This window comes from Dasypus novemcinctus, chromosome 13, assembly GCF_030445035.2.
Source record: "Dasypus novemcinctus isolate mDasNov1 chromosome 13, mDasNov1.1.hap2, whole genome shotgun sequence".
In the NCBI taxonomy this organism is placed as follows: domain Eukaryota; kingdom Metazoa; phylum Chordata; class Mammalia; order Cingulata; family Dasypodidae; genus Dasypus; species Dasypus novemcinctus.
This window is the reverse complement of record NC_080685.1, coordinates 25,894,182-26,014,098: the sequence shown is the minus strand read 5'-3', so window position 1 is coordinate 26,014,098 and position 119,917 is coordinate 25,894,182. Positions and strand designations below refer to the sequence as shown.

Below are 119,917 nucleotides of genomic sequence, written 5' to 3'. Positions count from 1 at the left end.
TAGCTAGCATAATCCACCATACAGGGTTTAACTAAGTGACATTCATGTCAGTTTAGTGTCCTATTATAATAATATACTAGTTCTATAACAGCGCTCTCTAGTTGGGGTTTCAGAGCTCTTTATCAGGTCATTTTCATACCATTTGACACTATCATACCTTTGCCTTCTACTTTGCAACACACCTCCCCTCTGATTTGCTGGGCTTACCACTGGAGAGAAAAGCTCCCTGGCTCTTAAAACCATACTGGCTGACTTTTTTCCTGCCCTTTCCTCTCACTGCACCTGTTATGTTTCAAGGGCCACTCCAAATATAGCTTTTTACCATCCTTCCCACTGCAATTCCCTATGCAATTGTCACTCTGCCAGCTGTATCTTTCTCCATTTTTTGAAAAATCAAAACTCAATTTTCCAGTGATCTTTTTTTTCCTAGCAATCAACTCCCAGAGCCAACAGTCAGAAAGAATGCAATAGGCTGGGAACTCTCATAATAAAAAGACCAGTGGGGTTTCTGAGTTGTTAGTGTCATTCAATGGAAAATTGAATGCATTGGTTCCTGTTTAAGTTTTTTTTTAAGATTTATTTTTATTTATCCCCACCCCCCACCCCCGTTGTTTGTGGTCACTGCCTGCTCTCTGTGTCCATGTACTGTGTGCTCTCTGTGTCTACTCGTCCTCTCTTTAGGAGGCACCAGGAAATGAACCTGGGACCTCCCATGTGGGAGAGAGGCACTCAATCACTTGAGGCACCTCAGCTCCCTGGTTTGTTGTGTCTCTCATTGTCTTTCCTCTTTGTGTCTCTTTTGTTGTGTCATCTTATTGCATCAGCTCACCCGGCCCACCCACCAGGCCAGCTCACCTTCTCCAGGAGGTACTGGGAACTGAACCCAGGACCTCCCATATGGTAGGTGAAAGCCCAATCACTTGAGCCACATCTGCTTCCCCTGTTTAATTTTTTTTTTATGTGATGCTGCTTTATTTTAAAAATATATTTTTATTACAGATGTTGTGAACTTACAAAACAGTCATGTACATGTGTAGAATTCCCATACAACAACCCTTCACCAACACACCAAACCGTTGTGGAATATTTGTTAACAGATTATGAGATAATATCAGACTATTACCACTAACTATGGTCTATAGTGTACATTTGGCATATTTTTTCCATACTCCCTTATTATTAATACAGTGCATCTTTGGCATTGATGGAAGAATATTACAGTATTGCTGTTAACTATAGTCTATAGGTTAGGTTTGTTGTATTTTTCCCATGCTTCTCCATATTCCCACCATCCTGCAATAGTGATGTACATCTGTTCTAGTTCACAGAAAGACATTCTTGCATTTGTATTATTAACCACAGTTTTCATCCATCTATGGGTTCTCTGTGTTATTCAGTCCCTAGATTTTTCTCTAGCATTCTTTCAATTGACATTTATATCCCTAAACTACACTTTTCAGCCACAATCCCATTATGTAAACCAGCTGCTACTCACTATAATATGTTACCATCAACTCTATCCATTTCCACACATTTACAGTGAAGTTAATTAAAACTTCTACATACATTAAGCATTGGTACTCCTTCACAGCCCTCCTCTTATCCCCTAATAACCTATACTCTAGGTTTTAACACCAAGTGTTTATTCTTCATATTTAGTTCATATTAGTAAGACCACACTATATTTATGGGTCTGGCTTATTTCACTCAGCATAATATCTTTAAGACTCATCCATGTTATCATGTGTGTCCCAATTTCATTTCTTCTGCAGCATAATATTCCATCATACGTATATACCAAATTCATTTAGCCATTCATTGGTTGATGGACACTTGGGTTGTTTCCATCTTTTGGCAATTGTGAACAACGCCATTATGAATATCAATGTACAGATGTCTGTTCATGTCACAGATTTCAGTTCTTCTGGATATATTCCTAGCAGAGGAATTGCTGGATCAAATGACAGTTCTATATTTAGCTTCCTGAGGCACCACCAAACTATCTTCCACAGATGCTGCACCATTTTACAATCCTACCAAACTGTGAAGGAGTGTTCCTATTTCTCCATGTCTTCTCCAGCACTTATTGTTATAGTTTTTTTTTAATGATGGCCATTCTATGTAGTGTGAGATGATAGCTCATTGTCATTTTGATTTGCATTTCCGTAATAGAGATACTGAACATTTTTTCATATGCTTTTTGGTCATTTGTATTTCCTCTTTGGAGAAATGTCTATTTAAGTCTTTTACCCATTTTTAAATTGGATTGCTTGCTCTTATTGTTGAGTTGTATGATCTCTTTAGATAGAATGGAAATCAAACTTTTATCAGATATGTGGTTTCCAAATATTTTCTCCCATTGAGTGGGCTGCCTTTTAACCTTCTTGATGAAGTCCTTTGAATCACTAAAGTGTTTAAGTTTGAGGAGGTTCCATTTATCCATGTTTTCTTTCATTGCTCGTGCTTTCCACTTAAGGTTTAAGAATGTACCACCTACCACCAGATCTTGAAGATATTTTCCTACATATTATTCTAGGAGTTTTATGGTTCTAGCTTTTATATTTAGGTCTTTGATCCATTTTGAATTAATTTTTGTAAAGTGTGAGATAGGGGTCCTCTTTCTTTCTTTTGGCTATGGATATCTAGTTCTCCCAGCACAATTTGTTGACTAGACTGTTTTTTCCCAGCTGTGTGGGTTTGACAGACTTGCCAAAAATCACTTGACCAAATTAAAAATAACAAAGCAAAACAAAATAAAATCACTTGACCATAGCTGTGAGGGTCTGTTCCTGAAACATCAATTTGGTTCCTTTGGTCTATGTGTCTATCTTTATGCTAGTACCATACTGTTTTTTACCACTGTAGCTAAGTAATATGATTTAAAGTGCAGAAGTGAAAGTCCTCTAACTTCTCTTTTCCTTTTTAAGATGTTTCTGGCTATTCAGGGTCCCTTACCCTTCCAAATAAATGCATGGACTGTTCTTCCATGCATCTAGGTCTTTAAAAAATTTTTTTTAGCAATGCACTGTAGTTTTCTGAATACAATTGCTTTACATCCATGGGTAAATATTTGATTTTTTTATAGTCAATATTGTAAATGGAATTTTGTCCCTAACTTCCTCCTCATACTGTGCATTACTAATGTATAGAAACATGACTGATTTTTGTGTATTGATCTTGTATCCTGACATTCTAATGAAATCGTTTTATTAGCCCTAGCAGCTTTGTTGTAGATTTGGGGAAAATTTCTAAGTATAGGATCATATCATCTGCAAATAGTGAAAGTTTTATTTCTTCCTTTCTGATTTAGATAACTTTTATTTCTTTTTCTTGCCTGATTTCTCTAGCTAGAACCTTTAGCACTATATTGAACAACGTTGGTGACTGACGGCATCCTTATCTTGTCCCTGATCTCAATGGGAAAGCTTTCAGTCTTTCACCATTGAGTACAATGTTAGCTGTACATTTTCCATATATGGCCTTCATCATGTTGAGAAAGTGTCCTTCAATTCCTATCTTTTGTAGTATTTTTATCAAGAAAAGATGCTGTTTTTTGAGAAATACCTTCTCTGCATCAATCGATATGATCATGTGGTTTTTCTTCTTTGATTTATTAATGTGGTGTATTATGCTGATTGATTTTCTTGTGTTGAACTATCCTTGGATGGCTGGGATAAAACCCACTTGATCATGATGAATAATTCTTTTAATGTTGGTTTTGATTAACAAATATTTATTAAGGATTTTTGCATCTGTATACATTAGGAAAATGGGTCTGTAATTTTCTTTTTTGTAGTATCTTTACCTCTCTTTGGTATTAGGGTGATATTGGCTTCATAGAATGAGTTTGGTAATATTCTTTCTTGTTCAATATTTTGGAAGAGCTTGAGTAGGTTTGGTATTAAATCTTTGAATGCTTGAACTCACCTGTGAACCATCTGGTCCTGGGCTTTTCATTTTGGGGAGTTGTTTGAAGACTGTTTCAGTCTTTTTACTTGTGATTGATTTTGCGAGGTCTTCTATTTCTTCTAAGGTCTGTGTAGGTTTTTCGTATGTTCCTAGGAATTTTTCTATTTAATCTACATTGTCTAGTTTGTTGACTTACAGTTGTTCATAGTATCCTCTTATCTCTTTTATTTATGGGGGGTTCTGTAGTAATGTCCCCATTTTCATTTTTTTAACTTTAATTATTTTCATCTCCCTTTTTTTCTTTGTCAGTCTAGTTAAGGGTTTATTAATTACGTTAATCTCAAAGAGCCAACTTTTGGTTTTGTTAATTCTCTTGTTTGTTTTTTTTTGTTGTTGTTGTTATTATTCTCAACTTCATTTATTTCTGCTCTGATCTTCGTTATTTCGTTCTTTCTACTTGCTTTGGAAATAGTTTGCTGTTCTTTTTCTAGTTCCTCCAGCTGTGTAGTTGGGTCATTGATTTTAGCATTTCTTCTTTTTTAATGTAAACACTGAGAGCTATAAATTTCTCTCTCAGCACTGCCTTTGCTGCATCCCATAGGTTCTAATATGTTGTGTCTTCATTTTCATTCATCTCAAGATATTTATTGACTTCTCTCTCAACTTCTTGTTTGACCCACTGATTATTTAAGAGTATGTTGTTTAATCTCCATATATTTATGAATTTTCCCTTTTTCTGCCTCTTGTTGATTTCCAACTTTATTCCATTATGATCAGATAAAGTGTTTGTATAATTTTGATCTTGTTGAATTTATTGAGATCTGATTTGTGACACAACATGTGGTCTATCTTGGACAAAGATCCATGACCATGTGAGAAGAATGTGTATCTTGCTGTTTTGGGGTGCAATGTTCTGTATATGCTTATTGGGTTTAGTTGATTTATTATATTATTCAAGCTCTCTGTTTCTTTATTGATCCTCTGCCCAGATGTTCTATCCAGTAATGAGAGTGGTATAATGAAGTCTCCTGCTATTATTGTAGAGACATCTATTTCTCCCTTAGTTTTGCCAGTATTTGCCCCATGTATCTTGGGGAATCCTGGTTATGTGCATATACATTTATGATTGTTATTTCTTCCTGGTGAATTGCCTTTTTTATTAATATATAATGTCCTTCCTTGTCTCTAATAATAGTTTTGCTTTTAAAGTCTATTTCATCCAATATAAGTATAGCTTAGCCAGTTTTGTGTTTTGTTTTGTTTTGTTTTGTTTAGCTACTGCATGTGTGGAATATCTTTTTCCAGGCTTTACTTTCAACCTATTGGTATCCTTGTGTCTAAGTTAAGTCTCCTGTAGACAGCATATAAATGGCTCATATTTTCTCCTCTGTTCTGCCAGTCTATGTCTTTTGACTGGGGAGTTTAATCCATTAACATTCTTTTTTTTGGATATATTTTATTATTTATTTCTCTCCTCTCCCGCCCACCCCCCCCCCCCCATTGTTTGCTCTCTGTGTCCATTCACTGTGTGTTCTTCTGTGTTGTCTTGCATTATCATCAGCACCGGGAATCTGTGTCTCTTTTTGTTGCATCATCTTGCTGCATCAGCTCTCCGTGTGTGCAGCGTCACTCCTGAGCAGGCTGTGCTTTCTTCACGTGGGGCAGCTCAATGCAGGGTGCACTCCTTGTGCGCAGGGCTCCCCTACATGGGGTACACACCTGCATGGCAGGGTACTCCTTGCGTGCGGCAGTGCCGCGCATGGGCCAGCTCACTACATGGGCCAGGAGGCCCTGGGTTTGAACCCTGGACCTCCCATATGGTAGGCAGATGTTCTATTAGTTGAGCTATGACCACTTCCCCATTAACATTCAATGTTATTATTGTAAAAGCAGTTCTTATTTCACCTGTTTTAACCTTTGGGTTTCATCTGTCATATTGTATTTTCACCACTCTTTTTACAGTTTTCATTACTTTTACTGATATAATCTTCATTTCTAGACTCTCTACCAAACCACTCTCCTGTATTTTCTTTTCAGGCTGTAGCACTCCCTTTAATATTTCCTGTAAAGCCAGGAAACAGTTTCTGTTTATCTGTGAACATTCTAACTCACACTCATTTTTGAAAGACAATCTTCCCAAATATAAGATTCTTGGCTGGCAGTTTTTCTCTTGCAGTATCTTAAATATATCATACCACTGCCTTCTTGCCTCCATGGTTTCTGATAAGAAATCAACACTTAATCTTATTGGATATCCCTTATATGTTATGCATCACTTTTCTCTTGCTTCTCTCAGAATTCTCTCTTTGTCTTTGGCATTTGGCATTCTGATTAGTGTGTCTCAGAGTTGGTCTATTCAGATTTACTCAGATAGGAGTACATTGTGCTTCTTGTACACAAATATCTGTGTCTTTCAATAGGGTTGGGAAATTTTCTACCATTACTTCTTCAAATATTCCTTCTGCCCATCTTCCCTTCTCTTCTCCTTCTGGGACACCCATAACACATATGTTTGCATGTCTCTTGCTGTCATTTAGTTCAAGACCCTGTTAATTTTTTCCATTTTTTTCTTCATTTGTTCTTTTGTATGTTTGCTTTCAGAGACCATGTGTTCAAGCTCACTGATCCTTTCTTCTGCCTCCTCAAATCTGCTATTATTTGCCTCCAGCGTTTTTTTTGTTTTGTTTTGTTTTTTTGTTTTTTGAGGTACCAGGGCCAGAGATTGAACCCAGGACCTCGTATGTGGAAGCCAGCACTCAACCACTGAGTCACATCAGCTCCCCTGAGTTGGTTTCTTCCCTTGTTTGCTTGTTATTTGTTATTTTGTTTTTAGGAGACTCCAGGGACTGAACCTGAGACCTCCCATGTAGGAAGCAGGTGCTCAACTGCTTCAGTCACCTCTGCTCCCCAAGTGTATTTTTAATTTCATTTATTTTGCCTTTCATTCCCATAAGATCTGCTATTTTTCATGTATGCATGAGGTGATCATTCTCTAGCACTACCTCAGCTCCCTTACATATGCTTTCAAATTCTTCTTTGTGCTCACCCCATGTCTTCTTAATATCCTTAATCTGTGTAGCCATCTCATTGAATTTCTTTTTTTTTTTTTTTTAAAGATTTATTTATTTATTTAATTTCCCCCCCTCCCCTGGTTGTCTGTTCTTGGTATCTATTTGCTGCATCTTGTTTCTTTGTCCGCTTCTGTTGTCATCAGCGGCACAGGAAGTGTGGGCGGCGCCATTCCTGGGCAGGCTGCTCTTTCTTTTCACGCTGGGCGGCTTTCCTCACGGGCGCACTCCTTGCGCGGGGGGCTCCCCCACGCGGGGGACACCCTTGCGTGGCACGGCACTCCTTGCGCGCATCAGCACTGCGCATGGCCAGCTCCACTCGGGTCAAGGAGGCCCGGGGTTTGAACCGCGGACCTCCCATATGGTAGACGGACGCCCTAACCACTGGGCCAAAGTCCGTTTCCCTTCATTGAATTTCTTAAGAAGAGTTGTTTGAACATCGATGAATAATTGTCTCAACTCCTTTCTGTCATCTGGAATCTTATCCTGTTCTTTTGACTGGGCTGTATCTTCCTGATTGTTGGTATGGATTGTAATTTTTTGTTGGTGTCTTGCCTTCTAGATTACTAGATGTATTTATTCTGGCCACAGTTTTAGTTTAGGGCTTTCTTGCCCTTTCTTCCTTCTTGGCTCTGTAGTAGGAGCCAAGGATGTAGTTGGTACTGTAAGCTATGGAACCCGAAACTGCCCGTGCTGCCCCAGAGACCGATGAAGCTTCTCCCACCTTTCTCCTCTGCCACGGGTAAGGACAGAGCTGCAGCTGTGTGTAATAATCCAAGTCATGCAGGCCAAGACTGTCTGTAGTTTCCCAGATGATGAAATTTCATGCCCTTTCCTCCCCTGCCTGGGGCGGAGATGGGGCTGCAGGAATTGGCAAAAACCTGTGCCATGCAGGTCCCAAATAACCACTGTTGCCCAGGGAGACTGAAGTAGTACTGGCCCCCTTCCTCCCATGCCAGGGGGGGAGACTGTCCCTCTGGAGTGCCCAACAATCTAATCCCTGTGGGCCAAATGCGACTACAGTTATCCCTAGCAGCTGAGGGAGTACTGGCCCTTCTGCCCTTCAGGGAGTAGGGGTGGAACCACAAGTGTCCAACAGTTCAGTTTGTGTAGGCCGAAAGTGCCTGCCATTGCCCCAAGAGGCTAAGGAAACACCAGCCCCCTCTTGTCCTATTAGGGGGTGGAGGTGGATCCACAGACATGCAACAGTCCAGTCTGTGCAGACCAAAAGTGCCTGCCATTGCCTGAAAAGGCTGAGGAAACACCAGCCCCCCTCCTATCCTGTTGGGGAGTGGGGGTGGACCCAAAGGGATCCACCAGCCTAGTCCATGCAGGCCCAAAGTGCCTGCCATTGCCCAGAGAGGCTGAGGAAATACAGGTCCCCTCCTATCTTACTTGGGGGCAGGGATGGAGCTACAGGTGTCTATTAGTCTATGTAGGCCAAAAGTACCTGTAGCTACCCAGAGAGGCTGGGGAAGCACTACCCGCCTCTTGCCCTATCAGGACCCAATAGTTGAGTTCCTGCAGGCCAAAAGCACCTGCAGATAGGCTTTGGAAACCCCAGTCCCCTCCATCCCATAGGGTAGTCCTCTCCTCTCCTATGGGATGGAGGGTGGGGGTGGAGATGGAATCAAAGGCACTCACAAACAAGTTCATGGGGGCTGAAAGAGCCTGCAGTTGCCTGGAGAGGCTGAGGAAACACAGCTCCCCTACTATCCTATTAGGGGGCAGGAATGGAGCTACAGGTGTCTGAGTATCCATCTATGCAAGCCAAAAGTGCCTGCAGTTGCCCAGAGGCTGAAGAAACACCAGCCCTCTCCTGTTCTATGGAGGTATCAAAGTTAAGATGGAATTGAAGGTGCTCAGCAAACTAGTTTGTGAGGTCCAAAAGCTCCTGCAGTTGCCCAGAGAAGCCAAGGAACACAGCTCCTCTCCTATCCTATTGGGGTACAGGGATGGTGCCACAGGTGTCCAACTATTCAGTCTGTGCCAGCTGAAAGCACCTGAAGTTTCCTGGAGAGGCTAGTGCAGGTCCTGCCAGCTTCCTCCCTGCCAGAGGTGGGGCTGGAGCCTAGGCTAGGGCTGCAGTCCAATCCGGGTAGAAAGAAGCTGGCCCCTACCATCACTGTGATTTCCAATCAGTCCCACTTCCCTTCATGCTGTAGTTAAAATGGCAGCTACTGGCCTCTTTCAAACTTGGACAGGTTCAAACTTTAGCTGTTCTTAGGATTATACTTTAGCCAGCTGAATTTACTAATCAGTAGCTGAAGTCAATGACCAAACATCTCTTCCTCCCCTGTTATGAGAAATGGAGTTTCCAGCTCCAGCCAGAAGAGCTTCTGCTGCCACTGCGGGATGAGCACAGGCCTCCTGGGCATGGTGGCTCTACTCACACAGCTTCACTGCAGATGGGCAGTCTCCTCCTTCCATTCTTTCAAGGATGTTGCAGGATGCTCTTCCGATCTCCTGGGCCCCCCAAACAGGTGCTTTAGATAGCTCCGGGTGATTACTAACTGCCCAGTAGGATGAGCTGACTCTTGGAGCCTCTTGCTTAGCTGCCACCTTGCCCTTCCCATCTATTCCTGTTTAATTGTAATCCTCAAAATATAAATGCCTTCAGCGATAAATACAGAAATTTTAAAAATGACTTAAACAAAAAATAAGGATGTTTATGATATCATTTAAGTAGCAAGACTAGAGGTGGGGAGTTTCCAAAATTCAGCAGTTGATTCACATCATAAAGAATCCTTAAAGACTCCTTCCAAATCTCCCTTCTTCTACCTTTTATGGATCACCAGGGTCATTTGACTAAGTCCTGTTGTGGTGGCAAGATGTCTGCTGAGCTCCAGACACCACCAACATGCATGGCCACATGAAAAGAAAACAGAAAAAAAGAAGTTTCTTCTAGTGTCTATTTATAAAATCAAAGCAACCCTTCCCAGAAGACCTGCATCAAGTTTGCATCAAGTTTCTCTTACATGTCATGGTCATCCATATGTGGGTATCACACACTCATCCCTAAACCAATCATTGGCAAAGGGACTGAACTTACTGTGATTGACTCAAACTAATCAAGATCTAATTCCTGGAGCTGACAGTAGTCCCTTCCCTGAGTGCATAACTTGCCAGTGAATACCAGAACAAAACTGGGAGTCTGCCAAGAAGAAGACGGAAGGATGGGAGGGAAGACAGGGGAGGATAGATTTGGGTAAGCAGCAAATTATATCTTATATTCTCTTCAACTTGGTTTCTCCAACTATAAAACCAGAGATGGTGATATCCAATTCATCTATACCATGGGTATTCTTAGGGAACTATGATTTTGTAGGACACACCTACGAAAATAATTTAGCCAAAAAACAGTGAGGCTATATAAGATAGCAAGGGAAAGGATTGTGATAACCTTGAAAAGTGTATAATATAAATTCATGGTTCTCATTAATAGTCATTATGTTGAACTTCTGCTTATTTTCATTCAGGAGTGAAGCCCCTTTCCCAGCCTTAGCAATCACTTCTTTTGTAGACACGGGCCATCTGCCCCTCTTTCACAGTTGTCTGGACTGAAGTGGAAGCCAAGAAATTCCACTCCAAGGGAGTCCCCTGCACTAAATGGAAGCACTCATAATACCCATTTACCTTTCTGCTAGAAGGTTGCCTGAATCTCCCTTTATCTTTTTTTTTTTTTTTTTTAGATTTATTATTTATTTCTCTCTCCTTCTCCATCCCCCCAGTTGTCTGCTCTCAGTATCCATTCGCTGTGTGTTCTCCTGTGCCTGCTTGTATTCTTGTCAGGGGCACCCGGAATCTGTGTCTCATTTTGTTGCGTCATCTTGTTGCGTCAGCTCTCCGTGTGTGCGGCGCCATTCCTGGGCAGGCTGCACTTTTTTCGTGCTGGGCGGCTCTCCTTACGAGGCTCACACCTTGCGCATGGGGCTCCCATACACGGGGAACAGCCCTGCGTGGCAGGGCACTCCTTGCGTGCATCAGCACTGCGCATGGGTCAGCTCATCACATGGGTCAGGAGGCCCTGGGTTTGAACCTTGGACCTCCCATGTGGTAGGCGAATGCCCTAGCCGTGGGGCCAAATCCGCTTCCCTCCCTTTATCTTGTAGCCTCCTTTCAATACAGCTGGCTCTCTCCATATTCATGCCAAGTGCCTAAGGAACAAGGAGCCAGAGAGGAAGGCTCGAGCCAGAGAGAATTGCAAGCACAGATAACCAGCGGCTGTTGGTAGCTCTTGCCAAGTGTATTTACTGACAACACATATGTACTAATATTTACAGCTCCCTTGGCTGTTTGCAAATGAGGCAAAGCTGTGAGGAGCCTTGCAGGGAAGTTATAGCCCTACACCAACTCCAATACCCATTCATGAAGGACCAGGTCATTTCCCCTAAAACTTCCAAAACCCCACGCCAGGTCCAATTGTCCAATTGTCCGTAACTGAGCAAGAGCCCTATCCAATTCTATTACATAATATTGAAATCAGAGGTCCTCTATTTCTATTTAATCAGCCTACTCCACTCAGCGAAAAGACCATAGACAGATTATAAAGCCCTCTAATGTGGAGAATTCATGTTCCAGAGCTTAATCACACTATCAGAAAGTTTCTCCTTACATGCAATCTTCTTTCATTAGAGTACATTCTAGTCAAACAACCTCCATGACGTTTTTTTTTTTTAATATTTATTTATTATTATTATTTTTTAATTACATTAAAAAATATATATGAGGTCCCATTCAACCCCACCGCCCCCGCCCCCCACTCCCCCCACAGCAACACTCTCTCCCATCATCATGATACATCCATTGCACCTGGTAAGTTCATCTCTGAGCATCACTGCACCCCATAGTCAATGGTCCACATCATAGCCCAGACTCTCTCACGTTCCATCCAGTGGGCCCTGGGGGGATCTACAGTGTCCCGTAATTGTCCGTGAAGCAGTATCCAGGACAACTCCACGTCCCGAAAACGCCTCCACATCTCATCTCTTCCTCCCGTTCCCCACACCCAGCAGCCCCCATGGCTACCGTTCCCACACCCATTTCACATTTCCTCTGTGGACATTGGATTGGTTGTGTCCATTGCACACCTATGTCAAGTGAGGGCTTAGATTCCACATGGGTACTGGATGCACTCTTCCCGCTTCTAGTTGTAGACACTCTAGGCTCCATGCTGTGGTGGTTGACCTTCTTCAACTCCATGTTAGCTGAGTGGAGTAAGTCCAATAAGTCAAAGTGTAGGAGCTGAAGTCTGTTGAGGCTCTGGGCCTGGGTGTCATATTATCAGTCCAGAGATTCAAATCCCCTACATATATCTTAAACTCAGCACCAAATACAATTCCAATAAAGTAGCATGCAAGTCTTGTGAAAAGAGATCCCCTCTGAGTCCATTTCCATCACGCAGAAACACCAGCTCCAAAGAAGGGCCATCTGTCATGGCAGTGAACCCCTTCTGCCATGACCATAGAACCCGTGGGTCTCTTTATCCCTCAAAAGAACCAATACCTGGGGTTGTATCTACCTTATCTGTCTCTTAGACTCTGTTCAGTTGTACATAGGGGTATTCCTTCTGACAACCTCCAGACTCTTTTTTAGAGACTCACAGCCTTATAATCTCATTTCTCCTCTCCATTTCCCCCTTACATTAGGTCAAACCGCTTCCCGAAGTCATGTTATTATATGTAGACAGGTATATTCTGCTGTTCCGCATTGAATCTTTAATTCAAGGACATTTTCTAGTTGCTTCTTCAGCTGGTATGTGGTAGTGATCCCTCGGTGCCAGGGAGGCTCATCCCCGGGTGTCGTGTCCCACGCTGGGGGGAATGCATCACATCTACACGCTGAGTTTGGCTGTGAGAGTGGCCACATTTGAGTAACATGAAGGCTGTCAGGAGGAAACCCCCAGGCACAATGCTACTCTAGGCCTTGTTCATATTGCAGGTGCATAGGCTCAAAAGTGTAGCCATTAATATCAAGGGCCCACTGTTGGGCCCTCCTTCCTTCCTGGTTCTTGCCGTTGCACCTGGAGGATTGCCGCTGCTCTCCCAGGGCCCACAACAGTGACCCCCCGGCCAGGAGCCCAGTACCCCCCCCCAGCTGTTGTTTTTAATTGTTTCCACTATGAGTATATATAGACATTACCATATACCCTGGGCATATGCCCTGTATAACTCCCTGTCAACCATATATATCCTGTCAATAACATCCCATATCAGTATTCCTCCGCTGCCATTGTTGAACCACTCTGTGATCCACAACTTCCCGTAAAGTGAATCCCAACATAATGTCAGCTTCAGAAGAGTCTTAGATCACCAAAATTCGTATATACAATATACAGTATTTCCCCAGATCCACCATAAAACCTTTTCCCTTCCACAGCAATAATCTTTTAACTTATTCATATCATATTTCCTGAAACTGATGTACAGATTCCGAAACTATAGTTTTCAAACAAGGTAACATTTGTGCTTACTATGTGGTCCATACTTTAGGTTGTACAGTTTTCTAAATTTTTTAGTTATCCTATGTTTTGTCTTATGGTTTTCATTATTAGTCTGTCGTCCCCTATATGTTTTTGGTGTAATATTAGCTGTTTTATATTCATCCTCGTGTACTCTCACATAACTCCTCTTTTGCCCCCTTATTTACCTTTGTTCTATCCATTGCACGTCCATTTTCCCCTCCCCTTAGGGCCCACAACGCCTGCCAATCTAATGCCCTGGGAGCCGTCCTTTCTCACGAGAGATACAGTTCTCTCTATTCGACGGCATTAGTCTTCCCCAGGATATGGGTCCACCCCACCCAATGGTAGAACGCACCTTGGCAAAATGAGCCTTCAGCTATTCCCTCTGGAGTCCGTCCTGCATCAGACCATACCCCCTGAGCGTCCTAACCAGGTGACCCTCCTACTTATACTTTGATACGTTTTACTCAACATTTAGTTCTCAACAAACTTCTGGCACTCTCCCATGTTTGTATGTTGCCCCTCCCTCCCACCTATTTCTTGGACCATATTACCCCTCTTCCCATCCCCAGCCCCCCTCAAACCCAGAAAACCCCACCCGAAGGTAACCCCTTGCCCCCATTTTGTCCCTTCTTTGTGCTCATACTTACCCCCAGCTCATCACAGATTCCACCCCTACAGACATTAACTCACATCCTTCCTCCACCCCCCGATTTCCAGTAAGCCACTTTTCCAGACTCTAGCTCTCTGAGACAGTTAACTTATTTCATATCATTGAGGTCATATAGTATTTGTCCTTCAATGCCTGGGTTGCTTCACTTAACATAAGATTCTCAAGGTTCATCCATGTTATCACGTGCGATTGTAGTGTATTGGTTCTTACAGCTGAGTAGTATTCCATTGTGTGTATATACCACATTTTATTGATCCACTCATCTGTTGATGGACTTTTGGATTGATTCCAACTTTTGGCGATGGTGAACAATGCTGCTATGAACATTGGTGTACATATATCGGTTTGTGTCCTTGTTTTCAGATCTGATGGGTATATACCCAGCAGTGGTATTGCTGGGTCATATGGCAAATCTATGGATAATTTTTTGAGAAACTGCCAAACTGTCCTCCAGAATGGTTGGATCCTTCTGCATTCCCACCAGCAATGGATGAGTGTTCCCCTTTCTTCACATCCTCTCCAGCATTTGTATTCTACTGTTTTTTTCATGGCTGCCAATCTTATGGGAGTAAGATGGTATCTCATTGTAGTTTTGATTTGCATTTCCCTGATAGCTAGGGATTTGGAGCATTTTTTCATGTGCTTTTTAGCCATTTGTATTTCTTCTTTGGAGAAGTGTCTGTTTAAATCTTTTTCCCATTTTTTAAATGGGTTGTTTATCTTTTTGTTTTCGAGATATATGAGTTCTTTATATATGCAAGTTATAAGTCTCTTATCAGATATATGGTTGCCAAATATTTTCTCCCATTGTGTGGGTTCCCTTTTTACTTTCTTGACAAACTCCTTTGAGGTGCAGAAGGCTTTAATTTTGAGGTAGTCCCATTTATCTATTTGTTCTTTTGCTGCTCGTGCTTTTGGTGTGATATTCATGAAGCCATTTCCTATTACAAGGTCCTGTAGATGTTTCCCTACACTGCTTTCTAAGGTCTTTATGGTCTTGGCTCTTATATTTAGGTCTTTGATCCATCTAGAGTTGATCTTTGTATAAGGTGTTAGATGGTAATCCTCTTTCATTCTTCTACATATGGCTATCCAGTTCTCCAGGCACCATTTGTTGAATAGGCCATTCTCTCCCAGTTGAGAGGGTTTGGTGGCTTTATCGAATATTATATGGCTATATACATGAGGTTCTATATCTGAACTTTCAATTCGATTCCATTGGTCTGTGTGTCTCTCCTTATGCCAGTACCATGCTGTTTTCACTACTGTAGCTTTGTAGTATGTTTTGAAGTCAGGAAGTGTGATTCCTCCTATTTCGTTTTTCTTTTTCAATATGTCTTTGGCTATTCGGGGCCTCTTTTTATTCCAAATAAATTTCATAGTTAGTTTTTCTAGTTCCTTAAAGAAGGCTGTGTTGATTTTTATTGGGATTGCATTGAATGTGTAGATCAGTTTTGGTAGGATAGACATCTTAATAATATTCAGTCTTCCTATCCATGAACAGGGAATATTCTTCCGTTTATTTAGGTCTTCTTTGATTTCCTTGAACAATCTTGTATAGTTCTCGATGTATAAGTTTTTTACCTCTTTAGTTAAATTTATTCCTAAGTATTTGATTTTTTTATTTACTATTGTGAATGGTATTTGTTTCTTGATTTCCTCCTGATCTTGCTCATTATTGGTGTATAGAAATGCTACTGATTTTGGCGCATTGATCTTATAACCTGCAACTTTGCTAAACTCATTTATGAGTTCTAGGAGCTTTGTTGAGGATCTCTCAGGGTTTTCTATATATAGGATCATGTCATCTGCAAATAATGAAATTTTGACTTCTTCCCTTCCAATTTGAATGCCTTTTATATCTGGTTCTTGTCTCAGTGCTCGAGCCAGTACTTCCAAGACAATGTTAAATAGGAGCGGAGACAATGGGCATCCTTGTCTTGTTCCTGATTTTAGAGGGAAGGATTTCAGGACTTCGCCATTGTAAACAATGTTGGCTTTAGGTTTTTCATATATACTCTTTATCATGTTCAAAAAGTTTCCTTGTATTCCGATCTTTTGGAGTGTTTTTATCAGGAAGGGGTGCTGTATTTTGTCAAATGCCTTTTCTGCATCTATAGATATAATCATGTGGTTTTTTTCTCTCAATCTGTTTATATGGTGTATTACATTGATTGATTTTCTTATGTTGAACCATCCTTGCATACCTGGGATAAATCCCACTTGGTCATGGTGTATAATTCGTTTAATGTGTTGTTGAATACGATTAGCAAGTATTTTGTTAAGTATTTTTGCGTCTAGGTTCATTAGAGAAATTGGTCTGTAATTTTCCTTTCTTGTGGTGTCTTTGTTTGGCTTTGGTACTAGGGTAATGTTGGCATCATAGAAGGAATTAGGCAGTGTTCCTTCTGTTTCGATTTTTTGGAATAGTTTCAACAGGATTGGTGTTAGTTCTTTCTGGAATGTTTTGTAGAATTCACCTGTGAAGCCGTCTGGCCCTGGGCTCTTCTTAGTTGGGAGATTTTTAATGACTGATTCTATCTCTTTGCTTGTGATTGGTTTGTTAAGATCATCAATTTCTTCTTTCGTCAGTATGGGCTGCTTATGTATTTCTAGGAATTTGTCCATTTCCTCTAAATTGTCATTTTTGTTGGAATATAGTTTTTCAAAGTATCCTCTTATGATAGTCTTTATTTCTGTGGGGTCAGTGGTGATATCACCTTTCTCATTTCTTATTTTGTGTATTTGCATCTTTTCTCTTTTTTTCTTTGTTAGTCTCGCTAAAGGTTTGTCAATTTTGTTGATCTTCTCAAAAAACCAGCTCTTGGTCTTGTTTATTTTTTCAAGTGCTTTCTTATTTTCTATTTCATTTAGTTCTGCTCTTATCTTTGTTATTTCCTTCCTTCTTCTTCCTGTTGGGTTACTTTGTTGTTGTTTTTCTAATTCCTTCAAATGTGCAGTTAATTCTTCAATTTCTGCTCTTTCTTCTTTTTTGATATATGAATTTATGGCTATAAATTTCCCTCTCAGTACCACTTTTGCTGCATCCCATAAATTTTGGTATGTTGTGTTATCATTATCATTTGTTTCAAGGTAGTCATTGATTTCTTTTGAGATTTCCTCTTTGACCCACTGTTTTTCTAAGAGTGTGCTGTTTAATTTCCAAATTGTCGTGTGAAGTCTGGGTCTCTGTCCCTTGCAAATTTCCAGCTTGACTCCACTGTGGTCAGAGATATTGTTTTGTATGATTTCGATCTTTCTGAATTCATTAAGCCTTTCTTTGTGGCCTAGCACATGGTCAATCTTGGAGAATGTTCCATGAGCGCTTGAGAAAAATGTATATCCTGCTGTGTTTGGGTGTAATGATCTATATATGTCTATTAGATCCAGCTCTTCTAATATACTGTTCAAATGTTTTGTTTCTTTAGTGATTCTCTTTTGAGATGTTCTGTCCAGAGTTGATAGTGGTGTATTAAAATCCCCCACTATAATTGTAGATGCATCTATTCTTTCACTTAGTTTTTCCAGCGTTTGCCTCACATATTTAGAGGCGCCCTTGTTAGGAGCATAAATATTTATGATTGTTCGATCTTCTTGACAAATTGTCCCTTTCACTAAAATATAGTATCCTTCTTTGTCTCTCACAATTGTTTCGCATTTAAAGTCTATTTTGTCTGATATTAATATAGCTACTCCTGCCTTTTTTTGGTTGTTGTTTGCTTGTATGATTGTTTTCCAGCCATTCACTTTCAACCTCCATGAGTCTCTGGGTCTAAGATGTGTCTCTTGTAGGCAGCATATAGATGGGTCGTATTTCCTTATCCAGTGTCCCAGTCTGAATCTTTTGATAGGTGAGTTTAATCCGTTGACATTCAGTGTTATTACGTTTAGAGAGTTATTTATGGTAGCCATATTTTGGTTGGATTTGTGTTTGTTATATTTTGTTCGTATTATTTTATTTTCCCCTTCTATTTTTGTCTTTCTTGTTGCTTTTACACTCTCCTCCATCTCTGACTGTCCTGTTTTTTCCTTTCTTCCTGCAGAATTCCCTTAAGAATTTCTTGAAGGGGAGGTTTCTTGTTGATATACTCTTTCAGTTTCTGTTTATCTGTGAATATTTTGAATTCTCCATCATTTTTGAATGCTAGTTTAGCTGGATAGAGTATTCTTGGTTGGAGACTTTTTTCCTTTAGTACCTTGACTATATCATACCACTGCCTTCTTGCCTCCATCGTTTCAGATGAGAAATCAGCACTTAATCTTATGGAGTTTCCCTTGTATGTGATGGTTTTCTTTTCTCTTGCTGCTTTTAGAATTTTTTCTTTGTCTTGAGCATTGGATAATTTGACAAGTATATGTCTTGGGGTGGGCCTGTTGGGGTTTATGACCAGTGGAGTGCGCTGTGCTTCTTGGATATGTACATCTGTCTCTTTCAGTAGATTTGGGAAGTTTTCATTCATTATTTCCTGCAACACTCCTTCTGACCCCTTTCCCTTCTCTTCTCCTTCTGGAATGCCTATAATACGTATGTTTGAGCGTTTTGCGTTATCATTCAGGTCCCTAAGTCCTATCTGGATTTTTTCTACCTTTTTATTGACCACTTCTACTATCTGTTTGATTTCCAATGCACTGTCTTCCACATCACTAATTCTCTGCTCTGCCTCTTCTAGTCTGCTGATATTTGCTGCAAGTGTATTTTTGATTTCTTGAATTGTGGTGTTCATTTCCATCATATCTGTTATTTTTTTGCGCATGTCTGCAATTTCCCCTCCAAGTGTTGTCTTCACGCTGTTAACCTCTTTCATTACTTCATCAAATTTGTCGGTGATAAATGTTCTGAGATCTTTCATTGCTTGTGCGAAGTCCTGCCCCCCTTCCTGATTTTCAGTTTGTTGACTGGATTCAGCCATGTTTTCCTGATTACTGGTTTGGTTTGTAGATTTTTGTTGCTGTCTTGTCAACATTTTTTCTTGACGGGTTTAATCATTTCCTTAGCTTCTTTGTCTAGTCTTGGAGATTAATTAGCTGTTGTTTTTGTGTAAGTGTTATATCTTCTCTTTGTCACTTTGTTCTTCTTATTCCAATTTCTTATTGCTAGTTAAGCTCACCTTAAAGGAAAGTATTAGTGCTGGGGAAAGTCAATTGTGTAAGGAAGGAAAAAGTGTGAAGTAGTATTGGTGATATATGTTTACAAAGCAACAATATGAGTTCTGGGAGGATGGAGGTTAGATCATGTAAATTGTGTAGAGTTATAGTAGTAGGAAAGTACCTATAATGAGGTAGACGACTGAATATGGGAGGAATGTGGTACATACTAAGAGGCTATTGTTTTCGTGAGAGAGGGAAAGAGAAAAGAAAGGTAATAGTTTCAGGGACGAATACCAGATGGAAAACTAAACAAAGGTATTAGAAATTAAGAGTTAGACACTTTGTGGATCAAAGAAAGGGAGATGGAATATAGGAGAGATAGCAGATGGTGGAGGATATCAAGTTGTAGGGGAAAGGGGATAGTGTAGATAGGCTAAATCTATTCACAGAGAAATGAGGCAGTGGAGGGTGAGGAAACCCAGCAAATGTGAGGTATTTCCTGTAGGACCTATTGTATTGTTAAGGTAAAATAGTATAAGAAGAATATTGGGGACAAGAAAGAGAGGATTGGAAAAAAAAAAAAAGAACAACAAGAACAACAACAACAAAAAAAAATAAAAAATAAAAAAAAAATAAAAAAAAAAACAAAACAAAGAACAGAAACCCCACCGCCAGGCTCGGCTGGGCTCAGCTGGGCTCCGGTCCCCCGCCCGCCGCCCGCCGCGGCTCGGCTGGGCTCGGCTGAGCTCGGCTTTCCTGCCCGCCGCCCAGCGCGGCGTGGCTGGGCTTGTCGCCCCCCCCCCCCCCCGCCCGCTGCGGCTCAGCCGGGCTCGGCCGGACTCGGCCGGACTCGGCTTCTCCGCCCACCGCCCGCCGCTGCGGCGCAGCGCGGCTCGGCTCTCCCGCCCGCCGCCCGCCGCGGCACGGCTAGGCTCGGCTGGGCTTGTCTCCTTCGCCCGCCGCGGCACAGCGCGGCTCGGCTCTCCCGCCCGCCACCCGCCGCGGTGCTAGCTGCCTCGGCTCCGCCTACCCAAGGAGGGAGTCCTCCACACGTAGCTGGGATCTCCGTGTATATTTCACAGATGGATCCTCTCTGTTACCTTCCCTCCAAATCGATGTCCAGACACCTCCGGACCAGGAAAAATCCCGAGACAGCCGGTCCCAAAGAGTCTCCGACGCCTCCCAGCCGATTCCCCCCAGGAGCTAGTAACCGGGAAGTTCACTCAGCCGCCATCTTGCCTCCCCCTCCTGAAAAGTCCCAAATTATATCTTATAGACCAGTCCTTTCCGTTACCTTCCCACCAAATCGATGTCCAGACACTTCCTGCCCTGAAAAAATCCTGAAAAAGCCTGGTCCCGGAGAACCTCCAGCGGTGCCCAGCTGCCTCTTCCCAGGAGAGACGGCAAGGCAAGCTCACTCAGCCACCATCTTGCCGGAAGTCCCCATGACGTTTTGCATGATGTGTGTATGTGTCCTCCAATGCACACATGGAATGTTAGCTTCCGATTCTTTGCACTTAGTTCCTGTCAGTAGGCAGTTGCCCCAGGGCCCCCTCTAGGAATGAATATCTTTTCTTTGATGATCCTAGTCACCCACCTCGCCAAACACCCTTCTGGTTACTGGAAAGAGAGCTTGCCAGCATGGACAAAGTATCCACCACGTGCCAAGCCCTGGCCAGGGCTGGGGACCCAGAGATGAATGATCAGCCTTTTAGGAATTCTCAGGTCTGGTGGGAGAAGCAGACATGAAAACAAACAATTACCATCTGGTGTGATAGGTCTTATACTAGCTGCTCTGGGAGCACTGAAGAAGGATGATTAACTCTGTCTGGAGATTCTCCAGGGAGGCAGGGAAGACACCACTGAGCAGGATTTTGAAATATGCCGGAAGGATAAGGCCAGGAAAAGAATTCTGGGCAGAGGGAGCACACATGCAAAGGCAGAGAGGTGAGGAGGGGTATGGTGTGTTTAGGAAACAACTGGCAAGGTGACTGAGGTCGAGAAAGGAGACTAGATGAGTAAAGTAGAGGGCAGCTGCATCCCCACCACCATCCCGCCGTGGCCCTGAAGGAGTGGGGCAAAAGAAACGAAGGTTTTGCTTTATTGTTGGTGAGCCAGCAATGTAATGTTTCTACATAAAGATCATGTCCTTGGGCCTTTGTCCTGTGGGTGTTTTAGGTCTTCTGAAAGACTATAATCTACTGATAGGAACTGTCTTCTCAAGAAATGGAAGACTTTTGTATTTGAGAAGGCCCTTGGATAGGTGGTTGGGAATCTTTGGCCAGTTGGGATGATCTGAAATGTGACGGCTGCTGATGGGAACTCTCAAGAGCCTGATATTTGGCAGAGAAAGGAACTGGGACTCAGAGAAGTGAAGGGGCCACCAAGCTCATCGTGAGGAGCTGGGCCAGGCCAGCACCCAGACTCCCCTACTGCCCCCGCTGAGCTTCCTTTCCTTCCTTTCATCCCCTGAAAGTGCCCACTCAGTCAGTGGATACTTGGTAATTCTAGTTATTTCACCCTCTCCAGGAAAAAAGAATTAGCATATGATACGGCGGAGCTTTCTGAAAACTTCCAGAACCAATTCTTGCCTGATAAGGGCTTACAAAACATGAGCAAAATGAACTGAAACTTCTCAAGGAACTCTAGGAAATTCTGGTCTAACATACAAGCATTACAGGTTTTGAAATCACCTTTCAGCCTGCCAAAACAAATGTTACCAGCCTGTAAAATGCTCATCTCAAAGCTTCTGCCTCTGATGATGTGAGTTGCAGGCAACTTAAACTAGGACAGGGATATGTTTTCAATTTTTCATAAACGATTTACTTTCCTAGTTTTTTTTTTTTCAGGCCTGGTCTTTTTTCTTTGTGGCACTAGATCTAATTTGCAAAACTGCTCCCTTGCCTCGTGGCAACCCGGCTGGCTGTCCTTTGCTAAAGAACTGATTGGGGATTTACATCATGAAAACTCCAGGGACCCAGGCCCTGAACAAAAGGTCTGAGAGGACCCTGCCTGCTAGTCTCCCCTTGGGGCCCACTGAGGCCACCTGCCCAGGTGCTCGGGTACCTGCTGCCCTCTAGTGGCCACAACCTGTGGACGCCTAGGAAAAGGAAAGTCCTTGTTTTCAGGTCCGCAGCTGAATGTGCTCTGAAAGCAATGTCTTCTCTAAGTCCCCGCTTATACCCATGTAATTTTAGAGCAGAAAAAGATCTCAGACCAAACCCCGTATTTTCTTTTACAGAGAAGGAGCCTGGAGATCAGAGAGATTAGGTTATTTAATTAAGGACACCCGTAATGAGGAAGGGGCCAGGGATGGAATCCACCCTCCCCAGAAGACAGAGAAGGGAGAAGAAAGTTGTCACCTTGAAACTCAGAAAGACGCGTCGATGCTAAAGAGCTGACAGGGTCCGGGGGTTCTGACAGAACCTGGGCTTCTCCCCATCAGCCCATCTCCTCCCCTGCCCTCCCCTCTTTTCCTTCCCAAGGGAAGCTGCTTTGTAAGTGCACACAGGCCTTGGATAGCGACCCTCTCTTTACCTTTTTTGAACACTTTCCTTATCCCAAGGACATAGCACTCCCGTTTAGACCTCTTCAAGCCTCAACCCTGTGTAGTTCACTCCTCCCATCCTCTTCATGTTTGGGCCTCAGTTTCCTCATTTGTAAAATGAGGGAGTTGGATTAGATGATTTCTAAGGTTTCTTCTAGCAGCAATGGTTTATGACTGTCTCTTGGCCCCTTGATATGTAAGTACCAGGTGGGACCACTGGATTGTGAGCAACTTGACAGCAGAGTCTGTGTCTTTCATTTTCACACCTGCAAAGCCTAATCTGTACCTCTATTAGGTGCTCAAAAATAATGAACATATTGGGTGTCTGCTATGTGCCAGGCAATCTACAGGGCATACTTACCTATGGTCCTTGTTAACCATCACCCCACCCACGAGGCTGCAACACACAGCACTTAAGCACAAAGGGCTCAGGACCAGAGGGCCTGGGACTCTGTCCTGGTTCTAGGCTTCCGGCCTGTGTGTCCTTGGGCAAGTGACTTGCTCTTAGCTTCAATTTCCTCTTCGGCAAAATGGGAACACAAGACAGTGCTTGGCACATTGTAAGCACTCAATAAATGTTAGGTATTATTAGGTAGACACTACTATCTTGATTTTACAGATGAGGAAATTAAAGTTTAGAGAGCTTCTCCAAACCGGTAAAAGCACAGCCAGTAAACGATGGGTATAAGATTATAAGTCAGATCCAGTGCCCATGCTCACTCCCACAGCTCTTTGCTACATTATCCCCCTGTTGTTGAATGGCTGAATGAATCCAAGAAGGAATGAATGAATGAGATTCTTTATTGCCAGTGGCAATGTTAACAATTGACATTTGACTCTCACATGGGGAGGGTATTGGTACCCAGGATCCACCTCTTCCTCACCCCTGGAGCCAACAAAGAGAGAAAATGAAAACAATTTTTAAAAAAAGAAAGAAAGAAAGAAAGAGAGGCAAGTGCCCTCTTCGGCATGAAGGAGAATATAGGTTTCTTCTAAATCAATGTGCACTTTTTGAGCATCTACTATGTGGTAGGACTAGGACTAAGCACTGTGGGGATTAAACACCTTTAAAAATTTGCATTCTAGTCGAGAAAAACAAACATATACAGATCCTGGATTATAATGCAGGCTAGTACATTATTATAGGCCCAAACAGGGTGGTACAGATTGTTTGGGTTAAATGTGTTCAGAAAGGGAACACACAGGACAGACATGGGAAATCTGGGGAGGCTTTGTGGAAGAGGAACTCAAGTTTCATCTTGAAGAATGATTAACTGACATTACCTGTATTCTTTTCTCTCCATCGTCCACATCTAGTTGGTTATTCACCAAGGCCTGTCAATTCTTTCGAAGTGACTCTCACCAGTCCCTTACCTGCAAGTCCTGGGGCCAGTACTGTTCCTCGTTACTTCATGTCCAAGTTGCCCTAGCAGTCTGTTAACTTGTCACTTTGCCACCAGCCCTTCCCTTTTTAATCTGTTATCCGCATCTTTTGAATTACCCTTCTTATTTTATCATGTCACTCCTCTGACTCATTCACTCCAACTTCCCTTCAACTGATATTAAGCATCTACTGTGTGCCAGGTACTCTTCTGGGCATTAGGGGTTTGGTGTGGAACAGGACCTCTGAGACCTTACATACTAGTAATAATAATAATAGTAATAGTAATAATAGTAATATAATAAATAAAACCCTCCAACGAGACCCTTTGCTTTAAGGATTAGAATCCAGAGCCCCGGCCAAGGCCCTCTCCATGTATTTCCCCTTGCTCCACCCTTGCTCCGCCCTCCCACCACTTGCTAGTGGGATTTCTCAGCCAGGCTCATCATCCCCAACACATGCCTCATTCATTTACAACTCAAGCTGTTTTCATGTCCTTTCTCCTCTGACCTAACTGCTCAAATCCTTCAAGGTCTCGTTCTAGCTCCACTCTATGCACCCTCTTCTCTGAAGACCTCTCCCAGCACTACTTGTCAGCTCTTGTATTCGGCTTTCACATGTTCCATTATCATTCATCTGTTCGCATGCTGTTTTTTACTCCACCCATCTGGCAAGGCTGTAAGCTTCTGGAGGGCTACAACCATGACCTGCATTTTTCTCTTCTGACTTCTTCTGTAACACATGGCACACTATCGTATGACTAATAGGTTCTTCCCCTTCTTCCTCACTTTTCCCCCCTCCTGCTAGTAACAACTAACATGGGTAAAGCATTTTACACAATATTTTCATTCCTTACCTTCTATGAACTGCACAATACCCTTGTATCAATTATCAATAAATATTTTATGGACAAACGGGTCAAAAGGGATAGGATGAACAAATGTACAAATACAGGAATGATCCTGCAGGTGCCGAAAGCAGTGGGAACATGGCCTGGTTGGGCAGAGAACTGGACAGATGCTATGGAAAATTTGGAAAATGAAGGAAAAAGGAGACAAAAAACAAACAGAAAAACAAATCCTGTCTTAGCATGTTAGTGTATTTCTAGCTTTTTTGCAAATATTTTTTTCTTTTGCAGTTTTAGTGTCATAAAAATTTGTGTCCTACTCTTAACATTCAAAGCACTGTTCTCTGATAAAATGTGGACTTCATAACAGCTACTTGTAGTGAATACACAATATTCCAGAGACTGCATCCTAATTTACTTACCTATTTCTCTGTTGGACACATCTTTTCCCATTTTACACTATTGTAAGAAGCACTGCAGCAAACATCTTATGCAGAGAGGAGAAAAGGAAAGAAACTGGGGCTTTAGTGTGACCTCGGACTAATTATAAAGGCTCACCTGATCTGGAAGCATCTGGGCTTTTCCGTTACTTGAGCCAGTAAAGGTGATACTTTACTGCTTAAGTCAAACTGAGCTGCATTTTCTCCGACTTGTACCTCACATACTCACCCCTAATACAAGGTCCTGAGGGCAGGACCATACTTGTCTAGCTCACTGTTGTGGCCCTACTTGAATCCTCAGTCCCTAGCACAGTGTCCTGGGAGCCTAATATGTGCAGGGAAAAAAAAGCTTATTTCCTTTTATGACCTATCCATTAACTTATTGATCTAATGAGATTTTATTTTTCTCTTCATCAGTAAAAATTTTGCCTCTTCATTTCTTTTGCCACTAATAATTCCTTATCCTTTTGTTAGTTTTTAAAATTCAGAACTAAACATTTTCCTTCATGACCTTTAATACTAAGCTTCTAAATGTTATCTCCTCTGATTTGATATTCAATTATATTTTCTTCTGGTTTTTCTACAGTTATATTTCATTTCTTTAACTTCTCTAGAATTTTAGATGTATCACTTGAGAATCCAGTTTTTTTTCAAATTTGAAACCAACGATTCCCCCACTGAGTTGAAATACTCCCCTCCCTGCAAAAGGCTCCCTGGTCTGTTTGCTCATTCGTTTTGCTCGTTGTTTGCACTCATTGTCTGCTTGTTGATTTTTACTGTTTGTTTTTTCTTTAGGAGGCACCAGGAACCCAACCCAGGACACCTCTTGTGTAGGAGGCAGGAGCTCAGCCTTGAGCCACATAGGCGCCCAAATACTTTTTTAAGATTTATTCCCCTCCCCCCACTCGTTTTTTTGCTCACTGTCTGCTCTCTGTGTCTGTTCCTTGTGTGCTCATCTTCTTTTTAGGAGGTACTGGGAACCAAACCCAGGACCTCCCATGTGGGAGGGGGAACCCAATGGCCTGAGCCACCTCCGCTCCTGCTTGTTGTGTCCTTCATGGTTATTCTTCATTGCATCATCTTGTTGTGCAAGCCCGTGGTATCAGCTTGCTGTTTTGCTCGTCTTCCATAGGAGGCACCAGGAACTGAACCTGGGACCTCCCATGTGGTAGGTGAGCACCCAACTGCTTGAGCCACAGCTGCTTCCCTCCCAAAACTTCTTTAATCATTTTTACTTATATAAAATTGGACCTATTGCAGCCTAGCTAGACTTTCAAATTGTTGTATAAGCTGTATAATGTTTGGCAAGGCTAATACTCTCAAATATGGCCATTCACAAAATTTTCTTTGCCTTTTTCCTTGTTTACTCTTCTGGATGAATTTTTAGATACTACCCAATTCTAAAAAGACTCTTTTGTGATTTTCACTATAATTATATGAAGCCTACAAATAAATTAAGGAAGAATCGACATCTTTATAATTTTAACTTTGCCATGCAAGAAAATATTTTTCATTTTTCTTCATTTAAGTGTTCTAATATTTCTCAACAGTTTGCTCATTTTCTTCACATAAATCAGTGACATTTCAAATGAAGGTTATTCTAGATGTTTTATATCTGTTATTATGAGTGCTATTCTGTGTTGTTTTCCAATGGAATATTCCTGGTGTATGTAGAGAAAATTCTTTACAAGGTGCACCCTTTTGTTTCTTAGCTTCTCCCTGCGACCTCCTCTCCTTTCTCTGGGGCTATATGGAGCAAAATGGCTCCTCTTCCTTCAAGTCAGACTCATTTTTTTTTTGAAGACTGCTATCATGTTTCCCATCAGTATTCTTTTGTACTGGCTAAACAGCCCCAACTGACAAGCTGAAAATGTTTAGGGAAGGTTCAAATGACAGTGGTGAGAAGGGTGGATTTGGGACAGGTGAGAAACCAGAGGTGGAGGATTGCTGAGAAATGGCTTCTGTGGTATCCAGGCTTAAAGAGAGACTTAAATGAGGCTGCGGACTTGGAAAGGTGCAAGTCTGAGAGGTAATTCCAGGAGGAAACATCAGGACATAATGACAAACTAGATATGAGGAATAAAGGAACAGAAAGAGGAGTCAAGGATGGCATCAACATTTCTAGCCTGAATCTCTGAAGGGTTGGGATCCTACTAACAGAAAATGTGAGAGGTCAAAAAGGGGAGATGGTACAAAAGGAAGTTAATTTTACATCTCCTGACTCTGAGATGACAGAAAATCTAAGGAGAGAGGTTTGTCCTATAGACCAGTGTTCTTTAAAAATTTTTATCATAATCCACGGTAAGAAATATATTTCACGTGATAGACCAGTGCATACATGCACATGTACACACACACACAGGTAGATATAAAATAGACAAAAATTTCACAAAATACCATTTTCTCTTACTATATGTGATATACTCTAAAATTTTTCAATCTATTCCATTTCATTTTATTTAAATGCCAGTCACAGCGACCTAAATGACTTCATAACCCAGTAGTGCGTCGTGACCCACAGTTTGGACAACACTGCTGCAGACATAGGTGCTTGGGGGCCTAGAATACCAGTGAGGGAGGCCAGAGCTAGGGGCATGATCGGGGCTGACTTTAGCACAGAGTTGACAGATTAAGTCATGAGAACGAATAAATCCCTTTCCCTCCGTGGTCTGAGACTTGGCGACAACACCCTGTCAGGAAATTAATTATCCTGCCACCATCAGCCCTTAATCCAGTGTCCCACTGTGCTCCAGGGGAATAGAGTATCCAACAGAAAGGCCAGAGAGTTCAAGGCTGGTCACTTCCAACCCACAGAATTACTCCCCTTTAAGAAACACGTCTATCCTCAGCCTGGTTCAAGGTTTTCTTCAGTGAAAGAACAGCGAGAGACTATTTAGGTTTCCAACTTTGAGTTTCAAGGCCATGGTGTTTAGAACTGGGACAGGGAAGACAGGAAATAATTTCTACTTGCAAAGCCAGAGTGTTAAGTGGAAGCGTAGAAAAGAGGCCAAGGGCCCTAGGCTAAAGCTGCTGTCGGGTCACAGTCTGAACAGGCTCAGCCCCACGCTCAGCAACGCTTGGCCTGGGGTAGAGGCCACGCGAAAATAGTCACATGTACTCAAACGCTGATTAGAGGCAACGCTGCTTTTCCAAACCAAAGGACACCATCCCCCTTGGCCAAATTAAGGTGCTTTACCGTATCTTGCAGAGTGTGTTTCCGGAGTAAATATTGGAATGTTTCATAGTGAGAGGAACTTTTTAAATAGAGATGAAAATGAGTCAACCAAGCTTTGGCTTTAGAAACTTAGTTAAAAATAAAACAAACAAAAAAACCCCAGTTCTAATGCACCATCTGGTTGAAATACCACGTCACCATCAGGCTTTTTCTGTTCAGGGAAAGGAACAAATGAAGCGGGAAGAGGATGGGCAGTCATTCAGAGGCAGAATATTCCCAGCAGCCTCTCTTCTCACATTGGAGCTGCCGGTCCAGGTTTAAGGAGGCTGCTGACGACAGCTTCATGTCTCGACAGTTCTTAACAGCCAGCTCAAAGAAGCAGGCCCTTATGGCAAAGGTCCCAGGGAGTCAGATTCTATCCTCCCTTCACAAAAGAGTAAAGCAAGAGGAGTTGGATTAAAAATGACAAAATACAGGCCACAAATAGGACACTGAAGCCAGCAGCAGCTTACTTACCACACCCGTTGTCAGGCCCTGGGCTCGTTCATTCTTTCCTGGTTCCCCATTCTCCACCTCTAAATCGAAAAAGTGGCCAAAGTGTAAATTGTCTTTACCGCAACCATGTTTTCTTCCCTGTGGTGAGCCCTGCTCCTTTCGGCGGAGGTGCAACTCAACTGTGGGAAATATACACCAGAGGCCTTTTGGGTTCAAGGAATCTCTCAGAGCCCTGGTTCCAGTCTCAAACTATCTCCAGACCACATCATCATCTCCAACCCAAATCTCGGCTCATCCCACCAAGCCTGTGGGACCCAGTTCGAGAGCCTCCCGTTCGTGTATGCCAGCATACTCACGCCTGGTGAGTCTTCTTGGCACCTCCATCAACTCCACCCTGTTCATATTCTGAAAACAAGCACAGTCTAGATATCCCCATCCAAGGAAGACTGCCAGAGGAAGAGGGGGATCCTGAGGTGTTAGAAGACAAATCCAGATCTGATATGGAAGGGTTCCAATGCATTCTGAAGCCTAGGTTGTAAATTAGCTGAGAAGAAGGGCAAGAAAAGGAGTAAGAGAAATATTCACACTCTTTCAATTGAAGGTAAGAGGACAGATAGAAAGGAAACAGTCAGGGAAACGAGGGGATTGTATTTCCAGTTTGTCTGGTTCAGAGAGGATTTGTGTAGATTCTGATATGGCCCCAATCAGTTCAAATACATTCTCCGCAGAAGATAAAAACACTGGACTAACACAGTGATGCTCAGAGACAGCCAAAATTAAACCTTAAACATCTGCAGTCAGCATTTCCAGAGTGCTTTTCATTTTGCAAAGGATGAGGAATTACTCAGCTACCTACAGTGCTGATTGGTAAATCTCTAAATAATCACAGCACCTCTACTTCTTACCAGCGCTTTTCTAAATGAGGAGGACACCAACTGGCCAAGCTTCCCTGGGGATCCCACAAGGCTACCACAAACAGCTGGACAGGGTCAAAGCTGACATTAGGGGTCCCTGCCTACAATGACTCAGACCACAGAGCTGAGCTGCTCCAGAAATGCTGGGATTAAGTCACGTCTCCTACCCCACCCCTAAGACATGTTCAAGTCCTAACCCTAGGTCCTCTGGGTGTGGGTGGATTCATTTGTAAATGGGATCTTTGAAGATACTATTAAGATGAATGACAAATCGAATCAGGGTGGGCCCTAATCCAATATGACTGAAATTCTTATGAACAGGAAATTCAGATGCAGTCAATCAATAGAAGCCAGATAAGGAGCCAAAACAGATCATCCTGTGATGGAAGTAGAGACTGATTGCCAGCAAACCTCTAGCATAATGCTACAGACTTCAGAGAAAGCCGGATCCTGCTGACATCTTGATTTTGAACTTCTGCTTTCAAAACTATTGGACAATAATTCCTGTAGTCTAAGCCAACCGGTTCTGTGGTATTTGTCATAGCAGTCCTAACAAGCTAAGGTAAGAGGGGACATTCTAACTCGGAATGCCACAGAGTCCTCAAGTCACAGCATTTGGGATGCTTGGACCACACCTTCCCGATGGGACAAGAGCATGGTGGCCATCTTCAAGAGGCACTGAAATTATGTTCTTTCATCCTCCCCCAAAAGTGAAAAGAAATCAGGCTGCAAGCTCAAAGAGACATGTTAACAATTTATTAAATTCACCATACAAAGAAGATGCCACAGGAAAAGATATCACAACTAGAGGGGACCAGGGAGATCATCTGGTCCATACTCCTCCTATTTTATAAATGAGGAAACTGCCTGAAGTCCCGGAATGCCATTATGCATAAGGCAGGATGAGAGCCCAGTCCTCATACATAGAGACACACAGACTTAAGGCTTCCGGTTGTGAGCCAGCTGGAACTTAAAGGCGTAATCCTTGTTTCTTTTTAATTGTTCTTTTTCCAGTCTCTGGTGCTTATCTCCTTCTTAGGCTGAAGGAAGGGCCCTAAAGAAAACGCAGTGAGCTTCAGGGTCACTCCAAGCCAGAATAGCAGATTGATACAGAGCAGAGGTGTGCAGGGGGGTAAGGGAAGAGTTCAGCCTGTCCCCAGAAGAGTCCTGATGGTCCTCTTCCCCTGCCAAATAGCACACTTTAGACCCCAATACCTTAGGGAAAATACACTAGTTTTATTGAGATACAAATCGGGTATGGAGGAGGAAGAGAAAAAAAGGAGGTCAAAGAAATAGAAAGGTTTATAACAATGGCATTATGAAATCACCAAGTCCAGTGGGAACACTCTTTTCCCAGTTTCAAGCAAATCCAAACACCACAAGAGAAGGCTGCGAGCTTTGGTATAAATCAATTGCCAGATGTAAGCAAAAACACCAATAACTTAGTAAAATAAATATAACTGGGGCTTTGCGAGGACAGCTGTAACCCAGGCAAAACATAATTTTAGGTTTTAGGTCAGGAAGACTGAGATGGACCTTGTGCTATACCTGAGGGAGAAACCCTAAGAAATGCCAGGAGTCTTCGCAGCAGAGAGAAGTCATACGAAACTCTTTGCAGCCTTTGAGAATCTTTCTGCTAAAAGCCACTCCCTGAACGTACATTCTCTTCTCCCCCAAAAAAGGCGGCTGTTCAGCCCAGGTTTAGTCCAGGTAGCCCCTCTGTCTATCTGTAGGAGGCCAGGTCAGCATGGCCTGAGGGCAGAGCAAGGAGAAAAACAAACAGCTTGTTGCTAACAACTGAGTTGTGTTTGCAAATTCCCCCGGGGGACTGTCCGATCATCCCTGTCTCCACTTACAGGGCCGAGGCAGCTCTTCTCATCGTTTCCAGCCAGAGAAGGACCTGGCTTTTAGGGCAGCTGAACTCCGGTCTACAAGAGAAGGGAGGCTCTTCTACAGAGGAAAGCAGGAACTGTGATAATAAGATACTGTCCTGCTCCTACTGGCAGGACAACTTCTACCAAAGGGCTGCGGCATCCAGGAGGTGCTCATCCTCCTCCTGCTCAGCAGATGGAGGAGAGGCGTTTGGAAATGGGACACATGCACCGGAAGCCCTGAGCGCAGCCAGGGAAGTCAGGAAGGCAAGAGTCAGTGCGAACAGCCTACAAGGGTGGTGGGCTTCTCCCAGGCGAGAGGCAACAGCGGCAGTGTCCATCTCCATGCGGTTCATGTTTCCACCACTCGGATGAGAGGCATGGGCCGAGGGCTGGGGGGCTTGGAGATCCTGATGCTGAAAAGAAAGTTACAAACGCTGAGTGCCTTGTTGCCGCCTCGTTGTCAGAGCCTCCCCTCCACATCTGCCCCTGAAATCCCACTTCAGGGCTGGCTGATCTCCTGGGGTCCAAATGCTTTGATACAGTAACTGCAGGTGACATCTAAGAGAAGACTTGGGGCGGGGTACCTCTGTCTGGTGGCAGAGGCAATAAAAAGAGCGGGGGGCAACTAAACAACTGAGAAAAAGGGTTACAGCTGTGAGTCTGAAATTTTTCAAGAGCTTAGATCTTTTTTGTGTATCTTTTGGAAACAAAAGATCCTTAGAAATATGAATATATCATTCATGCACAATTGTTGCATACTACTTCAGGGGTTCACATACCTCCGGAAGTCATTCACCGACCTCTTTGGAGTCGCGGTGTCAGGCTCTACTCTAACTAGGTTAGAAAATGGTTCTGGTGGAGAATGGGTCAGATCAGAGACCAAGAGAGCAAAGTAGGACTCAAGAGCCTTGTCCTTGCCCGAGCACTACATCTTTTGCATAACTCTGTCTCTCCTTCACTTCCTACCTGGACCCCACTCCACACACACTCACGTACCTGCCCGGGTTCTCTGTCTTGGCCCGGGCCTGGGTGCTGAAATTGCCACGACTGATTTGTTTTTCAATCAGGTGTTCCATCCGTTCATGCATCTCTAAATTCTGTAATACAAGCTATAGGGTTAGGATTGGCCTTCTTCTGGATTGCCATTTGTCCCGCTCAGCCAGCTCATCCTGGTCTCTCCATCTCCGTCTACGTGCTGCTGCTGCCCCTGTCATTGCCACACTCCACCAGGACACCCTCTCCCCTATCCACAGTGCTCTCTTCCTCAAGGATATGTTCTCCCAATAACTCTGTGCAACGCTGACCATTTCCTATAAACCCTGTAGATACATTTCCTGTAGATAACTTCTTGCAGTCAGTTGGGACATTTACTTGCCCCTGTTGATATGCTATTCCAGAGGTCTTTTCCTTAGAAGTATTTAATCTCCAACTCTAGACAACAAACTCCCTGAAGATAAACAACCCTACATCCCATTTCTTTGTATCTCCCTCACTATAAGGGATCTTCACAGAGTGGCTGCAAAGGAATCTTCAGGTAGTCAATAAATGGGAAGGGCTCTGCAGCAAAACAGAAATTAAGCTAGGAAAACAATTCAATAGCTAATCAAGCCCACACCTCAGCCACAGAGAAGACTCCACCTAGAAAATGCCTCCTTTCTTCAAGGCCAGCTCCATTGCCAGCTCCTCTGCACAGCTCAAGCGGTCGGAATTCAGGGCTCGCCTCCATGCTGCCACAGCATGGGGTGTGTACAACGATGACATGGCCCTTGAGTGCAGGAACAGTTCTTACCCCTGTCAGCAACTCCTCAGAGGTTCCCAGAAAATGTCTGCTCAGTTGAACTGAAGAGCAATCAACCATCCCAGACACTCATGTCCAAGTGCAGCCAGACAGGACCCACCCTCTCAATAGCCTTCCCTTAAGTCCAGTCTTCCCTTGAGAACCCTGCTCCCCTTCCCAGGGGCTGCCCAGCGCATGCACCTCTGCCTCCAGATAGGCGACTTTCTCCTTGAGCTCCTGGATGGTCCCATCCTTTGACTGGATCACTGCTTTTGAATTCTGAAGCTGCAAAGATGTGGGAGACACTGGAGCTCATTTTGAAATGACTCATCACACACTCATCAAACTCTGCCCCAGCTGCTAAAGCCAGCAGAGAGGAAAGGCAAAGCTTTGCACCCCTCATGTGACTTACTTGCTTTTCAACAAAAGCCTTTCTAAGTCAATGTTTAACTCTTGGTTACCATAGGAATGGAGGGTATGAGAGGTACAGCACCCTGATAATCCAAAATAATGGATGATACAAAACCATTCCATTTGGTTTTAGGTACTGAGGATTTATTGAGTGCTTACTGTATGAGAGACTGTTTTAGACAATGGGAAACATCCATGAACAAAACATAAATATCCTAGCCCTCAAGGACCGACATGCAGCAAACATGCTTTCCCAATCAGGACGTCTTAGGTTCTCAAAACAAAATGGCATATCCTGGTTGTGATAAAGTTCAGATGGGGGAAGACAGAAAATTGCCCAGGAGGCACAAAGGTTGATAATCTGTATACAGACAATTGAGTTTATTGTGACTCAACTACTCATTTACTAGCACTCCTCACAGATGTGTATAAGAGAATAACTTTTTCCTCCTTTTCCCACTAGAAAACAGAAGCCAAAAAAAGTAGGAGAAAGATGAGAGAAAAGCAAGTCCCAATAATCCAAACTCTAGTAACTGGAAGCTACCTATGTTTAATGGGAAACCAGGAGTTATAAAAACCAAGCTCCCTAGGAGAAGAAATAAATAAAGGTGAAGATTCGACAGGAAAATAAGGGTTAGTCTCAATGGGTAATCCAAGGCCAATTAAGACCTGACTTGGCTTACCTGCTCTATCATTTGCCGGACTTTTCGCTGCTGGCTCTTAAGCATGTCATCCAAGTGGTGGATCTTCTCCCGCAACCCAGCCACCTCCTTTTCCAGGTTAGCCGCTCTGGGGATAAAGACCCAAAAGCTGAGACAAAAAGAAAAGATGCCTTCTCACAGTCACACGAAGAGCCTTGGACTTGAACTTTCCATCAGCTGTGATTCCCTCCACCTAATACCCAGTGGGATGCCCTAAAGAAAAGGTGTCCCACCATAGAATGGTACATCGGAAGCATCATCAGAGCTCTTCCAGTCCAAATGAGGGAAATGAGGCTCAGAAAGGTTAGAAGGGAGAAATCATTCTGGATAGCTCCCAAGGGCAAAACCAGAGCCAGAGGGTAGATGTTTGAGGGAAGCAGTTTCTATCCTAACACAGGGAAAACTGCTCTCAGTATTAAACAGAGAAAAAGCAGGTGGCCTCATGAGCAAGGAGCCCCCTATAAAAGGAAAGAGTCAAGTAGGAGTTGGGATTATTACACCCAATACCACCAAGCTGTGGACAGGGATTTTATCCGAAGGGAGGTAGGATTTTGAGGATCCTTAAAGCCTCCTCGCACAATTCAATTTTATGTCTCCTGACTCCTAGATCACTGCTGCTTCCTGTGTATCTTCTAGGCTAACTGGGCCAAATCCCTGGAGGCCAGGTCACAGGGGAGAATGTCTGGGAGCTCAGACTATTGATGAAATGCTTGTACCAACTACTTCCCGGTTCTGCCTGAGGAAGGTGACAAGTGCATGCTGCTAGAAGGTGGACAGTTCTTGGCAAGGCAATCAGCCCAACATCCTTCCTAAACTTTAACTTTCTGGATGTCTATGCTCAGTCTCCAAAGCCTATTTCCTTTTATTTAGAACATCAGTATGTATAATGCACAGCTATCACTCGCCTTTCTTAAGCCTCAGCTTGGATGATCTTGTCCTTTTTGTTTCTCCCCCCGCTCTCCTCTCTCAGTCACCTGGAACACTCTATCACAGAGGAAGAGGGAGGGTGGAGTAATTTCAAGTAATTCTGATGTGAAGTTGTCAGGAAAAGGCTACAATAAGATGTCTAAGTTTTCTTCCACGCCAGGAAGGCCTAGATCTAGGTTATCTCAAAGAGGAGATAAGGGCCCCAGAAGACAGAGAGGTTCCGGAAGGTAAGAACCATGTCATGTTAACCTTGGACGTCCCAGCAGCCAGTGCAGTATCTAGTCCTACTCCTTAGTAGGACTTTAAGGCAATGTCTGTTGAAAACCAAAAGAGGGCCAAGTTATACCATGAAGATCAGACCCTATATGCTTATTTGAGAACTTATTTATTAACTGTCAACAGCAAAAAGAATTTCCAAATTCCTAAAGGTCCAGCCGTTCTTTGGCTGTGCGGGCTTCACTGGCCTGGGGCCTCTGATCCCTTCTGATCTCAGGGAATTTGCAAAATCCTCTAACCTTGGAGTTAGAAAGGATCTTGGAGAGCCCCTGAATGTCACTGCTGACAGGCAGTTCTTAGTTTCTATCAGAACCATTTCGAGTACCAGAAGTTCAGGATCTCCTCGTGTAGCCGCTCACTCTATTTTTTGTCAGCAAGGCTGGTACGGAAGTTGACCAATTTTTACCCTAAAAGAGTTCACGGCTGAGTTTTGTTTTGGGGGGGAAGAACCTGGAGTGTAATATATTCAATGTAATAATCTGTGGGATGATGTACTGCAGCATCAGATGCTTTGCCAAGTCTCACCTGACCTTGGCTTTAAAACTGTAAAAGCCTTTACTTTAGGTTACCGCTCCATGGAAAATGACTCCCCAGAGACGGCAGCCTCCCAAACAGTATCTCCCTGGGTAGGGCCCCACCCTGAGCAAGCGCAGTGAGTCAGAGCTGGGAGATCTGATGTCAGCACTGGCTTCTTCCCCGGTTCTGGCCACCATGGCAGCTGCGTGGCCCGCCTGCCCCAACCTGCACCTCAACTGCACAGAGAACAACAGCCCTTACTTTTCCTGATCTGCTCGGCAATCAGTGCTCTTGCTCCGAAGTTCCTCCAGGGCTGTGTCCCCCTCCCTGACCTTCGCCAGTAAGGCCTGATGCTCCTGAGTGGGCCAAAGGAAGGAAAATCTGGAGTGAGGGGATGGCACCAATTTCTGAGTCTGGAGTAAGATGAGCACTAGGGCTGAGACTAAGCCCTGCAGGGTCTGGACAGCTGCCAAAGAGCAGCCGGCCAAGCTGGTTCGATGGCATCCTCCCTGTCAGGGATAACCCTTCCCACCCTCAGCACACAGAAACTTCCCAACCTCACCCAGTCTCCCAGAGGAGAGCCTGGCCCTGCGGTACCCAGGCCCACCTGCCAGCTATGGCTGCCAACCCCTGAGGAAACAGGCCAAGCGTCTTCTTAAGGGCAGTCTTCAAGCCCAAAAGGGGCAGCTGTTCAAGAACCCGACTAAAACGGAAATGGGTTTCAAGTCCAGTTGGGGAAGGCCAGTGTTAGAGGCGAGAAAGACCTTCTCATTCCTTAAAAGCTAAAAGGTATTCAAAGGCATTTGCTGTAAAGTGTTCTTTTCTGCAGCTTCTTGGAAAGGTAGCGTCTCAGCAATTGTCCTGGTCATTCCTTGGGCCCCTTCCAGCCCGAGTCTAGGAACTGAAAAGCAAGACTCCAACATTTACCATCTCCATCCCTGACAAGCGCCTCTGTAGCTCTCCGACTTCTGTGTCTTTCTGCTCCACTCTGTCCTCTGCTCTCCGAAGGGCCACATTACTCTCTTCTGCTTCTCTCTGGTATCGGCTGAGTGTCATCTAGGACATGGGATGGGGACATGTTAAATGGAGTGATAAAAGGGCACACATGGATATAAACCTTTGAAAAGACCTCAGGAGCCAGGGGCAGCTCTGGAGCAGTGATGGGAGAAAGGAGTCAGCTCTGTTGTACACGCTGCCACCTCCCATTCGCTGATCTAGGACCACCTCGGAGGCCTCTGCAGACTGACCCTATTCCCACAGTTAACTGGCATACAATCGATTAAGCACCACTTTAAAGTGACACCTGAAACTCACAAGCACCAGTTTTCAGATGGCCTAATTCTTCCACATCCCCACCGATCCACCAAGGCCACCCAAGCATAACCCAATGCAGTGGCTTTCTGTCTAATTCAAAAGCAAATAATCCAGGGGAGGATATCTCCAGGCCCTTCCTTCTGTTTCTCCAACTCTTCCTATCCTTATGTCAAACAATATTGAAGCCCACTTACAAAAGCTAAAATGGCATCTGGAAAGGCTACTAAGATCAAGAGGAATTTGTCCTTTATCAAAGATGAGAAACCAGTTTGGAAAGGACAGAAGCAGAATTTTAGAACTAGGAAGGCTTTCTGATCTCACTTCTTTCCTCCCACCTGTCCCTTGCCACCTCCTACTCATCCTTCAGGCCTTAGATTAGACACCCAGGGAGCCTTTCAAGCCTAGTGTGCCCTTCCTTTATGTGCCCACAGAGGACAGCAAGGTCCTTTGCTCTCATTGCACTTATCGGATCTGCCTGGTTACTTGTGTGCACCCCCCAGTAGGCTGCCAGCTTTGTGGTGGCAGAGACCGTGAGCACTATTACATTTTCAGAGCTCACCACAGTACTCAGCACTCAGTAACTGCTCAATAACTGTGAATGGAATAGGTTTTCATCTAGTCCAACCTACTCCTTCCAAAGGAGAGAGGTCAACTGATCTATTCGACATTCACAGCTAATGACAGAGTCAGCACTAAAATCCAGTTTCTCCTCCATCCATTGCAATGCTCCCAAAAATATCCCATATTGACTCCCCAACTGCTTACTGAAAAAGGATCCAGTAACCTCTGGAAAGCCTAGCCAGCCCTGGGAAAACAGAATGCCAGGAACCAGTTTGTCCAGCTCTTCCCAAAGTCAGAATCAGGGAAGAGAAAGCAAAGCACAGGCTATAAGCAATGGGATGTGTCCATGCTGCATGTCCTTCCAGGCAGCTTGCAGCCAGTAGAATGGGAAACCTAGGCTTAATGGGAGGTTATTTTCATGGTAATTGATGAGCTTGACCTTACTACCTGCAAGTTCAGAAAAGGAGACAAGAGAGGCTAATTCACTAGGAGTGACCAAGAAAGGCCCTGGAATAACCCACACTAGCCTGAAACCAGCCAGCCCCATGGACAGGAATGGAATTTGAAGACCAGGCCTCTCATTTCTGCACAGAAACAGTGGGATGCCTGGGAGGGGGAGGTGTGCGGGACACAACGGGATCACAGTGTTTATGAGGCCATTGTCTGATCCCGGTCTCGTACCATTTATCACAGTTAAAAACCCAGTCTCCTCTTTCACATCTGTCTCTGTAGCTCCAACCAGCCCTGCCCCAAAGGAATCCCTATGTGCCAAACCACTCCAATTGTGGGAGCAACCCAAGGAACACCTCCATTGCGGTGGGGTAAAAGAGCAGCCCTTTCTAAACCATGGGCCTGTGGCTGCAGCTGTGCCAGTTGGGCCTTGGGTTTGCTAGCAGGGGCTAGAGGAGACCTCCTGGGGCACTGAGGCTGAAACCAACAAGTACTTGTCAAAAGTTTACAGCTTCAAAATGCCTCTCAAAGCAGAAACTTCTTCCCAAAATGCACAACCTGGTCAGGGCTACAGCTGTTCTGTTCTCCTACAAGAGGGTAAAGAACAGCTGGTTGAGAAGCTGATACATCACTAAGCAAATTATCCAAATTGTGGAATCTGAAACAGTCTGTATCTGTGAAACTTCTTTATCGCATAGCTACCTCCTTCTGAGAATACAACTTAAACTTATGATTATCCTAAATCCAAAATATTTAGGAAAGGAAAACCTGCTTGCTAAAACTAGTTACTTAGAAAAATATAAGATATCTTACATGTTTAAAATCCTAATAAAGAGCTTTCATGTACATTATTAACTCACTCAATATGTGCACCAAATTTATGAGGGATATTTATTTCACGGCCCTTTTTTACCAAAATGGAAAGTGAGGCTCACAGAGGTTCAATTACTTTGTCAAATTAAACTTCAACTAATCTCCAGGCAGTTTCTCATTCTCAATACTTTCTTCCTTACCCTCAATTCTCCTCTCCAAAATTCACTCTTAGTCCCATGAAGAGAAGAGTTTAGGCTTGTCTAAGCTCTTTCCCACAGCTCCCTGCAAACCTGTACATTCTAAGTTTTTAACTCCCTATTCCCTCCCACTACCCCATCCCCTGGTAATCTATATTCTAGATTATTCTGACACTATGCATTTGCTTATTCTAATCATTTCATATCAGCAAGATGATACAATATTTATACTTTTGTGTCTGGCTTATTTCACTCAACATGATTTCTTCAAGGTTCACCCTTGTTGTCACATGTATCAGGACTTCATTCATTTTTACAGCCAAATAATATTTCATTGTATGTACATACCATATTTTTTTACTCCATTCATAAATGGTTTCATAAGTGGATTGGGTTGCTTTCATCTTTTGACAACTGTGAATAACTGTAAACATGCAAAAATATCTGTTTGACACTCTGCTTTCAATTCTTTGAGTATGTATCTCAAAATGGGGTTGCTAGGTCATATGGTAATTCTGTACCTTCTGAGGAACTATTGAACATTTTTCCTCAGAGGCTATAGCATTTTATATTCCCACCAGCCATGAATGAGTGCTCATATTTCTCCACATACTCTACAACACATATAATTTGTTTGTTTTTTTTAATAGTAACTATTCTAGGGGGTATGAAATGGTATCTCATTGTGGTTTTGATTTGCATTTCCCCAATGGATAATGATATTGAGCATCTGTGCTTGTTTAGCCACTTGTAGATCTTGTTGGAGAAACGTCTATTCAAATGCTTTGCCCATTTTTAAATTGGGTTGTTTGCCTTTTTGTTTAGTTGAAGGATTTCTTTATATATTCTGAATATTAAACTCATGGAATAGGTGGTTTCCAAATATTTTTCCCATTTTATAGGCTGTCGTTTTACTTTCATGATAAAGTCCTTGAAGCACAAAAGTTTCTAATTTAATGAGGTCCCATTTATCCATTTTTTTCTTTTTTGCTTGTACTTTGGAAATAAAGTCTAAGGAAACATTGCCTGACACAAGGTACTGAACATGCTCCAGGTGTCTCAAACTCATAGTCTATAAATTTTAGAGTTCTGACTCTTATATTTAGGTCTCTGATCTATTTTCAGTTGATTTTTACATATAGTGTAAGGTAGAAGTCCACCTTTATTCTTTTGTAAACAGATCCAGTTTTCCCAGCATCATTTGTTGAAGAGATTATTTTTTCTCAATTGAGTAGTCTTTGCCCCCTTGTCAAAAATAGTTGGACATAAATGTGAGGGCTGATTTGTGAGAGCTCAACTTGATTCCATTGGTCTATACGCTGTACTTGTGCCTATACCATGCTGTTCTGATTACTGTGGCTTTGTAGTAAGTTCTAAGGGTGGGAAGTATGAGATCTCCAATTTTGTTGTTCTTTTTCAAGATGGCTTTGGCTATTTGGGGTCTCTTGCCCTTCCATATAAATTCGATGATTGGCTTTCCCATTTCTGCAAAGAAGGTTGTTGGATTTTTTTTTTTTTTTTAGGAGGCACTGGGGACTGAACCCAGGACCTCATACAGGGGAAGCAGGCACTCAACCACTGAGCTATACCTGCTTCCCAATGAGAGGTGGTTTTTTCATGTTTGTTTGTCTTTAGGAGGTACCAGAGATCAAGCTGGGACCTCGTACATGGGAAGCAGGCATTCAACCAACCATTTGACTATGTCTCCTCCCCAGGTTGTTGGAATTTTGACTGGGATTGCAATGAATCTATAAAGCACTTTGGGTAGAACTGACAGTTAACAATATCTAGTCTTCCAATACATGAACATGGAATTGTCCTTCCATTTATTTAGGTCTTCCTTGATTTTGTTAAGCAATGCTTTGTAGCTTGCTGTGTACAAGTCCTTTACACCCTTGGTTAGATTTACTCTTAGATATTTGATTCTTTTAGTTGCTATTATAAATGGAATTTATTTTTTCTTGATTTCTTCTTCTAATTGTTAACCACTAGCAATAGAAACACTACTGATTTTGGGTTGTTAATTTTGTATCCCACCACTTTAGAGTTCACTTATTAGCTCTAAGAGCCTTGGTGTGGATTTTTTTTTTTTTCTTGGTGTGGATTTTTAAGGATTTTCTTTATATAGTATCATCATCTGCAAACAGGGAAAGTTTTAGTTCTTCCTTTCAATTTGGATGCTTTTTCTTTTTCTTACCTAATTGCTCTGGCTAGAACTTCCAGTACAGTGTTGAATAACAGTGGTGATAGCAGACATCCTTGTCTCATTCCTCATCTTAGATGGAAAGCTTTTAGTCTTTCACCATTAAGAATGACATTAGCTGGGGGTTTTCATATATGCCTTTCTCAAGTGGAGGAAGTTTCTTTCTATTCCTAGTTTCCTAAATTTTTATCAAGAAGAAGTGTTCAATTTTGTCAAATGACTTTCTGCATCAATCAAGACGATCACGTGGTTTTATTCCTTTACCGTATTAATGTGGTGCATACATTAACTGATATTCTCATGTTGACTCACCCTTGAACTGGGCTAAATCCTACTTGATTACGGTTTTATAACTCTTAATGTGTTTTGGATTTGGTTTGCTAGTATTTTGTTGAGGATTTCTACATCTATATTCATAAGAGATACTGGTCTGTAACTTTTTTTTTTTAAGATTAATTAATTTATTTCTCTCCCCTTCCCCCCCCCCCAGTTGTCTACTCTCTGTGTCCATTCACTGTGTGTTCTTCTGTGACCGCTTCTATCCTTACCAGTGGCACTGGGAATCTGTGTTTCTTTTTGTTGCGTCACCTTGTTGTGTCAGCTCTCCATGTGTGTGGTGCCATTCTTGGGCAGGCTGCACTTTCTTTCGTGCTGGGCAGCTCTCCTTCTGGGGCATACTCCTTGCGCATCCCCTATGCGGGGGACACCCCTGCGTGGCACGGCACTCCTTGTGTGCATCAGCACTGCGCATGGGCCAGTTCCACACGGGTCAAGGAGGCCCGGGGTTTTAACCGCAGACCTCCCATGTGGTAGCTGGACACCCTATCCATTGAGCCAAGTCCGCTTCCCTGTAACTTTCCTTTTTTGTGGTATCACTATCTAGCTTTGGAATGAGGGTGATCTTGGCCTTGTAGAATGAACTAGGGAGTGGTCTCTCCTTTTTAATTTTTTTGTAAGAATTTGAATAACACTGGTATTAATTCTTCTTGGAATGTATGGTAAAATTTCCCTGTGAAGCCATAAGGTCCTGGGCTTTTCTTTGAGGGGAGATTTTTTTTTTTGGGGGGGGGAGGGCAGTTTTTTTTTAAAGAGAAGTTGTGGGTTTACAGAACAATCATACATAAAATACAGGATTCCCTTATTCCATCCTATTATTAACACCTTGCATTTTGGGGAGGTTTTTGGTGACTAATTCAATCTTTTTTCTAGTTATTCATTTGTTGAGATCTTCTATTTCTTCTTGAATCAGTGTAGGTAGTATGCATGTTTCTAGGAATTTGTCCATTTCACCTAGGTTTTCTAATTTGTTAGTGTACAGTTGTTCATAGGATCCCTTACCGTCCTTTTTATTTTGTTGGGATCAGTAGTAATGTCCCCGTTTTCATTTCTGATTTCAGTCATTTGTGTCCTTTTTCTCTGTCAGCCTAGCTAAAGGTTGGGGCATTTTTATTGATCTTTTTGAAGAATCAACTTTTGGTTTTGTTGATTCTATTGTTGTTGTTTTTTAATTCTGTATTTCGTTTATCTCCACTCTAATTTTTGTTATTTTCTTCCTTCTGCTCACTTTGTATTTAGTTTTGCTCTTCTTTTTCTAGTTCCTCCAGTTTTAAGGCAGGTCTCTGATTTGTTTTCCTTTCTTCTTTTTTTAATATAAGCATTTAGAGTTACAAATTTCCCTCTCAGCACTATCCTTGCTGCATCCCATATGTTTTGGTATGGTATATTTTCATTTGCCAAGATATTTCCTCATTTTCCTTGTGATTACTCTTTAACCCATTGGTTGTTTAGAGTACATTGTTTAATTTCCACATATTTGTGAATTTTTTATTTCTCTGTTATTGATTTCTAGACTTATTGCATTGTGGTTGGAGAAGATACACTGTGTGATTTCGATATTTTTAAATTTATTGAGACTTGTTTGTGTCCTAAGACATGGTCTATCCTGTTAAATGATCCATGTGCAATTGAGAAGAACGTGAATGCTTTTTTTGTTAGATGGCATGTTCTATATATGTCTGATAGGTCTAGTTGGTTTTAGAGTATCATTTAAGCCTTGTATTTCCTTACTGAATGTCTAGATATTCTACCCATTATTGACAGTACTGAAGTCGTCTACTATTAATGTAGAATCAACTATTTCTCCCTTCAAATCTGTTAGTATTTGCTTTATATATCTTGGAGCTCTGTTGTTAGGTGTGTATATATTTATAATTGTTAGATCTTCTTGTTGGATTGACCCATTTATCAGTATATGATGGATGCCTTTGTCCCTGAAAACTCTTTTTGGCTAGGTCTATTTTATCTTATATTTGAATCACTATCCCAGAGTTCTTTTGGTCACTACTTGCACGGTGTATTTTTTCCATCCTTTCACTTTCAAGCTACTTAAGTCTTTGAATTTAAGGTAAGTTTCTTGTAGAAAGTATCTAATTGGGTCATACTTTTTTATCCATTCTGCCAATCTGACTTCTGATGGGAGAGTTGAATTCATTTAGTCTTATAGTAACTAGTTATAATGCAGGACTTTCCTCTGCCATTTTGCTATGTAGTCTTTGTAAGTTTTACCTACCTTTTCTGTCCCTCAATTCTTCCACTAATGCCTTCTTTCATATTTATTTGATTTTTTTTTTTTGGTATTGTACTGTTTTGAGTCTTTTCTCATTTTTATCTGGATATATATTTCAAATATTTCCTTGTGGTTATTATGGGTTAAAATTTAACATCACAAATTTTAACTCTAATATATTATTTGATACTAACTTGACTTCAATGCCCCCACCTTTTTTTATACTTGTTTCAAATCATATCTTTGTAACTTGTATGTTAAAAACCATAGGTTTATCATTACTTTCTATGCATTTGCCTTTTAGCACCTATAGGAAGTAAGGCGTTACATACCAAAAAATACAATACAGTAAGTACTGGCATGTTAAATTAACCAAATGGTTACCTTTACTGGAGGTCTTTATTTCTTTATGCTGCTTTGAACTGTCTAGTGTTCCTTCCTTTCAGTCTGAAGAACTCCCTTTAGCACTGTTTGTAGGGCAACAACAAACGTGTCACGGGAGTTCCAGAAGAAGAGGAGGGAAAAGGGGCAGAAAGAGTATTTGAGGGGGAAACGGACTTGGCCCAGTGGTTAGGGCGTCCGTCTACCACATGGGAGGTCCGCGGTTCAAACCCCAGGCCTCCTTGCCCCGTGTGGAGCTGGCCCATGTGTAGTGCTGATGCGCGCAAGTAGTGCCCTGCCACGCAGGGGTGTCCCCCGCGTAGGGGAGCCCCACGCGCAAGGAGTGCACCCCGTAAGGACAGCCGCCCAGCGCGAAAGAAAGTGCAGCCTGCCCAGGAATGGTGCTGCCCACACTTTCTGTGCCGCTGATGACAACAGAAGCGGAAGTGGACAAAGAAACAAGACGCAGCAAATAGACACAGAGAACAGACAACTGGGGGAGGGGAGGGGAATTAAACAAATAAATAAATCTTAAAAAAAAAGAGTATTTGAGGAAATAATGGCTGAAAACTTCCCAACTCTCATGAAAGAAATAAACTTATATGTCCAAGAAGTGCAGCATACCCCATCCAAAATAAATCCAATAAGACCTACTCCAAGACACATACTACTGAGAATGTCAAATGTCTAAGATAAAGAGAAAATTCTGAATACATCAAGGGAGAAGCAAACCATCACGTAAATAATGCACTTACAGTTATATCATTGAATATGCCTGAACTCAACTCCCCGATCAAAAGATACAGTCTGACAGAATGGATTAAAAAACAGGAGCCATCCATATGCTGCCTACAAGAGACTCACTTTAGACCCAGGGATACAAATCAGCTGAAAGTCAAAGGTTGGAAAAGGATATTTTACACAAACGGTAGCCAAAGAAGACTAGGGGTAGTTGTTCTAATATCAGACAAAACAAACTCTAAATGCAAAATAAATCTTTAAAAGAAGAAAGAAAAAGATTAGGGCAAAAATAAATGAAATAGGAGCAGATATGGCTCAAGCAGTTGATCGCCTGCCTACCACATGGGAGGTCTTGGGTTTGGTTCCTGGTACCTCCTAAAAAAACAAAAACAAACAACAAGCAAAAAAAATGATAAAACCAACTCAGGGAAGCCAATGTGGCTCAGTGGTTGAGGGCCAGCTCCTATATACAAGGTCTCAGGTTCAGTCTCCAGCCTGAGGCACCTCAGAAAAAAAATAATAAATGAAATAGAGAACAAAGAAACAATAGAGAAAATCAACAAAACCAAAATCTGGTTCTTTGAGAAGATCAAATTCCTAGAAACGCACAAGAAATACAAGAACTCAACAGCTAATTACATTTAAAGAGACTGAAAATCATTAAAAATCTCCCAATAAAGAAAAGTCCAGGACCAGATGGCTTCACAGGAGAATTCTATGAAGCATTTCAAGAAGAATTAACACCAATCCTGTTTAAACTCTTCCAAAAAGATGGGGGAGAGAAAATTACTCATCATATTTTACGAAGCCAATATCACCCTAATACCAAAGCCAGATAAAGATACAAGAAAAGAAAATTATAGACCAATCTCTCAAATGAACATAGATGCAAAAATTCTCACAAAATACTTGTGAATAGAATCCAAGAGCATATCAAAATAATTATACACCATGACCATATGGGATTTATTCCTGGTATGGAAGGGTGCATCCACCTAAGAAAATCAATTAATGTTATACACCACATTAACAAAGTTAAGGTAGAAAAACACATGACCATATTGATCAATGTAGAAAAGGTATTTGACAAAATCCAGCATCCTTTCTTGATAAAAACATTTCAAAAGATAGGAAAAGAAGAAAAGTTCCTCAATATGATAGAAGGCATATATGAAAAACACACAGTCAACATTATACACACTAGGGAAATGTTGAAAGTTTGCCCTCCAAAATCAAGAACAAGACAAGGATGTCTACTGTCACCAGTGTTATTCAACATTGTACTAGAAGTTTTAGCTAGAGCAATTAGACAAGAAAAAATAAATAAAAGGCACCCAAATAGAAAACGGGGATGTAAAACTCTCATTATTTACGGATGACATGATATTATATATTTAGAAAATTTTGAAATGTTTGACAAAGCTACTTGAGAATAAAGGGAAAAAAATACCTGATAATCTCAAAAAAAAAGCTACTTGAGCTAATAAACAAGTTCAGCAAAGTGGCAGGATACAAGATTGACATGCAAATATCAACAGCATTTAGGGAAACAGACTTGGCCCAATGGATAGGGCGTCCGCCTACCACATGGGAGGTCTGCGGTTCAAACCCCGGGCCTCCTTAACCCATGTGGAGCTGGCCCATGCGCAGTGCTGATGTGCACAAGGGGTGCCTGCCATGCAGGGATGTCCCCTGCATAGGGAAGCCCCGCGCAAGGAGTGTGCCCCGTAAGGAGAGCTGCCCAGCACGAAAGAAAGTACAGCCTGCCCAAGGATGGTGCCGCACACATGGAGAGCTGACACAACAAGATGACGAAACAAAAAGAAACATAGATTCCTGGTGCCGCTGATAAGGACAGAAGCGGTCACAGAAGAACATACAGCGAATGGACATAGAGAGCAGACAACTTGGGGGGGAGGGGAGAGAAATAAATAAAAAATAAATCTTAAAAAAAGTCAACAGCATTTCTGTATACTAGGTATTAAAACAATCTGATGAGGAAATCAGGAAAAAAATTCCATTTACAACAACAACAAAAAGACTCAAATACCTAGGACTCAATAGCAATATTCAGAAAACTACAAAACACTGCTAAAAGAAATCAAAGAAGACCTAAACAAATGGAAAGACATTCTGTGTTCATGAATTAGAAGACTAAATATCATGAAGATGTCAGCCCGACCCAAACTGATTAATTATAGATTCAATGCAATACTGATCAATTATTCCAACAGCCTATTTTACATAAATAGAAAAGGTAACTATCAAATTTATTTGGAAGGGAAAGTGCACATGAATAGACAAAAGCATTCTAAAAAAGAGCAACATGGGAGGAATTTCGCTGCCGGACCTTGAAACATATAAAACTACAGTGGTAAAAACTACAAGATAATGTATGGAAGACAGGGTGGAAAGAGGCGGAGTCTCTTAAATCCTATACCCAAAGCTCCAGCAACAAAAGAAAATATAGATCAATGGGACCTCCTTAAAATTAAACACCTAAATTTTGCACCTTAAAGGTCTTCGTCAAAATGGTGAAGAAGTAGCTGACTCAATGGGGGAAATATTTGGAAATTACATATCTGATAATGCTTTACTATCCATGATTATATAAAGAGACGCTACAATTCAACAATAAAAGATGAACAACACAATTAAAAAATGGGCAGAAGACTTGAATAGACATTTGTCCAGAGAAGAAACACAAATGGCAAAAAACAAACAAACAAACAAACCACATGGAAAAATGTTCAACATCAGTAGGAAAATGCAAATCAAAGCTGCAATGAGATATCATTTCACAAGTATCAGAAGGGCCAATATTGAAAAGACAGAGAAAACCAGCAAGATGGCAGCAGAGTAAGGAGCTCCCTAGAGTCAGCTCTTGCTACAGGGCAGTTACTAAACACCCAGAGCTATCTGGAGCTAGCCGAAGCGCCTGTTTGGGGGCTCCAGAGACCAGAAGAGCATCCTGCAACATCCTTGAAGAAATGGAAGGAGGAGACTGCCCATCAGCAGAGAAAATTCATAAAAAGAGCGCTCTGTGCCACAGAGGCCAGTGCCCATACCCCATTGGAGGCACAAACCGCCCCAGGAGCTATTCCATGGCTGGAACTGAAAGCTCCACTTCCCAAAAATGGGGTAGGAAGAGATGGCTGGACACCAACTTCAGCTACTGGTGAGTAAATTCGGCAGGTTAATGGATAATCCTAAGAACAGCTAAAGTTTGAACATGTCTAAGTCAGAAAGAGGCCGGTAGCCACCATCTTACCTCTACACCTGGCATGAGGGCAAGTGGGTGGACTGAAAAATCACACTGCTGGTAGGGAGAGGTTTCTTCCCATCCAGATCAGATTGCAGCTCTACCCGAAGCCCCAACCCCACCTCTGGCGGGGAGAAACCTGGGGAGACCTGCACCTGTCTCTCCAGGAAGTTACTGGCCAAGTCACAGAGGCCGGTGATTATCTTACTTTGGCAGCACAAGCTGCCCCAGGAGCTATTCTGTGGCTGGAATTGGAAGCTCCATTTCCCAAAAACAGGGGAGGAAAAGACAGTTGGCCACTGATTTCAGCTACTGATTAGTAGACTCAGCTGGCTAAGGCATAATCCTAGGAAGAGCTAGGGTGTGAATCTGTCCAAGTAGAAAGAGGCTGGTAGCCACCATTTTGACTCCACCCCCAACAAGAGGGGATGTCCCGATGACCGAAAATCACAGTAACGGTAGGAACCACTTACTTTCACCCAGATCAGCCTGCAGCCCTAGCCTAGGCTTCAGCCCCATCTATGACAGGGAGGAGGCTGGCAGGCCCTACACCAGCCTGTCCAGGTAACTGCAGGTACCTTTGGCTGGCACACACTGAATAATCAGAAGTCTACTGGACAACTGTGCTCATCTTGAACTCGCACTGCATAGACTGCTGCCCTCACTTGCAGCTCCATTTCAGCCACAGGCAGGGGAGAAAGGGTGTGAAGCCTCATCAGTCTCTCAGGGCAACTACAGTCTAGGCCTGCACGACTTGGATTATTCCACACAGCTATGACTCTGTCCCTACCCTGGGCAAAGGAGAAAGGTGGGAGATGCTTCATCAGTCCCTGGCACAATGAGGGCAGCTTGACCATCCACAGCTTATAGAACCAACTACATCCTACTACTACTGCACAACCAGCAGGGGAGAAAGAGCAGGAAGCCCTAAACTAAAGAGAAAAACTGCACTCAAAATAAATACTCTAGTAAGGCAGATGCCAAGACACCAACAAAAAATTACAATCCGCACCGAGCAGGAAGATATGGCCCAGTTACAGAACAAGATAAGCCTCCAGATGACATAAAGGAGTTGAGACAATTAATCATAGATGTTCCAACAAATCTCCTTAATAAATTCAATGAGATAGCTAAAGAGATTAAGGATATTAAGACGACATTGGATGAGCACAAAGAAGAATTTGAAAGCATACATAGAAAAATAGCAGATCTTTTGGGAATGAAAGATGCAGTAAATGAAATTTAAAAAAACACTGGAATTACATAGCACATTTGAGGAGGCAGAAGAAAAGACTGGTGAGCTTGAAGAAATGGCCTCTGAAAGTGAACATACGAAAGAACAGGTGAAGAAAAGAGTGGAAAAAAATTGAACAAAGTCTCAGGGGACTAAATGACAGCAAAAGATGTGCAAACATACATACATGTCATGGGTGTCCCAGAAGGAGAAGAGAAGGGAAAAGGGGCAGAAGGAATATCTGAAGAAATAATGGTAGAAAATTTCCCAACCCTATTGAAGGACATTGAAATCTATGTTGAAGAAGTACAACATACTCCCATCTAAAAAAATGCAAGTAGACCAACTCTGAGAGACATAATAATCAGAATGTCAAATGCCAAAGACAAAGCAAGGATTCTGAGAACAGCAAGAAAAAAGCAATGTTTAACATAAAAGGGATACTCAATAAGATTAAGTGCTGATTTCTCACCAGAAACCATGGAGGTAAGAAGACAGCGGTCTGATATATTTAAGATACTACAAGAGAAAAACTTCCAGCCAAGAATCTTATATGTGGCAAGACTGTCTTTAAAAAATGACAGTGAGTTTAGAATATTCACAGATAAACAGAAACTGAGGATTTCTAACCAAGAAGACCAGAATTTCTGGAAATACTTAAAGGGTGTGCTAGAGCCTGAAAAGAAAAGACAGGAGAGAGAGGCCTGGAAGAGAGTCTAGAAATGAAAATTACATCAATAAAAGTAACTACAAGTGTCAAAAGAGTGGGGAATATATGACAGATAAAACTCAAATATTCAGGAATAAACTTAACCAACAATGTAAAGCACTTGTATTCAGAAAACTGCAACTCACTATTAAAAGAAATTTTAAAAAGGCCTAAATAACTGGAAGAACATTCCATACTCACATACTGGAAGACTAAATATCATAAAGATGGCAATTCTACACAAATCAATATTCAGATTCAATGCAATCCCGATAAAAATTCCACCATCATTTTTTTTTTAGTTGAAAACATGATTATCAAATTTATTTGGAAGGGCAATGGGTCCTCAATAGCCAGAAATAGTTTAAAAAAGAAAAGCAAATTCTCATCTCCAGACTTTAAATCATATTGCCTAGCTATAGTGGTAAAAACAGCATGGTACTGCCATAAAGACAGATACACAGACCAATGGAAACAAACTGATGTTTCAGAAACAGACCCTCATATATATGGTCAAGTGATTTTTGACTAGCCTGTCAAACCCACACAGCTTGGGCAGAATAGTCCATTCAACAAATGGTGCTAAAAGAACTGGATATCCATAGCCAAAAGAAGGAAAGTGGACCCCTATCTTACACTTTCTCCAAAAATGAACTCAAAATCAATAAAAAACCTAAAAATAAAAGCAAGAACCATAAAGCTTCTAGAAGAAATTATAGGAAAATATCTTCAAGACCTGGTGGTTAGTGGTAGATTCTTAAAGGAGATAAGAGAAGGACTGAGAGGGACTACTGAAATTTAATGTATGTAGAAGTTTTAATTAGCTTTACTGTATACGTGTGGAAATGTATAGAGTGGATGGTAACACATAGTGAGTAACAGCTCGTATATAAATGGGGATGTGGCTGAAAATGATAGTCTAGGTATATAAATGCCAAGTGACAGAATGCTAAAGAATAATCTAGGAAATGAATAGCACAGTAAACCAAGAGGTGGATGAGAATTGTGGTTGATGGTACATATGCAAGAGTGGCCTTTTTGAGCTAGAGCAAATGTACATCACTACTGCAGGGTGATGGGAATGTGGAGAAGCATGGGAAAAATACAACTGGAGTGACCCATACTGTGGTTAGCGGTAATAATATGTTCTTGCATCTATGTGAAAGATGTACTGTGTTGATGATATTGGAGGAGTATGGAAAAAGTATGCCAAATGTACACTATGGATGTGGTAACAATCATATGATATTATCTTATCTGTAACAAATGTTCCACCACAGTGTGGTGTGTAGCTAGAGGGGTGTTGTTTGGGAATTCTGCATATGTGCGTGATTGTTTTATAAGTTTATAACTTCTGTCATAAAAAATATATTTAAAAAATAATAAGGTGGGTTTGGGGAAAAATACACCAAATGTAAGATAAGGACTATAATTAGTAGTAAGATTTTGACAATATTCTTTCATAATTTGTAATAAATGTCTCACAATAATGCAAGGCATTGGTGGAGGGTTGATGTATGGGACCCCTGTATGTTACGCATGTTTGCTTTGTAAGTTCACAACTTTTACTATACAGTTACTGTTTATGTATATTCATATATCAATGATATAAAGATAATAATAGGGTGGATTGGGGGAAAAATACTTTGGTTAGTAGTAAAATTTTGACAATGCTCATTAATTATTAGTTAAAAATGTTTAACAACAACGCAAGGTATAGGTGGTAGGGTGAGTTATGAGAGTCCTGTATGATGTTATATATGTTTGTTTTGTAAGTTCACAACTATTACCATACACTTATTGTTTATGTATGATTATGTATGAGTGATATATTTCAATAAATTTTTTTCAAAAATTAAAAAAAAAAAAGAACTATACATGTTGGAGAGAATATTGAGAGACAGGAATACTTATATTCACTGTTGATGGGAATGCAGAATGGTACAACCACTGTGGACGACTGTTTGGCAGTTCCTAAAGAAGCTGACTATAGATCTGCCATGTGACCCTGCAATACCACTACTGGGTATATACCTAGAAGAACTGAGAGCAGTGACACGAACATACATCTGCATACTGATGTTCACAGTGGTGCTACTCTCAATTGCCAAAAGTTGGAAACAACCCAGGTGTCCATCAACCAATGAATGGATAAACAAACTGTGGTGGGAAAACGGACTTGGCCCAGTGGTTAGGGCGTCTGTCTACCACATGGGAGGTCCGCGGTTCAAACCCCAGGCCTCCTTGACCTGTGTGGAGCTGGTCCATGGGCAGTGCTGATGTGCGCAAGGAGTGCCGTGCCACGCAGGGGTGTCCCCTGCGTAGGGGAGCCCCACGCGCAAGGAGTGCACCCCGTAAGGAGAGACGCCCAGCGCGAAAAAAAGTGCAGCCTGCCCAGGAATGGCGCAACCCACACTTCCCGTGCCGCTGAGGACAACAGAAGCAGACAAAGAAACAAGACGCAGCAAATGGACACAGAGAACAGACAACCAGGGGAGAGGGGGGAATTAAATAAATAAATAAATCTTTAAAAAAACAAACAAACAAATAAACTGTGGTGTATTCACACAATGAATTTATGCAGCTCTTTGAAGAAATGAAGTCGTAAAGTATATGACAACATGGATGAACCTGGAGGACATTACGTTGTGTGAAGCAAGCCAGACACAAAAGGACAAACACTGTATGAATGCACTACTATGAACTAAATATATTGTATAATTTCATGGAGTTAATAACTTAAATATGGGTCACCAGAAAATAGAATGAGGTTAGAGAATGGAAGCTGAGGGTTAACTTGTGCAGAATTGGTAAAATTTTATGTGTAAATCTTTGGAAATGAATAGAAAAGGTGAAAACCCAATATAATATTTGTAACTAGCAGTGCTTACATATGAGTATGAAAGTGATTGAAAGGGAAAGCCTAAGATCATGTATATTATTAGAAGGAAAGCTAAAAAATTTAACAGGGGACTGTACAGCATAGTGAAACCGCATGCAAAATATGAATATGGGTATTACTGCATATATGAGACTGGTTTTCTTTGAAATAGAACAAATGTATATTAATGATACACAATGTTAACAGCAGGCAAAAACACAACCAAAACAAACTATGGACAGTAGTGTATAGCAAGATATTAACAATCTTCCATTAAGGGTAAATGAAAAATAGGAAATATACTTAAGTGAAAGAAACTAGACAAAATGTCCTACACATGGTTTGACTCCATCTATAAAGAATCTAAATACAAATAAGAGAGACAGAGTGAGAATAGTAGCTTTGTACATCAGGGAAAGGATAGAAGGATTGAGAGGTGATTATTAAGGGGTTGAGTTTTTTGGTTTTTGTTTATATTATTAGAGGAATGAAATGCTCTAATATGGATTGAAGTGATGAATGCGCAAGTCCGTGAGTATATCAAATACCACTGATTGTACATTTTGGATGGATTGTACGCTTCATGAACATGTAACAATAAAACTGATTTTTTAAAAAAGTGAATATGACAGCACTAGTGTTTGTCTCATGGTTCCTTAGAGCCAGTGATTCTTATCTTGGTACCAAGACTTTTGAATCACCTGCTGACTCAATCCAGCTCCACTGCTCAACTTCACTAGAGCAGAGAATCAAGAGCTGACCTGGGAACTACAGCCCAGCCATGGACAGCAAACACTGTAAAAGTCCAGGAGATAGAAAAGCAGACAGGAGATGCCCAAGCCTTGAAGCCTTGCCTTTCCACTTTACGGCACCCAGCTATACAGGCAGGGAGCCAGAAAGGCAGGGAGCCCACGCTAAAAAAATCACCAGCACCCACACCAGCAGCCCAGCCCTTGGGGCACCTTCTCCCCGAACGCAAAATCTCACCTCGAAAGCTACCCGGTCTGACTGGTGCTGCTGCTCAGCCTCCTGTAGCTTGGCCATCAAGTCCCGCACGGTCTTCCTCAAGCTCTCAGCATCATCATTCATAGAGGTGTCCACCTCGAATCAGAGCAGGGGAGGGACAGTGAAGTCACTATGTTTGTGACTTGGTAAAACAAGGCCCCCACCCATCCACCCACCCACCTGCCCCAACCACCACTGGTTTGGACCAGTGGTCTTGACCAGACCATTCTCACCAAAGAATCCATATCACACACAGGGAGAGCTAGTCTTAGCCATCAAAGAGCCTGAGTTATTCATAGGAAAGCAATTCTCCCTTCATACTTTAACTCCAACAGCCTCCAGCCACCCCGTTATTTTAGGACACCCTCAGTAATTTTTATACATGTCTCAGCTGATGGAGTTCTAAGCAGTGTGTTTATACCATCTTCAGGGTATGTCCTGCTGCCCTCCATCAGAATAGAGCTCTCTGAGAGCAGGGACCATGCTTGTCTCCAGCCTAGGGTTGCCCAGGAACAGGAACTACAGCACACTCATCACAAGGTGAGTGTCCCAAAAGCACATTTTATTGTTCTTTGCCCCTAGCAGAGATCAGCACATAAAGGGTTACTGATAGGCAGGTTTAGGGCAGAAGCATCCAATGAGCTTAGAAATCTGATTTGATGTATTAATAGGAAAGATGCCTCATTAGGTGCTCAGCCTGTCTCCCAGACACACCCAGTCGTGGGCTGGTGCTTAGGGCTGAGCTGGCATGTAAGGTCTCGCCCCAGCTCTGCAGCACAGGCATTGGCCACTTCAGTTCTGAATTCCCTGCAAGTCTGACAGAGATTTTTCTGTCAGACTGGCACAGCGGGCAGCAGAAGAACCTTCAAACCAGAGCAGAGAGAGCTCAGCTGGGTGAGGGAGGCAGAGTCCCAGGTGCTGCATTATCAGTAGACTCTGGGAGCCTCATTTCCCCACCTGTGAAGCAGGGGGGACCCTCCTTCCCATGCCCTGCCCTACAGGCGTCCTCAAAAGTAAGATAATATCCAGTAGGGCTTTGAGCTTGTGAGCAGAAAGAGCCCAGTGCATGATCCATGGATCATCTGGTGATACAGGTGAAGGGAAGAATGTAAATTGGACATCAAAAACCAGCAGCTAGAAACCACAGTATTCTAAATTTAGCTGTCATAAGCTATCTGGTCAATTCCCCACATCTGTGCCTAAGCAAAAGGCTCCTGGAACATGACTGTCTATTACCCATTTATTTCAAATAGTATTGTTCTCAAAGACTATTTAATAACATGGAAGATTTTCATGATATAATATGGAGCAAACAAAAAACAAGGGACAAAACTTCACATGTAGCAATTAGATGTGGGGGTTAAAAGATGAAAAAGCAGAAAAAAGATATAGCACAAGTTCATCATGTAAACTGAAACATATTATATAGGCTTATTTAAAGTCATATTTTTTAATACAGTTACATACTGGAAAAAAAAAAAAAAAAAACAGCGAGGGGCCTTGATGTGAACAGTGACAATGATGTGCCATGAATTGATTCAACTCTGTGCTTGAAGGCAAAAAAAGTTCAAAACCAAAAAAGAAACAAAAAACAAATACAAAGGAACAATACGGAGAGCATAATCTCAACAGTGTGTATATATATTTGAATTGAAAGACAAAGGAGATCTCACCCAACTGCTGTTTTCTCTGAGTAGATTACAAATGATATGGTTATTTCTTTGCCTTTTGTGTTTTTCTGAATTTCTCAAATTTTCTATAATTAGCATGTCTTATATTATTTTTATAATCCCAAAATGTATAATATAACAAATGTTACTTTTTTAAAGTACAGCCACAGAAGGAAATACTAAGCAGTTATGCAAAAGAATGAGATAGATCAATGTGTACTGAAACTGAAGTATGACTGTAAGATACTCTTCAGTTTAAAAAAATAAAAAAGCAAACTGCAAAATAATCTATTTACATTATCTGCAGAAAGTATGTATATATTATATACATATATTTACATATGTAGATATGTGTGTACATATTAATATATATACAAAAATATGGGGAAACGGACTTTGGCCCAGTGGGAAACGGACTTTGGCCCAGTGGTTAGGGCGTCCGTCTACCACATGGGAGGTCCGTGGTTCAAACCCCGGGCCTCCTTGACCCGTGTGGAGCTGGCCATGAGCAGCGCTGAAGCGCGCGAGGAGTGCCCTGCCACGCAGGGATGTCCCCCGCGTAGGGGAGCCCCACGCGCAAGGAGTGCGCCCGTGAGGAAAGCCACCCAGCAGTGAAAAGAAAGAGCAGCCTGCCCAGGAATGGCGCCGCCCACACTTCCCGTGCCGCTGACGACAACGGAAGCGGACAAAGAAACAAGATGCAGCAAATAGACACCAAGAACAGACAACCAGGGGAGGGGGGGGAAATTAAATAAATAAATAAATCTTTAAAAAAAAGAAAAAAAAATATGGTACTTAAAAATGGTTGTCTGTGTATTTTAAAAAACCACTCTAGAATACTGGTACTCAACCTTGACTAAACACTGGAATCACCTGAGGAGCGCTGAAAAGTCCTGATGCCCAGACCAAAACGCAGACCAATTAAATTACAATCTCTGGGGACTGGACCCAGGCAAGCATCACATCCTCTTAGGCTCCCAAGGCCATTCCAGTGGGCATCAAGGCTGAGCAGCACTGCCCTAGAAGGAGCCACATGCTTCCAACTGTTAACAGTGGATACTTCAAGGAGTGGGATAGAGGAAGGAGAACTTATTACATTTCTGACTGTTGCAATTTTTTCAGCAAGCAAGTGGTAGTTTTGTGTTTAGTGAAAGAGAGTAAATAATAAGCAAAGGAATCAGGGAAGAGGATGCCCTGTCCCTGACCAAGCAGTAGTCACATGGTTTTCCCTGATACCTACCTCAGGTGGGCTTCTGTACAGGGTTGCAGGACTTTGATTAAAGCCATTTGGCTTTTCTAGCACCACCTGTTCAGAGAAAAGTAAAGTAAGGCTGGTAGTCAACACAATCCTAAGCAACCAACTTCCAAACATTATTCTAAGACTCCAAATCTTAAAAAAAAAAATAAAGGAAAAGAAAGAAAGGAAGAAACAGAAAAAAAGACAAAGTGCTCTGTGGAGAAGGGAGTGGAGAAATGTCTGAAACTTCAGTCTGAAACCTTTCAGCAGATTGGAAAATATGCAAATATGCAGAGGCCCACTCCTTGCAGTCCAGGAAACATAAGCAGCTGCCTGCCACAAACAGAGTTTCCCTTGCTGTGGGGAATCCTAAGGGAGATCAGAAGGGGAAGCAGCATTTGCTAAAAATTCTTTCCAACCCAAAACCTGATTATTCCTCATGTGACTGGGGTTTGTGAAAACAAGTTCCTTCCTGCCACTTGACAGAGCTCCTCCCACCAGCTAGATTGAGCAGTGAAGCCCTACCTCCAGTCAAAGCAAAACGATTCAGAGTAATATCTAGTATACACCTAAGTCACAAAGGAACTTTCCAAGCACCACTGCTCCCCTCAGGAAAATGGGGATAGGAGCTACTGGAGAAAGGTCCCTCCACCCAAACCAAAATGCAAAGGGAAAAAATACTCAAAATCCATAGGAAGAGGCAGTGCAGTCATAGAAGAGTGAACTCTGCTCCCTGAGGACATTTCTGTCCTCAAATTTTGGAAAAGTTAATAAGCAGGATCCTAAGATTATCCATCCCAGTTCAGTCTAACAAATATTTATAATAACCTTCCGCATCCCAGACCCCGTGCCAGGTGTGGGGACACAGAGGCAGAGGGGTGAACCCCAAGCCCTGAGGAGCTTCCCATTCCAGAGGAGAAAGAGCTGTAGAGACAGATAACTAATAGGCTGGGGCTGAGACTTCCAATCCACACTACAGGTGTCACTCAAATTAAGTGAGATCAATATATGGAAATTTGGATTTATAGGTGATGTTTTACAAGACATTGGATTAAAAGAGGATTGGTCACAGAATTCTTCTAGACAAGAAGCTCTGCCAGTGAACTTAAGATAATTTGATTTCTATAAATTAAATATTTGTACAGTGTTTCAGGAACAGGTACACTTATATATAGGCTGATAATTGTAAATGCATGTGCCTACCTGCTGGGGAGCACTAACCAGCCTCTCATTTAGTCTCTCCCTTCTTGGCAGTGGTGCTCGATTACTACCAACTGGGTGAATGGCAAATGTGATTAACGGCCTCCTCAGTGCAGATGCAACCATGGGGCATTTCCTATTACCTGTATCTCCTGTGGTTGGAGAAAATCTCCTGGATCTCTGTCAAGCTTGCTACTTATATCCTCCCGGAGCTTCTGCAGGCAGTTCCTGGCCTGGGAGGGGAGGGCAAGCAACTTTAGCTTTGGGGTAGAAAATGAAAGCACGCAACTTCCCCAACCTTCTTGCCCCATTCCCAACCTATACCACTGCAAGTCAGGCACTGTTATAGGCTCTGCTTGGGAGGAGGAAGGATCTTGGTCAAGTGGGGCTACAGCTCAGTTCCTCTTACACAAGCTGCAAAATAAACAAAAGTCCCTGCCCCAGTGGAGCTGACATTGTGGTTGGGAAAATGCACAACACAACAGACAAATAACTAAAACATGTATCATGTTAGATGATGAGGTAGATTGAATTACGTAACCCAACAAAGACATGTTCTAAATTTTAAGCTGTATTCCTGTGGGTATGAACCCATTTATAAATAGGACCCTCTAGAGATGTATTATCAGTTAAGGTATGGCATCATACGTGAACAGGACCTTCTAAGATCCCACTTAGGTATGCCCAACTGAATCAGGGTGGGTCTTAATCCAAACTACTGAAGGCCTTTATAAGTGGAGGAGATTCAGACACAGCCTTCAGAGAAAGCCATGAGAGCAGATCAAGGACACTGCTCTATGACAGAGGCAGAGATGCAAGCCAAGTAACCCTAAGGATTGCAGTAAGCCAGCACCAAGCTGCTAGGGAAATCAGGGAGAAAGAATGGCCTAGTGGATGCCTTGAATTCGGACTTCTGCCCTTCCATACCACAAACCAACAAATTCCTGTTGTTAAGCCAACCAATGTTTGGTATTTGTCAAAGCAGCCTAGCAGGGAAGCGGATTTTGCTCAATGGTTAGAGCATCCACCTACCACATGGGAGGTCCAAGGTTCAAACCCAGGGCCTCCTGACCCATGTGGTGAAGCTGGCCCACATGCAGTGCTGATGCATGCAAGGAATGCCATGCCATACAGGGGTGTCCCCTGTGTAGGGAAGCCCCACGCACAAGGAGTGTACCCCATAAGGAGCCACTCTGCACAAAAAAAGTGCAGCCTGCCCAGGAGAGGGGCCGCACATACGGAGAGCTAACACAGCAAGATGACGCAACAAAAAGAGACACAGAATCCCAGTGCTGCTGACAAGAATACAAGTGGACACAGAAGAACACACAGCAAATGGACACAGAGAGCAGACGACTGTGGGTGGGGAAAGGGAGAGATATAAATAAAAAATAATAAATCTTTAAAAAAAAAAAAAAGCAGCCTAGCAAACTAAGAGAGTAAAAAGTGCCAAGGAGAAACCTGAACCAGGGATAAGATTAGGAAATGTTGGGGAAGGGTGGCTGACAATTTTAGATAGGACAGTGCTAGGCACATGGTATTTAATATACACTTGTTGATTAATAGATCAGGTTCAAAGGGTAGAAATGATAGTTGACACATGGAAGGAGAGGTGCTGGCACTTGGGGGGGGTGGTATGAAGGGAGCAAAAGTGAGAAAACCAACACCCACAAAAGGGAGCCACATAAAAACATGAGGTTAAGAGAAATGACCCAGTACTCTCATAGAGGGACGGGGAAGCCCACCTCCTGGATATATTGGACCTCACTCTTGAGCTGGCTGATATTCTTTTCATGGACCATCTTGTCTCCAGACCTCCCCTTCAAGTACACCTGAAATAGGAAAGAAAACACTATTTAGTTATGAATTGACAAGTTAAATTAATTCCACACAAACAGGCAACTTCATACACTGCTGGTGGGAAAGTAAATTGTTGCCGTCTTTCTAGATGGCAATTTGATGATTCACAACAGAGACTTAAAAATATATTTACTCTTTGCCTTTGCAAATCCACTTCCGGAAATTCATCCCAATGAAATAAATTTAGCTGAATAATATATTGCTACGTGCATAAACACTCAAATACATGTGTGTGTAAATTCATAGAAAGGGGACTGAAAGAATGCACACCAAATTATTCACAGTGGTTTCTTCTACTGAAATGGTTGTAAAAGAGGGATATATACATTTCGCACTGTATAGCTTGCTTGAATCTTTTGTAATTGACAAAATACTGCCGTATTGCCTGTATTATAAAACACAGATACACACAATTTAATAACATACGGGGAAGCAGATGTGGCTCAAGCAATTGGGCTCCCATCTACCATAGAGGAGGTCCAGGGTTTGACACCCAGGACCTCCTGGTAAAGGCAAGCTGGCCTGTGCCACAAGCAGGCCCACATGAAGTGCTGCCCCACACAGGAGCGCCAGCCCACACAGAAAGCTGATGCAGCAAGATGATGCAACAAAAAGAGACACAGAGGACAGACAATAAGAGACAGAGCAGAACAGGGAGCTGAGCTGGCGCAAGAGAATGATCGCCTCTCTCCCACTCCAGAAGGTCCCAGGATTGGTTCCCGGATTCACCTCATGAGAATACAAGCAGACACAGAAGAACACACAGTGAATAGACACAGAGAGCAGACAATAGAGGGAGGGGGTTAAAATAAAGAAATAAATCTTTAAAAAAAAAACAACATAATTTCAGCAAAATATTATGTAGCCACAAAAAACTGGAAACAATGGGGGATTAAATAAATTATTGATATCTGTACAATAAAATTCTATGCACCATTTGAAATTCCATATATTTACACTTATTGACACAGAAGATTTTATATATATCATTAAAATGGGGAAAAAGCAGACTATAGAACAGAGTATAGGATATGATTTCATTTTTAGAAAAAAAATATGTGTAAGGAAAATATCTGAAAGTATATGCAATCTTGATCTAGATGATAAAATTATGGGTGGTTTTACTTTCTTCAAAAGGTATGTACTGATTTAAGAGTTAGAAAAAGAAAGAAATTAAAGACATCCAGATTGGAAAGGAAGAAGTGAAATCATCTCTTATTTCCAGATGACATAATCTGGAAATAAACAAGTTGAGCAAGGTTGCAAGATACAAGATCAAGTCTGAATTTCTATACACTAGCAATGAACATTCCAGAAATGAAATTAAAAACTATTCTAGGGAAGTGGACTTGGCCCAGTGGTTAGGGCGTCTGTCTACCACATGGGAGGTCTGTGGTTCAAATCCCAGGCCTCCTTGACCCTTGTGCAGCTGGCCCATGCGCAGTGCTGATGCGCGCAAGGAGTGCCATGCCATGCAGGTGTGTCCCTGCATAGGGGAGCCTCATGCGTAAGGAGTGCGCCCCATAAGGAGAGCCACCCAGCGCGAAAGAAAGTTCAGCCTGCCCGGGAATGGCGCCGCACTCACAGAGAACTGACAGCAAGATGACGCAACAAAAAGAAACAGATTCCCGTGCCACTGACGACAACAGAAGCGAACAAAGAAGACGCAGCAAATAGACTCAGAGAACAGACAAGCAGGGCAGGGCGGGGGGGTGGGGGGTGGGGAGTGGAGAGAAATAAATTAAATTAATTAATTAAATAAATAAATCTTTTAAAAAAAGAGAGATGGATTTATTATTATATTAAAAAAAAAAAGCGAAAAGACAACCCACAGAATGGGAGAAAGATTTGTAAAACATCTATATATCTGATAAGGACTTAGTATCTAGAATATGATTTTTTAAAAAAAACTCTTTAAACTTAATAAAAAGATAAATAACTGAAATTTTAAAATGGGCAAAGGACTTGAATAGACATTTCTCCAAAGAAGATAAACAAATGGTCAAAAAGCACATCAATATCATTAGTCATTAGAGAAATACTAATCAAAACCAAAATGAGATACCATTCCATACCCACTAGGATAGTTATAATGAAAAAGATGGACAATAATAAGTGATAGCAAGGATGTGCAGTATTTGAAACCTAATATATTGCTGGTGGGAATGAAAAAATGAGGCAGCCACTGTGGAAAACAGTCTGACAGTTCCTCAAAGTTAAACAGAGTTACCATATGTTCCAGTAATCCCACTCCTTGGTATATACCCAAGAGAAATACAAAAACTCATACATGAATGTTCATAGTAAAGAGAAAGTAGAAACAGTCCAAATGTCCATCAATGGATTAATGAATAAACAAAATGTGGTATAGCCATATGATGGATTATTCAGCCATAAAAAGGAATGAAGCACTGACACATTCTATAACACGGATGAACTTGAAAACGTTATACTATGTGAAATGAGCCAGACAAAAAGACAAATATTGTATGATTCTATTTATATGGAATGTCCAGAATAAGTAAATCCACAGAAACACAAAGCAGATTAGTGGTTGCCAGAGACTTGGGGGAGGGGTGAAAGGATGGTCCTGTTCACAAATGATTCATCAGAATGATGAAAATGCTCTGGAATTAGAGCGTGGTGATGGTTGCATAATGCTGTGAATATACTAAAAACCATTAAATTTTACACTTTAAATGGGGTGAATTAGATCTCAATGAAACTGTTTTAAAAAGAAATAAAATTGTTTTAATTGTTAAATCTGAAATCCATAAACACACTTCTCATCTATTTCCACAACTTCCAACAGCTAAGCATGGGCAGAGAATAGGGACCTAGAAAGGTCGGACCATTTCCCCCACGGCCTAGGCTGGGCTGTCGAAAGTTACTGAGGACAGATTTTGGTCTCCCCGTGTTAAGATTTCTCCAGGTTATGGAAACTAGCATCTCATATCTGGTTCTTCCTCCAGTCAAAAGAGAAACGTAGAGGTGAGCTGAGCTTACCTTAATGATCTCCTCGTGTCCGTCGTTGGACTCCACCAGTTCCGAGGCCAGAGAGTGACTGGTTGACTGGCCAGATACCATGGCGTAGGTCTTCCTGCCCGCCTGCCAGGGAGAGAAAAAAGGCTCAGAAATCAGATTCCACAAGCCCAGAACTCTTGTCCCTCAGCCAATGCAGACCTGTTCCTCAAGATTCCAGGGGTTAGTCTGACCGTGCCCTCTAAAAATCCATTTCAGAGCCTCTACCAGAAACCACACAGCAGCAAGAACACCAGATGGGGAAAATTAGTTGAAACCAAGGTTAGTTTTAATCTTAGTGGGGTCTCCCCAACCCCCAAAGCAGCACACAATGCTGAGGGGAGGTGGGTGTGTCTGAAAGGAGATGCTCCCAAGGTTCGCAGTGGCAGAGAGGCCTCCAGGCAGCACCGGGGTGCAGGGTCAGCAGCAAGGAGGAGAGGCAGTAGGAAGGAGGCCTTGATACCTTCTGGGCTATGTGCTCAAGTTCCTCTCCTGTCAGTTCACTCTGGAGAGTCAGCCTGAGAATGTCCACGCTGCCCTAATAATGAAATGACAACAGCAGCAACGATAACCCCTTACCTTTACAGTCTACAGGTACAAAGCACGACAGGCACTAGAATCTTGTGGAGTAGGCCTTAGTATCGCCACTTCACAGGCCAGGGAAACTGAGGTCCAAAGAGGGGACACAAGCTAGCCCAAGACCACGTCACTACTGGGTAGCGGGATACCTCTGGGGCCATGTGAAAGCAGCTCCGACCAGCTCCAATGGGGCCGGCCTGGTCCTAAGATTGCTGGAAGCACACTGCATGGCTTCTCCGTCCCCCAGCCCTGGAAAGGTCATCCCTCAGCTGCTCAATTCTGACAGCCAACCAGGAAGTTATCGATGCACTTTACAAGACCAGGATACCCTTCCTGAAGCAAACTTTAGGAAGTACCTGAATCTAAACCCCTATTTCTACGAGGCACATAGAAAGAATCCAAATGAAAGCAGGCAAGGTAATAGGTATTTATTCAGAGATCAGCCCATTTTCTTTCATAACTCAAAGAAGGTTTAAAAAAAAAAACCCTTTTGGGGAAAGGGGCAGCCAAAGGGGAAAAACATGATGAGAGGGAAGAGTGTGAAGCTGGTGATTTGGGAAGATTTTTCAACTCCAAGAGAGGGCCAGCAAGGCAGAATGGATCAAGCCCTGCCATAACCGGTGTTAGGTGTGGAGGTGGACAAGGGGCTTAGCCACTCTGGGCCTCTGGCTCCCCCTGGAAAAAATGAGGGGTCAGAATGAATATCTTGACGGCTCCTTCCGGCTCCAAGTTCTGTGAGAGTATGGAAGTAGAGAACCTTACCTCTCCAGGCAATGAAAGGAAGATAGGTGTTGACTACCCTAGGAAAACAGTGACCTTCAAGTCATCTGGCCCTTCCCTGTCTTGAGTCCCCCAGCCTAAACACCATCTTATTCCTAATATCTTTTAAGGAACCCTTCTGAGTCTCCAAATATCTGTTGGAAGAAAAGAGGTAGAAAGGACGGACTCTGGTAGAGGGGGTAAGAAAAAGCTTCCTTCTTATGCAAGAGAAATCACACTTGTGGGGAAGAAATCACACTTGGTGGTCAGCCACTGAACTCTCAAATTAATTAGTGCCTTGAGCCCCACTTTTTTTTTCACCCATAAAAAAGGAACACACCATCAAACGGAGAGGTTTTGTGTTGACAATTAATAATGTATGGAGCTTGCTCTTTGTCAAATAGGAGGAAGAACTCAAATACTAGTCTCCTGCCAATTTTCGGAATGAACCCAAATTTAGGAAAGAGAGAAAACACTCCCAAAATGTCCCTTAAACCTTCTCAGTCCTAAAAGTTTTGGTAATGTACAGTGGCGATGGCTACATAACATTGTGAATGTAATTAACACCTCTGAAATATATACCTGAGTGTGGTTAAAAAGGGAAATCAGGAAGTGGATGTGGCTCAAGCAACTGAGCTATTGCCTGCCACATGGGAGGTCCCTGGTTTGGTTCTCGGTGCCTACTAAAGAAGACGGCAAGCTGGCGCAATGGGCAGGAGCAGCAAGCTGGCACAACAAGATGCCACAACAAGAGACCCAAGAAGGAAAACATAATGAGAAACACAACAAAAAGCAGGGAGTGGAGATTCCCCCTGCCTCCAAAAGACAGTGAGCTGACGCAACTGGCAGACATGACAAGCTCATGCAACAAGATAACGCAACAAGAAAGACATGGAGGGAAACGTGATGAGAGACATAACAAAACAAGGAGAGGAGGTGGCTCAAGCGATTAGGTGACTCCCTTTCACATCAGAGGTCCCAGGTTCAGTTTCTGGTGCCTCCCAAAGAAACAAGGAAGACAAACGGACACAGCAAGTGCAAAACAACAAGGAAGTAGGGAGAAATAAATAAATCTTTTGAAAAAAGGAAAAAAAAGGAGGACATCGTAGGTAGAATATATGTTGCTAGAACAACAACAAAAACAAAAACATAGGATGGACAGCACAATGAACCTTAATACAAACTATGGACTATAGTTAATAGTACAATTATAACAACATTCTCTCATTGATTGTAACAAATGCAATTGTTAACAATAATGCATAATGTTAAAAATAAAATGGGGCAGATATATGGGAACTGTATTTTCTGCATGATCTTTCTATAAACCTACAACTACTGTTTTTTAAAAAACAAAAACAAAAGCAAAAACCTTCCCAATCCTGACAGTATTTGTACCTTCTAAAAATTTTTCATAAAAACAATTAATTCCTACTAAATACAAATAAAACCCATATCCTTAGTGTGATAGTTAAGGCTCTTTATAGGTGGGGTCAACCTACCTCTCCTGTTACCGTTTCTCATGGCCCACCCAATACACGCTGTGCTTTCCCACTTTACTGTCTTTGTTCCCATCATTTCCTTTACCTTATATTCTCTTTTTTCCCATTTTCACCTGGAGCACCTGCAGTCCCTCAAGAATCCACTTAAATTTCACACCTTCCATGACTCCCTGCATCCTGTGGGAAATGTACCTTCCTCTCCCTGAGCTCCTTCAGCCTCACAAGGCCTCCTTTGGCATGTGCATCTCAGCTCAATGACTCCTGTTCTATGAGGAGTCTCCCCCCACAGCCTCTAACACAGATAAAAATTTCTGAATCCATACTAAACGCTCATTGATGTACAGGTAGAGAATACATTACAAAAGAAATAATAGGAAATGATTTCAAAATAACCAGAGTGGCTGCCAATTCTTTTCCCCCAGGACATGGTCAAGAACTTTGAATAGCAGCCCCCCTTGTGAATGGATAAACAAAATACGGTATATATGTACAATGGAAGATTATTTGGCCATAAAAAGCAATGAGATTCTGGTGCATGCGACAACATGGATGAGCCTTAATGACATCGTGTTGAGTGAAATAAACCATAGGGACAAATCTGTATGATCTCACTTATATGAAATAAGCAGAATAAGCATATTCATGAAGTGAGAAATTAGAATAAAGGTTACCAGGGATCAAGTGAGAGACAGCAATGAGGAGTTAATGTTTAACTGGTACAAAGTTTCTGTTTGGGGTGATGGAAAGTTTTGGCAATGGGGATGCAGGCACAATGCTGTATATACAATAACATCACTGAATTGTATACTCAAAAAAGGAAAGGAAAAAAAAAGGGAAATTTTAGTTTGTGTATATAAATTACCACACATGCCCACAGAACTTCACTATACAATGTAAAGAGTGTGTGCAAGGTAACAATATAATTATAATAATATTGCTTCATAAATTGTAACAAAGGTACCAACACTGATGCAAAATGTTAATAGGGAAAACTGTGGGTGAAAGGGAGTTATATGGGAACTTTGTACTTCCTGCATGTTTCTGTAAACCTACAACTGCTCAAAATAATAATAATAATAAAATAAATTAAATTAATTTTAAAAATAAAAAACCATCTCCCCATATCTGAAGGCAGTTGGGAAAAGCCATGCACCCCCAAATTGGAACAAAAGAATTACTAGCCAATGAAGATCAACAACTCTGGTTTATTTCCTGAACGCAGTAATTCTAATTGGAAGAGTAGACAATTAAGTTGCGTGAGGCCTCTAAGGTCATCCCATCCATCTTCCTGTCTCTAAATAAGATGCTTGTCTACCTAACTTTATCTCAAAGATATTCATTCGCCTGTCAGTGAAAGTGATCCTATCTCCCTCCTCAGGCTTGGCTCCTGTTTGGTCTCAGAAACTCAGTAATCCCCTTACTTTTGCCAAAGGCTAAGGCAAAGAGGTGACTCAATTTTGGCCAATAAGATGTAAATATAAGTCTGCTGGTGAGAAGAGACTGCTAGCTCTTGGGCTGGGAACTATGGCAGCTATCTTATCACCCAAAGTGAATCTAGCCTAAGAAGAAAGCTGACATACTGATGACAGCAGAATGGAAAGATGGGATGGCTCTGGTTCCTTAATTACACAGTCAAGTTGAGCACTGAATTAACCAACCTGTAGCTATCCTATCTCTGGGCTTATTATATTAATATAATATAAAAGAAGCATTTATGGCTTAAGTTTCCTTGAGCTGAGTTTCTTGAAGTTAAAAGCTTATTTTTTATAGAAGGCAAAACACATCTAAGGCATTGGCCAAGGATAAGAATCTGCTATGATTGAAAACAATCCTCTTAGACTCCCCTTTCAAAGTCTTTCTTTTAATATAAATTTATGCTGCTATAACATTAAAGCATTATTGAATTCATTTTAAATATGTATAAGAGTACATAATTACAATTTAAATATTTGAATATATTGAAGTAGTTCAGTGGATGAACTCTTCAGCAGAATGAGAGGACAGAGAGGAAAGAATCAGTGAAAGAGAAGACAGAACAAGAAAAAATTACCTATTCTGAACAAAAGAGAGAAAAAAGACTGGAGGAAAAAAAAAAAACAGATTTTCAAGGACCTATGGAACTATAACAGGAGATCTAATACTTATGTCATTGGAATCCCAGAAGGGGAGGAGAGAGTTGAAAAGTACTCAAAAAATAATGGCTGAAAACTCCCCAAATTTAGCAAAAGATATAAATCTATAAAGTCAAGAGACTGAGGAAAACAACAAGCAGGTTAACCAAACATCTATGCCAAAACACATCGTAATTAAATTTCTGAAAACTAAAGACAAAGGAAAAAAAAATCTTTAAAGCAGCCAGAGGAAAAGGACACCTTATCTATAGGGGGAAAACAATTCAAATGACAGCGGATTTCTCATAAAAAACCATAGAGTGGGAACAGATGTAGCTCAGTGGTTAAAAACCATGGACACCAGAAGGAAGTGGCACGACATTTTTCAATTGTGGACAGAAAAGAATTATCAACCCAGAGTACCCTACACCCAGAGACAATATACTTCAGAAATAAAGGAGAAATCAAGATATTCTCAGATGAAGGAAAACTAAGAATTTGTTGCCAGCAGACCATCCTAAAAGAAGGGCTAAAAAAAATTCTCTAGCAGAAAGAAAATGATTAAAAATATATATATATAGTTGGATCAGGAAGGAAGAAAAAACAGCAAAAAATGAGTAAATACAATAGGCTTTCCTTTTCCTCTTGAATTTTCTAAATTATGTTTGATGGTTAAAACAAAAAATATAAACTCTCTCTAATACGGTTATAAATGTCTAAGAAATATTTTAAAATTTTAACATAAGTGATGGAAGGTAAAGGGATCAGAAGGGAAGGGAAAGTCACTTAACTTCAATCAAACTATTAAAATAATGATACCAGTAGACTGTAGGTAATTATGTGTATATATAATGTAATACCTGGAGCAATACCTAAAAAGGTATTTAAAAAAATACACTCAAAAATACTATAGGGGGGGAAACGGACTTTGGCCCAGTGGTTAGGGCGTCCGTCTACCATATGGGGGGTCCGCGGTTCAAACCCCGGGCCTCCTTGACCCGTGTGGAGCTGGCCATGCGCAGTGCTGATGCGCGCAAGGAGTGCCGAGCCACGCAAGGGTGTCCCCCGCGTGGGGGAGCCCCACGCGCAAGGAGTGCGCCCGTGAGGAAAGCCGCCCAGCGTGGAAAGAAAGTGCAGCCTGCCCAGGAATGGCGCCGCCCACACTTCCCATGCCGCTGACGACAACAGAAGCAGACAAAGAAACAAGACGCAGCAAATAAGACACCAAGAACAGACAACCAGGGGAGGGGGGGAAATTAAATAAATAAATAAATCTTTAAAAAAAAAAAATACTATAGGGGCATGGATGTGGTTCAAGTGGTTGAGCAACTGCTTCCCACATGGGAGATCCCAGGTCTGGTTCCTATTGCCTCCTGAAAAAACAAAAGAACAGACAACAGGCAAATAAAACAAAAAAAAAAACAAAAAAAACTCAGGGGAGCCAATGTGGCTCAATGGCTGAGTACCAGCTTCCCACATACGAGGTCTGGGGTTTAATCCCCAGGCCTGCTATGTCAAAAAAAAAAAAACCCAAACAAAACACTATAAAAGAATCAAAATGGCATCCTAAATACTGTACAAGTAACAAGTAAATGAAAAACAGAAAAGAAATAATAAAATAAAATAAAATGGCAGACTTAAGCTCTAATGTAACAACAGTTACATTAAATGTAAATGATCTAAATATACCAATTAAAAGAGATTGGTGGGAAGTGGACTTGGCCCAGTGGTTAGGGCGTCTGCCTACCACATGGGAGGTCCGCAGTTCAAACCCCAGGCCTCCTTGACCTGTGTAGAGCTGGCCGATGCGCAGTGCTGATGCGCACAAGGAGAGCCGTGCCACGCAGGGATGTCCCCTGCGTAGGGGAGCCCCATGTGCAAGGAGTGCGCCCCGTAAGGAGAGCCGCCCAGTGCAAAAAAAGTGCAGCCTGCCCAGGTATGGCGCCACACACATGGAGAGCTGACGCAGCAAGATGACGCAACAAAAAGAAACACAGATTCCCATGTCACTGACAACAACAGAAGTGGACAAAAGAACACACAGCAAATGGACAGAGAGCAGACAACTGGGGTGGGGGGGGGAGGAAGGGGAAAGAAATAAATAAAAATAAACCTTTAAAAAAATCCTATTTAAAATAAATAAATGAGAGATTGGCAGAGTGGATTAAAAACATGATCAAAGTATACGCTGTCACAAGAAAGTTACTTCAAATATAATAATAAAGATAAGCCCAAAGGAAAAGGTTGGAAAAAGATTTATCGTGTAAACAAGAATCAAAGGAAACAGGAAATAGTAATGTCAGATAAAGAACACTTCAGAGACATTAAATAATAATAGAAGGGTCAGCCCACCAAGAAGACACAGCAATCCTAAAAGTGCATGCATCAAACAACGGAGATATAAAACATGTAAAGCAAAAATTGGCACAACTGAAAAGAAAAACAGACATAAAGTCCTCTCTCAACAATTGACAGAACAACTAGACAGAAAATCAACAAGAATATGGAAGAACTCAACACCATCAACTAGAGGGACCTAATCAACATTTATAGGAAACTCCACCCAACAACAGCAGAATATGCATTCTTTCCATGTCACCATAGAACATATAACAAGATAGACCATATCCCAGGGCATAAAAAAAATCTCAATAAATTTAAAAGAAATGAAATCATACAGAATGATTTCTATGATCACAATGGATTAAAACTATAAATCAGTAACAGGAGATAACAGGAAAACTTCTAAACACTAGGAAACTAAAAATATTCCATGTGTCAAAAAGAAAGTTTCAAGGTGGGGGAAATACAATAAACCAAATGATAATTGAAAATTTAACATATCAGACTTTCTGGGACATAGCTAAAGCAGTTCTGAGAGGGCAATTCATAATACTAAAACTGCACACATTAGAAAAGAGGAAAGCCTCAAATCAATAACCTTAGCCCCGCCTCAAAAATTTAGAAAATCAAACCCAAATCAAGTAGGGGATAGGAAAAAATGAAGATAAGAGCAGAAATAAATGAAATCTTAAACAGAAAAAGAACACAGAAAAATCAGTGAAGCAAAGAGCTGGTTTTTTGAAAAGATCTATAAAACTGACAAACCCTCTGTGACCATTAGACTATTGTGACAACTCAGCCAGGTAATTGTGCCCAATTATTTGGTCAAGTAAGCACTGGGTTAACTATAATACAAGGGCATTTATGGACTTTAGTCACCATTGACTTTACTGCAGTGGTAAATTACAGATAGCTGATTATAATTACATCAGTCAGAGAGACTGCCATCAGCAATGAGTGATGCTTAACCCAATCAGTTCAATGCCTTAAAAGGGGAAGCGAATATAGCATTGAGTGAAAATTTCCCAGCTCATCTTTGGACAGTCAATGTCTCCCAGAACTCGTCAAGAATCTTCACTGGACTTTCACTGGCACCCCTGGTTGCAGCCTGCCTGAAGAACCTGGACTTGTGCATCCCCATGACTGCATGAGAGACTCAGATATATCTCTTACCATCAACAGATATCCCTTGTTGATTCTGTAACCCTGACTAATACACCCTCTAACAAGACAGAGAATAAAAGAGGACATGAATCACCAATATCAGGAAGGAAACAGGATATTTCTATGGACCCTGTAGGCATCAAAAGGATAATAAGGGGATACTACAAAAACTCTCCATTCCCATAAATTTGACAACTTAGACAAAGGAGACCAATTCCTTGAAAAACAGAAACTACCATAACTCATTCAATATGACTAAGTACAAGGAATGCACTAAGTATAATGAAGTTTGTTTCCTGGCACCCTGGCTGACCCATCCCCCATTTTCTCCCCGGCTTAGTCCAAATGTACTAACATTTTAATAGTGGCTATTTCTGGGGGGTAGGATTATAAGTACTTACTGCTTATATTTATACTTTCATTACTATTTTTATTCTTCAGTTTTTGTCCCTGAAAATTCTTCAAACAGTATTAGTTTAAAAAAAAAAAAATTAATTGTAGATTCACATGCAGGCGTGAGAAATACAGAGAGAGTTTTCTCCAAAGGTCAGAAAAAGCTATAATACGATATCATAGCCAGTATATTGACATTGGGATGGTCACCAAACAAAACACTTTCATCACTATAAGGGTCTCTCATGTTGTCCTTTTAGTCACATCCACTTCTTTCTCACCCCACCACCTTCCTTAGCCCATGGTGACCACTAATCTGCTCTCCATTTCTATAGTTTTGTCATTTGAAAAATAGGAACCCTGTATGTTATGCATAATTTTTCTATAAACCCACATCTTCTCTAATAAAAAAAAGTATTATTTAAATGGAACCATACTACAGTGTATGATCTTTGAGGATTGGCTCTTCTCACACAGCATAATTCTCTGCCATGTTCTTCTTTCTTAAGCCATGTTGTTGCATGGGTCAGTAGTTTCCTCCTTTTTATTGTTGATAGTATTCCATGCTCTGGCTGTACCACAGTTGATTGAACCATTCGTCTGTTGAAATACAACTGGTCGTTTGCGATTTCTGACTAACACAAATAAAGCTGCTATAAACAGTCATGTACTGTTTTCTTTGTGAACATAAATCTTTTTTTTTCTGGGATATATGCCCAGGAGTGCAATTACTAGGTCATATAATATTTACATGCTAACTTTTTTGAGAAAAATGCCAGTTCCTTTAAATTTAATATAATACATCTCTTCAAAATCTTTTAATGACTCCGTGTGCTTACAAGTTAAAATAAAAATGCCTTGTTACAGAAAAGAAAATAACTCCTACCTCATACTAGAAAGAAAAATCAATTCCAAGTGGATAGTAGATTTAAATGTAAAAAACAAAACAATAAAGTTTTCAGAGGAAAACACAGGAGAAAATCTTTGATGATTTTGGCATAGACAAGCATTTTCTTAAACATGGCACAAAAAAATTCCTCTGCATAAAATAAAAAATTGATAAATTTTATTATATTAAAATTTAAAACTTTTATCAAGAGATATCATTAACAGAGTACACGGCAGAGCAGAAAGCATTCACTATACATATATCTAACAGGTTATCCTGAATTTATGAAGAATTCTCACAAAACAAAAAGAATAAATATAACATGTTATGTTGGACTGGATCCTGGAACAGAAACAGGACAAAAGTGAAAAAAACTAGTGAAATCAGAATAAAGTCTATAATGTAATTAACAGTATGGTATCAAAGTTAATTTTTAGTTATCGCAAATGTACCATGGCTATGTAAGATGTTAACACTGGGGAAAACTGGGTGAAGGGAATGTGAGAACTCCCTGTATTATCTTTGCAACTTTTCTCTAAATCTAAAATTCTTCTAAAATAAAAGTGACAGAAGAGGCATATATAGAGTTTATTTACAGGAAGGAAGGGTTTATTTAAAGGAAAGCAGGCAGACAACTCTGAGAAGAAATGTAAGTGGCTAATGGATACATGAAAAGATGCCCAGCTTCATCAATAATCAGGAAAATGCAAATTAGATCAAAAGATATCATTTTGGAGAGAATTTATAGAATTAAGAAGTGTAAAGATAAGACAGGTAGAAGTATGTTTATGGCAGCACTGTTTGTTAGAGCAAAACAATGAGAACAATGCAGATGGTCAATTGACAAGAAAAGGGGCAAATAAACTCTGGCATATTTGTACAAGGTACTACCATGCAGCTGTGAAAATAAATGAACGATAGCTCCATGTATCAATATGAATGAATCTCAAAAATAACGTAAAAAAAAAAAGTTAAGCAAAAAAAGCTGTAGAATATAGATAATACTAGGTATATAAAGTCCAAACCATGCCAAAAAAAAAAAATTATTTGTGCATGTATTCACATGTAGTAAAATTATAACAAAAAGCAAATAAATAAACACAAAATTCAAACAGTGATCTCTTCTGTGGAGGAAGCAGAGGGATATGATCTGGGAGGAACCCCCAGGGGCTGTAAAGTATTGGTAATGTTCTGTTTCTTAAGCCAGGTGTTGAATACACAGGTGTTCATTTTGCTGCTATGCTTTAGAATCTTCTGTATCTGCAAGTCTTCCTTCTTGCTTTTCAATAAAGCAAACGAATTTTCTTCAACATCCCACAGAGATATAGTCTGTAGACCAACTGAATGGCAAACATTAAAGAGTGTGGATATATTAAATATCCAAGATCAGTGGGAAATCCATGTACATTTGCCTAGAGACATATATGTAAGATTGTTGACTGCTGCACTGATTACCATGGTTGGTTAAAAACTAGAAACAACATAAATATTCCCTAATAGGTGAGTGACTAAATAAAGTATGGTAATATCTATACTATGAAATATTACACTGCTGATAAACATCCATGAACTGACAAGAAAAGATCTCCAAGAAATACGAAGTGAAAAAAACCAAAAGGAAATCACATTAATTTATAAAATATTACTCCTCATTAAATATATATGTACATGCTCATAACATTGGTAATTACCAGCTCCTATATAGAGCAACTATTTTGACAAGCGTCTCTCTAAGTGCTTTACATTTATTAATTCATTTAATCCTTACAACATCACCATATGAATATCAACATCCCTGATTTTACAGATAAGGAAATTGAGGCACAGGTGTTAAGAATCTTCTCCAAGCTGAAAGACGTAGCAAGCGGCAGAGCCAGGATTCAAAGTCATACCCTAAAGTCTACACTTCTAACCACCATAGCACATGGCAGCCCCTGAATGCAAATGCAGAGGAAAAATACTGAATTCATCCACAAGAAATACACTAAGCAGAGGAGTGAACGCAGACCTTCATTCCATACACTCCTGTAGTGTTTGAAACAGCACACACACACAATGTATATGTGCAATATTCCTATGATAAAATGTATAAATAAAGAGAAGGAAAGAAAAAAGTACGCCATGACCGACATCTGCCAATCCTTAGACAAATTACTTTCTCTCTCTGGGCCTTAGTTTTCTCTCTGTAAAATGAGGGTGATAATACCTACCTTGCCTTCATTTTAGGGTTGCTGGGAGGATAGGAATGATGTGAAAGTGCTTTGCAAACCACAAATCACTTCACAAAGGTGAGACAGCATTACTTTCCACTGGAAAGAGAGCAAGGGAGGAGGGTGGATGACACAAACTGTCTGAAAGGAGGCTAGTGAGTGAATCTAGGGTTCCCTCTGCACGTCATCCTCCAGAACCAGAGAATCCAGTCTGCAAGGCCACAGACCTCACCCTACAACTTCAACCCAGAGCCATGGAGAGAAAACCTGGTCTCCCTCTCTACTTGGTGGGGTTGGTTGGTTTTTGGAGCTGGAGTGAACCCAGGGCTGTGAGCAGGCCCCAGGGAGCTTTAGAAACATCCCAAAATTGTTTGGCAGCGTGGTCTCCACTGGGGATTCTCTGAAGGGTCAGGTGGGAAGCGGAACCTTCTTCTCTAGGGAAAAAGGAGCAGAGCTAATCACAAGGTAAGCAGCCTCTAACCTCTTAAACATTCCTGCGGAGAAGCCAGCCACCTCCAAATTTCAGGAGCCTCTCCACTCCGTTCAAAGAATCTCCTGCTGTGATTCACCCTGCCAGCAGGGATGGGGTGAACACAGAGCTGAGGGGTTAGAGATGAAGACGCTGAGGAGAGGCACTAAGGAGAAGAGATAGGGAGATAAACAGGGAGGTCCCAGAGGTTCTCACACTAGAGGCTCATGGCAACAAGGAAAAGATCTCTGGAAAAGGCTCTCATTCCCCAAGCTTACATAGAGGCGAGAAGATGAGGTGGTGTTTGGGATCAGGGTAGTATTCTTTCTAAGGGGAAGAAAGAGAGGTGGAGACAGCCTCTGAGCTGGAAAACAACATCCTTAACTCACCCTCACCCCAACCTACTCCTCTGTCACTTTCACTTGGTCTCTCGATCCTGTCCCCATTCCTACCCCCAACGCGTGTGTGGTCACTGTGGTCTTAAGTTGCTGTAGCAGTCACCCAATTTCCTCACCCTGAGAAATGGAAACAGTCAGCCCTTAGAACACTGGCTCCCAAAACACCCAGGATGAGGAAAGCCCCACTATGTCAAGGAAGAGGGCCAGATGGGGCATCAGGACGGATCCTCACCTGGCTGAGCCTCCAACTCTATGCAGGTGTCCTTGGGCCTACCTTCTGCAGGGCTCTCTAGAAATGGTCCTTTGTTGAGTAGGACACAAAGAACCATTTCTGCTCCTTCCCTACAGATTAGCCAGCAAAACAGGTATCTGCCTTTTGCCCAGCTACCTGTCCATGCACTGCGCTGACCGGGGTAACTGGCTCGCTAGTCTTACTCTGCTTTGTAATTTTTGCTTTTATGCCCCGGGTCCCTAGATCATTTCCCTTTTTCTTCGTTCATCCATCAGTCCCTCCCCTACCCTATATTTGCTTCTCCTCTTCCTCTCCCTGCTGGCCAGCTCAAATCTGGGCCTCTAACCTCCTCGGCACATACCTGTTCCCCCAACTAAACCTCTCCACCCTCCCACCCCACCCCCAGAAACAAAGATATTTCATAAGACTGCACTGTGACCCTAACAGGCACTGTAATTATCAGCAGGCGGGGAAGCTAAGCTGGTCCCCACCCACTCTGAGCACATATGTCTGGAACGGAAACCATCTAGGGCACACCTCCACCCTCACCCCAGAGAATTATGAGCAAAGGTTGGTGCCAAATGCCTGGTGACTGGGTTACCTTCCCAGATCCTCCCCTTGCTCCTCTGGCAAAGGCCAGGATTCCACAAATTCCTGGCAGGCTTGGAGACATCAGCTGTAGTGCTCCTGAACCCAGGAAGCTGGTAATGAATGGGGCAGATGAAATGGTCTGAGGAGGAATTTATGGGCTGAGAATGGAGCAGGCTGGATGGGTGAGAAAAACAGGCAGTCATCAAACTCCAAAGATTCCTCTGCTCTAGATTCTCCCCTATATACAGTTTCCAGAGTCAGGGCTGCCACCATTTTAGAATTCCTTCATTCCACTGGAGTAAAGCATCAATGAATCCAGATGAATCCTCTTTCAACATGCAAATATTCTGACCCAGGAATTCTACTCCTTGGTTGTTCTCTCCAAGAGAACCTAAAATATACATTTACACAAAAACTTGGGCATGAATGTGCATAGCAGCATTATTTGTAATAGCCAAAAAGTGGAAACAACCCAAATGTCCACTGACATTTATTCCATGATGACATCCACATAACAGAATATTATTCAGTCATGAAAAAGAATTAAGTACTAGTTCATATTATATTTTGGATGAACCTTCAAAACATTATGCTAAGTGAAAGAAGCCAGTTACAAAAGAGTATATATACTGCATGATCACATTTATATGAAATGTGCAGAATAGGCAAATCCATAGAGAAAGAAAAGTAGAATGGTGGTTTCCTAGGGCTGCAGAATTTGGGGGGAAATGGGAGGTGAATGCTAATGGGTTGAGGTTTCTTTTAGGGTGATGAAAATATTCTAAAATTGATTGTGTTGACAGTTGCATAACTCTGTAAATATACTTTTAAAAATCACTGAATTGTTCATTTTAAATGGGTGAATTATATGGTATGTGAATTATATCTCAATACACCTAATACTAAAAATATATATACTTGTGAGGCCTAAGATAAGCACTCAATAAAATCACAGCTATAGTTTTTTGTTTGTTGTTTGAGGTACCAGGGGCCAGAAATTAAACTCAGGACATCATACGTGGGAAGTCAACACTCAACCACTGAACTTCATTGGCTTCCCTGAGTCGGGTTTTTCAGTTGTTTTGCTTGCTGTTCGGTTTTGTCTTTTCAGGAGGCACAGGGAAGTTCCTGGGACCTCCCATGTGGGAAGCAAGAGTTCAACCACTTGAGCCACATCTGTTCCTGTACAGTTTTTTTACAAAGAGAAAAAAAAGTATAGTGGGGCTCAGGAAAGACTTGGCATTGAACTAATTCAGCTTCTGAGGTCTTGAAGGAATAATAGCAATTCTAGGGTAAAGAGTTCAGACTGCAGTTGATGAATGAATTCCAAATCTACTCACGTATTGAGAATCTCTTCGGCCAAAACCAATCAAAATAAAAAACTAGAGGATGAAAAAAATACAAATATTCCAAGGGTAACACTGATTGATACTTAAAGGGAATCAACTTATCAAAGAGCCTTGGCCATCAGGTCAGAAAAAGGAGAAGCAAAGGGGCCCAGAGGAGGATGCCAAAATATGAACCTGACCATCACACTTTGTCTAAAGACCAATCCTGCCTGAGTTGGGACTAGCAAAGCTTACTGAGGTCCTTGCCCTGGATCTATAGGTCCCGCCCACCCACTGGACCCTCGACTGGTATGGAGACCTGGATCAGTGAGGAAAGGGGAAAGGAATAGAGAAGAATTAACAAATGTCAAAGTAATGAGAAGGAGCAAGCCTTGACCAGACCAGAGTTCCCACACTCTTCCTCCATCCCTTGGCCAGGGTACTCAGGGCGAGGCAAAAACAGTCTAGTCTAAGTCTAATAGAAAATAATAGCTAACGTCTTCTGAGTACTTACCACGTGCCAGGCACTGTGCTTAGTGTTGTTTCACAACAACCTTATGAAAAGTCTAAGTATTAGCCCCATTTTACAGAAGGAAACTGAGACTAAAGCGATTAAATAATTTACCAAAGTGATCTTTGGCAAAGCAAACATGGAAGCACTGATGGAGTCCACCTCTGTCAGATTCCCAGAGCCATGCTCTTAACTACTATGCTATTAATGGGAATTAGTTTAACCAAAACACATTAGGAAAAAGGAAGATGGGAAAAAGGAAGGGAACGTGTGTTTGGGGTGGGGTGGGGGCTGTTTATAAAGAATTTTTCTCTAATTCCTACAACAAGAAGTCAATAGGTGTCTAAAACTGAAAAATCAAGAAACACCATGATAAGCATATGATTTAGAAACATGGAGGTAAACACCAGACCAAAGAGCTCAGAGTTAAAATTGTTTATTTCATTGAAAAGACCTGGGGTAAAGGACTGCCATTTTCTTTTAAAAATATTTTGATACTATTAGATCTTTTTAAAACCATGCACATATGTTCCCTTGATAAAAACAATTTTTAAAAAATTAAAGAAGCATCCATGCCAAAGTCTAATGCTTTTGCCACTCAGCTTTCTTTACCCTCCACTGGTAAAAGCACTTGTGTAATGCTTTGGAGAACCTCCCTCCTTCACTGGGTAATCTGGTGGGCCTGCCGATGGAGGACCCTGCCCAAGGGGAGGGACCATTGGTACTCTCTCCCTGGAATCTTGGCAAAATGGCAAAAAGACCTAAAATAGCTGAAGTGGATTCACCTGGAAGCAAAATCCTCTATTCAGTCCTTCCACCAAGTAGGCCCCAGCAATCTCCTGGTTTGAACTTTTTAAGTTTCTCTTAAGTTCTATGAGCAGCCCCATTTCCATCCAATAAATTCTTCTGCTGCTTACATTAGCTGGAGTCACTCTCTGTTGTTTATAACCAAAGGAACCTAATGGCAACACCAAAGAAAGTGCAGCCTGCCCAGGAATGGTGCTGCACACACAGAGAGCTGACACAGCAAGATGAGGCAACAAAAAGAAACACAGATTCCCGGTGCCGCTGATAAGGATAGAAGCGGTACAGAAGAACACAAGAACACACAGCGAATGGACACAGAGAGCAGACAAGTGGGGGGGGGGGGAAGGGAGAGAAATAAATTTTAAAAATAATAATAAATAAGTCTTAAAAAAAATAGAGTATACTTTAAAAAAGGATTATAAGGTGATTTCATTTTATATATATGTATATATATATAAAATAAAAAATAGCATATTACATAATTAGTCTTTATACCAGCTTCCTGAAAACTTCTAAGTGGACGGCCAATGCACAATCCTTAATCAGCCAAAGAAACAGATGCCAAGTTCCCATCTATGTAAGTAGATAGCCAGGTTTCCTCTCACCATCTACTTCAAGAGCGTTAATTTTATTTCGTTATTATTTTAGGAGGCACCGGGGATTAAATCCGGGACCTTGCATATGGGAAGCAGGAGTTCAACTACAGAGCTATACCCACTCCCCTATTTCATTATTTTTTAATGCTGGTTCTGACCCAGTACATTGACTTCAGACTCACTAATGGTTATAGATCTATGATCTATACAAGAAAAACACTGACTTCTTGTATCAGCTACAATGGCCTCCAAGGATAAAAACAGCCCTTAGAGTATATGAGGGCTATTTCCGTGGTCCACATGTGTGCCTGGTGCATGACGTGGTCTGACGGGAAAATACCAAGAGTCCCAGGGTCCTGACTCCCAGTAGGGAGCTCCAGTCAGTTCAACTGTTTATACTGCTACCCCAGAAGAAACATCTGTTCAGTTACTTATTCACTCATTTGCTGCAAATACACTGAACACTCATTCAATGGTGTGACTACATAACAGGTTCCCAGGAAATGTCCAGAGCCATTAATTCTATCTGCCAGCTAAGAGGAAAGGAATCCAGGAAAAAGCCTATCTCCTGACTGATTGATTGTTTACCATCTCCTCCCCCTCCTTCAGGCTCAAGAAAATCTCAAAGATCAGGGGAAAAAAAAAAATCAGAGCAATGGTTATTTCATTCCCAGCTTTGGAGTAAAATAATTTTCAAATCTAGCCCAGAAAGAAGGAATAGAAGGTAATTTATTTCTCCCCCTTGCTCTAGAGGTCTGATTAGTTTCAAACTAATCCGTGGCTGGAGACTGTCTGAATTCCTTGCTCACTCTTTTCCTATCGACTCTTTCTGTCCCACCAGACAAGCAGAGAAACATCAGAGATAGGAGAGTGTGTTAATTCATTTTCAATGCTGCCAATGCCTTTGTTTTAGATCTCCTTCTGAATTTCTTTTCTACAGCAAGCAAAAAAGAAGCCCAGACATCGCTTTGCTTTATTTATCTCATACCATTTCCCCTTTACCTCAACCATTCCAAAACAATGAATGAGAACGTGGAGCTAATCAGGGGTTCACACAGTTAGGGGTGGATTTTTCTCCACCTCCTCAATGTTCCATAGCTGGGGGGAGTGGCAGGTTCCAGAGGGCTGGGAGTTGAGGGACAAGGATTGTGCCAGACCTGTATTTTAAGGTGGAAGAAGCACTCTCACCGTAGGAGTAAATGGAGAGAGGACTGTGAACAGAATTAAAGAATGATCTGTACTCTCAACTTGAAATGAGCACCTATTCCACGAATTTCTTCGAAGAGTCATAATCCAGCTGCAGCCGGGTTAGATCTACCTCCAGGGCATGCTGAGGCAGGCGGAGGGGAAGGTAATCAGATACAGAGGGGGGAAGAGGAGGAGGGGGGAGGAGAACGGGCTCCCATTTCATGCTCACCCACAAGAGCTTGGAAATTAATGAAATAATACACGCCTATTCTGGGTTAAGTTCCTCCAGCAAAGCTCGGAAACATTCAGTCACAGGTTAGCCTCCTCTGCCTTTCAAAAAATCCTACCATCGCTTGGGATGGGAAGAACGGAGGCTGAATGCGGGGGGTGAGGGGAGGGGGACAGCCGGGCCAGCGCTGGAGAACGCCCCTTCCTTCCCCCACCTCCCCCCTGCCCAGACTCCTCACAAGGGTCACTTCCTTCCCTTCCTATCTCAGCCCAGGTTCTGGTCACTCCTTCATCCACTTTCCAACAAGCCTTCCGGGGAGGGTGTCGATGGGGCCGTAGGGGGACGAGAGCAGGAGAACGGCAAGGGGGGAGGAGAACCCTGAGCAGAGGGGTGACCCGCAGGCCGAAGGCCCTAGCCTCCCTACCCAAAGGAAGAATCCCCAGGGTCGGCGTAGCTTGCGTCCTTCCGCTCCCCGCCCGTCTCCCACCCGTCAGTTCCAACAGGAAAAGCCCTAGGATTGCACCCTCTACCCCCTTTTCTCGTTACTGGCCCAACGGAGCACCATGAAGTTCTTTGAAAAGCCTCTGAGGTCACCAGGAACCATAGAAAAGCCTAATCCGCCCCGTCGGGACAGAACAGCGCAGAGAGCCGTCCCCCGAGCGCACTCGGACGGCTCGGTCCGGCCCCGCACAGGCGCCGGGTGGGCGACGCGCACCACAGGCCCGCCGCCAGGGCTGAGGCTCTCCCCGCCGCCCCGCCGCCTGGGCAGGAGCCGCCGCGTCCTTCCCCGCGGGCAAGGAGGCCCCGAGCCCTCGAACCTCAGGAGAGCGTCCTCCAGCGACCCCCCGGGACTCCGCCCGCCCGCCAACCCGTCGAAAAGGAAAAAGCCGCAAACGGCTGACGCGCCGAGCCGGGCGCCGGGAGACGTCGGCGAATTCCGCGCGGGGCGCGGGAGGGGCGGCGGTAGAAACCGAGAAAACTAAACTGCGAAGGCGATGTGGCCGCTTCTCTTACCGCGGCCTGCCCCTCCGGGTGCACATCCACCAGGGTACACCAATTCCGGGTTCCGTTCATCCTCTCCCCGGAGGGTTAGCAGCGCACAGGCCACCTCTGGGCTCTTCTAACCCCGCGCGCGCGGAACCTCCTACTTGTATAGATCCGTCTTGGGAGGGGGGGGGCCTGAGCAGGCCATGCCCACTAGGACACCGTTCACCAATGAGAGCGGGGGACAACGCAATGTGGGCGGGGCTGAAGGCTTCGGGGCACGCCCCACCGGCGCTCGCCCCGATTTGAATAAAGGTGGGGCTTGGGCGCTACCTGGGGCTGCTTAACTGAACAATATGTTTTGAGCCTAGGGTTGACTTGCTGTCATCTCTTTTACAAACCTAAGATGAATGTTAGTCAAAGGGAAAACCCCTGCTTTTGGTGGATGAGGTGCAGGCCCCTGTTTAAAGGCCAGCCTGTAGGCTTTGGGAAGCTGAAGGAACCTCTGCTCCCCCGCAGAACTGCAGGCACCCAGGGGGCCAGCTCACTTAGACTGGCCTAAGCCTGTCTGGCAGGTGCCTTTTCCTGGCAGGAAGCCCAGGACAAAGACAAAGCCAACTCTGGCTCTGGGTGGAACTGGTTTTGCAAAAGCTATTATACCTGCATTGCCCTTACATGGTTGAGAGAGGCGGGACACGTTGCCTTAAAAGGAATTTGTGTTCTGGAGAAATGGATGAACCTCCACTTATCCTAGGCATTTGCTCACAAGCCTAGGGGCCAGAAGGCTGGCCAAGCACGACCCTAAACTTCTTCCCAGCCCAGCTTCCCTAGGCAGGTGGCTGCTGCACTGGACTACACTCCACATTGTCAACAGGCAGGATCCCTCAGGAGGAGGTCTGACCCACTCCTGAATGGAAAGGTACCCATTATCTGGCAATAGGCTCTGGTAAAAAGCTGGCTCCCTCTTCAAAGCAGAAACTTCCCTATCTCCCAGCTAACGACTGGGTCCCTTGCCAGGTAGGAATGAGTGAGGATATTTGTACCTGTGAGGTGAATGCTGGGAAGATTCCCTGTGACCCAAGGGCATAAAAGCAAGTTCTGATCTGATTCCCTCTAACCCTCAAAGTAGGCATTTCCTGGTTGGTATTCCCAGAGGGTTGTTTGGGAGAGAAAGGGGCTGTTGTAAACACTTCTAGGTCCCAGGTCCAATCTGATCTGTTGTAAAGGCTTCTGAAAAGAGGGTCGGTGAGGTGACTACTTCAAGAAACTTGGACCTCCAAACAGGCCAGAAGAATGAGGAGACAAGTCAACCTGTTCAGTATACATATATAATTTTATATTTAATTTAAAATAAAATCAAGGCTGATTGGATTGAGGGTGATTTGTAGAATAAAGGAATTTTTTAAAAATCATGGAATGACAAGTCATTGGTGAGAACAGCCTTCTTCCACCAGGCTCTCTACAGAGCCTGCTCAAGAAATAAGAGGTAAATCAGTCCGCTCACCTCCTCCTCACCAGGGCTCCGCTCACCCCACAATCCAAAGGAGGAATAAAGTCTTCATTGCCTCTTCCAATTTCTACCAAGAGTCAGTTCTCAGCCCCAGGCAGGAAGCCCTGCGTCAGGGTCGAGCTCCTGAGAAAATGAGGTCCCTTGGTTCCCTACTGAGATTGGGTACATCTGGTTATAGAGGCCATAAGGAAGGCCACAGGGATAGAGACCTCTGCTTTTACAAACCTGTGTAGACAGCTGTCAGGGTTCCCAGGTGCAACCATCTTCTAATCAATCAGTAGTCACAAAGGAGGGAGAGGGGGAGGGAGGGAAACCCTGAGCAGAAACCAGGTCCCCACCACCTGATCGTGGCCCTACCAAAGCTCCTCTCCCAGGCACTCGGCAGCAGGGAAGCTGGTAGCTCTCTTGACTGACCGCCACTGGGGCAGCAGGGAAGGCTGAGGACCCTGGTCAGGGCAAGGCTGGTCTTTGGAGAGCTATGAAAGTGCAGGTGAAAAGGGCAAGACGCGCAGCCCTGACTCCTTGGCCTGGCTAAGGCACTGAGAGGAATGAAGGAAGTAGGAATGGTGATGATAGGGAGGGGAGGAGAAAGGCTCCCTTGAACCCACTTGCTTGGGGAAAACAAAAATGTAGGATTTAGAGGGGCTGGGGGCTACCACATGGGCCTCCCGACTGTGCAAAGAGAAGCATCTGAGAATTGGGTAGAGCCACAGCAGCATGCCTTTTACCCACAGTGGCATCCTGCTCTCCAATGGGATGAAGATGGATTCCAGGAGTCAGGGGAGCAGAATCGCAGAGTATTTCCCTGAGCCTTAGGGTTAAAGGAGCTAAAGAAATAAAGCTTTCTATACAAGGTGATTCCTATCCCTTCCTGGCCTGCCCAGCCCCCTCAGCCAGGGCGCTGACCATCCTTTCATAATGAGAAAGAATAGGGAGGGGTCCACACTTAAGGGCAGGTCTTGCGTGGCCTATATACCCATCCTCCAGAGAAAAGGGAAGGTCCAAATATCAGGTTGACCCTGGTGCCTTTTTTATCACCACTCAGACCCCTCCACGTCTTAGGTCTGAATAAACGAGCAACTCCAGGAATGAGGACTCCGAGGCTGGGCAGGGAAGAGCAGGGCTGGCAGGGGCTGGCCAGGGTAGGACCACAAGCTAACAGGAGCTGGTCTGCAGGTTGCTCTCCGTAAGCAGTGAGGCAATGGATGAGGGATCGTAGACACTGTCAAATTCCTCATCGGAGCTCAGTCCTTCATGTTTAAGGGTTGACTCAGCAGCTGAGCGAGCTTTGCGCCTGAGTCAAAGAGAAAGAGGAATACCAGTAAGGGAGGGGGAGTAGAAGAACGTTCATGCTAAGGACACTCCAATTCTTCCAAGCCCTAAAGCTTACTCACAAAATCCCTTACTAATCAGAGATCTGGGGAGATGGGGGACAGGCTAAGGGCTGGGATCTAAGAGATACTCATATGGGCTTCCAGCCAGGAACAAGTAACAGTCTGCAAAGTCGCCCCTTACGAGATCCTTCCCCTCATGCACTCCCTTTCCATTCTACTATCCCTATGGAGCAGGGGTGTGGAAGGGAAGCCCATACCAGGAGTCCTTCTCCAGGGCTTTGATCCGGGCCTGGAGCTGCTCGTTGACCTCGTGCTGCTCCTCCAGCTCACGCTGGGCCTTCTTCCTCAAGCCGTCCAGACGCTCAATTTCCTCTTCCGCTTCATCCACCTGCCGCTTCAAAGCCTTCACCCGCAGGCTTAGCTGGGCAGGACACCAAGTCCCCACATTAGAAAAGCATTTGCTACCATGATCTGGGACCTTTCCCTATAACAGCCTTGACAAAGGATTGTTGCCCTTGGAAAATGTTGTGGCCATGGACAAGATCCCTAACCTCCCTGATCCTCAGTTTCTCCTCCATAAAATGAGATAATAAATGTACCCACCTCACAGGGTTGTCCTGAGGATTAAATGGGTCAATACATGTATAGCACTTAGAAACTAGCACATGATAAGCACTCAATACATGTGTTTACTGTGACTCCTCCAGTCCAGTTTTAGAGCCATTCCTCCCCATCTAATTCCTAAGAGATGAGTTTGGAAAATAAATAAGAGATGGGGATTTCCCTTGGCCTCAAGAAGACACATAATACATACTTGCCACACGTTGCTTTGCCCAGGGTGCCATGTCCTTACCTGATCTTTCTGGTCATTGACATGCTGCCGCTCATCATCAATCTGAATGGACAGCTCTTTAACCCTCCGCTCCAGTTTTCGGGTGGTGGACTGCAGAACAGTCTTCTCCCTAAGGGGGGTAGGTGGGGAATGCCCATGGCTGCCACCATTTCTAAGGGAGCTTTGGCCTGGCTCCTACTGCCTCCAGGAATCCCCTCAGCCATGAGCCCCACCCTTAGCCTGGGGAGGATGCAAGCCAGATCCAAAGAACTAGGTTATTCAGATTTCAGCATTTCTGCAACTCTCTGCTCTCTCTCAAGAGAAAGGGCCTCCCTAAAGATTAGCCATGCCTGAGGTGGAGGATGGAGAAGGCCTCAGAGAAGAAGAGCACAAGGGAAGGTTGATGGTGAGGGGGGAAAAGAGAGAGGAAGGGAGGGATGGAGGACAGGCTTGTCACCTCTCCTCAGCCTGAAGCCGCTCCTGCAACTCCTGGTTCCGGGACTCGAGCTGCGAGAGGCTGGAATTGGGCTTCTGGAAGCCTTCAGAGCTGGCCAACCGGCTTTTCAATTCCTTGTTCTGAGAGGGAGAGGAAGTCTAAGTCTCTACCGTTACCACTCCACTTCCCTTCCATGGTCATCCTATGCATCTCCTCAGGTCCATCCCTAAGACTCCCACCACTCCCCCCTCACCTGTCTCTCCAGGGAGATTTTGTCACACTCTAGGTCCTGCCGAGCAGACCTCTCCTGCATGAGCTCTGTCCTCAGCTGGTCCACCTAGTAGGAGCAGGTGAAGGGAACCAGACTTGGGGGTGGCTAAAGGTGAGCCAGCAAGCTGAATCACATGGGGCAGAGTAACTGGGATGGCTTCTGAGTCCTGAATCCCCCAAATTCCCAAGCAATTAAGAAATCACAGCCTATTCAAATGGGAGAAGACTCTGAATTTAAACAGGGCCTCCTTGGAGCCATCAGGAACTAGCATCCATTCTGAAACGGAAGCAGCCCCAATTCGAGTCAGAGAGTAGCCCAGGTCACCAGGATTCCTGCTTCCACTCAAATTCTTGGCTTCTTCCCACCCAAGGAAACCTGCCAACCTTTCCTGAAGCAGACAACTCTGAAGCAGAGTCAGCCACGCACACATTCAGCAGTAAGAACTCTCCAAATTATAAAAGATGAGAGGGTAGAATTGTTTTTGAGAGGAGCAAGAGGTTATGTAGTCAGAGACAGACGTAGACAATGTGGTAAGGCACAGGTTACCTGGTCTCGGCCACGATTTACCCGGTCTGTCAGCAGCTCCACAGTGTTCCTCTCTTCATCTAACTCTGCTTCCAGTCGTGAGACTTTTTCCTGCCGCAGAGGAACAATAGGTTCTTTCCCAACTCTGGTGTGGCAGTTTTTTTTGTTTTTTGTTTTTTGTTTTTTAAAGATTTATTTATTTATTTAATCCCACCCCACCCCCACCCCCCACCCCCCACCCCCCACCCCGTTGTCTGTTCTCTGTGTCTATTTGCTGCATCTTGTTTCTTTTTTTTATTTATTTATTTAATTCCCCTCCCCTCCCCCAGTTGTCTGTTTTCTGTGTCTTTTTGCTGCGTCTTGTTTCTTTGTCCGCTTCTGTTGTCGTCAGTGGAACGGGAAGTGTGGGCGGCGCCATTCCTGGGCAGGCTGGTCCCTCCTTCGTGCTGGGCGGCTCTCCTTATGGGCGCACTCCTTGCGCGTGGGGCTCCCCTACGCGGGGGACACCCCTGTGTAGCACAGGCACTCCTTGCGCGCATCAGCACTGCGCATGGCCAGCTCCACACGGGTCAAGGAGGCCCGGGGCTTGAACCGCGGGCCTCCCATGTGGTAGACGGACGCCCTAACCACTGGGCCAAAGTCCGTTTCCCTGCATCTTGTTTCTTTGTCCGCTTCTGTTGTTGTCAGTGGCACGGGAAGTGTGGGAGGCGTCATTCCTGGGCAGGCTGCACTTTCTTTCACGCTGGGCGCACTCCTCGCGCATGGGGCACCCCTACGCAGGGGACACCCCTGCGTGGCAGGGCACTCCTTGCGCGCATCAGCACTGCGCATGGGCCAGTTCCACACGGGTCAAGGGGGCCCGGGGTTTGAACCGCGGACCTCCCATGTGGTAGACGGACGCCCTAACCACTGGGCCAAGTCCGTTTCCCTGGTGTGGCAGTTTGATATTATTTATGAATTCCAAAAAGAGATATTGATTATGTTTGTAAAATGGTCTGTTCCTCTGAATGTGATAACTGCTTTGATTGTATTAAATTCAGGAGGTTCACTTTTACCTTATTAAATCAAGATTAGGGCTTTGATTTGACCATGTCATTAGGGCATGCAGGGTTGAGTCCCCGCCCCCTTGGTCAGCTATATAAAAGGACACTCAGTCAAGAAGACGGAAGTAGATACACAGAGAAGAACACAGAGGAAGAGAGACAGCTCCGTAGACATGGCAGAGTTCCCAGGAAGAGAGAGGCTGGATAGTTTGCAGCTGAAGAGAAGGGAGCAGCTGAGAAGCCTTGAGAGACGAGCCCTGTGCCAGCCTACACCTGAGCTTGGAAGAAGCTGGGACCACAGAGCCTTCACAGGAAGAAGGCAGGCAGAATCCTCACAGACATCACCCACCATTTCTTGCATCAACATGTGGCAAATGACTCTGGGTGAGAAAGTACTTCTTATGGTACCTTGAGTTGGACTCTTTGGGGCCTTGTGACTGTAAGTTTCTACTCCAAATAAATACCCTTTATAAAAGCCAACAGATTTCTGGCACTTTGTATCAGCACCTTTTGGCTGACTAATACAGCTGGACACTGGAACACCAAACTCAGACCAAGACCCTCTCAAACCCCAGCCTCCAGACTCATCTCTCTCTCACATACCCCACCCACCCACCCACCCAATTCTCCTGGTCCTTGCCCCTGCCCAGAACCACCACAGGGCTTGCGCCCTCTGCCGCCAAGGTATAACCTTGACAAGAAAGAGTAGGGTATTCTTCAGTCATGGGTTCCTGGCAGGAAGATAAAACCCCAGGATCTGCACTTTCTGGGGTTTGAGAATAAAGAAATAGAATAAATAAAAAGAAGTCCTATTTTCCTGATAGGACAACTAAGAGAGAAACCCAAGTGCCTGGGCCAAAGTTGAGATGGAAAGAATCAGAAGCACCCATGTACAGACTGGGGGTGTAAACTCCAGAGCTAGGCAGTACCAGACTACCTGGGTTTGAAGTTCAGATCCACTACTTGCTAGCAGTTTGACCATGGACAAGTTATTCAGCCTCCCTGTGCCTGTTTTCCTCTACAAACTGGAGAAAACAAGAATTCCCACTCCGTTATTATTATTGTTGCTCCATTATTATTATTATTGGCCAAGTACAGCCAATGAAGTCCATCGCCCACTCTAAAAGGGGGCAGCCACTGCTCAGCAATGGCCAACTGTTGCCATGCAGAAAACTCGGACTAGAAGATTAGCATTATCATATTCTCCAATTTTATAAATGAAGCTAGAAATCTAAAATTATATGTGGCATCTCTAAACCTAAACATTGGCAATTAATTCCAAGTTGTTTAAAACACTGTAGCCAAAGGAAAAACCCCTGAGCTGTGGGCTGCCAGTTTTCACTTCCTGGTACAGAAAGAGGCTTGGCGCGTCCTGGCTCCTTTCCCCACAGAAGTCCTACCTGTGCCCCGACCCAGACCCCTCCCTCCCCGCCCTCCCAGCTCAGCCTCGAAAGCCCTCACCTCGAGGCCCTTGAGTTGCCGGGCCCTGTCATCCTGGGTGCGCTTTTTGTTCTCTGCTTCCTGTTCCAGCCCCTGCAGTCGCTGAGCCAGCAGCTCTCTGTCCAGCAGGGCAGTGTCCCGTTCAGCCTGGGATGTCTGCAGGGCCTGCCGTAGCTTCTGGGTCTGAGCAAAAGGAAAAAAATATTCTGGTACAGTGGTGTAAGAAGGTGAGAGGTGGCAGGGAGATCAGCCCACCCCCCACGCTCCAGGGAGAATTCTGACATTCTTTAGAATTGTCAGAGCATGGTGGTAATAAAAAGCAGGCCATTTTAGTCTGTTTTCTTTGTTATTTTAACATTTTCTAGAAGAAAGGAAATATTGGGTCCAAGCCCCAGAGATCATGATTTGAGTGTTCTGGGGTATAGCTGGGGCGCTGGGATTTTTCACATTAGGTGACGCTAACATGCAGCAGTTTGAAAAGCACGGCTCTACAGACAATGCATTCCCTATTGCCTGTACCTGTGGCAGACCACTCCTCCCGCCTTCCCCCACCTTAGTATGTCGCTCCAAGCACTTAGACCTAAGCCTGGGCCCCACTCCCAGGGCACAGGCAGATTCAGCTAAGGACACATCCGGGTGCTTCCCACCGTCCTGCCGCTTAGGGGTGAGCTCTTGGGCTCTTACCTCATCCTGAAGCCGGCTCAGCTCCCCAGAGGTCTTCTCAGACTCACTGGCCCACTCCTTGGTCTGGCGCTGGGCATCTGCCACCTCCCGCCGGGCCTTTTCCTTGTAATCCTCCAGCTGGGCCTGGAGCTGCTGCAGGGCTTGCTTAGAGTCCCCTGAAATCTGATTCAGCTGAGACACAGAGAAAAGAGAGTTCTCAGCATTGCACTTCTTTAACAGATGCCTCTGGCCCTTCTCTGGACCCAGACTCCCAAGATTCTCCCAGAGCCTCTTCCAGGCCTCCTTCTCTTTCTCCTTCCTGGACCTGGCTTCCTAGCAGAGCTAGGGGTTAAGAGTCCACAGACTGTCTGAGTTCAAATGCTAGTTCTACCACTTACTACTGTGTGTCCATAGGCAAGTACCTCATCCCTTCTGGGACTCAGTTTCCCATCTGTAAAATGGGATGATAGTACTTACAACAGGCTGTTTTGAGAACTGCATTAGTTAATATGCAAAGTACTTACAATAGTGCCTGACACAAAGTAAACTCCAAATTACCATATTTCAGTAAATCTAAGATGCCAACAATTACAAGATGTTCCACTAAGAAAGAAAAATCTGCGAATGGTGATAAGTTATAAGACAACCGGGGGAGTGGGAGTAGCTCAGTGGTTTGAGTACCTGCTTTCCATGTACAAGGGCCTAGGTTCAATTCCCAGTACCTCCTTAAAAAATGGTAAGACAACCCAATTTCAGAGATGATAAAATGTGCAATTTAGAATTGATGACATATATATCCCAAGAGATTGGGAGGAAAATCTCATCCCCCAAAAGCAACTTATTTCTTTTTCTTCCTCCCTCTCCCACTCCAAATATAAAAGTCTTATAGACTTCTAATTAATATCTCTCCCAAGAGGGATTCTCCAAGGACCAAGACCCTAAAGGAATGGAAATTGGGGGGGAAGGTCAAAAACACAGGTTGTCCCTGCCCACCCACACATGGTGGTCAAGATATGCCAAGGAATTAACACTCTCTGAGAGCAGCCCTCGACCAAGGTCTAACGAGAACTGGGAGACAAATAGGCCAGTCCTCTCACCCTCGGATATGTTATTGCTAAGGCATGTGTCCCTTGCTGGCTCCCAGAGAGCCCCAGGGGGATTAAACTCCAGTTTAAAGGAGTAGCTTGCTTCATCGTGCCTCCTTTCTCACCTTCCTTCCCTGTCCTGTCTCACTTCGTGCTCACCTTCAAATGCTCCTTGAAGCCACCTTCAAATACACTATGGGTAGGCAAGTCCTTATTTTAGAGTCAGCTTCTGGGAGGGCTGATGTGTTAGCTTTTAATCGTAACTTATTGGTGCATCTCTCCCTTTCATATTCTAAGAACTCATAAGCACACAGTTGAATAAGTTAAATTTAAAAAAGAACAACAGCAGCAGCAACAAACACAGAGGGGAGGTAGGAAGGATGCCACTCTCTGAAGACGTGTGGCCTTCCCCAGCAATGAACCTGAGAAAGCAAGCGCCAGGGGTTTCTGAACCCCCTGGCCCTCGTGCCCCTAGGCAAGCTTCAGTGTGAGCTGGGCCTCTTCCCCTTGGGAATCCGCCCTGGGCCCCACCTCCTTGTTCAGTCGGTCCACCGTTCTGTCCAGCAAACGCTTCTGCTCCTCCAGCTCAGCCTTGCCCCGCCGGAAGGCCTCCCGCTGCTTCCCCTCCTCCTCTAGGGCCCGGGTCAGCGCCTGCTGCTCCTGTCCCAGGCGGGCCAGCGCCCGCTGTGCCTCCTCCAGCCGTGACTCCAGGGCCCGCTTGGCTACTGCCTGGCTGCCCTCCTCCTCCTGAGCTGTGTTCAGAGCCTCCTCCAGCCGCTGCTTCTCTGCCTGAGAAAAAGAAGAGGGTTGGACTGAGGGCAGCTGAAGTTTGGGTTCAAGCCATTTGGAGGTGGGCAGATGGGAGAAGAGAGGAGGAGAAGGTACTTGGAAAAGGTGGACAACGAAAACAGGCTCAGAGGAATCAGGAAGGAAATCAAGGCACAGGGAGTGAGAAAAAGGTGAGAGATAGAGGCCAAAGCACCAGTGCAGAGGCTGAAGCAGTCACACGCCAGGAAACAAACCCAAGGTTAAACCGAGTCTTTAGGGAGGCAAAACAGAAGGAGATGAAGGGCAAAAGAAAACCAATGGCTGAGTGCTCAGCCCAAGAGGTTGAGCCAGGGGCGAGAGGACAAATGGCCAGCAGGAAGCCAACAAAGCCAGCAGAAGCACTGACCTCTAGCCGCTGCACCTTATCCCGAAGTCGTGCCTCCACCACTTCCCCACCCTCCACCAAGCCTCGCGTTTCCTTCAGCTGCTGCTCCAGACCCAGGATGCGCCGTCGGAATTCGTCATTTTCCTCCTGGGTCTCCCGAAGCGTTGTTTCCACTGTTGCCCGACACTGCCCCAGCACTGCTGTCTCCGCCTCTGCTGCCATCTTAGCCTGCGGACGGTTAAAGGAGTGGTGGCTCAGAGCCCAGGGGTCGGGGCCGCTGACTGCTCCTGGGACAGCCACCACAAAGAGAGAGGTGGAGGAGGGCGGTGCCATCAGCCAGAGGCTTCCCTGAGAACCCAGCCCCGACAGAAAAGCAGTAGGGGCCACCAAGTACAGCCGCGTCCCCCCCTGCCAACCCCTGGCTGCTCTGAACCACACACCTAGGATCAAGATGCTGTGGGTACATACCCATGACGGCCATTTTCCACGCCCTCCAGCTTCTCAGCCCGCCAGACCCCTCAGCCTCGACCTCCTAAGCCCTGTGCCCACTCCCCTTGCCTTGGAAGCCTCTTCACAGTTCTGTCTCAGTTGCCGGAGGGTTGTCTGTAGCTCTAGGTTCTGCTCTTCCAGCTCCTGCCCTCGATCGGCCTTGACCCTCAGGATTCCCAGCTGCTTCTCCAATTCCCGTTCCCGGTATCGCCCAGCCACCTCCTGGCTCTGCTGCTCTGCCTGTAGCTCCTTAAGCTCCTTCTGTGTCTGGCGCAGCTCCTAGAAGAGAAGGGGAATGGTGACAAGATAAAGAGAGCCAGCCTGGGATACAAGGGTCCTTCATTCACCTGGCCTGGTTCTTGAAGATCTCAGGAGAATCTCTGGACCCTAACATTGCTTAATAGCAAGATCTCAGGCTATGTACCCAGGGTTGACAATTAAAAGAGTCAAAATTTTGCTAAAGTAAGAACCAGACCCCCCAAAATTAAGGCTACATACTGTATGATTAAATTAACGTGATATTCTGTAAAAGAAGAGCAAGTCAGTGGTTGCCAGGGATTGGGGGAAGGGAGGGGTTGACTAGCAATTTTCTGAAGTGGGGAACTAGTCATGTCTTGATTTTGGCAGTGGATGCACAGTTCTATGCTTTTGTCGAAATCCATAGAACCAGAAACCTCAAAGAGTGAACATTACCATAAGTAAATGAAAAAAAGAAAAAGCAGCTGGGTCTATCCACAGAACCAAGAACTCAAAAGTTCAGGACCTTTGCTAGCAGCCCTGCAAAGCCATCATATCTGCAACATTCAACTCAACGGAGTGTGCACCAAGCACCAGCACTGCAGAAGATACCACAGGAGACATGGAGAAGGCATTCACATGGGGCCCTGCCTTCAAGATCATATTATCTACTCGGGACTAAGAGTCTAATATAAAGACATAGCTGAGAATGAGTAATAGAACTAGTCAAGGGAAAGTGAGTGAGCACAGACTCTAAGCACAGAGCTCAAAGGAGGAAGAGAAACCTTGCTGAGAAAGGCTTTGAGGTTAAGGGGACATTCCTGGGCCTGCTCAGATGGCTAGATGAGATCTGGTGGAGAGAGTGGTGGAGGAAGAGCATTCCAAGGAGAGGGAGTTACACGCGTGAAAGTGGGAGGCAGAAATCTGCACAGGGTATATTGTATGACAATAAATGAAAGTTAGTGTAAGGTACAGCCCATCCCTATTAATTTAAAAACTAGGGAAGTTAGGTTGCCCTGGAAAATTAAATACTAAAGTCAACATGAATTGAAGCAGTGATTTTCAGTCCTATCTGAAGATTAAAACCTGAGGATAGTGGGCGGTCAGGAGCTCGCACAAAAGCTGCTGTGGTGCAACAAAGGTGAAGGCCGGTACTGCACACCAGCCGAGGTGGGATCCCAAGGTCTCTCCAGTCTGCCAAGGGTGCACCATGGGCCAGTCTCACCAGCCACGCAGGGAGGTGGAGTATGAGTGTACATGTTCGGACCCAAAAGATGGTGAACAAAACAAACAAACAAAAAAGGATAAAGATGACAGGAATAAGGAGAAAAGAAAAAACAAAAAAAACCTGAGGATAAAATCTCTGAAACTTGCTTCAAAAATTATGGGAAGAGGAAAAAACTACAGAGGGAAAAAAAACAAAAGCAAACGTTGGCTCTTTGAAAAGATCAACAAAATTGACTTAAACCTTTGGCTAGAAAGATCGAGTTAAAAAGAGAAGCATACATTATTGGAACCAGAAATGAAAGCAGGGCCTTTACAGATAAGAAAAAAGATCCTAAGGGAATACTATTCACAAGTATATGCCAAAGAATTAGACAACCTAGATGAAATGGACAGATTGCTAGAAAGACACAAACTACCAAAACTGGCTCAAGAAGAAACATAAAATCTGAATAGACCTCTAAGTAAGGAAATTGAATTGATCATTGAATATTTACCAACAACAAAAAGCCCAGGACTTGACAGCTTCATTGGTGACTTCTACCAAAAGCTTAAAGAAGACTTAATACCTATCATTCTCAAACTCTGAAAAAAGAGGAGGAAATACTTTCTTTTTTTAAAAGATTTATTTATTTATTTAATTCAAGGCCACCAGTGCATGTCTCCCACCCTACAAGCAGAGACCTTTGAATTCTCTGTTCTCAGGCTGATAGCTACAGCAAAAGGGGCCATAGGGATCCACCTCCCCAGGAAAGGGGAGAGAGAGAGGGATGCAGCCTAAGCCTGATTCAGATTTTGGCCAACAAATTTGGCCAATAAAATTGGCAAATATTTAGCTAACTAACAAAGAAAAAAAGGGAGAAGAGGCAAATAAATAAAATTGAAATGAAAGGGGGAAGTTATGACTGACTCCACAGAAATAAAAAAGATCATAAGAGGGTATTATGAGAAATTGTATGCCAACTATTTAGACAGGCTAGATGAAATGGACAAATTCCTAGAAATGTGTGAACAACCTACATTGACTCTACAAGAAATACAAGAAATCAACAATCACATTAAAGAGATTGAATCAGTCATCAAAAATTTCCCAACAAAGAAAAGTCCAGGACCAGGTGGCTTCACAGGTGAATTCTATCAAGCACTTGAAGAAGAATTATCACCAATCCTGGTTAAAGTCTTCCAAAAACTTGAAGAGGAGGGAAAATTACCCAACACATTTTATTAAGCCAATATCACTCCAATACCAAAGTGAGATAAAGATACTACAAGAAAAGAAAATTACAGACCAATCTATCTAATGAACATAGATGCAAAAATTCTTAACAAAATACTTGCAATTAGAATCCAACCACATATCAAAAGAACTATATACCATGACCAAGTAGGATTTATTCTTGATATGCAAGGGTATTTCAACACAAGAAAATAAATTAACATAATACACCACTTTAACAAACTGAAGGAAAAAAAACATGATCATCTCAAATGATGCAGAAAAGGCATTCAACAAAATGCAGTATTCTTTCTTGATAAAAGCACTTCGAAAGATAGGAATAAAAGGAAAGTTCCTCAATGTGATAAAAGGCATAAATGAAAAACCCACAACCACCTTTGTACTCAATGGGGAGAGGTTGAAAGCTTCCCTCTTAAGATCAGAAACAAGATAAGGATGCCCACTGTCATCACTGCTAGTCAACATTGTGTTAGAAGTTCTAGAGCAATTAGATAAGAAAAAAAAAGACATCCAAACAGGAAAAGAGGGAGTAAAACTCTCACTATTGGCAGATGACATGATACTATATTCAGAAAATTCTGAAATGTCTATGACAAAGCTATTTGACCTAATAAATGATTCCAGCAAAGTGGCAGGATTTGAGGAGTAAATCAAGAAAAAAAATTCCATTACGATAGCAACAAAAAGACTTAGGAATCAACTTAACCAAAGACGTACAGGACCCTCTTTTCCTGTGCCCCTCTCTCTTTTGGACGGTGTCCAGTCTTTCCCTGGTGTCCCATACCCTAGAACATTTTTTTCAGGTCATTTATGCCTGCCTTCTAGCTATTTTTCTGCGAGACAAGAGAGTCCTGTGTTCTTTTAATCCATCATCTTCCTGGAAGTCCATCTATTTACTTTTAACTTCCTTGGACCACCGGCAGATAGCACTGTTCAGCCCTCTGAGTTCTAATCCTGGTCCCAGCGTGTTCACTGCAACACCAACTGCAACCATGCAACAGAGGATCCTATCTCAAGGCTATTCAGAGCCTCGCAAATCAAACTTTCTCCCTGGCTGTTCTGCAACCTTTGCCAGCAGCCCCCTCCCTTTTCCCAGATAGGAAATAATTCCATTCCCCTCTGCCTCCTCATCAACCAGTCCAGGTCAGTAGGGAGAGTATTTGTGGAAATTGGACCTCTTTTTTCCCCTCCTGGTTTCCAGGGCAAATGATGGCCCTGGCCCAGTCCCACTCATCCTGGAAGGGCTTGTGGGACACAGCAGACCAAATCTGTTGGCCAAAAGCTGAATCAGCCTTAGGCTGCATCCCTTTCTCTTCTTTTCTGAGGAGATGGACCCCTGCAGCCCCTTCTGTCTGTAACTACCAGCCAGAGGCCAGAGAATTCAAAGCTGTCTCTTCCGAGGGTGGAGGGATGAGCACTGGCAGCTGCAGCTGCAGGTTTTACTCACACAGTTTCCCCATCAAGATTCCTTTGCCTTTCTCTCTTCTAGATGGTATCCAGCTTTCCCCTAGTGCCCTAAACCCTAAAATATTTTTTTTTTCCCAGGCTTTTCTGCCTTTCCTCTATCTATTTTTCTGGGAGAGAAATTAGTCCTATGTATCTCTCATCCTCCATTTCCCAGAAAACTACAGAACACTGCTAAAAGAAATCTAAGAAGACTTAAACAAATCAAAAGACATTCAGTGTTCATGGATTGGAAGACTAAATATCATGAAGATGTCAATCCTGCCCAAACTGATTTATAGATTCAATGCAATACCAATCAAAATTCTAACAACCTACTTTATAGAAATAGAAAAGGCAATTATCCAATTTCTTTGGAAGGGAAAGAGCACCCAAATAGCCAAAAACGTCCTAAAAAAGAAGAGTGATGTGGGAGGACTCTCACAGCCTGACCTTGAAACATACTATAAAGCTACAGTGGTCAAAACAGCATGGTACAAGCATAAATAAACATATTGTTCAATGGAATAGAATTGACAGTCTAGAAATAGATCCTCACCTCTATCGCCAACTGGTTTTGTTTCATTTATAGATTATTTATTTATTTATTTGCTTTTTTTAAAAATGTATCCACCCCCCCCCCTTTCCCCAAGATGGTTCTTTCATCTGTCTGCCTATTGTTTGCTCATCTTCTCCAGGAGGAACTGGGAACCAAATCCAGGACCTCCCACATGTGAGGTGAGTGCCCAACAGCCTGAGCCACATCCATTCCCCAAGGGTTGTGGCTTCTGCTGGCCTGTGGCATCTGCTCATTTAGGCACCTGTTTATTATGGCCAGGTGCAGGCATCTGCTCGTCTTCTTCAGGAGGCACTGGGACCTAAACTCAGGACCTCCCATGTGGTAAGTGGGTACCCATCTGGTTAAGCCACATCTGTTTCAACCAAGTGGTTTTTGAGAAACTTACCAAGTCCATGATACTGGGACAAAACAGTCTCTTTAACAAATGGTGATGGGAGAACCAGATATCCATAACCAAAAGAATGAAAGAGGACCCCTATCTCACTCCCTATACAAGAATCAACTCAAAATGGACCAAAGACCTAAATATAAAAGCCAGGGCCATAAAATTCCTAGAAAATAATGTAGAGAAACATCTTTAAGACCTGGTGATAGGTGGTGGTTTCTTGGACCTTATACCCAAAGTGTGAACAAAAGAAAAAATAGATAAATGGGACCTCCTCAAAATTAAACACTTTTGCACCTCTAAGGACTTCGTCAAAAGGGTCAAAAGGCATCTGACTTAATGGGAGAACATATTTGGAAATCTTATCTGATAATGTTTTAATATCTATATTAAAGCATATAAAGAGATACAACTCAACAATAAAAAGACAAATGACCCAATTTAAAAACAGGCAAAAGACTTGAATAGACATTTGTCCAAGGAAGAAATACAAATAGTGAAAAAAACACATGAAAAAATGTTCAACACCACTAGCAATTAGGGAAAGGCTAATCAAGCTACAATGAGGTATCATTTCATACCTATTTGAATGGCCACTATTAAAAGGACAAAAACCTACAAGTGTTGGAGAAGACGTAGAAAGGTAAGAATACTTATTCACTGTTGGTGGGAATGCAAAATGGTAAGGCCACTGTGGATGACTGTTTGGCAGTTCCTAAGGAAGACGTGAATATAGACGTGCCATGTGACCTGGCAATACTGTACTAGGTACATATCCAGAAGAACTGAGAGAAGTGACACAAACAGATATCTGCTTACCAGTGTTTTTAGAGGCATTATTCCAGATCACTAAAAGATGGAAACAATCCAGGTGTCCATCAACCAATGAATGAATAAACAAATTATGGTGTATATATATGATGTAATATTATGCAACTGTAAGGAGAAATCAAGTCGTGAGGCAAATGGCAACATGAATGAACCTGGAGGACATTATGTTGAGTGAAGCCAGCCAAACAAAAAAGGACAAATACTGTATGATTGCTCTGTTATAAATTAAATAGATTGTGTAAGCTCATGCAGTTAATAACTAGAATACAGGTCATCAGAAAATAGAATGAGGTTAGAGAAAAGAAAGCTGAGGGTTAATCTGTGCAGAGTTGGTAAAAAGGTTGTTCACAAATCTTTGGGAATGAATAGGAATGGTGAAAGCACATCATAGTGTTTGTAGCTAGCATTGCTAACATATGCGTATGACAGTGGTTTAAAGGAAAAGCTTGTGGTCATGTCTATTACTAGAAGGAAGGCCAAAAAATATAACATGGAATGATATACCATAGGAAAACCTCACATGAAATAGGAATATGGGTAATATTGTATATATAAAACTGTTTTTCTTTGAAACAGAACAAAAGCATGTTAATGTTACAAGATGTTAACATCAGGCAAAAACACAAGCAAAGCAAAATATGGGGGAAAAATACTCATAAACCAAATTCAGCAACATATTAAAAGGATTATACACCATGTTCAAGTGGGATTTATCTGAGGAATGTAAGAATGGTTTAACATACAAAAATCAATGTAACCAGTCCTATTAGAATGAAGGGAAATGATCATTTCAACTAATGCAGAAAAAGAATTTGACTAAATTCAGCACTCTTTCATGATAAAAACACTCAACAAACTAAGAATAAAAGGGAGAATCTCAACCTGATAAAGGCCATCAATGAAAAACCTATAGCTAACATCATACTTAATGGTGATACACTCAAAACTTGCCCTTAAGATCAGGAACAAGACAAGAATGATCCACTCTCAACTGTTCTGGAGGTTCTAGACCATACTAATAGGCAAGAAAAAGAAATTTCCATACTGGATAGGATATTTGTAGATTACCTGATCTTGTATCTAGAAAATCCTAAGGAATGCACACACACATGCACAAAACAACTATTAGAGCTAATAAACAAGTTCAGAAAACTGGAAATACAAGGTCAATATACAAAAAAATTATTATATTTCTTTACACTAGCCATGAACCATCTAAAATTGATATTAAGACAATTGCTGGGAAACGGACTTTGGCCCAGTGGTTAGGGCGTCCGTCTACCATATGGGAGGTCCGCGGTTCAAACCCCGGGCCTCCTTGACCCGTGTGGAGCTGGCCATGCGCAGTGCTGATGCGCGCAAGGAGTGTTGTGCCACGCAAGGGTGTCCCCCGCGTGGGGGAGCCCCACGCGCAAGGAGTGCGCCCGTGAGGAGAGCCGCCCAGCCGTGAAAAGAAAGTGCAGCCTGCCCAGGAATGGCGCCACCCACACTTCCTGTGCCGCTGACGACAACAGAAGCGGACAAAGAAACAAAAGCAGACAAAGAAACAAGACTCAGCAAGTAGACACCAAGAACAGACAACCAGGGGAGGGGGGGAAATTAAATAAATGAATAAATCTTTAAAAAAAAAAAAGACAATTGCATTTACAATAGCACCAAAAAGAACAAAATAGTTAGGAATAAATTTAACAAAAATACAAGTCTTGTACACTAAAAACTATAAATCATTTTTAGATAAATTAAAGGACACCTAAATAAACAGAAATATATTTCATGTTCACTAATAAGACTTATTATGGTTAAGACAGCAGTATTCCCCAAACTGATCTATAGATTCGATGCAATCCTGTAGCAGTTTGATATGGTTATGAATTCCAAAAATAGATAGTGGATTATGTTTGTAATCTAATCTGTACCTAGGCATGATTGAGTTATGATTAGGTCAATCAGGTCATAAAAGGCATGGCAAAGAACAGAGTCGAGGGTTCTTAATGTTGGAGTTTTGATGTTGGAGTCTGATGCCGAAGTCTTAAGCTGAAGCCCCAGGAAGTAAGCACACAGAGGAAAGAGAAGCCAGCCCTGGAAAGTAGGGAACCCTGAGCTCCAGAAAGAAGCAAGACCTTGGAAGGGAGGAACCCAGGAAGCCTGAACCCTTGCAGCTGTCAGTAGCCATCTTGCTCCAACACCTAGACTTTGGTGAAGGAAGTAACTTATGGTTTATGGCCTGGTATCTGTAAGGCCATAAAGGTATCCACCCCAAATAAATACCCTTTGTAAAAAGCAACCAATTTCTGGTATTTTGCATCAGCACCCATTTGACTAATACAAGTCCCTATCAAAATCTCAGCTGCCATTTTTGCAGAAATTGAAAACTGACCCTAAGATTCATACAGAAATGCAGAATAGTCAAAACAATCTTGAAAAACAATAACAAAGTGGAAGAGTCACACTTCCCAATTTTAAAACTTAGTATAATGTTATAGTAGTCATGGCCGAGCGGTACTGGCATAAGGATAGTCACATAGAACAAAAGAAAAGAACTGAAAGCCCAGTAATAAACCATCTGTGGTTCAACAAGTATGCCAAAACTCTTAATTGGGGGCAAGAATAGTTCTTTCAACAAATGCTGCTGGGAAAACTGGACATCACACACAAAAGAATGAAAATGGACCCCTATCTCATACCATATACAAAAATTAACTTAACATGACCTAAATGTAAGAGCTAAAACTATGAAGCTTTTCAAAAGAAAACATGATTCTGGATTAGGCAATGTTTTTTTTAGATATGACACCTAAAGCAAAAAAAAAAAAAAGAAAAGTAAAGAAAGAAAAAGAAAAAAATAGATAAATTGGACTTCCTCAAAAGTAAAGACTTTTGTGCACAAAAGGACAAAATCAAAAAAAGTGAAAAGACCACCCAAAGAATGGGAGAAAATGTTTATAAGTCATCTATCTTGTAAAATACTTGTATCTAGAATATATACAAGAACTCTCACAACTCAACAATAAAAAGACAAAAAACCCAATTTAAAAATGGGCAAAGGACTTGAATAGACATGTCTCCAAAAAAGATATACAAATGCCCAATTAGCAAATGAAAAGATGCTCAACATCATTATTCATTAGGGAAACACAAATCAAAACCACAAGATAACACTTCATACCTATTAGGATAGCTAGAAACAAAAAATCAGATAATAACAAGTGTTGATGAGAATGCCAAGAAAATAGAAACCTGTGCATTGCTGGTGAGAATATAAAATAGGGCAGCCACTGTGGAAATCTGTTTGACAGTTCCTTAAAAGGTTAAACATAGAGATATCATATGACCTTGCAATTACACTTCTGCATTCTCAAGAAAACTGAGGGAAGCAGATGTGGCTCAAGCAATTGGGCTCCCATCTACCATATAGGAGGTCCAGGGTTCAATGCCCAGGGCCTCCTAGTGGAGGCAAGCTGGCCCATGTGGCAAGCTGGCACACGTGAAGTGCTGGCCCACATGGAGTGCTGCCCCATGCAGGAATGCTGCCCCACTTGGAGAGCTCGCACAGCAAGATGACACAACAAAAAGAGGCACAGAGGGGAGACAATAAGAGATGCAGCAGACCAGGGAGCTGAGGTGGCACAAGAGAATGATCACTTCTTCCCCACTCTGGAATGTGCCAGGATCGGTTCCCAGAGTTGCCTAATGAGAACACAAGCAGACGTAAAAGAATCACACAGCAAATGGACACAGAGAGCAGTCAATGGAGGGAGAGGGGAGAAATAAATAAGTCTTCTAAAACAAAAAAGAAAATTGAAAGCATATATTCACACAAAAATCTGTATATGAATGTTCATAACAGATGATACACAAGAGCCAAAAAGTGGAAACAATCCAAATGTCCATCAATTGATGAATAAACAACACATAGTATATTCATACAATGGAATATTAGCCATAAAAAGGAAGGCCTGGTTACATACTACAACATGTATGAAACTTGAAAATATGCTGTGAAATAAGTCAGATACAAAAGGACAGATATTGTATGATTCCATTTATATGAAATGTCCAGAATAAACAAATCTATAGGTACAGAACGTAAATTAGTGATTGGCAGGGTGGGAAGAGGAGATGAAGAGTGACTACTAGGGGATATAGGGATCCTTTCGGGAGTGATGAAAATGAGCTGGAATTACAGTGGTGATGATTGCATAACTTTATGAATATGTTAAAAATCATGGAGTTGCACACTATATGGATGAATTGATGCTATTTCTCAATAAGAAATAAATTATATATTATGTGGAGGATAAGTGGATGAGGGTATGGATAAAAGCTTAGCTGTTTTAAAATATATATTGGGGGAAGCGGATGTGGCTCAAGTTATAAGGCCTCCACCTACCATAGGGGAGGACCCAGGTTTGATCCTTGGGGCCTCCTGGTGAAAAACAAGAAGAGAAGGCATGCCTACATAGTGAGCTAGTACCAGCGTGGCGAGCTGAGTAACCGCGCAATGAGCCAAGTGCCCACGTGGTGAGTCGAGTGCCCCTTGGTGAGCCAGTGTTTGTGTGGCAAGTCGAGTGCCCATGTGGCAAGTGGAGCGCCTGCGTGGCAAGCTGAGTGCCTATGAGGAGAGCCAGTGCCCGCGCAAGTGAGCCACACAGCAAGATGATGATGCAACAAAAGAGATGAAAGGGAGAATCCAGGTGAAGTGCAGCAGAGACCAGGAACTGAGGTGGCGCAATTGACAAAGAACCTCTCTCCACATCAGAGGTCCCCAGGATCGAATGAATCCTAGAGGAGAAAGACGAGAAGAGAAGACAAAAAGAAAAATAGATGAAGAAGAAGATCACACAGTGAGTGGATACAGATAGCAAAAACAGCAGGGGAGAGGCAGGGGAAGGGAAAGAAAAATAATGTATTGGAAGTAGATGTAGCTCATTGGTTGAACACCTACTTTCCATTTATGAGGTCCCAGGGTTCGATCCCCAATACCTCCTAAAAACAACAACAAAACAAAACATATGTGGCATAATAAATACTGGTGCTGCTCTGATTTTCTTTTCTAATAAACTAAAATATGAGTTCCGGGTCTAATTCTTTAGCTCTTAGCTACTTCTGAAATTCAGAAAGTACCATAATTAGGCTGAAGAGTTCATATAATATGCAGTGAGTCTTCAGTGTAAGAAACTAACAAAATTAAAAGAAAAAAAAGAGAGAGTGTATGGTCTATATTAAACTTGGTTAGTCTGTTTCCCTAATGTATTTTGTTTACTGATTATAAACTTAATATTTAAGAAAACTGAAACACAAGTTATTGCTGTTTAGCTTTATCCTGTGTGACAAATTAACTGATATTGTCCAGAGGACCATCCAAGTTCACTGTGTTGGTTTGAATAGTAAATAGACTTCAGACTATCCTTGGTATTTATTAGCTTCAAAATGACATAATAAGGGTAGGGGATGTGGCTCAATCACTTGGGTACCCGCCTACCAATGCGAGGTCCCAGGTTTGGGTCCCGGTGCCTCCTAAGGAATATGAGCATGTGGCTGGTTAGCTCAGTTTATTAAGAATATGAGCAGATGCCCAAACGAGCAGATGCCACAGCCGACAGGGAGCAGATGTAGCTCAGGCCATTGGGCACTCGTCTCCTATGTGGGAAGTCCCAGGTTCAGTTCCTGGTGCCTCCTGAAGAATGCGAACAAACAATGGACAGACTAGAGAACCATCTGATGGAGGGGGGATAATAAATAAATAAGTAAACTAACAAACAAATAAGTAAAGTAAAAATAAAATAAATCTTTTAAAAAATAATCATAAAAACTTAAGGGCATTTGTCACTTCATCATTCTTCCCAGAGTTTCCCTGAGAAAACAGAATTTTAAATTGCATAACACATGACCACAAGCACCAAAGTATATTTAGTTAACGTTTATTATGTTTTTCTCCACCACATATTTTGTTAGCTCAGGTTTTTATTCATCTGGAAATTATCCGAATTATGCTTCCTTACTCATTTGAAAATATGATTACCTTGATTACAATTAGGCAGTCTCACAAGCATAGGCATGAAACCAAGTGCTGATGAATTAAGCTTGTTAACTGAACACCTGCTACATCTCTGGAATAGTGACTTAAGAAAATGTAGACCTAGAAGAATCTTCAGGAGGCCAAAATACCACTTCCTTATAATTAATAAAAATCCTTTCCAATATCTAAATTAACCAAAAGAATTAGTTCTCTTCTTTTCATTTATAAACTAAAACTGCAGGATTACAAATAAATTATTTGTGTTCATCTTTAATTTTATGATATTATTTGTGACTTATAATTAATATTTTGCATTTACACACAATAAAAAGAGTTCCTAAAACAACAACAACAACAACAACAAAGAGGGAATCTTACCATGAACTTGGAGTGTTACAGCCCTACCACAAGGCCATGCTGAATGGGAGACAGACACATCAAACACTGGAACCTTTAATTCCCAATGCCTAGATTCTGTACTCTCTAAACAGCCTTCAGGTTACCATTTGGGCCCCCCATATAGGTCAACCAGCCATGTCAACACAAGTATTCCAGTCCATGTGATGATATTTCTCATTATAAATTGGTAAACTGGCATTCTAACTATTAACATTTGTTTCAAAATGTAGTTGAGTCCACCCTGAGAGACAGAGCACCTTGCTAAGCTGACTAAATTTGGTTTCTGAGCCTACAAAGCCTATTCTGGAGTTTCACAAGTCCACGAAGTTTCTTGGTGGTGCCCAGCAGCCTTCTGGCTATTCCCTGACCTGGCCACTGACAGCCCTTTCCATTAGAAACTTCTACACTCAGTGAGACCATCCCTGCTGGACAAGATAGTGCTTGCTGGGAAGAAGATAAAGCTAAGAGGGTAGAATGGGGCCTGAAAACCAAGCACACATGAGAGAGCCACACTAGTATGGAGGCTCTCATGGGTAGGTGAGGCAGGTGCACCCTCTCCAACCTGCCCTTCTGCCCCACAACTCCCCAGTACCTTCTTAAGCTCCTCAATCTGGCGAGCATCTCCAGCTCCAGCTCGGGCCTGTTCTAATTCCCTCTGCAAGACCTCCATCTTCTCCCCAAGCTCCTCTTCCATCTCTTCCTTCTCCATCCGTAGCTGTAAGAGTCTGAGCCCAGGGAGGTGAAATAAAGGGGAAAGGGGAACAGGGTCAGGCCACCTGCCTGGGAGAGGTTAGTAGGACAATGAAAACCACCTCCCTAGAGGGTAGCTCCCTGGGCACCAGCTCTCAGGAGGGAAGAAGGCGGAAGCAAAGAAGAGCAGTTTGAGAAATGGAAGAGGGAGAGGGAAGCATGGGTAGAAAGGTAGTGGGTTGTAAGCACCATGGATAAGTATCTCTGAGAGAGGACCAAGATCCTTACTCCTGCTTAGTGGCTCTAAGGTCCTCCTTGTTCTTCTGGAACATGTTCTGCCAATGCCCTGTCTCCTCTGAGCTCTCTTCCAGCTCCCTTTGCAGCCCTCGCACCAGGGCTGACATCTTCTGCCTCTCAGCCTCCAACGCTGCGTGGTCCTAGGGAAGGGGAGAGTGGGGGAGCAGGGGGCTCAGAGGCAAGAGCTCACTCAAGGCATGAGCATGTAGAAGGGGAGACCGAGGCCAAGAGGAACTGTGCCAACTGCACTCCCCAACACTTCAGGGGGACCTGGTACAATACCAGCAGAAGGCTCTCTGCCCAAGTCACAGCCCACCTGCTGTCATCTATTAATACATGCAACCAGTTATTTCCCATGGGACTTGGTCACACACACTCATGGTACTTGCAACCTACACTTCATCCCTCTGCCCTTGTAGGTTTCCTGGCCAAGGTTTCCGCCACATCTCACATTTGCCTTTTAGGGCAAGTTCTCAGTTGCAAGTATGGAAAATCCAGAAATGCAAGGCCCCACGTAGCCCCTTTCCCTGGCAGGGTCCTCTTCTCCCATTCCCTGCTCTTGCCACATGCCTGGGTTGCATCCTGCATGCTGCGGCGAAGCTGCTCTGTGTCTCGTTGGCACTGCTGCCGGACGTGCTCCACCTCCTGGTCTCGGGAGGCCACCTCTTCCTTCAGGGCTCCCTTCAGTGCTGTCAGTTCCCGCTCCCGCAGCCTCAGCTGCTCCTCTATCCGCTGCTTCCCCTCCAAGACTTCTTCCAGAAGCTCCCGAGTCTCTAACAGATCCTGAGAAAATTGAGGGTCGAAGCACAGGGGTGAGTCTGGGTCCATCCGTCTATTCATTCATTCATTCATTCGTTTAGCAAATACTTATTGAGCACCTTCTACGTGCTAGGCACAGAGCCAGATGCTCGCTGCCCTCCAAGATGCCTAGTTGGGATGAAGGAAACCCAATATTCTGTTTTCCAGCCCCACCCTGCCATCAAGTATGCCTAAAAGCACACCAAGAGGGACTTCAGTTAAGCTAGTTGCTCTCTGTACTTTGGGGAAACTGTGGGTGAGCAGACTTGAGGATGCTCCAGCAGAAAGGAAGCAGGGCCTGAGATCCCCAGCCCTACTTACTCCCTACCTTCATTAGCACCTCCTTAGCAGGCTCAACATTCTGCACTTGTTTCAGCTTGTCCTGCAGCTCTGCCACCTGGGTCTCCAGCCCATGTCGTAGCCGTTCACCCTGGTTGAGGAGGAGCTTCATGTTCTGGAGCCTAATAATTAGATAACACCTCTTGAGCACTATGTGTCAACAGTTTCCTAAATACTTCACATATATTAATTCATTTAAACCTTCAAGTCTTTGTTCAAATCTCAGCTGGGCCTTCCCCGACTCTACTGTTTAAAACTGCACAGCCCAGCCCTCCTGATCTGCTTTACCCTATCCTACTTACCACCTTAGAATGCATTGCAGCTTTACTTACATGATTTATTTACTGTTGTCTGTTTCCCCTCACTACAAAGTAAGCTTCTGGAGAGTGGGGCTCTTGAGCTGTATGGTTCCCCTCTGTACCCCAGGAACCCAGGTCAGAGTCTGCCACACCCTATTCACTGCAGAATGTATGGCTGAATGAATGAATCAATCCTCACAACCATCCTGGGAAGTAGGTACTATTATTCTCCTCATCTACAGATTGAGAGCCCAAGGCACAGAGACATAGCTCCAAAATATGCAGCTGGAACCATTCCTCAATCTGCCTGACAGAGAAGATAAAGAGAAACGTCTTGTCTTTGAACCATCTCTGCCCCTTTCAGGCTCTGGAGATCTCCCTTTGCCTCTGACCACAGCCTCCGCCCCCACGCAGCCCCACAGGTACCAAAGCTGCACTCACTCCTTGGTGCTCTGCTGGGCCTCCCCCTTCCTCCTCTCCAGCAGCTCCTGCAGTCGGCTGCACTCCTCTGCCTTCTCCTCCAGCTGCCGCTCCAGCCCGGCCCAGGATGGCTCTAGCTTCTGCCGCTTCTGGAAAAGGAAAAGAGAATAAAGTGGGGGGAGGGTAGGGAAAGCCAGGAATAATGAGAGTGCCTAATATTTATTGAACACTAGAATGAGACAGGCACTGTCCTAGAGACCTAATGTGCATTACCTGCATTTGATCCTCATAACTCATGGTACTTGTGATGGCTTAAAATGTCCACAATTCTTTTTTCTTTTTTAAAGATTTTTTTTCTCTCCCCTTCTTCCCCTCCCCCTCCCCCTCCCCCCGTTGTCTGCTCTCTGTGTCCATTCACTGTGTGTTCTTCTGTGTCCATTTGCATTCTTATCAGTGGCACAGGGAATCTGTGTCTCTTTTTGTGTGTCATCTTGCTGCATCAGCTCTGTGCGTGTGCAGCGCCACTCCTGGGCAGGCTGCGCTTTTTTCGCGCGGGACAGCTCTCCTTACATGGTGCACTCCTTGTGTGGGGAGCTCCCCTACATGGGGAACAGTCCTGCATGGCACGGCACTCCTTGCGCATATCAGCACTGCGTGTGGGCCAGCTCCACACAGGTTAAGGAGGCCCTCGGTTTGAACCCTAGACCTCCCATGTGGTAGGCGGACATTCTATCAGTTGAGCCAAATCCACTTCCCTGTTCACAATTCTTTGATACTCCCTTCAAAAAGTAAGCCCAATTTTCCTCCTCTTGAGTATGACTAGATTTAGAGACCCTCTTCTAACAGAACAAGGGAGATGTGACGTGTGACTTCTGAGACTAGGTCACTGAAGAGGCACCGTGGCTTCCTCCTTGCCTTCTCTCTTGGATCACTCTGGGGGAAGGTATCTGCCATGTTGTGAGGAAACGCAAGCAGTTCTGTGAAGGAACACAGCAAGGAACTGAGGCCTCCAACCATCAGCCCTTTGAGCCATTTTAATAGATCCTCCAACTCCAGTCGACACTGCTAATGACTAAACACCTGCCAATATGTTGATTTGGAGTCTCATGACAGACCTGAGGCCAGAACCACTGAGCTAAGCTGCCCCCAGACTCCTGGCCCTCAGACACTATGAGATAATAGACGGTATTTTTAATCTGTTAAGCTTTGGGATAACCTGTTACACAGTAATAGATAACTAACACAGTACTACGATTATCCCCACTTTACAGCTAAAGAAACAGAGGCTTAGAACATTTAAAGAACTTGCCCAAAGTCAGTCACAGCACAAACAAGGGTATCAGAATTTGCATCAAGGCAGCTTGACCCCACAACCCACCACTTCACTACCACAGGGCACTACTAGGAAACGAGGGAAGTTACAAGCCAACCCTTACTGAGCACCAACTCTGTACAAGGCAATACTGACTTGGTGGTGGAGGCTGCATTTAAAAAACAAACAAAAAAAGTACATAGGCTTTAGAATAAAACTGCTCTGAGTTTCTGGATTCCTTCTCTGCAACTTGTGACATTGGGCAATTCACTTAACCTTTCTAATCTTCAGTTTTCTCATCACAAATGGATCCAGGGTCACTATAATGATTCCATGTTACCCAGGACAGTGCCTATTATAAAAATCATACCCAATAAATGACAGCTCCTATTAATGCCATCATTATCATAAGGAAGATATTATTCTCTCCATTTTTCAGATGAAAAGAATTGAGGCACAGAGTGATTTAAGTAACTTAAGCAATTTACTCAAGATTTATACTGCCAGTAAGTGGAACTTCCAAAGGAAATGGAATAGAAAGTAGCTGGATCTGCCCCCTGAGCTTCAGCAAGCCCCAGAAATCCTGGCTATGACTAGTGTACACTCTTGTCTCATCCCACGGGACACAAAAGCGCTCATGCCAGCCCACCCTCACTCCAGGCCTCACCACTCCTGTAGCTCTAACCTCTCCTCACCTTCACCTCTTCATCCAGCTTCTGCTGTAGCTCCTCCACTTTTCGGGTGAGCTCACTCTGCCCTGCCAGGGCCTTAGTAGGACTAGGAGAGGCCATCTGCCAGAGGCACGGGAGGACAGGGAGTGAGTCCGCATCCAGGTCCCCGAGGCCCTCCAGCTCCTCACCCTGTCCCTTGTTCCCACCCCCAGGAGGTCACTCACCACCAGAGGCTGTATCTGCTCCAGCACCAAACTAACCTTCCTCCTTACAGAGGTTTCACTCTCTGAGCTTCTGGAAGATAAAGGACAGGAACAACGGTTAGGGGAGGAAAGAAGTAGCAGTCAAGATTAAGGGGTCAAGAGCAAGGAAGATGGGGAACGAAGCTAGGAGGAAAGGAAAAGAGGAGGTGTGTGTCTCTACTGCCGGGCGGGCGCCCACTCACCCCTCCCTCAGGATGCCGTAGATGGTGGCCTGCACATGGTCCACACTGCCGGGCGGAGCTGCCTCCTGCTGGTCTCGCAGAAGGTCCGGGGTTGATTTGAACTGCAAGAAATGGGCCGCAAGAAATGGGAAGATTAGGCCAGAGGCATATGTGGGGTTTCGATGGAGCAGAAGAGGCAGCTGGGAAACAACTTCAAATCTGACGAGCACATCTGGAGGAGGCGAAAGGCAATGCGGCTGGGGCTGTGCAAGACTGGGGGGAGGTCCAAGCGGGACATCCTTCCATGCTAATCTTGCAAACCAGATTTTCCTCAACAAGAAGATCTTAGCCTGCTGAGAGCTGTGCACAAGGAATTTGTCCCTAATGGCAGTTAATGTACTGCAGCTTGGAAAGGTTTACTTTTAGAATGATTCAACTTTGTCTCAGAGTAAAGTTGCTCTCCCACTTACTAGCATTCTTGAGTGGGAGAGAAAGGTGTGAGGTTTTGGCAAGAGTGCCAGGGAACTGCTCGTATCCTCCAGGCCTGCCTTGCGTATGCTGCAGACCTGGCAAATGCTGGTGACTGAGACACAGCTGATGGTCGGGGCAATGCCAAATTACTCTCACGCTTACGAAGGATGACTTCATGGTTAGCTCCATTTTCTTTAGAATTTTACCCAGGGAACTATCTCAGATATGAGCATATCATCCATTAAGTGGATGGATGAAGTAGAAGAAAGGTAGAGTCTTGCTGCTCGAGGGTATCTGAATTAAAGCAAGGGGTCCCCGGGCTCACGAGTCAGGGCTGATGAGAAGAGGCTGGGGGTTGGGAGGTGGAGACGGGGTAGGGGCCGACCTGCAGCACGACAGGATCCTGCGCTCTCCCCCGTGGCTCCTCAAAACTCTGATGGCCCCAGTCCTGGGTCTGACGGGAACGGCTCAAGCCACTGAGCGCGCTCTGGTGCTGGGCGGGCGGTTTTAAGCTGCCCACGTGGCTCTCATCCTTTGTGCTGGGCGACCAGTGGTTGGGCGACCCGCGTTCCCGCTCCTCAAGGGTGTCCCGTGAGGGCCGGCTGTCCAGGCTCTGACTCCGCTTGCGCTGTTCAGGGGGCAGTGTCCGCATGCGGCGGCCAGTGCGGCCCCGGGTCTGGAACCCAGGGTGACTGTCAAACTTGTTGATGAGTGAGTCCACTGAAGACAGGGGAGCAGTATCAATGGTGCTGCCAGGGGAAGTCCCCTGGGGGGCTAGCTCTAGCAGGCTGGTGCTCCTGTTGCTCAGACCCGTAGGGGCAGGGCCTGCCAGCGAGGCCTGCGACTGGGAACGGAGCAGTCTTCCGTTCCTGAGAGCCCCGGACTCCTCATCAGAAGTGCTGCCCCGTGAGGGGGCAGGGAACTGCCTGGCCTGGGAGTAGGGGTTCTCGGGGAATTCCGAGTCAGAGCTCACACTTCCCAGGGCCCCTCGGTTGTCAGGCCCCTTGATTTGAACGCCAAAGGAATCACCACCCTTCTCCCCGCTGTTGAGCACCACGAAGGGCTGCCCAGCGATGCCCTGCACGCGCACGGCAACCCCATAGGTATTGGCTCTTGCGTCCTTAGCTGGCCGTCGCCCACCACGGCGTAGGGTGCCCATCTCTGCACCACCCGCGGGCTCTGTGATGAAGCGAATCTGCACTCCATGGTCTACGGGGCCCCTGGGCTCGGCCATGGTGACTGCCTGCTCCATGGGTAGGAGGGGTCCTAGAAGAGGGAGAAAAGAGTTTAAACTGAGAGACCTTGAGCCGAAACCCAGAAACCTCCAGTTGCCCAGCTTTGGTGGGGCTGATTGCCTTGTCACTTCCTTCTACGAAGAACAGAGTAGTTCTCACACATTAACTGGACAATGGAATAAGCAGAAGTCTTGTTAAAACACAGATGGCTGGACTCCAGCCCCAGAATTTCCGATTCCATAGGTCTGGGGTAGGGCCTCAGAATTAGCATTTCTAACAAGCACCCAGGTAATATTCTTTGAGACCTAGAAGACCTAGAAGAATCCATTTCTTCTGGCCCAGCTCTGGAGAGCATGATTTTGTAGTGAGTTTGAGATTTTGCTTGATCTTTACACACGTAAACCACCATGTCCCTCCCCCATCCTAGTTCCCCTAGTGAAGGAAAAACCCAACCCCTGCCTGACAGACACCTCCACCCCTATGGAGGAAAGGGCCCCCAATCCCAGGACTCATGTAAATAACACAGAAGACCCCAAAGCATGCCATCCCATTTCTGGAAGGATACTCAAAGAAACTGAGCAGCGATACCTGTGGGGTGGGGGACCTGGGAGCTTCGGGCAGGAATGGGGGGATAACTGACTTTTTACTGTATATCTTTTTGTCCTTTTTGAATTTGGAACCATGTAGATGTATTATCTATTCAAAAAACAAAAAGAAATAATGTTTTTAAGTGTGCCAGTCCAAGGAGTCTCAGGACAGGTAGGCTTGTCCCACTTTAGGACCAGACACGAGGCCATCTGCAAGTCAACTTGCTGGGTCCACACCGCCCAAGCTCAGAACCACAAATGGAATGTATTCCAGGTACGTTCAGCCTCCAGGAACTTGGAGGAGAGGTTTTCCTGGAAGCAAATAAAAATCCAAGTTCCCTACCCATTCTGCTAATCTCCATCAGACCCTGGCACCAAGCAGGAGGAAGAGCCTCTAAAGTGCCAGACAGAAACATAAACATGCCCAACTCACGCTCCCCAGGGAGCGCTGGGCCCAGGAAACTTGGCAAGGTCCCTTTCAGGAGAAGGAGAGAGGGCAAGGCTTGGGAGGGCCAGAGCTCCAGGGTGGGAAGGGCCTGGGTGGGAAGTCTCCTGCCTGAGGAAGAGCATTCTCAGCATTCCCACAGGGAGGGAGGAGCCCCTCAGTGGCAGTTCTTCACCCTGTGGGCACTGGAGTCCAATTGAGAAAATGATAAAAAGCAATGCACCCTCCAGAGAGAGAGCCGGGGAAACTTATCACAGGATTTTAAGAGGTTTGTGGATGCCTTGAGGCCCATCTGCAAACCCCTGAAGGCCCCATCTCCTACCCTTCAGTACTGGAGAAGACCAGCCTCTGACTCAGATACTCCAAACAAGGAAGGGGATCAGAAAAGCTAGAAAGTAAATGGGTTAGTTCTCCAAACCACTTCTCCAGGGACAGCCTGGCACAATAGAACAGACACTGAGCTAGATATTTGACCTTGGGCGAATCACAATTTTTCTGAGCCTCTGTTTGCTCATCTGTAAAATAAGCATAATGATAATACTTTACAAGGTAATTCATTACCTGTGAGAATTAGTTAGACAACAACAAAATACACGGTACATATAACTGTTAACATTCATCAAGTTATAATCTTGAGATTTTTGCACTTTACAGTAGGAAGGGGGGAAATGACAAATATTAAACATGAAAAACCCCTAGCAAAGTATGCCTATCATAAAGCTGACAATGTTACCCAATAAATGCTGTTCCTTCACACAGGAACTTCCTGGTTTCACCTGGCTCCTAGAAGGATGCCACTTCCTCAGAGACCCCATCCCTAAGCCCTCAGTCCCTAGCACACGATAGAGGTTGATAAATATTTGTTAAAAGCTGTAACCTGAACCAAGGTAGACTCGCACAGCTGTGGGGAGATACGCCCAGGGCTCCTGCACACTCCTTGTCCTGGTAACAGGACCTCTCCTGGCCTGGACTCCCTGTCCTATATTAAGTCACACTTTTAGAACCAGATGTGCCTAGATTGCCAGGTCTAGAAGGACATGATTTATTCATGATACAGCTACTCCATCAGTATACCTACTAGTCTTCCAGATCCAGGTCAGGAAGCTCCCTGCCTAGGCCCGAAAGAGTGCACAGCCCTTGGCCCCTTGCTGAGAGGCAGCAGAAAGCACTTCCCCAGCTCCCAGGACTCCCTAACCTCAATCACCTTAAGCCCCAGGGCCTGTGAGTCAGGGGCCAGGAGGGTTGGAGGAATCTTTGGGGTGGGTCAGAAAACAGGGCTCTAAATGATTCAACACGGAAAACAAGAAACCTGCCACCTTCAGTTACTGAGGACAGCGGGGCGGGGCGGGGCGGGGCCCAGGGAGCAGGGCAGCTCCAGGGCCTTGCGTAAGCCTGTCAACCAGGAGGTAGGTAAACAGTGATCCCGCGCCAGGCAACATGGCGTCCAGAGCCTGCGTTCCTCGCCAGGTGCCTGCCCCTGATTTTCTCTCCCCAGGCATTTGCACAGAGCTCTCTCTCTCCTTACCAACTGTATTCTGGGAAAAGACCAGGTCCCAAGTCAGTTCAGTTCTCACCTGCCTGGCCATTCCTGCCTGCAAGGACAACCCTCTGCACCTGTTCCCAGACAGCCACTTCTCCCTGAGTTATTCATTAGCCTGCCCTGCCCCAATTCCATCACCTCTGGCCCAGCTGCAAAAGTCTGACTTCCACCTGGGAGTGACAGGGTCCCTGGACTCCTGGCAGGAAGTGGGGGTGGGGTGGTTTCGGTTGCATGAAGGCAGGACTGATACACACAGGGCCAGGCAATATGCTTGGTTGGCAGATTTAGAACCTGGGAGAGCTAGAGGCACAGAGATTAGACAGCCTTTGAAGTAACAAGGAAAGAAATGGTCAAAATAGAGGACAACTCAATGACCTTGAGCATGCGGTTTCAGTTTTCTTGTAAAGAGTTACAGAAGTATGATCCAAAAAAGAACCCCCAAAGTGGATTCCTGGCTCGGTCCACTGGAAGAACAGAAACCTGAGAGCCAGGATAGAGCTGCTTGGGCAGTGGGAGGAAAAAAAAAAAAACAATGAGGAACTGGGCCCCTGCAAACTGGCTGGACTGGTTTAAAGAGGCAAGAGGAAGGGGAGAGGGGAGGGCCAGGGAGAATTCCCTGGTAGCTTGTAAAGCAGACCAGAGAAATTCCACACCCCAAAGGAGGCAAACGGACCAGACCAGGGCAGGACTTCTGTCCAGCCTGGATGTCGAGGCTCTGGAGGCAGAAGGTGGGAAGAAACAGGCAGGAGGAGCAGATGCACAAAGAACCTGGTGAGTGACAGGCCAGTGTGTGCCAGGAAGACTTTGTCTCCTCTACCCCTCCCTCTCAAGTTCCCAAAGTTGCATTCCTTGGCCTGTACTTGCCTTGCCACCTCCCTGAGCCTTAGTTCTCCCCTCACTGGCTGAAAAGAAGCAGCTACCCCCTCCCCAGTTTATGTGTACCTCCTCACATCCCACAGGAACGATGGCAGGCAAGTCAACCTGGGAAAGCAGGAAGGGTTCTAGGAAGCCAGAGTCCTCTTAGGGTACCCCAGAGCCAGCTTCCCAACTCCCAAATATTCAAGATGAAAGAAGCACAGAGGCACGTGTGGGCAGCCTGGCTGCAATATAGCGGCTGCTAATTATTTCCCAATTACAACTTTCCTCAGGCAGGGCATCAAATGGGGCCAAGTTAAGGCTGGCGCTGGTCCCTTTACCTGCCTAAGGCAAGAAAATCTGCCTCAGAAGTCTTGTCTAGGACCCAATGTGCATCTGGCCTGGAGACTCAACTCCCGAGGAGACCTATTTCCTGCACTTCTAGTGCCTACCATAGCCTGCCAGCCATCCAGAAGTCAGGGGTGTCTGCTGGAGTCTCAGGAAGTAAAGGTGATTCTGGGAGGCATCAAGGAAATTGGACTTGTAAACCTCACCCAATGGCTCCCATCTGGAACCACAGAAGAATGTGTACTTGGCAGGAGGAGGCTGACATCAGCCCCCAGAAAGAGGCCTCATTAAAAATAAGTATTTCTAGATATTTTGCAGGCCCAGGGACCTAGTCTTCCTCATAGCCCTCTCTGAGAGAGCACTATCTGAAGAGGAAGAAGAAAAATTCTCTCTGGCGTGAAAGCAAAGGAGGACAGAAACTGCAAGCCTTAGTTTCACACCTAGCAAAGAGACGGGAATGCCCTCTTATTCTGCCCTTCAGCGCGGTGTGCTTGCAACTGTCTTCACTGTAGGTGAATGGTTAGAGAAAGGTCCCACACCTGAGAGCTACCCCAAAGCCAGAAGAGAGGTGGGTGTCAGCAGCCAGCCCAGGCTGAGGGAGGTGGGGGGGCGTGAGAGGGCAGAGACTCAGGAAAACAGCACCTCGCGGTGCCCTCCCCTTAGGTCCCTGAACCTAAGGCTGCTGTTCCCTCTCCCCACCTGGGACTAACTCCTCCCTCCACCCCTCCCCAGTCTCCAAGAGAAATTCTGCCCCTGGGGAAGGCGTCTGACCTCCAGAGAAATCCTGGCCCTGAAACGCTCACACGTCTTGGGAAAAGCCTTATCCTCAGGTGCCCCTCACCTGGCACCTCCCCAATTACCTGCCCTGAAACCCTGGCGCCAACTCTTAATCAGTACTCCGAGCTACCCTGACCTCCCCACCTCCCCTCCGCAACTCTGCACCTGCTCCCACGAAGACAGGTAGCCCTGACCGCCTCGCAGGTGCCCTTGTCCCCGGCCGGCTCACTCACCCCCGCCGGGCTCGGCGCTCCGGGCTGGCGCTCCGGGCTCGCGCTCCGGCTCGGGCTCGGGCAGAGCTGCACGCGCGGCTCCCGGGCCCCGCGCCTCCGCGCCTCCGCCCCTCGTCCCTCCTCCGGGTTCCCCCTCCCACCAACCTGTTACTCCCCGGCCGGGCTCCGCCCACGAGGCCCGTCACCGCCCGCCCCTTGCTCCGGTTGGCCCGCTTTCCGAGGGGGCGGGGCTGCCGCCGCCGGGACCCGGACCCCGAGTCGCGAGGCGGCGTGGGCGGCCCGGGGTCACGTGGGCCGGCGGGCGGTGGCGCGCCGGCGGCCGGGCGGCGAGGGGGCCCCGGGAGGCCATCTTGGGGGCGCCTCGGCATCTTCGCGCCTCGGCGTCTTCCCGCCTCAGCGTCTGCTCGCCTCAGCATTTTCTCGCCTCAGCTGGAAGACAGACCGCCTCCGGTTTCCTCACCCGGAATCTCCGTCTGGATTCCTTTTTGTCCTTCACCTGTGTCCGCATAAGCTATAATACTCTCCCGTCACTCCGCCTAAAAGTCTCTCCTGTCCCCCGTCAGAGCCTTCTCCACCTCAGCTCGTCTCCCTATTTCCCCAACCCAAGCCAGGCCACGTCTTGGGTCCTCTTCCCCTTTCCCCTGGTCTCCACAGTCATTTTCCAGCCTTGAATCTCCTTTTCCATGACATCGCCTTCTAATTTAGGACATCTGTTAATTTTTAAATAATGTTGTTTCCCGCCCCACGGTAGGCTCCATCAGGGCAGGCATCTCTGATTTATTCGTTGCTTTATTCCAAAAGCCCGGGACAGGGACCAGAACATATTAGGCGCTCAATAAATATTTCTTGAATGAATGGGAAAGAAGGATGTACACTTACTTTCAAGGCAAGACAAGGAATGATCTTCACTCTTAAAAGGAAGGAGGCTCAACCTCAGACTAAATCTTCCTCGTAGTTTACCTTTCAAGGAGTGGGGAAATTGATCCCTGGTCTCAGAAAAAAGTAAAGCCCAGGGGTGTTACTCTGGAAGCTACAGGCACTCAGCTAATACCAGTTGTGGTTAAAAAACATTAAAGCTGACTTCCTAGATTTTAATAATTGAGATCTGTAAAAATAAGTAAGAGAGAAAGAGACTTATTTTACGTTGCTGGACTCTGGATATTCTCATTTATTTATTCATCAAATATTTATTGTGTGCCTGCTTAGGGTTGACTAGGACTCTTAAATGCAGCCTACAGTCCGGTGCGTTTCCTTCCCATCCACCAGCCTTTCGAAGCTAGGTGTGGGTCCTGGAAAGCAAAGTTAACCTACCAGTTCCTTAGCTGGGATGCAAAGTCTCTGCATTCCAAAGGAAGTTTTATGTACGGATTAGAGTAATCAAACCTGCCCAGGCCCTGGAGAGGCAGAGCAGAAAAGGTATGGTGGGGGTAGGGATCAGGAGAGTAAATGTCCCTCCCGGATCAGTTTCCTCCAGTCTCCTGGAGCAGGTTTTTTGTTTTTTTTTAAAATTGATCCAGATATTAGAGAAGTGGAAGCTCCTATCTTCTCCTGGGTAACACCTAATAATTAGGATATTTAGTGTATTTGTAGTAAATAAAAAGTTGGGGCGTTAAAGGAGACACCGCACCCCCCGCGCTATGAACATCAGATTCGAGGAAAAACTGGAAGATCTCTGAGCACCATCATCATCATCTGTTCCTCAAGGAAGCACTGGATCTCAGAGGGGCAGCAGCATCGGGCACAGGTGGCAGAGGTGATACCATGATCTTTTTCCAGATCAGAAAAGACTTGGTCCTCTTCCTTAAGAAATGTTACAATTTGGTAAAATAGGCCAGGTTTATAAATATGGTAAAGGCAGAAAACCAAATATATTAGCCAGAAAGAAGAAATAAATGGCATTGATATATATTCAAGAGAGTAATTTTATTTTGTTAAGTTATATAGAAGAGAAAGTTCTAGGTAAATTGGAG

General features: G+C 43.8%; 2 protein-coding genes across 7 annotated transcripts; both read right to left on the bottom strand.

Annotated features, from left to right (window-relative positions):
* Positions 1-30,741: 30,741 nt before the first annotated feature.
* Positions 30,742-83,276, bottom strand: TUFT1 (tuftelin 1). Of its 6 annotated transcripts, XM_004451729.4 has the most exons (13): positions 83,101-83,225; positions 64,251-64,325; positions 63,773-63,874; positions 60,652-60,738; positions 59,050-59,139; positions 57,710-57,775; positions 54,782-54,895; positions 37,410-37,538; positions 36,744-36,838; positions 34,746-34,851; positions 33,853-33,936; positions 32,871-32,971; positions 30,742-32,287 (listed from the first exon to the last, which is right to left on the bottom strand). In XM_004451729.4, the coding sequence occupies exons 1-13, from the start codon at positions 83,158-83,160 to the stop codon at positions 32,224-32,226; spliced, it is 1,173 nt and encodes a 390-aa protein (XP_004451786.1). In that variant the 5' UTR covers positions 83,161-83,225; the 3' UTR covers positions 30,742-32,223. The 6 variants fall into 6 exon arrangements, with proteins under 6 accessions (XP_004451786.1, XP_004451787.1, XP_004451788.1 ...); XM_004451730.4 differs by lacking the exon at positions 64,251-64,325 and having other exon boundaries at positions 83,101-83,251; XM_004451731.4 differs by lacking the exon at positions 33,853-33,936.
* Positions 83,277-84,384: 1,108 nt separating this feature from the next.
* On the bottom strand, positions 84,385-118,076 carry CGN (cingulin). Its single transcript, XM_058309639.1, has 21 exons — positions 117,948-118,076; positions 112,313-113,193; positions 111,478-111,578; positions 111,257-111,326; positions 111,057-111,152; positions 109,071-109,198; positions 108,320-108,452; positions 107,764-107,976; positions 107,185-107,333; positions 106,799-106,931; positions 93,921-94,130; positions 93,384-93,590; positions 92,741-92,998; positions 91,146-91,316; positions 90,483-90,644; positions 88,000-88,089; positions 87,436-87,519; positions 87,204-87,322; positions 86,768-86,876; positions 86,172-86,335; positions 84,385-85,874 (listed from the first exon to the last, which is right to left on the bottom strand). The coding sequence occupies exons 2-21, from the start codon at positions 113,177-113,179 to the stop codon at positions 85,736-85,738; spliced, it is 3,603 nt and encodes a 1,200-aa protein (XP_058165622.1). The 5' UTR covers positions 113,180-113,193; positions 117,948-118,076; the 3' UTR covers positions 84,385-85,735.
* Between the last annotated feature and the right edge of the window lie 1,841 nt (positions 118,077-119,917).

What these genes read in the sequence shown, in the direction of transcription:
- TUFT1 (XM_004451729.4), bottom strand. Translation starts at nt 83,160, where the DNA reads ATGAACGGAACCCGGAATTGGTGTACCCTGGTGGATGTGCACCCGGAG. An exon ending in CAGACCGGGTAGCTTTCGAG is followed by an intron (nt 37,539 to 54,781) that starts GTGAGATTTTGC and finishes CCCATGTCCTAG; the next exon opens with ATGACACTCAGCCGATACCA. An exon ending in GCTTGTCAGGGATGGAGATG is followed by an intron (nt 36,839 to 37,409) that starts GTAAATGTTGGA and finishes TGGCCCACTCAG; the next exon opens with GAGCATCAGGCCTTACTGGC.
- CGN (XM_058309639.1), bottom strand. Translation starts at nt 113,179, where the DNA reads ATGGAGCAGGCAGTCACCATGGCCGAGCCCAGGGGCCCCGTAGACCAT. An exon ending in AGGATCCTGTCGTGCTGCAG is followed by an intron (nt 111,579 to 112,312) that starts GTCGGCCCCTAC and finishes CATTTCTTGCAG; the next exon opens with TTCAAATCAACCCCGGACCT. An exon ending in TAAATCGTGGCCGAGACCAG is followed by an intron (nt 87,520 to 87,999) that starts GTAACCTGTGCC and finishes TGCTCCTACTAG; the next exon opens with GTGGACCAGCTGAGGACAGA.